Source organism: Pelophylax lessonae (assembly GCF_965119305.1).
Source record: "Pelophylax lessonae genome assembly, chromosome: 5".
Lineage (NCBI taxonomy): Eukaryota > Metazoa > Chordata > Amphibia > Anura > Ranidae > Pelophylax > Pelophylax lessonae.
Genome location: NC_138772.1, coordinates 465,041,983 through 465,186,161, shown reverse-complemented (window position 1 = coordinate 465,186,161; position 144,179 = coordinate 465,041,983). Strand labels below are relative to the sequence as shown.

Sequence of the window (144,179 nt, the reverse complement as noted above, 5' to 3'; positions counted from 1 at the left end):
TGCATATAACATTGACCACTTGCCGCCCGCCCGCCGTCAATTGACGACGGAGCGGTGCGGCTATTATCCTGGGAAGACGAAAACAGGGCAGGCGCGCGATCGCGTGCGCGCCGCCCTGCACTGCCGGTGTCGGGGTGTCCCCGGGACACCCCCCGTCACCGGCAGGGGTGAAACAGCCAATGGGCGTGGCTGTTTCCCACGTGATCGGCTGTGTTCCAATGACACAGCCGATCACAATAGAGGAGCCCGGGAGATGACCGCGCATGCGCGATCGGGAGCGCGCAGCGCGGTCATGTCGGTGGCACTGTGTTCCGTAAGAACACAGCTGTCACCGGCAGTAGTAAACAGTCACTGACAGTGACTGTTTACTATGTGATCGGCTGTGAATCCATTCACAGCCGATCACAAAATGTAAACAAAGAGCAGTAACTCACTGTTACTAGCTCTTCTCTCCTCATACAGTTTCCAGTGTGAGGAGAGAAGAGCTAGAAATAGTGAGTTACTGCTCTGTACACCTGTAAAAAGTAAAATCACACTAAAATTACACTAATAAAGGTCCCCACACAGTCCTCAGCCCCCCCCCCCCCCCAATGTCACCTGTCACCCAACAGTCACCTCATCAGTGCCCAGAAATTGACACCCATAAGGCTTCATTCACATGTGAGCGCAGCGATCGCGGGCAGAATCACAGCGATTCTGCCCGCGATCCGGAAATCATTGCAAATTGCGGGACGCCTGTGCGTTGCCCGTTTTTTGCAATAGCACCCCAAACGCTGAGCGATGTTGCCGCCATTTCCGCCTGCCGAATAGCGGTAACATACAAACAAGAAAAATTGGCCCGCGGGACTTTGTGTGAGGTGTGCTTGGAGGCTGGAGAGGAATTAAGTACACAATTAGTAAAAGCAATATTTGTTTTATTGCAAAGTATGCACAGGTTGTAAAAATACAAATACATAACATGTGCTCCGTGGCACATGACGTAGCTCAAAGGCTATAGTTACAATATTGTACAACACAGGCAAAATTGAATCATATATTGGAAAACATCTTGATGTGACCACTCAATTACAGATAAGACATAAATAATGTGCTGAGTTGACATAACAGTAAAAATAGTATATAGCATCGTGGACTGACGCGTTTCGGGAGTAACATCTCCCTTCCTCAGAGATCAATTCGAAGTATATCTATAAAAGAACACTGGAGGGTATAGAAAGGCCGCCCTGAGAAAAGTGGATGCAAGGAGAAAGTAGTGCGGACAAGATAGTGAGAACAAGGCAACTTTCTCCTTGCATCCACTTTTCTCAGGGCGGCCTTTCTATACCCTCCACTCACGATCTCATCTCTCCCTCACCCCACCTCGGCACTTACCTGACACACTGTCACCCACCTTTTCTTTCTTTTCCATTATGTCTTCTCTTTTCTTGTTCACTCTTGGTTATCTTGGCAGCACTATTCCTTTTTACACCGGCCCTCTCCATCTCATACACATTATGTTTAGCAATTTATCGGTTGCAATTTGCTACCGTCTCACTACTATTTATACTTTTACACATGACAGATGGAAAGGTGCTCTTGTTATTTGCACATTCATTACTCACCCGCCATGGACCCCTTACATTGGCTGTCACTACATTGGGACCCTTCAGCTCCCGGGCCAGACACGCACATCGCTGCAACACAGGAGTCCATTTTCTCCACTCAAGTCCCATTGAGTTGTGAGTATTCCATACTCCGTCAAGTTCTCACTACTTGATTGAATTTTGCAATTAAAACTACAATGCTATGGCATATTTTAACAACAGTGTTCTTTTATAGATATACTTCGAATTGATCTCTGAGGAAGGGAGATGTTACTCCCGAAACGCGTCAGTCCACGATGCTATATACTATTTTTACTGTTATGTCAACTCAGCACATTATTTATGTCTTATCTGTAATTGGGTGGTCACATCAAGGTGTTTTCCAATATATGATTCAATTTTGCCTGTGTTGTACAATATTGTAACTATAGCCTTTGAGCTACGTCATGTGCCACGGAGCACATGTTATGTATTTGTATTTTTACAACCTGTGCATACTTTGCAATAAAACAAATATTGCTTTTACTAATTGTGTACTTAATTCCTCTCCAGCCTCCAAGCACACCTCACACAAAGTCCCGCGGGCCAATTTTTCTTGTTTGTATGTATAATTTGGGATGGAGGAGTGTTTTGGTGGGAACCAGATCATTGCCCTTTTGTTGAATAGCGGTAACATCGCGCAAACAACGCATGACGCCCAAAAAAGGTACAAGAGCTTCTTTGGGGCGTCATGCGTTGTTTGCGCGATGTTACCTCGATTCGGCAGGCGGAAATCGCAGCAACATCGCACAGCGTTTGGGGTGCTATTGCAAATCACGGGCAACGCACAGGCGTCCCGCCATTTGCAATGATTTCTGGATCGCGGGCAGAATCGCAGGATTCCCCCCGCGATCGCTACGCTCACATGTGAACGTAGCCTAAAGTTCACCGATCACCAGAGACTGCCATCAGTACCGCCGTGCACCATCGCCCGTCACCTGTCACCCATCAGTGACCATCGCCCGTCACCTGTCACCCCATCAATCACCGTCACCTGTCACCCCATCAGTCATCGTCATCTGTCACCCTATCAATCATCGTCACTTGTCACCCCATCAGTGATCGTCACTTGTCACCCCATCAATCATCGTCACATGTCACCCCGTCAGTGATTGTCATCTGTCACCCCATCAATCATCGTCACCTGTCACCTCATCAATCATCATCACCTGTCACCTCATCAATCATCGTCACCTGTCACCCCATCAGTCATCGTCACCTGTCACCCCATCAGTCATCGTCACCTGTTTGCCATATACATGCAATCACTTACTGACCGCCTAACGACTATATGCGTTGGCCATTAAAAGCCAAATACTGGGGTTATGGCAGCAGATAGCCCCCATAACCCCGGTATTTTTTGAAACGGCGGGCGGTCGGCTTTCAGATAAGGGTGGTCCCAGTGGCGGATTCGCCGCGGAATTACCCTTACGGTGCAGGGGAAGAGGTGCCCCCCCCTCCCGCCGCGTCCCAGACGTTTTCCCAGCTTACTGGACCCGCCGGCAGCGGGGAAAACTATCCGGTCCCGGATCCTCAGAGAAAGGAAGTCGAGTGAGGGCAAGATGGCCCTCACTCGACTCTATGGTCTTGGAGGACCGGAGCTACGTCAAAAGACGTTGCCTAGCAACCGGTTTAAAGGGCCGCTTTTTTTTTTTTCCTCTTTCAACAATTTTTTTTTTTTTTCTTTTTTAGTGTAGTTGTGAGGTGTGAGGTCTTTTTGACCCCAGATCTCACAATAAAGAGGACCTGTTATGCCTATTTCTATTACAAGGGATGTTTACATTCCTTGCAATAGGAATAAAAATGATCAAAACATTTTTTTTTTAAACTGTGTAAAAAAAAAAAAATAATAAATAAAATAAATAGGAAAAAAAATAAAAATAAAAAATTAAAGCGCCCTGTCCCGGTTAGCTCGTGCGCAGAAGCAAACGCATACGCAAGTCCCGCCCACATATGTAAACGGTGTTCAAACCATACATGTGAGGTATCGCCGCGATCGTTAGAGCGAGAGCAATAATTTGAGCCCTAGACCTTCTCTGTAACTTTAAGCTAGTAACCTGCAGAAATTTTTAAATTGTTGCCTATGGGGATTTTTAAGTACCAATGTTTGGCGCCATTCTGTGAGCATGCGCAATTTTGAAGCATGACATGTTGGGTATCTAATTACTCGGCGTAACATTATCTTTCACATTATGGAAAAAAATTGGGCTAAATTTACTGATTTCTTATTTTTTAGTTCAAAAAAGTGAATTTTTTTCAAGAAAATCGCATTTGGAAGACTGCTGCGCAAATATGGTGTGATAAAAAATATTGCAACGATCTCCATTTTATTCTCTAGGGTCTCTGCTAAAAAAAAATATATATAATGTTTGAGGGTTCCAAGTAGTTTTCTAGCAAAAAAAATGATTTTAGCTTGTAAACACCAAGTGTCAAAAATAGGCCCAGTCTTAAAGTGGATAAATGGACAACTTTGTGTAAAGCGCTACTTGGATGTTAGGCCTATGTATGTGGCCAGGCTGTGAAAAAGTGTTACACATGTGGTATCGCCATACTCAGGAGGAATAGCAGAATGTATTTTGGGGTGCACTTTTTGCTATGTACATGCTATGTGTTAGAAATATTGCATAAATGGACAGCTTTGTGTAAAAAAAATGTGTTTTCGTTTTCTTTCCACATTTTCCAAAAACTTGTGGAAAAAAATGACATATTCAAAAGACTCATTATGCCTCAAAAATTATACGTTGGGCTGTTTGCTTTCCAAAATGGGGTAATTTTATGGGGGTTTCCATTGTCCTGGTGCTCCAGGGCCTTCAAAAGTACGATAGGTTGTCAGGAAATTATATGTGTAATTTGTGCTCCTAGAATGCCGGACGGTGCTACTTGGATGTTAGGCCTCTGTATGTGGCCAGGCTGTGAAAAAGTCTCACACATGTGGTATCGCCATACTCAGGAGGAGTAGTAGAATGTGTTTTGGGGTGTAGCTGCAAGTATACATATGCTGTGTGAGAGAAATAACCTGTTAATACGTCAATTTGTAAAAAAAAAAAAAAAATCTTCATTTTGCAAAGAGTTGTGGGAAAAAATGACAACTTAAAAAAACTCACCATGCCCCTTATTAAATACCTTGGAATGTCTACTTTCCAAAAAGGGGTCATTTGGGGGGGTATTTGTACTTTCCTGACTTTTTAGTGTCTCAAGAAATGGGATAGGCCTTCAGTACATCAGGTGTGGTCAAGTGTGATCAATTTTCAATGATTAGCACCATAACTTGTGGACTCTATAACTTTCACAAAGACCAAATAATATACACTTATTTGGGTTATTTTTACCAAAGATAAGTAGCAGTATAAAATTTGGCCAAAATTTGTGAAGAAAAATTACTCATTTGCTAAATTTTATGACAGAAACAAAGAAAAATGCATTTTTTCACAATATTTTCAGTCTTTTTTTATTTATAGCACAAAAAATAAAAAACCCAGTAGTGATTAAATACCATCAAAAGAAAGCTCTATTTGTGTGAAAAAAAGGACACAAATTTTTTATGGGTACAGTGTTGCATGACTGAGTAATTGTCATTCAAAGTGTGAGAGCGCTGAAAGCTGAAAATCAGTCTGGGCAGGAAGGGGGTGAAAGTGCACTGTAGGCAAGTGGTTAAAGTGGTTGTAAAGGCAGAAGGTTTTTTTATCTTAATGCATTCTGTGTGTAGCACCCTTGTTCTAAACAGGGCTGCTAATACATTTAGCTGTGCTAGGTGGTAGCTAGCCTGGCTGATTTGTAGTCTTTGTGATCATTGGATTTACTCCTGATCCTGGTTTAGCTGTGTTTCTCCCTTTTGTCAGTAGGTGGCACTGTTACCTTTGGCATTAGTGTGATGAATTACAGTGAGTCAGGTTATGAATATGCTTGCTTCTCTAAGACAATCATACTGGTAGCTGAGCATGCTGGGAGAGGGTATTTATTTGGAGGAAGTCAGGTGATCTTGGTCCTTTTCTCTGGGTGGGTGTGTGAGGAACAGCTGCTGCTGGGTAGGCCTGAAGCCTGAGGCCTAATCATTTGCTCAAGGCTCTGTAAGGGAGAGCCTGTACACTATATTTTGCAACCAAAAATGTAGCGCCCCCCCCCAACCTCCAGAGGCCTAGTGGTGACCCCCAGAGACAGGGAGGGCCGATATTCCTCCTCAGGGTGCAGGTTACTAGGCATGGTGGATGGTGTACAAGGTAGAAAGATGGGCATTAGTCACTTTTATGCTTAAACGAAAAGAAGATTATTTCTCACAACAGGAACAAAGTGGGGGAGAGGGTTAGGGCACAGGACATTCTTAATCAAAAACAGAAGATCAGCAGACTCCTTATACAAAAATGTGGAAAAGGTAGACAGCAGTACAGGAAAAGAGCCTTTGAGCTGAAACCAGCAATCTGTACTTTGTAGCATAAACTGTCTCCTCCTCCGCAACAATATTCAGCTCACGGAAAGGTGCAGGAACTCTGTGGATGATTCCATCTTGATGCTTTCCTTGACTCTCCAAGGTTCCCGGGTTCATGGCAGAGTCACCTATGGTACTTCATCTTAGATCTCCATCCTTTCCTTCATGCTTCAGGCAATGTGCAGGCTCTACCTTACAGAGCCCTGAGCACATGTTAGGCCTCAGGCTTCAGGCCTACCCAGCAGCAGCTGTTCCTCATACACCCACACAGGTCTGGGTGGAAAAGGACCAAGATCACCTGACGTCCCACAAATAACCTTCTCCCAGCATGCTCAGCTACCAGTATGATTGGCTGAGAGAAGCATACACATTCATAACCTGACTCACTGTAATTCTACACACTAATGCCAAAGGTAACAGTGCCACCTTCTGACAAAAGTGAGAAACACAGCTAAACCAGGATCAGGAGGAAATCCATGGATCACAAATACTACAAATCAGCCAGGCTAGCTACCACCTAGTACAGCTAAATGTATTAGTAATCCTGTTTAGAACAAGGATGCTACATATGCATTGAGATAAAAAGCCTTCTAATACTTACCTGAGTCCCCTTTATCCAGCAATGTCCACAAGTCCCTCTGCCCTCCTGTATCATGTCCTCAGCCTCTAACCATCTACTGTATCCTGTCTGCAGTCTCTAACCATCTCCTGTATCCTGTCCGCAGCCTCTGACCATCTCCTGTATCATGTCCGCAGCCTCGAACCATCTCCTGTATCATGTCTGCAGCTTCTAACCATCTCCTGTATCCTTTCTGCAGTCTCTAACCATCTCCTGTATCATGTCCGCAGCCTCTAACCATCTCCTGTATCATGTCTGCAGCCTTTAACCATTCCTTGTATCTTGTCTGCAATCTCTGACTATCTCCTTGTATCATGTCCGTAGGCTGAAACCAGCTGTTGTATCATGTCCGCAATCTCTGACCATCTCTTGTCTTGTATCATGTCTGCAGTCTTCGAGCGGGAGTGCCGCTGGGATGGGTATCACCAGAGGAGTCAGACATGTGTGGACTGCGGAGAGGAGACTATAGGATGAAACCAGAGCCGCCAACCTGGAGCCTGGAGGGGACCATCTGGCTGAGCTTTGCACAGTGCACCTGAGAGGAGGTCAGTGACAGTGCTGCAAGCCCAGTCTGAGGGGGGTCACTGATTTAAGGGGGGTGCTGATATAAAGTTTTCCCTTTATTTCAGTAACCCTCCCCCCCCCCCCCCCTTAGCTTTGTGCGTTGACTCTGCGAGAAGATAGTCTGTGGTCACCAGAGTCCTCTCCCATCAGAGTTCCTGGCGTTCCTCTTTTCACCAGAGCCTGCAGGATTCCCCCTTACAATGCAAGGGGAATCTCTGCAGACGCTGATGTAAAGGGGAAATCTGATGTAAGAGGCAATGCTGCAGACCCTGATGTGAAGGGGAATGCAGTGGACTCTGATAGAAGGTGGTCTCTGATCACCAGAACTTCCCCTTACATCAGAGTTCCCCTTTATACCAAAGTCTACAGTCTTCCCCCTTACATCATGATCTGCAGCCTTTACCTTTACATCAGAGTTTCCCTTGCACTGTAAGAGAAACAATTCCTGCAGAATCTGCCTTCATATAAATATGACCTACATGACCTGCATATAATGGTAGAAATATGGTTTTTGACTTTTGTTATAACTTAAACACATTGCTAATAGCACTAGCTACATGATTGCAGCTTAAATATTGATATTTGCACTATTTTGCACTTAACCCGGCTATTTTATGTACTTTTTTGAAGCATTAGTAAAAATTGTGGCTCTGTCAGTAAATGTCATGATTTTGGCCAGTTAAACATTGGTGCTGTTTGTAAATTTTTGGTGTCCTGTCAGTAAATTTTACTTCGGAGGGTTGGCAACACTGATCCACTCTCCTTGACTGCTAAGTTATATCAATGTCACACAAACTGTTATAAATTTGTTATATTACCAAAGGCTGCATTTTTTCCAGACAGACCTCTTGTGTGTGTATATACTGAATAAATAAAACACAAAATAATAGATATATAATGCAATAAACATATCATATCACATATATAGTAGATTGTATGTATCCCTAAAAAAATTGTGGTTGACGGACTTGGACTTCTCAATGGAACACAAGAGCTATGTTAACCAAACTCGTAGTCCATTGATATTACCTTGGTATGGGTATAGAGCTGCAGGAGCCTGGCATTGTACCCGTGATCAACTGATTACAGTTGTTATGCTTTGCAGACTGGGTTGCAAAAAAATAATAAATGCATATTGTTTTTTGCAGCATTTACAGTATATGTGCATATTATTGTTTTGTAGAAGGTAGACTTAGCTTTTAAGTACTTTCTACACAAAAGACAACCATAGACCATCAAGGTCTGAAAGTGCTTAAAAGTTACAAATTTAAAGTGATTGTAAAGTCTCATTTTTTTTTTTAAATAACCAACACGTTCTACTTACCTCCTCTGTGCAGTTGATTTTGCACAGGGAAGCCCGGATCCTCCTCTTCTCGGGTGCCTCGTTCCTGCTCCTGGCCCCTCCCTCCTGTTGAGTGCCCCCACAACAAGCAGCTAGCTATGGAATCCCCCGAGCCGAGCTGCAGTTCCATATGTCCATTCAGACACAAAGCTGCAGTTTGGCCCTGCCCCATCTCTCCTGATTGGCTAATTGACTTTGATTGACAACCACAGGAGCCAATGGTGATGCGGATGTGTCTAAGTGAATCAGGAGGGAGAGTCCCAGATGGCCGAGGGACTCATGGACATCGCTGGACAGAGGTGGGGCTTGGGTAAGTATTAGGGGGTACTGGGGAGGCTGCTGCACCCAGAAGGTATTTTTATCTTAATGCATAGAATGCATTAAAATAAAAAAACCTTCTGACTTTACAACTCCTCTAAGTCCTTTTAGACATTTACTTTGACTTTTTTTCCCAACAAAAGTAAGCAAAAACAAAAGTGAAAATGTTAATCGTTATTTAATTTTGTCTGTAATAATGAACTGTTTGATTGTTGGGCTTCTAGAAAAGACAGACACAAATCCCTGAGCAGCTTTTCTAAATACAAGGCTCTCCTGCTGATATTATTGTCAATTAGCAGGCTATCCTCTTTCAGTGACAAACTCACTGCTAAAAGCACTTTGTTCCAGATGATTAATTGTATAATCCATCTGAACAAATGAGTGGCATTTATAGATAAGCACAGCCATTAAATGAAAACAAAGCAACGGCAAACCGAGAATGGATTGGAAAAACAATGTTACTGATCATAAAATAGATTGTTGTTGCTTTAGAAAGGAATGCTGTCAGCTATGTATTGAGTATAGAAGACATGTTAACTCTTAGGCCTCTTTCACACGGAGCGGACCGATCCGTTCCAGCACTTTTTTTTTTTTTATGGACACGGATGACACTTGTGTCATCCGGTCCGTATGTCTGCATATCATCCCATCCATTTGCGGATGATATACGGACATAATGTATGTCTATGGGATTGCGGATGTCAGCGGATGACACCGCTGACATCCGATTTTGCGTCCTTTCAGTTCTGTTCCCTTTTTTAAATGGAAGAAAAATAGGGTTCTGTTCCGTTCCAAAAAACGGAACAGAACTGAAAGGACGCAAATCGGATGTCAGCGGATGGTCATCCTCTGACATCCGCAATGCCATTGACATGCATTATGTCCGTATATCACCCGCAAACGGATGGGGTGATATACGGACATACGGAACGCACGTGTGAAAGAGGCCTTACGGTGGGAATAAATCAGAAGAGATCATCGCATGGTATGTACAATATTGCGGTAAATGGGGCAGGAATGATTTCACTGTCTATGATGCAAGATGGATTGAAGATTGTATCTGATTTTTTTTCACCCATAGAGATTAGTATGGTATCACACCATACTGACTTGTACAATATTTTCAAAGAGCAGAATTACCAGATTGTGATTTATATTTTGATAATTCATGAAGCTGTACAGAGACATAAGTTAAGCATCCATTTTATCTGCAACGTTGGAACTCATCTTGGCTACTACTGTCTACTCTGGGCCTACACATTGGCGTCTTGGCCGCTGTGTCCTTATGCTGTAGGAACGGCGGTCTTCATATGTGAGTTTTTTTTTATCATTTTACATGTAGTTTTAATCTTTACAATCAATACTACACTATAGTAGCATTTTTTGGCTCTGATTTTGTGAGCGTTCCATGCAGCCTGTTTTGAACTCTGGGCAAGATTTAAGTGGATCTGTCAGCTATCCTGTTCACCCTGAATAGCAGTGGATGCGAGAGGGTTAAAGGCACCAGGTTCTGACTGTGGGAACGATCCCGGGTGCGATAACAACAGTTCCTGTTGAATAGAACTCGAGGTGTATATACACCAGACATCTGGTGAGTGCATAGGCATGGTGGAGGGGAGCACTATTTGAGTTGACTTTATATATAAGAAGTGCACTGGTGGCTTTTCATTTAACCTATATACGGTGCCTTGTGAAAGTATTCGGCCCCCTTGAACTTTGCGACCTTTTGCCACATTTCAGGCTTCAAACATAAAGATATAAAACTGTAATTTTTTGTGAAGAATCAACAACAAGTGGGACACAATCATGAAGTGGAACAAAATTTATTGGCTATTTCAAACTTTGTTAACAAATAAAAGACTGAAAAATTGGGTGTGCAAAATTATTCAGCCCCTTTACTTTCAGTGCAGCAAACTCTCTCCAGAAGTTCAGTGAGGATCTCTGAATGATCCAATGTTGACCTAAATGACTAATGATGATAAATAGAATCCACCTGTGTGTAATCAAGTCTCCGTATCTACGAAGACCTGGCTGTCCCTCTAAACTTTCAGCTCATACAAGGAGAAGACTGATCAGAGATGCAGCCAAGAGGCCCATGATCACTCTGGATGAACTGCAGAGATCTACAGCTGAGGTGGGAGACTCTGTCCATAGGACAACAATCAGTCGTATACTGCACAAATCTGGCCTTTATGGAAGAGTGGCAAGAAGAAAGCCATTTCATAAAGATATCCATAAAAAGTGTTGTTTAAAGTTTGCCACAAGCCACCTGGGAGACACACCAAACATGTGGAAGAAGGTGCTCTGGTCAGATGAAACCAAAATCGAACTTTTTGGCAACAATGTAGATTTGCAGTGGTCTGATACTCCTTCCATTTCAATATTATCGCTTGCACAGTGCTCCTTGGGATGTTTAAAGCTTGGGAAATCTTTTTGTATCCAAATCCGGCTTTAAACTTCTCCACAACAGTATCTCGGGCCTGCCTGGTGTGTTCCTTGTTCTTCATGATGCTCTCTGCACTTTAAACGGACCTCTGAGACTATCACAGTGCAGGTGCATTTATACGGAGACTTGATTACACACAGGTGGATTCTATTTATCATAATTAGTCATTTAGGTCAACATTGGATCATTCAGAGATCCTCACTAAACTTCTGGAGAGAGTTTGCTGCACTGAAAGTAAAGGGGCTGAATAATTTTGCACGCCCAATTTTTCAGTTTTTTTATTTGTTAACAAAGTTTGAAATATCCAATAAATTTCATTCCACTTCATGATTGTGTCCCACTTGTTGTTGATTCGTACCATATATATGTGTATATATATATATAAAAAGTACAGTAAAACTGCAGGAAAGGGCACTGGGGGGGGGGGGGCAAACTAATGTCAATTTATTTTATTTTGTAATGTAATCCAATAGAATTACAATATATCAGTGTGTTTGTGTGTTTTACTTTTCAAATGTGCCGCCGGTTCCACCCCCCTGCAAGCGTCACGTCGCAGGAGATGGAAGCCGGGGCATAGAGCATCGGGCGGAAGATCCGGCCGCCGTATGCTGCAGGGACACATCCCGGGAACAAGGTAAGTAACCTCATCCAAGATCCAGCGATGCTCCCTGGCGGTACCCCAAGTGTGGCTCGGGGTTACCGCTAATGGCACTGAAATTTCACCCCGAGCCACACTCGGGAATACCGCTAAGGAGGTTAGAGTAGCGCAGTGCCAAACAGCAAAAATGTACCTGGTCATAAAGGGGGTAAAACCTTCCGGAGCTCAAGTGGTTAAAACTCACTTCTTGGCAGCACCATTACATTCAGACAACTGCTGCTACCATGGCTGTTGAACACCCTAGCCGGCGGTGGGGATTCTTCTGTTTAGCGTGGATGGGCTGAACAAGAGAAAACTGAGCTATGTAAGGCCGGCTTAAACAAAACGCCTAATTGGTTCACATCTCCTAACTTCCAAGGGGGGGTTTACAAAAAGATAACATACAGACAAGCTGCGCTTGTAATAGACTATTTTAAAATAAATAAATAAATTCATTCATTATTATATAATTGAACTAAAGTTTTATTTTATATTTGCCTGCAATTCACTTTAAATAAAGGTAACAAATTAACATTCCAAACAATAGTCTTGCTTAAATAAAGTGGACGATCGGTAGGAAACAAACCTGCTCCTTCATTAGTGGCTCAGCGGGCTGCAGCAGCCTTTGAAATGAAATCTCTGCAGGTAATAGCAGGCTCTTGTATGATGGAAAAGAGGAAATCTAGAAAACGCTGGGCTCTGTATATCAGCAGCATGATGTCCACGGGCAGCCTAAACTATTGTGCCACATGAATGGAAAGTTGGCTCTGGGGCTTTAGCACACTTCTTGAGCTACAATGTGGGATCAAGAAGAAAGTTTGACTTTATGTTAAATCTCAATGTCTTTTAGTTCAAACTATGGTATAATTAAGATGTCCATGTTGATGTTTTGTAAATCCTATAATAGTAAAACCGCAGCATTAATATTTGCAGTACTATAAAAATCTTTTAGCAAAAACCCCATTTGCAGCATTTTCCCTGGCATGTGCACCATTGGAGGTCCGTTCTTGTCTATATTCCAGCACTTTTATATCGTTTTTGAATATGAATATGTACAAGATATGTATTAAGTTGTGTTAGTAAATGATGTTTTTATCTATAGATAAGTACTGTAGGGTCTTTGCAGGCCCTGAGGAAGCGATTGGTGAAACGCATTAGCACTGAAGACCTTTAAAGCGGTAGTGTACTCCGCTTTTTAGAAGTGATTCATGCTCATAGCAGAGGAACGAAGCGGCAGACAAAAATGACACGCAGTGCTCTTAACTGAGACAAGTACACACTATAGAGGGAAATGCTTTGTTCATATTTCATGCCTGAGGTTAACAACCACTTTAAGGGCTCTTTCACACGGTCCGCCTCCGTAGGCGGATCCGTGCTGCTCAGCGGGGATCGATCCGCAATCCCCGCTGAGCCGGCGGATGACAGCTCCGTCTCCTCTTGCAGTGCAGGAGAGGGAGGTGTCACAGCCCTCGCTGCTCTCTATGGGGAATCGGATGAGAGCGGACCACCTGTCCGCTCTCATCCGATCCCATCCCATCCGATCCCCAGGACGGATGGAAAATAGGGTTTCCATCCGTCCGGATTTCATGGACAGGATCAGATGCGGATGGCAGCGGGTGTCAGCGGACATGTCACCGCTGACATCCGCTGCTCCATAGGGCTGAATGGGGCATCCGATCAGATCCGCCTAAAAAACTGACAGGCGGATCTGATCGGACCGCCCGTGTGAAAGAGCCCTAAAACATTTTGTGAGTACCAGTCCTTTTTATAATAAATACTGCACTATGGAGCCTATTTCTGTGTGTGTGTTTTTTTTTATGCTGCAACGTTGTATTTGCAGCTAACTACAATGCTGCTGATTGTGATGAGAGTGTTTGGTTCCTGGCTGCCCTTTGGGTTACATATTGAAGCTGCAAAACCTCTTCATCTGTGTGGTCCGCAGGTCTTGGTAAGCAGTTTGATGTGATGGTGGAGGAGCACCTGGACGATCATTCTTGAAACACAGATGACAAGTTTTGAAACGTGTGGTGTGGACACTTCTAGACTTTATGTCATTGATTTAAAGCACTTTATGTTTGTGTTTTTTGTGATGCTGTAGATGTGTAAGATTTTTTTATTGTTATTTCTGATGGCTATTCACACATGATTTTTCATAACTAAGCCCTGGTTCACACCGGTGTGACTTGACAGTTCAAAAACTGCATGACAAGTTGCACCCCATTTGCAGCAATGGAACTGTGCAAATCGCTGCAACTCAAGTCGCAATGACTTTGAGAAAGGTTCCTGCACTATTTCTGTGCGATTTGCATTGACATCTGTTAAATGAAGTCGCACAGATGTCAGCAAGCCTCACATGAAATCGCACTGATAGGCGGCTTTGAAATCTTGCTTAAGTAACGCGACTTCAAAAGCCACACTGGTGAGGCATTTGTATTCAGCCCCCTTAACTCTGATACCCCTATCTAAAAGCAAGTGGAACCAATTGCCTTCATAAGTCACTTAATTAGTAAATAGAGTCCACCTGTGTGTAATTTAATTTCAGTATAAATACAGCTGTTCTGTGAAGCCCTGAGAGGTTTGTTAGCGGATCTTAGTGAACAAACTGCTTCATGAAGGCCAGGGAACACACCAGACAGGTCAGGTATAAAGCAGGGTTAGGTTATAAAAAAAAAAATATTCCAAGCTTTGAACATTTAATGGAACACTGTCCAATCCATTCTCTGAAAATGGAAAGAGTATGGCACAACTGCAAACCTACCAAGACATGGCCATCCACTTAAACTGACAGGCCAGGCAAGGAGAACATTAATCAGAGAAACAGCCAAGAGGCCCATGGTAACTCTGGAGGAGCTGCAGAGATCCACAGCTCAGGTGGGAGAATCTGTCCACAGGACAACTATTAGTTGTGCACTCCACAAATCTGGCCTTTATGGAAGAGCGGCAAGAAGAAAGCCACTGTTGAAAGAAAGCCATAAGAAGTCCTGTTTGCAGTTTGCGAGAAGCCATGTGGGGGACACAGCAAACATGTGGAAGGTGCTCTGCCAGATAAGACCAAAATTTAACTTTTTGGCCTAAAAGCAAAACGCTATGTGTGGCAGAAAATGAACACTGCACATCACCCTCAACACACCAACCCCACCGTGAAACATGGTGGTGGCAGCATCAAGTTGTGGGATTGCTTTTCTTCAGAAGGGACAGGGAAGCTGGTCAGAATTGATGGGAAGATGGATGGCGCCAAATACAGGGCAATCTTAGAAGAAAACCTGTTAAGGCTCGTATACACTAAGAAAATCGGGCAAACATTTTTGTCCGAAGAAGGATTGTACGATTTTCTGATAGGGTGTACACAACAATTCCAACTTTCTGAACCAAAATTTCCACAGGGAAAAACACCAAAATATTTCTCGTACGGGAACAGAATGAACTATTTTTGTTTAATATGTACCATTTTCGTACGAGAGAGAAACATTAGATATAAAACAAACAAAAAAAAACCCTTTGTTGTACAAGAATTTTTGTACATTATTTCCTTCTTCGGTTCCGGCTTACTGTGAAACGAGGGTAATCGAACGATCTTTTGAATTCAACATTGAAAGTTAAATTCATTGACTTGCATGGGGAGATAAGCAGTTCTTGAGCAGACAAAAGCTCTTAAATACTGGCCCTTAGGTTGGGTGAATCCTGATGCAGGCAAGAAATCGTCAGTGCCGGGATCACTATGACACTGCCTGTATTCTCTATTATTTCCTCACTAGCAAAGCCAGCAAGATGGTGCTTCCTTGCTGCCCAATGACTTGCGAAGGGGGATGCATTTTCCTTAATCCTTGCTCCATATCAAGATGCTGATCAGACAGCAGGATAATTGCACAGGTGTGCCTTATGCTGGCCACAATAAAAGGCCACTCTAAAAATGTGCAGTTTTTTCACACAGCACAATGCCACAGAGGTCACATGTTTTGAGGGAGTGTGCAATTGGCATGCTGACTGCAGGAATGTCCACCACAGCTGTTGCCTGTGAATTGAATGATCATTTCTCTATCATAAGCGGTATCCAAAGGCATTTCTGAGAATTTGGCAGTACATCCAACCGGCCTCACAACCGCAGACCACATGTAACCACACCAGCCCAGGACCTCCACATCCAGCATCTTCATCTCCAAGATCGTCTAAGACCAGCCACCCGGACAGCTGCTGCAACAATCGCTTTGCATAACCAAAGAATTTCTGCACAAACTGTCAGAAACCATCTCAGGGAAGCTCATCTGCATGCTCATCGTCTTTATCAGGGTCTCGACCTGACTGCAGTTCGTCGTAACTAACTTGAGTGGGCAAATGCTCATATTCAATGGCATCTGGCACTTTGGAGAGGTGTTCTCTTCACAGATGAATCCTGGTTTTCACTGTACAGGGCAGATGGCAGACAACGGGTATGGTATCGTGTGGGTGAGTGGTTTGCTGATGTCAACGTTGTGGATCGAGTAAACCATGGTGGCGGTGGGGTTATGGCAGGGCTCAAAATTTCAAGTCCTGAGCTACTAGCCAGGTCTTAAGGGTTACTCGCCACCAGTTGCCCCACCTAACCCCTAAATGCGCCCTCAAAAAATTATTTTATATTTATTTATAAATTTATATTAATTTATAAATAACAACAGTGTGATTGTATGTGCGTTTCACCTGGATTTTAGGTGCACTTCTATTGAATTTTATTATTGCGTTTTCTGAAGCCGCATCAAAGACGCAGCATGCAGGACTTTAAAGCGCTTTCATGAAACTCTTTGAAAGCGCACTTTGTAATAGAAATTCAATTGAAATGGACCTAAAATCCAGGTAAAACGCACATACAATCAATCACACTGGCCAAACCACAGTTCACCAGTTATTAGGGATAAGAGAGTGAATGGGGGGGGGGTCTGGGTTGTAATAATACAGTCAGGTCCATAAATATTGGGACATTGACACAATTCTAATCTTTTTGGCTCTCTACATCAACACAAGGGATTTGAAATGAAACAAACAAGATGTGCTTTAACTGCAGACTTTCAGCTTTAATTTAAGGGTATTTACATCCAAATCAGGTGAACGGTGTAGAAATTACAACAGTTTGTATATGTGCCTCCCACTTTTTAAAGGACCAAAAGTAATGGGACAGATTAACAATCATAAATCAAACTTTCACTTTTAAATACTTGGTTGCAAATCCTTTGCAGTCAATTACAGTCTGAAGTCTGGAACGAATAGACATCACCAGACGCTGGGTTTCATCCCTGGTGATGCTCTGCCAGGCATCTACTGCAACTGTCTTCAGTTCCTGCTTGTTCTTGGGGCATTTTCCCTTCAGTTTTGTCTTCAGCAAGTGAAATGCATGCTCAATCGGATTCAGGTCAGGTGATTGACTTGGCCATTGCATAACATTCCAGTTCTTTCCCTTAAAAAACTCTTTGGTTGCTTTCGCAGTATGCTTCGGGTCTTTGTCCATCTGCACTGTGAAGCGCCGTCCAATGAGTTCTGAAGCATTTGGCTGAATATGAGCAGATAATATTGCCCGAAACACTTCAGAATTCATCCTGCTGCTTTGTCAGCAGTCACATCATCAATAAATACAAGAGAACCAGTTTGATTGGCAGCCATACATGCCGACGCCATTACACTACCACCACCATGCTTCACTGATGAGGTGGTATGCTTTTATCATGAGCAGTTCCTTTCCTTCTCCATACTCTTCTCTTCCCATCACTCTGTACAAGTTGATCTTGGTCTCATCTGGCCATAGGATGTTGTTCCAGAACTGTGAAGGTTTTTTTAGATGTTGTTTGGCAAACTCTAATCTGGCCTTCCTGTTTTTGAGGCTCACCAATGGTTTACATCTTGTGGTGAACCCTCTGTATTCACTCTGGTGAAGTCTTCTCTTGTATGTTGACTTTGATACACATACACCTACCTCCTGGAGAGTGTTCTTGATCTGGCCAACTGCTGTGAAGGGTGTTTTCTTCACCAGGGAAAGAATTCTTTGGTCACCAACCATAGTTGTTTTCCGTGGTCTTCTGGGTCTTTTGGTGTTGCTGAGCTCACCGATGCGTTCTTTCTTTTTAAGGATGTTCCATACAGGTAATTTGGCCACACCTAATGTTTTTGCTATCTCTCTGATGGGTTTGTTTTGTTTTTTTCAGCTTAATGATGGCTTGCTTCACTGATAGTGACAGCTCTTTGGATCTCATATTGAGAGTTGACAGCAACAGATTCCAAATGCAAATAGCACACTTGAAATTAACACTGGACCTTTTAACTGCTCCTTGTAAATGGGATAATGGAGGAAAAAAACACACACCTGGCCATGAAACACCTGAGCAACCAATTGTCCCATTACTTTTGGTCCCTTAAAAAGTGGGAGGCACATATACAAACTGTTGTAATTCCTACACCTTTCCTCTGATTTGGATGTAAAAACCCTCAAATTAAAGCAGAAAGTCTGCAGTTAAAGCACGTCTTGTTTGTTTCATTTCAAATCCATTGTGGTGGTGTATAGAGCCAAAAAGATTCGAATTGTGTTGATGTCCCAATATTTATGGACCTGACTGTATATGTTAATGAAGAGCAGAGTGAAAGACTGTTAAAGAAAGTGCTAAGGCTGTATTTTGGGACAGGACAGGGTCAGCTAAATGGCCGCTTGGAATGCTCAGAGCTGGAACCAGAGGCTGCAGGACATACAGTACAGATTTATGGAGGGGACAGCTGAAAGATAGAAGTAGGTGAAGGGTTAATGTGAACAGGAGAGAGGAGCACAAGAATCGCTGCTGACTTACGATTGTGCAGGGAAGATCAAGACACGTGCGAGGAGACGGACAAAGTGAAAGTTACCAACTCAAGTGACCAAACCAACAGGGGGAGGGGAGCTTGGAAGGAGAGAAGTGATTAACGGCTGCAGGAGAGATAAGTGGCTGGAACGGAGGAGTCCAGAAATCATGCATTGTGCAATAACAGGAGGGAGAATGACATTCACTCCTGTGAGGCAGGAGAAGGCAGAAGCTACTAGTGCGCCCCCCCCCCTCATCACAGATATGGACACCGCCCACCCCTGCACATACTGACAGTGTTCCATCTATCAAAGGAGCCAAACCAGGAGGAAGCTGAGCACCCGGCAGTTCAAATGAAAGATGTTACAGTGCAGCGATCCCCGCTCTGATTATCCGGCCGCCTTTCCTCTTCCTCTCCTCTCTCGCCCTCAATAATTTTTCACTCGCAAAATGCGAGCAGGCGAGTAGAAAATTTGAGGGCTGGGTTATGGTATGGGCAGATGTATGTTATGGACAACGAACACAGGTGCATTTTATTGATGGCATTTTGAATGCACAGAGATACTGTGACGAGATCCTGAGGCCCATTGTTGTGCCAATTATCCACGACCATCACGCTCCCTCAAAACTTGCGACATCTGTGGCATTGTGCTGTGTGATAAAACTGCACATTTTAGAGTGGCCTTTATTGTGGCCAGCCTAAACTCTTAGATATTTGAGTTCAACTCATGAAAAATGGGGGCAAAAACAAAAGTGTTGCATTTATCATTTTGTTTAGTGTACATTGCCTGCAACCACATCTCAAGCATTGTAGGTGGGAGATTATCTTCCGAAAAAAATCCCTAACAGAGTTATTTTTGGATCTGCTTGAACACGTGTAGAGCTTCGTGCACTTAAGGTATCAAAATATTTACTCCCAATATCGATGTAATTTGGGGCATATTTAATATTTACAGGTAGCTTACAAGACACCTGGAAAAAAAATCAGATTAGGGATCCCTGCCAAATCTCTATTGTTTTCTTTTTTTGGTTTTGTTCTGTTTTTTTTTTCCGATTGTTTTTTTATCGGTTCCACAAATGACTGCTTTCCCATTTTTACTCTATTGTCCTAATCAGGAACGCTTCTATTTTAGTGAGAGGTTGGTAAGGAGACCTCATTAGACTCACATTTTACATACCCATCAAAATGGATTTTTGTAAGAACTTACCGTAAAATCCTTTTCTCTTAAGCTCATTGACAGACGTAGTCTTCTTGATTCTCAAGAGCTGGGTTATGTTGTCTCCGCAGGAGTAGGACTAGGCAGAAAGACAAAACGTTCTGGCTCCACCTTAGGGGCAGTCCCTGAGGGTATATCCTCCCTCTCTCTGCTACAGGGAATCAGTTCTGTTTAAAGCAGTACAGAGAATTTAACCCAACCCAACTCAATGATAGAGGGGCGGGTACTACGTCTGTCAATGAGCTTAAGAGAAAAGGATTTTACGGTAAGTTCTTACAAAAATCCATTTTTCTCTATCGCTCATTGACAGACGTAGTCTTCTTGATTCTCAAGAGCTGGGACATCCAGAAGCAGTGCCACAAATGAGGGGTGGGATTGACAAAATCAAATCCAATCTAGAAGGCCCAACCGGTGCCAAACTAGAAGTTTTAAAGGCTCATTATAAACAAAGAATGAGACTAAAGAAAAATTTTCCAACGGAAAAAAACCCTCGAGGTAGACCACTGGTCTCCTCAAATTGCGGCCTGCAAAACCTTGCGGCCAAATGAGGCATCAGACGATGCCATTACATCAACTTTATAATGTTTAGAAAAGGTATGCACCGACGACCAGGTAGCCGCCTTGCACACCTGGACCACTGACGCCTGATGGCGAAAGGCCCAAGACGCACTAAGTGCCCGAGTGGAGTGCGCCTTAACAGGGAAGGGGGGCTCCCGACCCTTAATAGAATAAGCCTGCACTACCGTCTGTCTGATCCATCTGGAAATGGTCGCGGCAGATGCAGGCAACCCCTTTTTGGGTCCATCTGGGATCACAAAAAGTGAATCCGTCTTGCGAAACGAGTCTGTCGTTTTCAAGTATACCCTGATCGCCCGGACCACATCCAAGGAGTGTAAAGCAAACTCCCGAGGATGACTGGGCTTAGGACACAGGGAAGGTAATACAATTTCTTCATTCAGATGAAATTCTGAAACCACTTTTGGTAGGAAGGATGGATTCGGACGAAGAACCACCTTATCTCTATGAACCACCTTATCTCTATGAACCACCAGATATGGTGAACGACAAGATAATGCGGCCAGTTCTGACACCCTGCGTGCAGAAGTAATAGCCACCAAGAAGGCCACCTTCTGGGACAACGTGGGTAGAGGAATCTCCCTAATATCTTCAAAGGGAGGTTTCTGAAGAACCGACAACACTAAATTAAGATCCCAGGGGGGTAACGGCGCGTGCACTGGCGGAGCCAGATGTCGCACCCCCTGGATGAAGCTCCGCACCAAGGAATGAGTAGCCAAAGGCTTCTGAAAGAAGATGGCTAATGCTGAGACCTGACCCTTGATAGTACTCAAGGCCAGTTTCTGCTCAACCCCTTGTTGCAGAAAAGCCAATATTCGACTAATCGAATAAGACCGAGGACGGAACCCCAAAGGTTCACACCATGCAATGTAGGACTTCCATGTGCGATGATAAATCTTTCTGGAAGTCGCTTTCCTTGCTTCAACTAGAGTAGGAATAACTGAAGCTGACAAACCTTTGTCCTTCAGCACCTGGGTCTCAATAGCCAGGCCGTTAAAGCCAGCGATCGTAAAGCAGGATGGAAGATCGGTCCCTGAGACAGTAGATCCTCCCTGAGAGGAAGTCTCCATGGGACGTCTGCCACCAGTCTGACCATGTCGGCGTACCAAGCTCGACGAGGCCAGTCCGGAGCTACCAGGATTACTGGGATTCCTTCCTCCTCTATCCTGCGTAGAAGTCTTGGCAGTAACGCGAGAGGAGGGAAGGCATATATTAGCTGGTATTGCCCCACGGGGCGATCAGTGCGTCTGCGGTTTCTGCTAGAGGATCGCGGGAGCGAGCCACGAATCTCTGAACTTTCCTGTTGAATCGTGAAGCCAACAGATCCACATCCGGGGTGCCCCACCGTAGGCACAACTGGTGGAAAACGTCTGGATGGAGGGACCATTCCCCCTGATCCAGGGTCTGACGGCTGAGATAATCTGCCTGCCAATTCTCCACCCCCGGAATGAACACCGCAGAGATTGCTGGAACAAATCGTTCCGCCCAGTGAAGAATGCAAGCCATTTCTTTGGCCGCTCGGACACTCTTGGTGCCCCCCTGGTGATTGACATAAGCCACGGCCGTGGCATTGTCCGACTGGATCCGAACCGGGCTGCCCTGGAGCTGCTCGGTCCAGTGAATCAGACAAAGTCTGATCGCTCTCAGTTCCAATACATTTATCGGTAACCTGGATTCTTCCGGGGACCAAAGTCCCTGGGCAGATAACTGACCAAGAATTCCTCCCCATCCGGATAGACTGGCATCCGTGGTCACTATCGTCCAATATATTGGCAGAAATGACTTTCCCTGGCTGAGCATTGGAGACCGAAGCCACCAAACCAGAGACTCTCTGGTCTGTTTGCTCAATCGTATCTGATTGTCCAGGGATTCTGGATTCCGATTCCATCTGAGAAGAATCTCTTGCTGAAGAATTCGGGTATGGGACTGGGCAAATGGGACTGCTTCGAATGAAGCCACCATCAACCCCAGAACCCTCATGCAAGTCCGAAGGGAAGACCAGCTGTTGGACAGTAACAACTGGACTGCTGATTGAATCTTTCGGAGTTTCCCTACCGGAAGAAAAACTCTTGTCCTGACTGTGTCTAGAATTAGACCCAGATATTCGAGCCTCTGGGTGGGAACCAGAAATGACTTTTGCTGGTTCCCCAGCCACCCGAATTCCTGTAAAGAAATCATAGTAATTTCTATGTTTTGTAGCAAGGTCTGAGGAGACTCTGCATGAAGCAGAAGATCGTCTAGGTAACCTAGAATCGATATACCTCTTTGGCGCAGAAGTGCCAACATTGGGGCCAACACCTTTGTGAAGACCCGCGGAGCCGTGGCGAGACCGAAAGGTAACGCCACAAACTGATAGTGGTTCTCCTCTACGGAAAAGCGTAGAAAACGCTGATGTCCTGCGAAAATGGGAATGTGAAGATAGGCGTCCTTGATGTCTATGGACGCTAGGACATCCCCTGGATGCAGGAAGGCTGCTACCGTGCGAATGGACTCCATTCTGAATCTTCTTATGTTGACGAAAGAATTGAGTGCTCTTAAGTCCAGAATTGGACGCACTTTGCCCTCTTTCCTGGGTATTGTAAACAGGTTTGAATAAAACCCTTGAAACCGTTCTGTCCAAGGAACGTGGACTACCACTCCTTGTTGTAGTAAATCTGTGACTGCTCTCCGCAGATCTTCTAAACGATCTGCGGATAGACGGATATTGGAAGGGAAGAATCGCGCCGGTGGGAGAGATCGAAACTCGATCTTGTACCCTGACCTTATGACTTTGCAAACCCATTTGTCCGGGATTCTGGAAAGCCATGGATCCGGGAACCGGCGAAGACGTCCCCCCACCCCAGTTATGGGTGGGGGCGCACCTTCAGGCTTTGGATGGTTTATCTTCAGGTCTGGAGGGGGCGGGCTTTTGCTTGCCCGACCAACGACCCCTGACGCCTCCTGCAGGAGCTTTGGAGGACTTAGTTTTTTCACCCGCTGGACGAAAAAACCTCTTGTGAGCAGAAAAAGAAGGCCCTTGTCTTTGACGAGTTCCTCTACCTTTAAAATTTTGCGGTAAAAAGGTGCTTTTTCCACCGGTGAGATCCTTAATGATCTCATCTAAGTTGGCTCCAAATAGACGCTCTCCTGAAAAGGGGATATTAGCCAATGCTTTTTTGGAACCTTGGTCGGCTAACCAACCTTTTAGCCACAGTGTACGCCTGAAAACCACTGCTGAGACTGATGCTCGCGCCATAAATGGAGTGGCGTCTAACGCCGCATCACATACAAACTGTAACCCCTGTATCATTTGTTCCAACAAATCTGATACCGCCTGAGGGACTTCTTCTAAGTCCCGGCGTAACCACTTGGTCCATTCAGTTACAGCCTGCGAAACCAGACCAATAGCAATTATTGGTCTGAAAGCTGATCCAATCAAGGAAAACATGGTGCGAGACATAGCTTCTATCTTGCGATCCACTGGATCTTTAAAAGACGGAGCGTCTTCTAAAGGAATAACCGTGGCTTTATTCAATCTAGCAATAGGTGAATCCACCACAGGTGGTTCTGTCCATTTCTTAATAAGGGTTTCCTCAAACGGATAACGCCTGTCAATGCGTTTAGAAATATTAAAAGTGCGTTTTGGCAGACGCCATTCTTCTTCGATTGGATTGCCAAAACATTTGGGCAATGGAAAAACCTTCGCCACTTTGATGCGTTTTTTAGTCCCAAAAGGGATCTCAGTTTCAGCTATTTCTGATGGAATACCCTGTAACCTTAAAGTCTCTTGAACAGATACAATGAGTGCGTTTACCAACGCTTCCTCTCGGGCTATGGCGGATGCCGAAACATCCTCCTCACTGTCTGAAGAGACAGGACCCGAGACACCAATACCAGATGAAGTACCTGCAACTGCAGAAATAGGCTCAGAGTCTGAATCCGAGGTTTCAGATAATAAGGGGTTAGGCGGGGGTCGCTTTCTTGCGCCCTGTCCCTGACAAGCCACTTCCACCCGGGACACAAAAGTTTCCATAATAGCTGACAAAGATTCAATTGTCAATGGGGTGCTGGAGGATCCCGCAGACCCCTCGAGGGGATCCGGAGGAGATACATGAGTGGCAGGGTCCATGTTAATACAGGACACCTTTGCCAGCAAAACAAAAAAACTTTTTCTTTTTTTTTTTTTTTTTTTGTGTGTCTCCCCCTAGCGCAATAGCGCCCCTCAGAGTACCTGCTTCTCGATCCCAGAGAGAGAGAGAGAGGGACCCCCAAGGCTCACCAACCGATGCAGTGCAGTTTCCAACAAACTGCAGTCAGCGTCTGTCTTACACAGACTGGAAGGAGCTGTTTGCTTTTTCCCGGGCAGAAGGCGTGGCTCCGCCCCCTGTGTACGCCTTCCGGCGTTCCCAGCCCTCCACGAGGTAGCTGGGCTCACAAAACATGGCCGCCCCCATAGAAGAGACATAAGACTCCAAAAACATGGCGGCCGGCGTGACCTGAGGACATACATGCATTCGGTCTACGGCAAAATGGCGGCAGACCGCCGATATCGTCTTCCCAGCACATCCACCTGCACTCTGCTAAGAGGTGACATATGGATCTACAGAGATACACTGCACATAAGGTAGGATTATACCTCCTATGTCTGCTGTAATGCTACAGTCTGCTGGGTAGAGTGTTAGCTCTTGAACCAAGTCCACTTCCCACAAACACATGCTGTATTACAAGGGGGACTTGTAAGTATCAGATATATACTGACCATATATGGAGGGGCCCATAATATATACTGCCTCATAATGAGGAAAAAAAGGGAACGTTTACTCACCATACCGAACCGACAGGCACCCTCTCTTCACAATACCCTCTCCACCGGGGTGGGGGTTTGTGGACGCCTCGACTCTCTGGTACCTGGCGTCCAAGCGAGACTTTTAACTCGCAAAGTCAGTCCCTTTACTGGGACTCCGTCGCGGCCGACCCAGCGCACTGGTCTGCACGCGCTCGTAGGCAGAAACCGGGGTGACCACTGGATCTCAACATCCAGCCCGTCGCCCGGCCCCGCATACTTACTTGAATATGTCGCGGCCGACCAAGCGCAATGCCATGGTCTGCGCGCGCTCGTAGGCCGGCTGGGGTGACTACAAGTGTCGCCCAGTCCGGCATTTTTGCTTGAAGATCTCACAGGAAAAAACACTGGAGAAAACTACCTAAAAAAATGTCTTTTTCTTAAAGAAAAAAAGTCTTGCCAGGACCAAAAGATCCCAGCAAGGAACTTAGGTCCTTACTCCTGACTAGACAGAAAAAAACTGATTCCCTGTAGCAGAGAGAGGGAGGATATACCCTCAGGGACTGCCCCTAAGGTGGAGCCAGAACGTTTTGTCTTTCTGCCTAGTCCTACTCCTGCGGAGACAACATAACCCAGCTCTTGAGAATCAAGAAGACTACGTCTGTCAATGAGCGATAGAGAAAACTAGTTACCAATGTCTGTGGCCAGCTTTAGAACTATCCCTAGCTGCTAGCGTCTAGATCTGTTTTTCTCTACCTATTTTCAGTCAAGGAACCCTTTAAAATGATGCGCAATCTCGAGGCACCCCAGTCTAAAATGTAAAAAATTAAGCTTACAATTAAGCCCCCACAACCTAGCTACATCCCTTCCTATCCTGTGCACCTGGCTCCGTACCTTTTTTCAGTCAAGGCACCCTTTCTATATAGGATCACATTATATACAGTATATATATATATATATATATATCACAGATCTCTATGGTCATTTCACAAGACCCTCCCCCCCACAGTTAGTAAACACTCCCCTAGGCTTACATTTAACCCTTTTGATCCCCCACTATGTTAACCCCTTCCCTGCCAGTGTCATTATTACAGTAACAGTGCATATTTTTAGCACTGATTACTGTAGTAATGTCACTGGTCCTCCCAAAAGTGTCAAAAATGTCAGGGGTCCAATCTGTCCGCCGCAATGTCGAAGTCCCGCTAAAAATTGCAGTTCGCTGCCATTACTAGTAAAAAAATAAATAAATAAAATAAAAATGACAAATCTTTCCCTTAGTTTGTAGATGCGATAACTTTTGCGCAAACCAATCAAAATGAGCTTATTGCAATTTTTTCTTTTACCAAAAATATGTAGCAGAATACAAATTGGCCTAAAAGGATGAAAAAAATTGGATTTTTTAATTTTTTTTTTTGTTTGGGGAATGTTATATAGCAGAGTGTGAAAAATATTGGTTTTTTTTTTTTTTTTTTTTCCAGAATTGTCGCCCTTTTGACAAAAAACAAAAATTGCACAGGTGATCAAATACCACCAAAAGAAGGCTCTATTTGTGGGGAAAAAAAGGACATCAATTTTATTTTGATACAGTGTCGCACGACTGCGCAATTTTCCATTAAAGTAATGCAGTGCCGAATCGCAAAAAATGGCCTGGTTATTAAGGGGGCCAATCTTTCCAGTCCAGAAGTGGTAAAATGATCCGCAATCTCGAGGCACCCCAGTCTAAAATGTAAAAAAACTAAGCTTACAATTTTTCATAATGCAGCAACATCTACACAAGCAGGGCACCCAATATTCTATCTAGGTGCTTTATTCTTACAAAGCAAATACACCTTTGCACACTGATACAGATTAGTATTCTAGTGTTTCTCTCACTCTCATTCAGCTAACAGGACCCTGATGTTGACTGAAAGGGGATTTGACTAGTCACATTTGTTGGCCAGTTTAGAGGCATGTTGCAAATTAATAAATTGTTTATGAAAAAAAAAATGCTGCAAATTTTAAAAAGCTTGATTTTGTTTTTTTTGTTTTTTACCCGCAATTTTCTAAGTTGGTGACAGGGTCTCTTGTGAGCATACGTTTGTATCAAAAACTGAAATGTAGGTGGACAGTGGAGTGCACATAGGTAGGGCCCATCACATTCAGAAAGTAAGAGATTGGTAAGTTGAATGGACATAGCTATAGATTTAGGCAGGAGGGCAAATTCCTAAGCGTTCACACTCATATTGAAAGATGTGTCCGGACATCAGTTGTAATTTTCTTCCTTGTACTCCAACAGTGGCAGAATGGAGTATAGCCAGTGAGGTCATTGGACACCTTTTTAAATTACTGGTTCAAGAGATGATTAAATGAGCTATTGTATTGTAAATGTGAACACAAGAACAGTGTGGGATTTTAAAATAACAAACATACACTGCATACTCACCTAGGTGGATGCTGCATCTATTGCCCACCGTCTCTACACTGAGAACTGAACAATCAAAGGCCGCTGATCACTCAGTTCTCATTTTTAGTGAGCAGAGACGGTCAGTCACCAGCTCTGTGCTCGGCCTCTCCTGTGCGCACTGGAGCACCAGGCTGTAGATGGTGTGGAAGTGTCAGGCTCAGGCTGGCATGCTGAGAGGCTGAGACAGCTGACGCTTAGGCATTTCAGTGGATCCCAACTATACAATCGAGATCCCTGCCGAGCCTGGACTGGCTGAGTGACATCAGCTGACAGCGGACTTTACCCCTTGGTTGGCTGAATCTGAGTTATAGGAGTGCAGAACTTTGACTCAAAGGAAAAATAGGGCCAAAAGATGGTTTGCCCTACTTCCTTTTAATTTGTTAAAGTACACATTAGGTTTAATTTAATACTTGTTTCTAAAAAGATTTTAAAGAACTAAAATTTCAGTGATTTAGGTCCAGTTCACACTAGGGTGATTTCTTCTGTGTTTGACATTATGCTGCAGCGCATGGCATTGGAAATCCCATTATTCTCAATTGTGCCAATTTATGTGTGTGATACATGGTGCAGTGTGATTTTTGAAAAGGTGCAGGTGCCTCTGGCATCTTGTGTTTTTTTTTTTCCAGATATTTGTACGGGTTACACTATGTATTCTGGGAAGTCTAAACTTCATTAGAAATGTATTGAAAGTGAAAAGGTGCAGGTACTTCTTTTGGTGCGGTGGTGCAGTTAGTTTTCAGACTCCTAGATTGCAATGGGAGCGCTTGAAAAACATAAGTACATGCATTTTTGGCAAGGTTTTGTGTTCAACAACCAGTTAGTCACCCAATCACACGCAGCCCAACTGTAACTGAGAGGTACAGTAAATTCATATCAGTGAAAATAAAAGTCCTTAGACAGGAAAAATCAATATCTTTAACCACTTCAACAAGTTTTACGGCGGCAGGTCGGCTCTGTCCCTGTGAAATGACGTACCTGTACTTCGCTTCGCGACACAGCTAGTGGGGGCATGCGCGCACCGATTGGCCACAGGGGGAGCCAATCAGTGAGTCCAGCGGACATGATGTCCACCAGGCACCCACGATCGCTCCCCATGGAGACAGAACGGCAGTCTGCCGAAGTAAACACGGCACACCGCTGTTCTGTTAGTGATGAACATAGGGATCCTGTGTTCCTGCATAGAAGGAACACAGGATCTCTGTGTTCATCCAGTGAGTCCATCCCCCACACAGTTAGAAAGCACCCCTAGGCACACTTTTTTTTTATTAGGAATGTTTTATTGCAGAAAGTAAAAAATGTGTCTGAATTGTTGCTCTTTTTTTGTTTATAGCCAACAAATAAAAACCACAGAGGTAATTAAATACCACCAAAAGAAACCTCTTTTTGTGGGGAAAAAAGGACACCAATTTTATTTGGGTACAGCGTCGCATGACTGCATAATTGTCAGTTAAAGTAACACAGTGCATTTCGCAAAAAATGGCCTGGTCATTAAGAGGGTAAAACCTTCCGGTCTTTAAGTGGTAATTCAAACAATTGATGTTTTGTGGACAGAGGTTTCATTCAACAGAGGCATTGTGTGTGCAATACTGTGCTTAACTGAAATTTGTTTTGAACTATTAGCACTTTTTTTTGCTTACATTTTCTGTCAAACTTCGATGTTCTTGGGTTGTTTCTCTCTCATTTTTCAAAAAGATTGCGAATTAAAAAGCCTCAAACCTTTTTAGTGAAAAATATTTATTAAAATAATAAATACAAAGTACAATTATATGTTTAAACAAAAAAGCGTTCTTTTGTTGGAGTCCACAGAGGGATAAAGGAAGTCTTTAACCTTCATGTAATACGCTTGCCTATTTGACAATGGTAAAAAACAAAACCTAAAAAACAAAATAAAAAACTGTAGGCCAGCCCAGGATAACCCTTCCATCAGCATTCTTCAGTTTTGTAGCAAAGCAGTACAGAGAGCATGATAATAAGGGGTGGGCCTGTGTCCCTCAATGAACTGCAAGATGAGGATTTTACTGAGAGTACAAAAACACAATTTTTTTTGGCCAATGAGGGAGACAAAGTCTTTCATCTTCATGATGTCCAGAAGCAATCCAGCTTAGGATGGGCAACACAGAAAATTAATGCTAACAGGCCCAGGAAAACAGGGAACTGCCTGTAGTTTAAAGAGTCATGTGAAGGAGCTTATGTCTGAGGTTGGCATCAGATTAGGCTGAAAAGTCCACCTGGTAGAACTTCGAGAACACGTGAACAGAAGATCAGGTGGAAAGCTAACAAAACTGGAAATAGTTGGTTGATGCTGAAAGACAATAAATTGCTCACAGATCTAGCAAAACTAGCCTTAACAGGAAAGGTTGGAACCCCATCCTTGAGAGCATAAGATGATGGTCTGAGCCTAGAGATGGTGGAACGAGAAGCTAGTGCTCCCTTTCAGGGACCATCCAGGATGATTTGGGACACTAAAAAGGGAAAAAAAAAAACTGACCTATTGGGAGTGGGGTCATCGTGGGCTGGCCTACAGTTTGTTTGCCAGGGTCCAATCCTCCTGTAGGCCACAGTATAACCCAAAAGGTGAAAGACTTTGTGTCCTTCAATGAATGAGAAAGAAAATAAAATATATTAATAAATTATATATTTATTTTTATTATAGCCAGTTATATGAGAACTCTTTAATAAGATAAACTTGTACTGATATAACTGCCATTGCTGACCTCATTAACATGCTAATTGCATGGTTATCGAAGGTTGAAGGACTTTGAAAGCCAGTTAACATGATAGACAGGCAAGCAGCATTTTCAGAAGGAGATCACAGCAATTGAAGTCTGCATACATATTTCCCTAATACAGGTTTCCTTTAAACTACTGACACACCTATAAACAGATGTAACTTTAGCCTGTTTAACAACATAACCTCTCCTGCCACTCTGTTGAAATGTTAGAAATGTTGCTGAATGTCACTTAATGCACCGGTGAGCCGCTTTATCTTTTCCTCCATGGCTTTCTTACTGTTAGCGGTTTCCTGCAAGAGATGCCGCATTTCCTCTTCTACTTGGTAAACCTGAAACAACAAAGTGTGCATTAGTGAGGCTGTTTGGCTTCTGGTCATATTAGAACACATTCTTGTTTTGTAGTTACCTATATTTTTATAATGTAACAAATTATATTATTTTTTAAGAGAAAATTCACATCAGTCCATTCTGCAAAGGGTCTTATGATTCTGATGCATTTACCATTCTCTTGTTTAGGAATGACATGACATGGAATGACATATGTGTCAGTTTAGATGTGTTAGTATTTTACGTCTAAAGATGCAGGTTCTAGAGGAGACATTCTGATCCCAGCTTCCTTGATTAGGCACTCACTCACAAAAAGCATGCAAGGCAAGCAATTCAAACTTTTTAGCTTGCACTGGCTGAATGCTTGCTAAGATCAGTGGATTACTAGGTAGTAAAACCATGATAAGTGTGACAGCCTCAGAGCCTTCACCAATAACAATGACAGTTATGATGTTTATTTTTTGACAGGTTCCCTTTAACCAGATCACTCAGTAACTATGAATGAATAAGAAATATTACTGTAAATGCAGAAGACAAATATTGAAATGTAAGCAAATAAAGACTGTGCCCACATGTGGTGGGATCAGAGAAAAATCACTAATATGACCGGTACAAAACTTTGGTAAAAGACCAAAGCCCAATGTTCTTTGCCTCCCACAACCCTTTCTGCTATTTGGGTTCCCATTGCTGGTATTGGTGAGAGAAATGGTGACCCTTTGCTGGCATCAGCGAGAGAAATGGTGCCCCATCGCTGGTACTAGCAAGAGGAATGGTGCCCCATTGTTGGTATTAGCGGATGGAATTATGCCCCATTGTTGGTATCAGTGAGAGGAATGGTGCCCCATTGTTGGTATCAGTGAGAGGATTGGTGCCCCATTGTTGGTATCAGTGAGAGGATTGGTGCCCCATTGTTGGTATCAGTGAGAGGAATGGTGCCCCATTGTTGGTATCAGTGAGAGGAATGGTGCCCCATTGTTGGTATCAGTGAGAGGAATGGTGCCCCATTGTTGGTATCAGTGAGAGGAATGGTGCCTCATTGTTGATATCAGTGAGAGGAATTGTGCCCCATTGTTGGTATCAGAGAGAGGAATTGTGCCCCATTGTTGGTATCAGTGAGAGGAATGGTTTCCCCCGTTGTTGGTATCAGTGAGAGGAATGGTTTCCCCCATTGTTATCAGTGAGAGGAATGGTTTCCCCGTTGCTGGTATCAGTAGGAGCAATGGTGCCCCATTGTTGGTATCAGTGGGAGGAATGGTGCCTGCTCATTGGTATCAGTGGGAGGAATAGGTGTTCCTTCATTTACTGTAAATCCCTATTCCTTGTATTAACATGGAAAAGGACAAAAAGAAATTTGGACTCATTGATCAGGCCTACTCAAAAAATGTGATCGACAAGGAAACAGTAGGTTGAGAAGGTTGAGAACCCCAGGATAGCAGACCCTCCTGGGCACCCTATTATCTCAGGGGTGGTATCACTCACTGAGAAAAACAGTGAATACATAGACAAAATATTACAACCCTTTGTCAGTAATCAATTTTCATATGTTAAAGACACTTTGCACTTACTGACCCTTTTACAAGATCGAACATTACCTGAAAATACAAAATTGATTACTTCAGATATAGAGGCTCTTTATTCCTCTATACCGCATAACAACGGTCTCCAGGTCTTCAAAATGGTTTTGGACAGTAGAGCCATAGGTAAACGTGCCCACAATGTCCTCATTGTCCACCTCTTACAATTTTTGCTGACACATAACAAAATTTATATACAAATGGCAAAAACTACTGCCAGGCCCAAGGCATTGCCATGGGCACTAAAGGTGCCCAAGCTTATGCCAATTTATTTATGGGCGATTGGGAAACCTGGCTGTTTGACAGGGGAGGAGGGGGGGGGGGCGTCGTCGGTGTGCCTGTCCAGGATTTTGTTCCGATATAGGTACATCAATGACGTCCTCATGTTTTGGTCAGGCAGTGAGTTGGAATTGAATGAATTTGTGGGCACCTTGGCCAATAACCCCTACAGTTTGAAATTCACATGCGAGTTTAATCGTAAACAAGTCACTTTTCTGGATTTGACACTCACATTGGATGACAAAGCCTCTGTTTCTACTAAATTGTTTAGGAAATCCACCGCCATTAACAGCTTGCTCCATGCTGGGAGCTTCACCCAAGAACACTAGTGAAAAAAATGTACCTGTTGGGCAATGTCTGAGGACCCGTCGGAAATGCACCAGCGGGGAAGATTAACAGGAAGTGAGAGTTCTAAAAAGGAGAGGTTACCATAAGAGATGGTCGACAGAGGCCTACAGAATAATAGAGCCAAAGACGGTTCGAGGGAATCCTTGATCTTTAGGAAGAAGGAGGGAGTTAAGGATTAACAGAACATAACTAGACTTAGTCTCCAATACACCCAGGTAGCAGACGAAGTCAGAAGAATTTGCTCCAGGTATTGGCCTTTTGGAGGAGGACAACTCTGTTGGCAAATTCATCTTGGGATATCCACAAATGGTGTACAGGAGGGCCCACTCTTTAAACAACCTCCTGGTGCACAGTGATATCTCATGGAAACTGATGGGTCACTCTACCAATGCGGGCATGACCAAATGTGGACATTGTGATATTTGCCAAAATATGATAGAAGGTGACACTTTGGAACTGTCATCAGGTAGGACCCCCGTTAGATGTAAAAAGAACCAAATGTGATACCATGGGGGTTATACATGTTATATTGTGCTCCTGTCACTCCTATATTGGAAAAACCACTAGAACTAGACATGTTTGTTTAGAGCGTAACAGAAACCCTCGATATTTTAAGTTTTGGGTCCTGGAGGTTGTTCCCCAGGACACCAGAGGGGTAATTTTGATCAGGTGGTTCTCCAACATGAGACCCAGTGGATTTGGCAACTGGATGCCACCAAACCACCAGGATTGAATGACAGTCTTTGTTTTGTATCTTTTTTGAATAGGGTTTTTTTTTGTTTTGCAAATATAAATGTAAATATTATATTATACAATAGAATACTCACTGGTTTATGTGTTGTAGGATTCATTTTGAATGGATGGGTATGAATATTTGATGCAAATTTGCTGAGATATACATTAGGCAGGCATGTCACCATGTGCATAAATATATTGAATATTTGTTCTCTTTTTTTTTACTTAGTATTTTTTTAATTGGTTAATTGGGGAAGATGCCAGTGGAGAGGGAGAGGTTGAAGATATGAGTTAAAGAGTGTAGGATAGAGTCAAAGGGTGACCGTAGTATTTGAGAAGGAACAGGGTCCAGGGGGCAGGAAGTTAGGTGGGCATTAGAAAAAATTTTAGTGACTTCCTCTACAGTAGTTGGGTTAAACAAGGGAAGTATTGATTGTGCAGGAGGACAAGGTGTGTAAGGTGAGGGAGATATCTGTAGTGTAAAGATCTCTTCACGAATTGTATCAATCTTATTTTTGAAGGGATTGGCAATCTCTTGGGCAGTGAGTAAGTTAGTGGGTGGAAGCAATGGAGGACAAAGTAGAGTGTTGAAGGTAGAAAAGAGTTGATGGGGACTGTGTGAGAGGGTGTTAATGAGAGTGATAAAGTAGGTCTGTTTGGCAGTGTGGAGGCAGGATTTTTGGAGGGCAGATTTATATTGGCTGAAATCTTGCTGAGACTTAGTTTTACACCACAGACGCTCAAGAGCGCGACTACGTTTTTTGAGGCTTCTGGTATTGTCTGTCTGCCAGGGTTGTAGCGGTCGGGGTCTGATTCTGTGTGTAGTGAGGGGGGCCAAAGCATCCAGGGTAGATGACAGTGAACTGTTGTAGACAGAAGTGGCCATGTTGGGGCAGGAAAGGGATGAGATTGTGTTGAAGAGACCATCTGTAACAGAAAAAAGAAGTGAAGGGTTAAGATGGCGAAGGTTTCTACAGGTAATTGTTCGGTAGTTGGAAGGTAAGGAGGAGGACAAGGAGAGACTGAAACTAATGAGGTGGTGATCAGAGAGATGGAATGGAATGTTGGAGAGGTTGCGAGGGGTGCATAGGTAGGAGAACATGAGGTCAAGGCTGTTGCCATTAGAGTGTGTAGAAGCATGTGTCCATTGTTTTAGGTCAAAAGAGGAGGTTAAGCTCAAAGGTAGCAGGAGTGTTAAGATTAACAGGGATGTTGAAGTCTCCAAGAATGATTGTGGGAATTTCAGAAGAGAGAAAGTAGGGTAGCCAGGCAGAGAAGTCATCAAGGAAGCCTGATACCGGTCCAGGAGGCCGATAGATCACAGCAGTTCTCAACGAAACTGGAAAAAATAGACAAATACAGTGAGCTTCAAATGAGGAGAGAGACAGAGAAGGGGTGGATGAAGAACCTGAAAAGTGCTTTGAGGGGAAAGCAGAATTCCAACCCCACCTCCTTTCCGTCCACTAGGCCTGGGAGAGTGAGTCCACGGGAGGCCACCTTGGGAGAGGGCAGAAGGAGAGTCAGATTCTTGAAGCAGGTCTCAGTAATTGCAAGCAGGTTGAAGGAGTTTGTGATAAATAGGTCATGGACAGAGGTGAGTTTGTTGCAAACAGAGCGGGCATTCCAGAGGGTGCAGGAGAAGGGGAGGTTGGCTCTAGGCAGAAGAGGAATAGAAACCAGATTGTGTGGATTTCGGCTGGTGTCAGAGGATAGGGGGTGAGGGGTATGGTTGCCAAAGGTAAATGATGGGGGTCCAGGATTTGGGGAAATATCTCCAGAGGTTAGGAGAAGCAAAAGGGCGAGGGAGGTGATATGGGAGTATGATTTATGAGGGGGGACACATCTCAATGTCCTGTAGGTTTTATTGGTGTGTGGGTTCAGAATCAGAGTTGATGAGTGCAGTATAAAGGTGAGGATAGGAGTGAGGGTGATATATACAAGCTGTGGGGCGGAGAAGAGGGGTAAAGGAGAGAAAGTTTTAGGAGAGAGGATGCAAACATGAGAAGGAGAATTAGGGATTGCATAATACAGGGTGGTGAGATTGAGAAGTAGACTGCATGTGAGATGGAAAAGTTGTATAGAGTCTCCGATCACCTGTAGTCTGTCTGTTGGCTTGCAGTTGTATGCTTTGTGCATTCGCTGAAGTGCTGAGCCGAAGTGCAATACTTAATCCAATATTAATACTTTATCCAAGATGATCGTTGCCAATGCAATCCCCGCTTGTGCAACCCCTGCCTGTGCTTCCCCTAGAAAGGGCTTGCATTTATACTGAGTTGGGTGGAGGTATTGCCAATTAATCCCCGAAGACAAGTAGCCCCCGAAGACAATCCATCCAGCGATCCAGGCACAGCCTGATCACCCGAAGTTCCAAGACATTGATCGGTAATCTGGACTTTTCCAGTGTCCAACAACCCTGAGCAGAGCTCAGTCCCATGACACCTCCCCACCCAGGCAGACTGGCATCCATGGTGACCGCTGTCCAAGAAAAAAGGAGAAAGGATTTTCCATGCCGAAGAGCTTGGAAACAAATCCACCAACCAGGGACCCCCTGGTTTCCCAGCGCAGGGAAGAACTCCCTTGGAAGGGACCCCGAATGGAACTATGCAAACTGAACCACTATGAAGGTAGATATCATCAGGCCCAGCACCCGCATGCAAGTCCGGAGGGAGGGCCACCTGCTGGACAGCAGTAGATGAAACTCAGCATGCAACTTCTGGAGATTGTCCAGAACAAGGAACACTCTGGCTTGTGCTGAATCCAGAGTCAGACCCAAATAATCCAATTCTTTGGATGGAATCAGAGCAGACGTCTGGTAATTCAGAGGCCAACCGAACCCTTCAGGGTCTGTATAGTGATCCCTACGTCACCCAACAGGGCAGCAGAGGACTCTGCTCACAAGGGGAGGTCATCCAGGGATGGGAGGTCATCCAGGGAGCCCAGTACCGCAATCCCCCGCTGACATAGCAATGCCAGAACCAGGCTAACACTGTGTAAAGACCCGAGGAGCAGAGGTGCGACCCAAGGGCAACACCACAAAGTGGCAATGCTCCTTTCCTGCAGAAAAAACGGAGGAAGTGCTAGTGTCGGGGACAGAGTGGAATGTGTAGGGAAGCATTCTTGATGCCAAGAGAGGCATAAAGTCCCTGATGAAGGGATGCCACCACCATAAGAATGGACTCCATTCTGAACTTCTGTACCTGCACAAGCAGATCAGAGCCCTAAGGTCCAGAAGTGGATGAACCTAGCCCTTGTCCTTTGGGACAAGAAACAGGTTTGAATAAAAAAAAAAAAAAAAAAAACCATGCCGATGCCTGAAGCAACAGGTCATGCACCGCCCCAAAAGGAGCTTGCAAACGGTCCGGGACACACATTGGTAGGGAGAACCTTTCCGGAGGGCAAGAACGAAACTAAAAATGGACAATATCCTTCGTGGACCCATTGGTTTATTTAACAACGAGGTCCACATGCCCGGAAACCAGCACAAAATGCCCAACCAGGTGGGGCCGCACCTTAAAGCTGAAGAAACATTGTCTATGGGTCTAGATAAAAAAATCCTGCACTTGACCTGCTAGACTAGGGCCCCTTGGAGGACTTAAAATCTTTTGTGGGCTGAGCTAGACAGGCCACATCTGCAAGGAGGTTCTCTTTTCTTCCCAGACAGTGAAAGAAAGATACGCCCCCCCCCCCCCCGTGAGACTTTCAACGATATCATCCAAGGTAGTCCAAAATAGGCAAGCACCTTGAAGGGGTAAGGCAGTCAGAGTTTTTTTTAGAGGTCTGGACTGCAGACCAACACTGAAGCCACAATACAAGCCTAAGCCCACTGCTGAAACAGATAGCTTAGAAATGAGGGGAGCCCTGTCCAAAGAGGCATCTCAGACAAACTGCAGCCCCTAGACCAACTGGTCCGCCTCTCAGCCAAGGCAGGGAGAACCTGCTCACCCTCTGGGTCACAGCGCAAAATCGAAGCCCACTCAGTTAAAGTTTGTGACACTAGGGCAAAGGCCAGGGCCAACCTAAATGCCATGCTAGCAATAGAGAGCATAATGAGGCCACAGCCACCACCTTCCGGTCAGCTGGATCCCTAATGGCCGGAGATTCCTCTATCAAACATGGGTGCCAATACAACCCGAGGACAGGGGGGTCCCCCACTGGTAGAACTGTCCACTTCTGAAGTAGCGACTCCAGAAAGGGGTACCTCACAGCAAGGCATGTAGGAACCACTAGAGGGCATTTTGGACACTCCCATGCAAAATAGACAAATTTGTCAAAATAGGAAGGATAAAGGAAACATGAGGGGGGGGGGGATCATCCTCATAATCTCCCACAGAGGGGGCCACAAAAAGAGCCCCCCCCTCCCAAAGGGGGGCCATCCGCCACAAGTGCCTCTCTGGTGTGGGTAGTCCCACAGGCAGAATTCCCCTTAGGGCCTCATAACACCTACATGGAAAGGCGCCCTTAGCCTAATGGTGGCTACAGCCGCCAGTGACCCAGACCATCCCTACAGCACCGCCCCTCCAGAAGGAGGGGCCCGGCTTGGCCGCACAGCCTAAATATTTGTACACCTGGGCAAGTGCGCAGACTGAGGAGACCTGAAATGATTACAGGAGTGCTTTCAGCAGCCAGGCCGTCAAGAGGGCAGGGCAGATGTTGGCCATGGAGAGTGGTAGCTTCAGCCCCTCTAATTGGGCTGCCACACAGAGCGTCCTGCTGGTAGGCCGAAAAGCCGTGGCCTCAATTACCGGGACCCACGAAGCCCGGTCATCCACTCCCCAGGCCTATCAGCAGAAAAGGTAAGCCCAAGGGAGATCCCCCCCAGCACAAACAATTTCAAGGGACAGTGTGCCGCTAGATAACCAGGCCAGGGGGACACAGTCCAACAAGTACAACACATCTGTCTACTGCGCTTAGAGGTGGGCTCCACAAAGGTATCACTCTAGGCTCTTAATCTTGTAAAATCCAGATAACTGCCACCTTGCTGCCCTCTCAAGCCTGGTGATGTCTGTATACACTAGAATTAGGAAATAGACAGAGGGCTCACCGGCCTAGTCCATTATCCTCAATAAAAATGGCTTTATTTGATAAAATGTCATACTCACAAACCTATGCTTGTCAAAGGCACATCAACTCGATATAGTTATAACATCCAGAGTCTTGCATAACAGATGTGACGTCCTCAGTTCGACTTTTTGATGCGTTTTGAGGCCTCGCCTCTTCCTCAGAGCAAACTAAACCGTATCTCAACGTTTCTATTTATCAAATCAAACATGATAAAAAGGGGGTGTGATCTAGGGCTAGCTCCTCCTTAGTGGGTGTACATTCCCATGGTATCAACCCACGCAGCGTTGCCGTGTAACCTCAAAACAGTCAGTGAGTAAAAACATAGTTAGAACACCATAAAGAAATTTTTTTAAACCCAATAACACCTTGGTGCCATGAATATTCTTACCCTTAAACATCATGGAGGAGGATATGTATGGAGATAGGTGCCCACAAATGATGCGTTCCTCCCAAAAAGGGGGGGGGGGAGATTGAAGTGTATCACGTCTGCCGCCCAGTATCTATGGTGAGCCATGGCAGATATCCAATCTGGCCAGGGGGATGCTATGGGCATCTACATCTACCTCATCCAGGGGTGATCCAGTGGGGTCTCACAAGATGGCAGGACTCCAAAGCGGCTGGAACACACGCAGCCACAACTAGGAAGTGCGGCCGCGACCTGCGTTCCAAACTACTGGCGACGGTTTCGCCTGCGTCACTTCCGGGCTATTGGCATCATTACTTCCGCCCTTACTCTAGTCCTAACCACAAGCGCCTGGTGCGCTCCGCAATGGGATGCACAGCAGCAAGGGACACCACACTCTGCCACCCCACCAGGAAAGTGCACGCCAACCAAAATGGACCTCCCACTAAGAAAACACTGAATGTCACCAAAACGGGAGGCCCATAAAGCAATGCACAGAATCTACTCGGTACAGCCAACAAAGCATGTACATGCAGGAAAGTCTATTCAGGGGGAGTATTTTCACAGCCATATAGTACAAAGTGTGGCGACCCTATCTCATGATATCAGTAGACTGATTTCTGTTATCTCAAAGCACCAATGCGTCCTTATGTCAGTTTTCCATTTTGGCCATCCCAACTTATATGGTAAAACTATCATGATTTCATGCATGGCCTACTGCGTAAATACACAACATACATGCAAAGCCTGAATATCTTTAAATAGCTACAATATGCATCAAGGAGCATCTTGGGTGAAAAACATAAATAGTAATACATCTATGCAATGATCAAGGTTAAATAAAACAAAATTATAGAATTAAAACTGTGGACATAATCGCCACCATAAATGTAAAAAACAACACTGCATGATTAATTGGTTTAAAATTAGAATTACCCACAGTGCATGTGGAAAAAGCAGCCCACAACCCCCCAGGGAGTATGCAAAAGGGTGGGATGCACCAACTTGAATTGGGGAGCAGCAACTAGAACTCCCTGAACTTGGGGAGAAGAAAATGAAATGTATATGTGCTAGTGCCCTCTAAATGTTCACAATATAACATAAAATTACGCCCCGATCCAGGATGGGGTCTGTCGCGGCTGACCTAACGTGGAACTGTGGTCTGCGCATGCTCACTGGCCAGACTGGGGTGACCACTAGATCTAGAATATGTAGCCCGTCTGGCAGTTGATTGTAGATCTCGCAGGAAAAAATAAAAAAAACAGGAGAAAAAAATAAATATTTAAAAAGGAAAAACATTGCCAGGACAAGAGATTCCAGCAGGGAACTAGGTTTTTATTCCTGACTAGGCATAAAAAAAATGGAGTACCTATAGCAGAGGGGGGGGGGGGAAGAGTATACCTCCTGAGACTACCCATAGGCGTTGTCAGGTTCTTTTTCTGCCTAGTGTCCTCCTGTAGGGAGCAGTATAACCCAATGATTAAGAATCCTAAGGAGCTGTGTCCGTCAACGAAAGAGAAACCTGTCTCAGAGTAAAGAGTACCTTCAAACAAGGCAATTAACTGAATTATACTTACCTTGGAAGTCAATTAGGCTAACATTGAACGCTGACCAGCAAGTATGTGTAATCATGTACAACTTACTCTAAGGCTCAATGTACACTGGGCTTCAAAAAAATGCCAGTTCCCTTTGCAGAAAAAAACAAATACTCATATAGAGCGTTTTCTGTACAAAGTTTGGACGAGTTTTTCGTTTTTTCTGCTAGTAAGCTGCAATCAGAAACGCAAACCAGAAGGGTTTTTTTCCTTCTTCTAAACGTTGCACTTAAAATATGCCTGTAATCGTCCTAATGTACATGGACACATAGGATAACATTGAGCTGCTTCTACAGGCAGAACACAAAACTCCTGTAGAAGCTGCGATTTTTAAACCAGTGTGCATGGAGCCTCCTAAGTTGTAAGGACATTAGAATTCCCTCAGTAGTTCTGTAAACATTGATAAAGGTCTTTATTCCAAGGTGAATCATTATATCTCATAATTCACTGCATGGTTTATTTCTTTTGATGAGCCAGCAGACAAGATAACGCAATGGCACAAACACACTCCCTACTCATCAAAGGGATGCATTTGGTGTATTGTGCTGGGTTAAAAGTGTCCTTTAATTATTCATTCCAACATGATTTCATATAGTTTTAATGTTAAAACTTTAAAAGTCTAAATACAGTATCTACCAGTGTGAATCTTAGGTTTGAAAACTTCAGTCCAAGTTTGATATTTTAACAAGCTTACTTTTGAACCAAAAGATTGATGTCAGTTTTACACTTTAATCTGCTTTCAGAGTCCTCCCTTTGAAACACAAGGATGATCCGCTCTCAGCAGGGGTGACGAGGTGCAATTACAGAAGATGTAGATACACACAGAGCTTGTGCACAATATAAATAAAGGCATGCACAAGGGGCTAAGCAGCTTGCTACTTCTGTAGAAATACATATCAAAATCAACTGAAATAAAAACTCCAGAATAGAAAAATAAAGCAAAGGGTGCTGTATATTATAATTTCAAAAGCCAAAAAAAGTCTAGAACTTCTTTTTACAACTCAGAAGAAAAACAGTTAAGAAAAATCCATGAAAGTGCCATACATCATCAGCACATCTTTTCACAAGTCCTATTCACACAGTTTTAAAATAGTTAATTTATTATAGAATACAGTAAAAGAGGCCTTTTGAAGGCAGGTGACAGAACGCATGGGTATACTACCATTACCATTACAGCGCTGTTATGGGTAAACCATTTTACTTTCGACATGAGTAAAATTATTTTCATAAATTAATTATGTAGAATTAAAACTAAAAACCTGACAAATAATTCTAATTTATTAAGATGAAGATCAATGTACAAATTGTAGCAAACAAATCATTTACATTAACCTTTTGTGGATTTTAACTGAAATTAGATTTTTCAATAAACATGATTAAGTCTTCAGTGATTTAGGTCTTTCCCCAATCTGATCTCTAGTCCCCAAGTGATCATTTCCTTAAACCCATTAAGCTCAGAATATCGTACAAAAAATACCGCTTTTGAAGCGAACGTACAACAATCTGATTGTTAGTACACAGCTTTCATACGAAATTTTCCGATGGGACAAACATGAAAAATAATTTTCTCATATGATACCAGATAGTACGATTTTTGTTTAACCAGTACAGTTTTCGTTCGAAAATACAATACAAATACATTACATCACTTCTGAATTTTTTTTTCTGTCGTACGAGAATTTTTGTATTTTAGTAACTGAGCTGTTTTTGATATGAAGGCTAGCATGCAAAAAAAAAAAAAAAAAAAAAAACACATGATCATTCGTCCAATAATCTCATTGTGTGAACTAGGCTTAAAATTCAATCTGAGCAGTGTGACAGACTTTACAGCACTTAGTTTTAAATAGCTGACATAACTACAATGTAAATGGCAGTATAATGAACTCTTCCAATTGATCTCTTCTGCATAGTAATAGTAAATTCTCAAGATCCTTACATGCAGTACTGGGTTAGCCAAAAACGGCAAAAAAACGGTAGGAAATTAAAAATGTTGGCAATACCTTTCACTGGCTGAGTATATTCTGAGGTGCAAGTTTCAAAAACAGATTCCCTCTCCAGGCATGGTTTCATGGTTCACTTCTTTTTTTTTCCAAACAGTGAGTTTATTGAAAACTTTAGTGCAGTACAATTAAAATAGCTCAGTAAAAGAGAATCTGAAGAAGTACAACAATACACACAGTGTACAGTAAATAGAGATGGGCAACAACCAAAATGCAGGTACACAGAGTACAACCGGTTAGTGCTAGCCAATATAGGTCGGTAGTGGTGCATGAAGATAAACAAAGACAGAAACCATGTAAGGCGGCCAGTGTTCAGAACAAACTTATACATTAGTGTCTGGACAACTCACCCACCTGTCCCAAATTTTATCAAACTTGGCGGGACATCCCCTGTGTTTATAGAGCAATTTGTGAAAGGGAATATTGGTATTTACCTCACGTATCCACCTAGCCAAGGTTGGGGGATCACTGCGCATCCAAGTCCTAGCTATCAGTTTCCTAGCCACAAACAGCGTCTCCTGCAAGAATATGGACATAAACTTATTCATATCCCCATCAGGGTATATACCTAGGAGACACTGCTTGGGGTCCAGTTGCAGTTGTTATGTAGAAAGGCTACCACCTGTTGCCAGTAGCCCCGGAGCTGTGAACAACTCCAGAGCAAGTGGAAAAGGTGCCTCCAGCCGCCTGGCACATTGGACAGACAGGATCCCAATCAGGTTGGTATCTGGACATCCGAAGGGGTGTGAGGTAGGCCTGATGTATAATAAATGTCTGGGTAAGTCTATCAGACAATTTCGGGGACACCTTCTGACAGGTCTCTAGTGCCTCCCCCCACTCCTCATCCTCAATAGGTCCCACATCCCGGGTCCAGCGAGTCTTAAGCCCGTAAGCTATCTCAGTGGAGGAGGGCTTGTGAAGTTCGGCATAGAAAAGGGAGATCAAGTGGGCAGGCTCCTGGCACTTGATCAACTCCAAGAGCAACACAGATTCAAGGTTAGGCGGAGCTGTCGAAAACTGGGTGCGGAACGCGTGGGCCAGCTGTAAATATCTATAGTGCATATGGGCTGGGAGAGAAAACTGCTCCCGCATGTCAGCGTAAGACCTTAGGGCGCCCCCCGCCAGGATATGTTTCAGGAAGAATACACCCCGGCCGCTCCACAATGAGGAGTCAGGAAGCATACAGAACTCCTGAAGTAACTTGTTGTGCCACAAGGGGGTTAAATCATGGAGGGAGGGGCCCTGCAGTCTGTGCATCACCACTTCCCAAACCCGGCTGTAATGAAAGATCAGGGATTTAGGGTCCAACCTCTCCTCCATCCCTCTGGTGCCCCGCAGTATGACAGTCAACAGGTCTCGAGAGTGGCAGGTCCAACTAGGGCACAAAAGGGTTAGAAACCGTTCCCTATCAGTCTTGTCTATGTGAAATAACTGGGAGAGCTGCGACGCCAGATAGTAGAGATTGAAATCAGGGAGCGCCAGGCCGTCCAAGTCCGTCGGGTTCTTAAGTTTCCTCCAAGAGATCTTATGCCTACTCAATCCCCAAACAAAGGCCTTGAGAAGGGACTCCAGTTGTTTGAAGTGTTTCAGGGCTAAATATACAGGGGAATGCCACACAATGTACAGTACTTTAGGGAGAAGGACCATTTTAATCAGGTTTACTCTGCCCATGACCCCTAATGGTAATTTAGACCATACCTGGATTTTAGACTTTATCAGGGGGAACAGGGGTTGGACATTGTCTGTGACATAATCCTGTGGGCATGTCGTAACTTGGACCCCCAAATACTTAAAGCGGGGAACACATTTAAGGGCGGGGTTCGTAGGGATCACAGCGGAAGGGGTACCATCGATAGGAAGAATTTGTGATTTATCCCAATTAATCTGGAGGCCCGAAAAGCTCCCAAATCGCTCTATGAGGGAAAGGGCTGTCAACAGAGAGTCGTCCAGGTCCTCCAGATAGAGCAGGGTATCATCGGCATACATACTGATCTTTTCCGTAAGGGAACCTCTGCGAAATCCGCGGATATCAGGGTGGTCCCTAATGGCAATAGCCAAGGGTTCCGCCACCAGGGCATAAAGCAGAGGGGACAAGGGACACCCTTGGCGGGTGCCCCTAGACAGAGGAAACTCATACGAAGTCCAACCATTAGCCAGAACTTTCGCAACCGGAGCATTGTATAGCAACTGTACCCAACGTATAAATTTGGGTCCAAAGCCATATCTCCCGAGGCATGCCCACAAGAAGGACCATTCCACCGAGTCAAAGGCTTTGGCCGTGTCCAGAGTCACCACCACCCTCCTGCCCGAGTTGTCATGTTCAGCTTGGAGGTTCATGAACAATCTACGTAAGTTAAAGGAGGTGTTTCTACCCGGCATAAAGCCCGCCTGGTCGGGGTGGACAAGTGTAAGTATTACTTGGTTAAGGCGGAGAGCTAGGATCTTGGCAAGAATCTTTACATCTACCTGGAGGAGGGAAATAGGACGATACGACTCCGGAAAGTGGGGATCCTTGCCCGGTTTAGGGATCAACACTATTAGCGCCTCTCTCATAGAGGGGAGCAACTCCCGATCCTCATAGAGCTGATTAAAAAGGGCAAGTAGTTTGGGTAACAGGAGTTCAGAATATTGGGCGTAAAACTCCACCGGGAGTCCGTCTAGACCCGGGGACTTTGATCTGGGAAATCTGGACACGGCCTCCGCAATCTCGCCCTCGGTGAGGATCGCGACCTGTTCAGGAGACAACTTCGGGAAATCTACTGTCTGTAGGAATGAATGCATGTCCGAGTGGTCAGTAGGAGCCCTGGAAGTGTAGAGGTCACTAAAGAACGTACGGAACCTGTCCGCGACCCACGGAGGGTCAGTCAAGGGGGCACCAGAGTCCGCTTCATGGTTCACTTCTATACCCATGAGTACAATGGACATAAAAAAATACAAAGCTCATAAAAATCAACAGAAAACAAGGCAAAATTAAATGGGGGAAAAAAAAAACACGGATGTATAGGGCAGGGATGTTCTTTACAAATGATTGCAGGCAATAAACACATCTCTGCTTAAAGTAGAACTATAGGCAAAACTTTTTTTTTTTTTTTGGATAGAGCAAGGAAGGGTTATGTGTCCCATTTCGGAGATTTCCCTTCACTTCCTGTCCCATAGCCAAACAGGAAGCGAGAGGAAATCTCTGCAAATTAAGGGAAATCCTCTTGGGGGGAAATTAAGGGAATCCTCTTGGGGACTCCCAGGTCACCATAATCAATGATCTCATTGGAAAATTTCCCCCCTAGCACAACCCAAAATGTTGGATTTTTTACTTTCACTTTTAATGATAATGGTAAAAAGGACAAATCGAGAGGATGAATCTCAATAAGGGGGGCACAGACAGCAATACAAACTGACAAGGGTTCTAATCCCCCCCCACCCCACTCTATCCAAAACAAAACAAAAAAAAAACAACTGGATTTTTGACTTGCCGTAAAATCCTTTTCTCTGAAGTTCATTGACAGACGCAGCTCCATATTCTTCTTCACCATTGGATTATGCTGCCTCCTACAGGAGTAGGACACTAGGCAGGAAAAATCCTTACCACGCCTATGGGGCAGTCCCTGCAGGCATACACCCGCTCACTCTGCTATAGGATTCAATTTTGTTGCAAGCAGTGTTTCGAAGAAAAAACCCCATCCCACTCAGAAACAGAGGGGCGGGTGCTGCGTCTGTCAATGAATTTCAGAGAAAAGGATTTTACCGTAAGTCAAAAATCCAGTTTTTTCTATCGTTCATTGACAGAGGCAGCTCCATATTCTTCTTGTCTATTGGGACGTTCCAAAGCAGTATTTGCATGAGGGGTGGGAAAACAATGCAGAAAAGAACGTAATTCCCCAAAGGCTAATCTTAGCCAACCAGTAAACATGGAGCTCAACTAGGAACAACTGGAGCTCACCTAGAAATCATACACCCTCAAAGAGAAAATTATCTTTTGAACAGCAGCCTGCAAAACCTTGCGGCCATAAGGAGCATCCGCGGATGCAAACACAGCTACAGTTGGGCAAAAAAGTATTTAGTCAGAGACCAATTGTGCAAGTTCTCCCACTTAAAAAGACGAGGCCTGTCATTTTCATCATAGGTATACTTCAATTATGAGAGACAAAATGAGGGAAAAAACATTTTTTTTAGAAAATCACATGGTCTGATTTTTAAAGAATTTATTTTCAAATTATGGTGGAAAATAAGTATTTGATCAATAACAAAAGTTCATCTCAATACTTTTGTTATATACCCTTTGTTGGCAATGACAGAGGTCAAATGTTTTCTGTAAGTCTTCACAAGGTTTTCACACATTGTTGAGGGTATTTTGTTCCATTCCTCCATGCAGATCTCCTCTAGAGCAGTGATGTTTTGGGGATGTCGCCGGGCAACACGGACTTTCAACTCCCTCCAAAGGTTTTCTATGGGGTTGAGATCTGGAGACTGGCTAGGCCACTCCAGGACCTTGAAATACTTTCTACGAAGCCACTCCTTCATTGCCCGGGCGGTGTATTTGGGATCAGTGTCATGCTGAAAGACCCAGCCCCGTTTCATCTTCAAATGCCCTTGCTGATGGAAGGAGGTTTTCACTCAAAATCTCACGATACATGGCCCCATTAATTCTTTCCTTTGCGCAGATCAGTCGTCCTGGTCCCTTTGCAGAAAAACAGCCCCAAAGCATGATGTTTCCACCCCCATGCTTCACAGTAGGTATGGTGTTCTTTGGTTGCAACTCAGCATTCTTTCTGCTCCAAACACGACGAGTTAAGTATTTACCAAAAAGTTCTACTTTGGTTTCATCTGACCATATGACATTCTCCCAATCCTCTTCTGGATCATCCAAATGCTCTTTAGCAAACTTCAGACTGGCCCGGACAAGTACTGGCTTAAGCAGGGGGACATGTCTGGCACTGCAGGATTTGAGTCCCTGGCGGTATAGTGTGTTACTGATTGTAGTCTTTTTTTACTTTGGTCCCAGCTCTCTGCAGGTCATTCACTAGGTCCCCCCTGTGTGGTTCTGGGATTTTTGCTCACCGTTCTTTTGATCATTTTGACCCCACGGGGTGAGATCTTGCGTGGAGCCCCAGATCGAGGGAGATTATCAGTGGTCTTGTATGTCTTCCATTTTCTAATAATTGGTCCCACAGTTGATTTCTTCACACCAAGCTGATTGCCTATTGCAGATTCAGTCTTCCCAGCCTGGTGCAGGTCTACAATTTTGTTTCTGGTGTCCTTCGACAGCACTTTGGTCTCGGCCATAGTGGAGTTTGGAGTATGACTGTTTGAGGTTGTGGACAGGTGTCTTTTATACTGATAACAAGTTCAAATAGGTGCTATTAATACAGTTAATGAGTGAAGGACAGAGGAGCCTCTTAAAGAAGTTACAGGTCTGTGAGAGCCAGAAATCTTGCTTGTTTGTAGGTGACCAAATACTTATTTTACAGAGGAATTTACCAATTCATTCATTAGAAATCCTACAATGTGATTTCCTGGATTCTTTCCCCCCATTCTGTCTCTCATAGTTGAAGTGTACCTATGATGAAAATGACAGGCCTCTCTCTGACTAAATACTTTTTTGCCCAACTGTACTTTGTAGAACTTTGTGAATGTGTGCACAGACTACCAAGTTGCCGCCTTGCAAACTTGCATTACTGATGGCGAAACCACATCCAAAGATTACAACACAAATTCCTTAGAATGTTTGGGCTGAGGGCAGAGTGAAGGCAGCACAATGTCTTCATTCAAATGGAAATCAGAAACCACCTTAGGAAGAAATGACTGATTAGGTCAAAGTACAACCAGATAAGGTGAACACCAGGATAGCGCCACCAATTCAGATACTCTGCGAGCAGAGGTAATAGCTACCAAAAAGGTTACCTTCTGTGACTGTAAGCAGAGGAATCTCCCTAATGTTCTTAAAGGGACGTTTTTGAAGAACAGACAGTACCAAGTTAAGATCCCACGGCGAACCCCGTGAATAAAAGTGCAAATCAAAGCATGCATAGCTAAAGGGTGTTGGAAAAACACAGCCAAAGCCGACACCTGGCCTTTAATAGTACCAAAGGTCAACTGCTGTTCAACCCCTCTTGGGAGAAAGGTCAAAATCCTAGCCACCGAAAAAAGGCAAGGATGCACCTTCAGCGATACATACCATGGGATGTACGATTTCCACGTATGATGATAGACCTTCCTGGAGGTAGATTTTCTAGCCTTCAACAGTGTAGGAATCACTGAGTCAGAAAGACCCCTGCCCTTCAATACCTGGCTTTCAACAGCCATGCTGTTAAAGCCAGCAACTGTAAAGCAAGATGGAAGATCGGCATTTGAGACAGCAGATCTTCCCTGAGAGGAAGTCTTTAAGGAGCATTAACAACCAACCTTACCAGATCTGCGTACCAAGACCAGCGAAGCAAGTCTGGGGCCACCAGAATGACCGGAATCCCTTCCACCTCTATTCTGCGCAGAAGCCTCGGCATAGATCAGCCGATACTGACCCCCAAGGAGCCACCAGTGTGTCTGCGGCATTGGCAAGAGGATTCCGAGACCTGAGTACAAGCCTCTGTACCTTCTTGTTGAGCCAAGAGGCTAACAGATCGACGTGGGGTGTCCCCCACCGGACACACAGCATGTGAAACACCTCCGGGTGCAGGAACCATTCCCCCTGATCCAAAACCTGACGACTCAGGTAATCCGCCTGCCATGGTTTGGCCAGCTATGGTTTGATCCACCAAAGGATAAAGGGATCACCGGCTTGTGGGGTCTGTGTGACCCACCTGTATCCGGTTACGACTTCAATTCAGCTGATCTTCCTTGTAGAAGAAACTTAAGTGTAAGGCTGCTGACCATGGGGTGGACACTAAGGTGGAGCAGAGATGACAGCACGGCAAGTCTTCCACTACGAGCCATGTGGGATTAAAAGCCATGTCCATTCCGCTGGAGAACCCCGGAAATAACCTACCACCTTACAGCAAATACAGGTCGTATATCAGGGGTGACATCTAGTGGACGTATGAAGAAATTGCAACCCCACTCTTTATTTCAATTTTTGTTCACTCTTCACTAAGTGGTAATATAAAAACACCACACACAGCACAGATATTATTTATAATCACTCGTTTATTTATGTACTCATTTATATTTTGCTGAAGTTAAAAGCATTTATCACTAATAAATTGCACCTTTTGGAATCCACTGTTTTATATTGATTTAGTATATACACAGCACAGCATTAGCACTTTATAAGGTTGCACTTCTTGGGTCCAGGATAAATAATTGGTTATCCTTGTCACACCACAAGTCACTAGTGCACATTACTTTGGACCCAACGTTTATATGGTATATTTTTTTAATATAATTTTTAATATACTGGCACTTTATTCTAAGTTGGCACTTATATAGCACTTATTCACTTTAAAGGTAGCGCCGTTACAACCTCCTTGTATTTATTTCAATCCGCCTGCCAGTTCTCCACTCCTGGTATATGCACGGCGGAAAGGGCTGGAACGAAATCTTCTGCCCATTTCAGGTTCTCTGCCACCTCCCAGGCCACCAAGACACTCTTGGTGCCCCCCTTGATGATTGACCTAAGCCGTGGCATTGTCTGAATGAATCCGAACCTGGACAACCCTGTAGATGATTGGTCCAGTGACACAGGCAAAGCTTTATCGCTCTGAGTTCCAGAATATTGATCGGTAGTCTGGACTCCTCCATGGCCCAGGACCCCTGGACACACACAGCTTCCCAAGCACTCCTCCCCAGCCAGTTAAGCTGGCATCTGTGGTTACCATGGTCCAATACAATGGAAGGAAGGACTTGCCCTGGCGTAGAGCCAACAAGCAAAGCTACAACAGAAGAGCTAACTTTGTGCTGTGACTCAACCGAATCATAGTGTCCAATATTGATATGATCCCCGTTACCGCCGTGGGATCTTAACTTGGATCTTTGTTCCACTTGACAAGAATTTCCCTTTGTAAGTGTCTCGTGTAGAACTGAGCAAACTGACCTGCCTCGAAGGTGGACATTATCAGACCTAAGGCTCGCGTGCAGGTCCGCAGAGAGGACAGGTTGCTGGATAACAGCAAACAAATCGCCCTCTGCAACTTTTGCAGCTTTTCCGGGGAAGAAACACCCTCACCAAAGCTGAGTCCAGAGTCAGGCCCAGATAATCCAGTTTTGAAGATGGTACCAAAGCAGATTTTTTTTAAATTTATGTTCCAACTGAACTCTTGCAGAGTCCGTACAGTGATTGTCAAGTTGCCTAACAGAATGTCCGCTCTTAAGAGGAGTTCGTCCAGGTACCTCAGTACCGCAATCCCCTGTTGTCGCAGTAATGCCAATACCGGAGCGAACATTTTGGTGAAGACCCTGGGGGCGGAGGCGAAACCAAAAGGTAACGCCATAAATTGATAATGCTCCTCTCCTTCAGGAAGAAAACGCTGGTGTCCAGCGTAAATAGGGATGTGCAGATCTTGATATTGATGGAGGCCAAAAAGTCTCCTTGGTGTAGGTACACCACTACTATTGCGAATGGACTCCTTTTGAAACTTCTGTACCCGCACAAAGCGGTTCAGAGCCTTAAGGTCAAGGATTGGACACACTTTGCCTTCTTAGCTGGACACAGTGAACAGGTTTGAATAGAACCCCTGAAAGCGTTCCCGAGATGGATCCGGCACAATCACAAGAGGGGCCGCATCTAGCGAGGCATCACATATATATAGTAGGGCTTGGACCATTTGGTCTGTTAGCTCTGCCAGGCCCAGAGGAAGAGGTTCTGTTTCTAGGTCACTTTTTAGTAACTTTGCCCATTCCGTTATGGTCTGGGACACCAGAGTGATAACGAAGATCGGTTTAAGTAGTGAGCCCGCTATGACATGTAAGTGGCGGGACAGAAACTCAATCCTTCTATCCACAGGGTCTGTAAAGACTGGGGATTCCTCCACCGGCACCACAGTAGATTTGTTCAGTCTGGAGACCGGATGGTCCACCTTCGGTGGAATGGTCCATTTTGCAGATATCGCCTCCACGAATGGATAGTGCCTCTTAAAACTCTTCGGCACCACTAACATCTGTTTGAGGCGCCCCCATTGGCCAGAGACAATTTTGTCAAAGTTCTGGACAAGGGTAAACCTTGCCCGACTTCTGGGATTTGCGAGTGCCAAATGACACCTGCGTCCCCGACGCTGCAGAATCATCCGCCATTTTTAGAGTTTCCCACACTGACACTATAAGTGCCTCCACCAGCACGCTTTCCCGCGCAGCTGCAGACGAGGATATGTCGCCCTCCGAGTGCGATGACGCAGAAACCTCAGGATGACATGCGTCCGCGGCGGCCATATCTACCTCAGAATCTGAGGATACAGGAGAGGCAGGGGAGGGCATAGGGCGCTTTTTACTAGGGATGCACCGAAATGAAATTCTTGGCCGAAGCCGAATAATAATGAAATGCTTGGCCGAAGGCCGAATACCGAACATTTTATGTTAGGGGGCACGCTGATGGGCACATTTTATGTTAGGGGGCACTCTGATGGGCAAAACAAAACATTTAAATCAGTGTTGCTCTTAACATAAAATATGCCCATTAGCGTGCCCCTTAACATAAAATATGCCCATCAGAGTGCCCCTTAACATAAAATATGCTCATCAGCATGTCCCTTAGCATAAAATAAGGGGCACGCTGATGGCCACATTTTATGTTAAGGGAGCACTCTGTTGGGCACATTTTTTTTCTTTTTTTTTTAAGGGGCACTTTATAGGGCACTCTAATGAGCATGGCAAGTGGCAACATATGGCAAAATATGCCAGTCTGCACACTAATGCTTGTGCAGCTACCGTATTCTCCCCCAAATGTGCTCCACATACCTGAACTGCAGCCAGGTCGGAGCCAAAAGCCGCGAACAGGGGGGCGGGGCGTGCACAGTGTCACGCTCGCTGGACCTAGTGTGAAGGAGCCGCAGTCAGGAGCAGGGGGCGGGACGCGCGCGTGACGTCACACCCCCTACTCGCGGCCGGACAGGACACCGGCGGCGTGTGAGCAGGGAGCCGCAATGAGGAAGGGGACTGAAGGACTCCTAGGTAGCGGGCTCGCGGTCCGGGCGGAAGCATCGCGCGGGCCGCCATTTAGTGACCGCCGCTGACATTGTTCGGCACAAATTTATTCGGCCTTTTTACTTATTCGGCCGAACACCGAAAGTGCTATTTTTTCTATTTTCGGCCGAATAATGTTTGGCCGCCGAACATTCGGTGCATCCCTACTTTTTACTAGTGGTATTTTTTAAAACCAAATCCACTTTTGACACGTTTTCCAAAACCGCCGTTAAGGCAGACAGGGGTTGCAACCCAGAGGTCCTCGCAACCGCAAGGAGGGGATCTGTAGGCGAAATCGAACTTTTGCAAAAAGTGGCTGAATGATTCTACAGTAAAATGGCAGCCCCCCTCAGCGCGCCATGTGGTCTCCAGGATCGCCTAAGAGGTCCAAACGATTAGTGGCATCGGGGATCCCCGGCATTGACCCCCACCAGAATTAACCCCCCACGGATCTGCTATAGCGGCATAGTAGCGTCCACCCCCGAGGACCCCTGGCGCTGACTGAGGTAGGGACCTCTATGATAGTGGGGAGGGAGGCCTTGGGGGAGCCTAGTACATACCGAGAGGCCAGGGGAAATGAGAGGTACCTGAGGGTCCGACCTTCCCAGGGAGGGGCCCACGTCCGCCCTGAGGCCGCCAGAGCTATGGGGGGACACTACTCACCATACCAACTACATCGGGTGGGCGCCACTCCGGACAAACTACCTCTCCACTCGTGGTGGGGGTGCTGACGACCAAGGGGTATGCTGCGACCTAGGCCGAACCAGGTCGTGTGCATCCCGGCGAGGTGTTTTACTCATGGGCCAGCCCCCGTCAATTGGGGCTCTGTCGTGGCGAGGCCTAGCGCTGGGCTATAACCTGCACACGCTGGCTGGGCTGGGAGACCTTAAGTATCTAGGATATCTAGTCTGAAACCCAGTCCGACTGTTGATTGCAGTTCTCTCAGAAACATAACTAGCTAATAAAATTACATTTTTTAACAAAGGTTCCCTTTAAAATAAAAAAGACAAGCTAAGACCGAAGTCCCAGACGGGAACTAGGTCTTACTCCTAAACAAGGCACAAACAAAATTAATCCTACATCAGATTTAGTGGGTGTATGCATGCAGGGACTGCCCCATAGGCGTGGTAAAGATTTTTCCTGCCTAGTGACCTAATCCTGTAGGGGGCAGCATAACCCAATGGTCAAGAAGAATATGGGGCTGCGTCTGTCAGTGAACGATAGAGAAAAAAAGTTTTGCCCTTAGTTATACTTTAATTTCTGGACTAATTTACATATATCTTTCTTGCCGAACTGATCTGTATTTTTGTCTTTGCATTACGCTTACCTTGCTTTCTGATGGTTTAACTAACTTGATGTCTACTTTAGTTATACTGTAGTTATTTATTGAAACCATAATTGGAGAGAGAAACTAAGTGTTTTTAAAAGCTTGCTCTTTGAAGGCACTTACAAAATAAAAACCATTTGCTACTCATTTAGGGCTCATTCACACCTATGCGTTTTAACGTGCATTAACACAGGTGCTGGCTTGCCATTTTTTCTTTATTGGTACTACTTTACATATATGGAACGTGTTAACATGAACATGTAAAGGTCAAAAAAGTACATTTTTTAAATTTGTTTATTAGTATTATAAGACAGAAATGGCAATGCATATCAACACATTAAAAAGCACATAAACAAAAAAAAAAAAAAACGCACCTCAAAAAACAGGCTTCAACTCCAAGTCACATAACTGAATCCAGCCTCAAGGCTGAACCCCAGGAATTCAGCCACTCTGTAAAATATTCAGATTACTAGAGGTTAAGTCCATCAAGGTGGCTCATGGAATAATAGCTTTAATTTATAGCTTTCATTTTTAAATGCAGCCTCTCCCCTCCTTCTGCCCAATCACAGAGCGGATTGTGTTATGTGAAGTCATTCACAAAATACAAAGGCTCCTGTAAATGGGCAGTAGAGGAGCAGGGCGGGCAGGCAGAGATGCTGTGTATAAAAAGATTTTCCCTGTCAGAGCACCAGAAGTGTAGAGATAGCTGTACTCCTGGAGCTTTGCAAAACCATGAGATGTAAATAAAAGAGCCCAATAGGTGACATACACCTCGCTGAACTTAACTCATAGTACACCAACAAAATAACAGAAGTCAATTTTTTTTTCACCAGTATGCAACGGTACATCCAGAAACACAAAGATTTAGGGTAAAATAGTCAACCTGCAGAAAACAATTTAAACCGGTTAGCCCTAATCCGTAAAAACAATCCACTAAAGTGACATGTGACGTTCATCTTCACCAAAGATTTTAAATATATTTATTTACCACTGTGTACGGGAGCCATGATTTACTATGGGACAAAAGTGTGTAGATACCTACCCTTTCATTTGCCGCTTCTACTTCCTTCTGTTTGTCACTGGCTACTTTAATAATTTCAGCTTGATGAGCGGCTAGAATGGACTCCAGTTGTCTTCGAAATGCATCATCCACAGAATGAAGTTTTTCCATTACAACCCTATGCAGACAAACATTTACCACATAGGTGAATTCAGAAACAAACAAATTTACACACGCACACACACAGCTTTTTAGCACTTTTGGACAGGACATGTTCTCATATACCTGAAGCATTGCTTTAAGTCGCCATTTTTTTTAACTAAGTGCTCATTACATAATATTTGGTGGTCTATGAGGCCAGGCAGAATACATGTTTTTATTATTGATTTTATTTGCGGTTTGTATAATATTAGAAAAATATATAGAGTTAATTTGGTAGAAACTAAATATTTAGTATTTGGACAAATATAAAAACAATTTTGTACAATCCCTTTCTTGGAGTCTTTTGTAGGGCATGATTCTGTTACAGTCAGGGTTATACTGCCACCTACAGGAGGATTTGACACTGGTAAACAAAAAAACTGTGAGCCAGCCCCCGTATAACCCCCCCCCCCCCCCCCCCGTACTGGACATGCTTCAATTTTAGTGTAAAGCATTACCAAGACTATACTCCCTACACCAGCAGACATTTCCTTGAGGAGGAATTGACTCCAAGAACATGATAAGTATTATTTTATAATGAGGGCAGTGATGAATGTTTAGGCATCCATCATGGCTCTTTATGTGATCTGTATATATGCAGCGAATATGCCCAAGAAGTGGTATGAATGTTTGGAGCGCCAGTTAGTGCCGGTTCACACTGATGCGTTGGGGGAACACTGCGAATATATCTGCGTGTTCCCAAATCGCATCCACAGCACAGGCAGTTCACACTGCCATATGTGATACGCTGGGGGTGTCAATTCAAAGTTAACGACACCCCCAGATCAGATCGCATATCGCAGTGCGATCTGACAGTTCGCACAGAGTCGGATCGCACTGGTGTGAACCACCATGCAATCCGATTCTGCTGTGGACCAAAAAAAAGGGTCCTGTGCGAGTTCACTGCGATTGCAGTGTGAATTCAGCCATACAAACTGTATGTCTGAATTTGCACGGCACAGACATCGCATGTAATTTTAGGAGCAGTGCGCTCCTAACTACATGCGATCTCTGTGATCGCATCAGTGTGAACCAGCACGGAGTCAATTTCTGCTATCTATATATGGCAGACATTTGGATCCACAGTATTGAACTAGTTTTAAGGAAGAGGAGGTTTGGGATTTAAAATGAGGCATGTGTCACCTGGCTAACAAACTAGTCAATGTTAAAAACCGTATGTTTATTTTTTTGGAACAATAAATAGCAGAACAGTATCGCAGTTGGTACATACATAGGATTGTAAACATATCAATGACATATTGCAAACCATATATACATATAAATACCAGCATAGCACATTGCATAGTATGATGAAAAAACTGTCCTCCATACCATGAAATCACTTCAAAGGCAGAATGATGTACTGTAAGCTGAATGTCGTTGTCGTGCACCTGGACTACGGCGCTTTGTAGCACCAGAAGGTAATCACTCTGTGCATCTTTAGTTCACTAACCTTTCTGCTTTTTGAGCACAAAATCTTCATTTTCCTTTTCTTTCATGTCATATAGGGCACCCCCATATCACATTAGAAATTATTCATGCGATTCTCTTTCTTATTTTCCTCACACTATGGTCACGCTTTTTTGGCCCAACTTGCTTTTCCACATTGGTTCTATATCCTTCACTCTATTTGGTTATGAGCCCCTTTCACCTTTATATGCATACATTATAATACATTCATTGTTATATACAATTTATTTAAATTCACAGAATTGGAGCCCATACCTACTATCACTTAGATACTTTTCTTTTGGGAGATCATTTAGGTGCTCCCGCTCCCTTCATGGAGTCCCTGTTACCACAGCTTCCGGGACAGACATTACAAGGAGCCCTTGTCTTCAGCTTCACATGCTCCACACACAGCTGATATGTGAGTATTTAAAAAGGGATGGGCAACTTTGTTCCCCCTACTCATATTTTTATATTTTTTCTCCAACATTTGGGTTTATCATTAGACCATATTGGTATCGGTATCTCCCAAGTCTCTGCAGAATATTAATGCATCCGCCCCTGAAGAAGTGGGGCGAGTCGACAAAACGCGTAGGGCCCATTTAGATTCACCATGTTTTGACAGACGGTACTACATGCCCTTTTCTTTTATTCAGCTTACAGTATATCATTCTGCTTTTGAAGGGATTTAATGATATGGAGGACACTTTTTTCATCATGCTATGCAATGTACTATGCGGTTATTGATATGTATATATTGACATGTTTACAATCCTATGTATGTACCCACTGCGATACTGTTCTGCTATTTATCGTTCCAAGAAAATAAACATTTTTTAACATTGACTAGTTTGTTAGCCATGTGACGCATGCCTCATTTAAAGTCCCAACTCTCCACTTCCTTATATACAGATTTAGGGATGGAGGCGTATGGCACTATACATTTCATTCAAAGTCCCAGAAAACCCCTCTTTAGTTCAGTATTGAACTAGAAGGTGTCAACGTATGCAAGTTGAGTGGAATGCAATAAAAACTTTTATCCAACCGATTTATACAACAGTTCGGACCCATTCTGTGCTCGTGTGGGATGGAGATTTCATGTTGTTAAGGACACTACTTGGCATGTATTGTACAGGTACATCTGCCAGGTCCCAACTAAAATAGCTTCTGTAAGGCTGAAATCTGAGATACTAAGTGAGGGGGAAGAATTGGCAGATGTGGGCAAAGTATGCCAGCTATACTCTATACAGACAACTTTCATATAAAGGCCATGGTATAAAATCCTGATCTCCCCAGTGAGGTGTCAACAGCAGTGGAGCGAGGAACAGGCATCTTAGCAGAACCATTAGGAGTATTCACCAAATTAAGGGCAACTGGAGGACACCTCCCTAAAGGGGCTGTGGAACAAATGCAGAAGGAAGGAAGTCCAATTTATAGTTGAAGAGGTCCCATCAAGTCCTCTGTACTACTGCCATGTATCTAGTTGGGCTGAGGAGAGGGCTTACCTCACACTTTTTTCCCCATTTCCTTTGGGGTTGATGACAGAATATAACAAGGCACAGAGTGGCAGGGGTCTCTTCTGTCCTGTCTCTTCCCATTTCTTCACATACCTATTTTTGTTATTTTCCCCAATTTTTATTTTTTATATTGTTTTTGTCATTCATTTTTGATTTTCACCGTATGCATTATTACTAGAAGGTTTGTGAACTTTAGTGGCACACACATGGACTACCCAGTATGTAATGCAGCTGATTTTCCTTGTTGTTTATGGTTTGCAATCAATTAAGACAATTAAGGGTGGAGTCTTTGATCTGCTATTTATTTCAAAGTTTTATGTTTAAATGTGGGTATGACCAAGGCCTGATAGGTTGAAAATGCGTCAAACGGATTTTATCTGCATTTGTACACTGTGGTTTCTGAATAGAAGGAAGATTTCTTAAGAGCAAGAACCGGTGTGCGGATCATCTTTCTACATTATCTATTCAGTCAAATGACTGTGGAGCAAGCACCCGAAAAATCATCAGCATGTTATATGGGTAGTAGCACCGATTTTTCTGCTTGCAGAGTGGCACGGGTGCTGTAGGAGATCTGGGCCAGAAGATCTTGTAGTAGATGTGGAACTGAAGACTATGCACCAGGCAAGCTGGCAGATACAGGATTTCAGATGAATGGTCAGGCGAGCAGACATTGGCAACAACCGGGAGGCAGAGGTACAGCATCAGGAACTAAGAGCAGAGTCAGAGCCAGGCTAAGGTCAGTATTAGGCAAGCAGAGAAGGTACTGGAACATCAGGGCAGGAGGTAAGGTCAGGTCACAAGCTGGAGTCAGCAACACAGTTTCAGGAGCAAGGGGAGTCAAACCAGCCGGGTCAGAACACAGAAAAACACAGGATCAGGTCATAGGCAGAAGGAGCAGATGACCATTCAGCAATGATCTTGAGTCTTGCAGTGCTTTAAATAGGACTCAATGTCAAAATTCACTCAAAACATGCATGCTCATGAGCAGGAAAATGCTCACACACACACACACACACACACACACACACACACACACACACACACACACACTCTCGTGTAGATGTGTGCACGGCCCCGATTCTTTGCACAGTTCTCAGTTTTCCTGACACGTGCTCTATGCCCAGCTCAGGGTACCTGCAGTAGGAAGTTAATGCATTCTGCCTGCGGACAATCCAGGAAGGCACAAGGCCCTCCAGCAATGATTTCTGCCTGCCATGAAAGATCTGGGGTTCATCTAGGTGTGCAAACCTCTCTTGGTGCAAAGACTACCAGCTGAGGAGTTTCCAAGGTGTTGTCTTTGTGAAAGACAGTGCGGGCAAGACTAATACTGTATGCATTATACAGAGCAGGAACCAGGCCCCCCCTAGCACAGGGAGGACTTACTTTATTTCCACAGGCAAAAGCACTGCAACACCTAAATGGTATCCAACGGAGTCCAAACCAGAAAACGTATTTGAGGCGGGATTCCCGGATGTGTTTTGAGAAACCAAACAGTAGCCCAGAGGAAGGATGCACTTCAGCAAGTAATATCCTTCTGGTGTGGGTAGAAAAAAACTACCTCAGTCACCTAAAAAGGCTGAAGGATCATGGCTGAGGTAACTTGGTCCATAGAGACAGGTCTGTTGGCCTGCTCTGAACTGAAGCCTATGACAACTAGGACAGGAGCTTAGAAGGGCCAGGGAAAAAAGAAAAAAAAAAAAAAAAAAAGGAGAGGGAGCTAAACTTCCTCGACCACCAGTGACAAGTAGCTGCCAACACTGGAAACCAGTAATTCCGGATTCATCCAGATCTTGCAGGCGATCAGCCCTTCGGGAATGTGATGACACAAAGGATCTATAAAGCTGACTTCTCTTCACAAGGGGTCATCTGAGCATCCAACAATGGGGATGTCAGTAAAATGGACACTAGACTGAACACAAAAGCTGATGCTCCAGGAAGTAGCAGAATTGACTGAGCCACACTAGGTCCTTAACCCGGCTGACCTTGTAGGTTAGGAAGTCCCTCTGGAAAGTTGTACTACTCGAGGGTACCATGCAGAACAAGGGGCTTTTCATGACCGAAGGACAAGAGATCTAACAGAGGGAGGGAGTGGAGGCCCAGAGGTTCGCAGCTCCATAAGAGTTAGCATATGGACTGAGATTCGGGGTGAAAGGAACCAAAGGAGACTGTGGAAGATGCACTGTTCAGTACAGATGCACAGATGAGATAATAAAGAGAAACTGAAGGGGGAATCAGAGGCAAAGGGCTTAAAAGGAGGGTGGGAGGGCTCTCTGCACTTGAATGCTAGACAGGTAAACTACTGAAGGACTCGCCAGGATGCACAACGAACCTCCACCTGTAGAAATGGGGGCAAGCCTTCATGAAGGCTTTTTGGAGGTGTTAGAGGACAACTGAATGGAAATCAACCTCTGAGGGTGGTTTCACACATATGCAGCTGAGGTTTGCAGTCAGGAGCCTGATGCGTTTATGTTCACTCGCAAATTTTTACCTGAATTTGCACCTAAACCGGACCAAAAACACACAGGACACTTTCCAAAACCGAACCGTGGCCACCCTGCACATGTGTGAACTGGCTTCATTGAAAGCCGGTCACATTCACATGTTATGCAAATTGGATGTGGTAAAAACACATCCAATTCACATATTTGTGAACCAAGCCTCAGGGCCTTCGAATACCCACTGCAGAAGTAAATAAAGGAAAAGGGCAAGATTTAGTTGACCTCTACCTAGACTTCTTCCGCTAAAGCAGGACCATGATTACTAATCATAGGGTCAAGTGCAGTGCTAAAGAGAGGACTTCCCTTGAAGGCCAAACAAGTCAGATGCTCCTTAGATATGGCAAGTGTGTCTCAGCAGCACAACCAAAGTGCTTTCTGCATCTGTATGAACATCAGACCCATGCTGGACATAAGCTTAGATCCTTGTAACAAGCCATCACAACTGACGCATAAGACTCCAGACATTTGTTTCACACACTCCATGAAAGAGGGATCTACCCTGGCGGATGAGGATCCTTTTCAAGTGAATGATCACGTTCTGGCATAGTTTGACAGACTACAGCAGTACTGAAAATTGAAAAACCACTGACAGGCAGAGTTTTTAGAACCGAAGAGATCTTTGTGGTCTTTTCGGTCTTAAATGCTTCTCCCAGCTTGCGAACAGTAATGTAATCTGAGCTGCACATCCGTAGCTCAGAACACATTTACGGCACCTGCTCTGTGCCGTGAGGAAATGGCTCCTGTGCGCATGCGTGGGAGAAACGTATCAAGGCCCGCTCACTGAAGTGGGCAGAGAACGACCCCAGAAAACAGACCGGGTGAAGGTGGAAGCACCCAGGATAGGCTAAAGCAGTGACAGCACATCACTAGTTTTACAGGCAAGTATGTCATAATGTGCTAATAGGAAGTGCATAATAGCACATTATGGCATAAACCTCCAGGGGATCTATTAAAAAAAAATAGTGGTTCAGACATTTTCTCCAACAACTTACAAAATCCAAGCCTACACCATTACACAGTAACACCTTTTGAGAGCCTTTGTAGGGCACGATCTCATTCTCCGGGATTCATATCGCTCCTGTACACGTCCATTATTTCCCATAGAAAGCCTCTGACTCAGACTTATCATTTACAGTGGGAAAAGGACGTGGGAAAACAGTTAGACAGGGAGGACTGGCAACTTATGACAATTGCTCTCTCGAAATGCTCCCGTAACATCCTAGTACTGGAGAATGCATATAAGGTGTCCTATAGATGGTATTATACCCTGGCTAGGTTGGCCAGGTTTATACCGTCGTATTCTCCTTTATGTTTTAGGGGATGCTCCCAGGAGGGGACCATGGCACATATATGGTGGACATGTCCTAAGGTGTGCAGACTATGGGTTAGGGTTTATGCCCTGCTCCGCACTATCATCCACGTTAATCCGAAGAGGGACCCCTATGAAGCTCTTCTTTGCAAGCCAATAAGTAAATTGTCCCGTATGGAGCGCCAACTGGCTCAGCATCTGTTCATTGCCACAAGACTGACCATCGCTAAGGCCTGGAAAACTCCCATACTTAGTTTTGAAGCAGTCAAAAATTGCGTGAATGGTATCATGACGAACGAGAAACTGACGGCCATAGCTATTATTTCTCATGATAAATTTCTTAAGGTATGGAACCCATGGACGTCATAGATAACACCGTCCAGATTTACTGCTATGCTTCTCTCGATTTAGACAATCCCCTGATGCCTTTTCCTTTACCCTTTTCTCTCTTTTCTATCTTTCCCTCTTCCATCTTCTCATCTCACACCTATGATAAGACACCTCCTGTGTTATTCTTTGAAAGCATATTCCTGACTACTGTACTTTCTCTGTGGAATTTATTCATGCATATTGTTACACAGATTATAATGTATGACTCCGTACTACCTGGGAGCCTGGGGAATGCCTTCCTCTGCTTCAGGGGTTTCTCTTCGCAGAATATACCTACTCCTGGGTAGTCATGCACTGTTATATTTCTTTATATATTCCCAGTTGGGAATTTTGTTCATATGTTTAATTCTGATGTATTAATTTGTGTTGATTTACTGCATTTACTATATTGCTTTAAAATAAAAATCTTTTTTAAACAAAAAACATTTGTGGCATCTCTATTAAGGTGGGTCACTGGTGGATCCACAGTGGGAATAGACCACAGTTTAACGACTTTCCACTCAAAAGGGAACAGTTCGAGAGCGAACCAATTGGGACTGGTACACAAATGATCAAGTTTCTCGAGCCTGGTATGTACAGGTGCCTGATGCATAAAACTAAGTTGTCCAGAGCTCTTCCTGCAACTAAGAGGGCCCACCAAAAGGCTGCACTTCTGAGGGCTTGTTTGGACTGAACTGTATGGCTTTCTTGCTGGAATTCAGAGAGTACTCAAGGTTAGGAATGTGCACAAAACTCCCTATTTGGATGCCTGTGTATAAATGGCATGTGTGAACTGCTCTAAGTAAAAAGTTCATCTATCTATATATAAATATTTATATATATATATATATATATATATATATATATATATATACACACACACACACATATATAAACACACATATACATACAGGTGCATCTTGTAACGCTAGCAGATGACACAGCTCCCCCAAATCATTGTGGACTGTGGTAAATGTGGCATTTCATTTGGAAATCAAGGTCCTAGAGTCTGGAGGAAGAGATAAGTGGAGAGGAACAGAATCCAAGTAACATGAGGTCCAGTGTGAAGTTTCCACAGTCAGTGATGATTTGGAGAGCCATGTCATCTGCTGGTGTTGGTCCACTGTGTTTTATCAGGTCCAAAGTCAGCGCAGCCCTCTACCAAGAAATTCTAGAGCACTTCATGCTTCCCTCTACTGACCAGCTTTATGAAGATCCTGATTTCAATTTTCCAGTAGGAATTGGCACCTGCCCACACTTCCAAAAGTATCAATACCTGGTTTAATGATCATGGTATCACTATGCTTGATTGGCCAGCAAACTCACCTGACCTAAACCCCATAGAGAATCTGTGGGGTATTGTCAAAAGGAAGATGAAAGACATCAGACCCAATAATGCAGATGAGCTGAAAGCCGCTATCAAAGCAACCTGGGCTTTCATAACACCTCAGCAGTGCCACAGGCTGATCACCTTCATGTCACGTTGCAATGATTTATTTATTTATTTTTTTTAATTAGTCTTATGTAATATTCAAATTTTATGAGATACAGCATTTTGAGTTTGAACTAGCTGTAAGCCATAATCATCAAAATTAAAAATGAGAAATGCCTGAAACATATCACTGTGTGTAACGCATCTATATAAAATATGAGTTTCACTTTTTAAATTAAATTACTGAAAAAAAATAAAATTTTTGATGTTATTCCAATTTTAGGAAATGCACGTGTGTGTGTGTGTGTGTGTATGTCTGTATGTGTATGTGTATGTGTATGTATATGTATATATATATATATATATATATATATATATATATATATATATATATATATATACACCTGACGTGACTAATCACACGTTAACTTCGTATATATGGCGTTACGCTGCATCAAACATTTTTAAGCTGTACTAATAGGATTTGGGATCAGAAAATAGAAGAGGGCAGAGAAATGCTGCTAAATGCTAAACGCACATTAACGCCAATGCAAAAACACTTCTAAAAAAAGCGTTTTTACAGCCGCTTTTTTCTGGCGTTGGTATTGGCTTTGCAGCTCTTTTTTTTTTAAAAACGCCCGGTGTGCATGAGGTCTTATGCCAATAATTTTGAGCTTGCCAAGGGGACGTACAATGCATCAGGATACTCTACAAAAGTATCAAGCAGTGATAGTTTGTTGAAGTAATTGTATGAGGAAGCAGAGAGGAGTACATAATAGACAGACATTACACATAAAACGGGCTACTAACCATTTGGATATAGAGTGGGATTCAAACCTCTACAAAGTTTAAATCCAGCAATAGCTTTATACTCACTTCTGGTTTTGAAGGCTTTTGTCTCTCTCTTCAATCAGCCGCTTCTCCTTGGCATCAAAATTCTCTTTCATCTGCCTGACTTGTGTTTCAAGCTGGCTTAATAATTCTGCTTTATCCTGCCACTTCTTATTCATTGCACTATGAATAGAAAGAGCAAATACCTCAAATGAGCACAGATTTCACATCAAACAGCACATGCTACATTTACTAAAACCTCTGCTCCAGAGGCTGCTTAATCACCTATAAGCTTTCTTCACATCTTCCAGCTCAGCCTCCTTCTCTTCTAGCTGAAGTTTGATTTCCTCCTTTCTTTTGGTTTGCCTTTCCAGCTTTTCTTTCAGTTCATGTAATTGTATTGCTCTTTCATCATTCTGTTCACTTATTGCTTTCTCCATCTCAAGATTTTGTGCATGCAGCTTTCTGATGCGTTCATCTCTCTCTTGCAGCCCCTGACGATAGGAAATTCTGATATCAGAATTATATAGGCCCCATAAGTGAAATACGAACCAACCAGAAAAAAATGGATTTTTGTAAAATCTTACCGTAAAATCCTTTTCTCTTAGCTCATTGACAGACGTAGTCCTCGGTGATACACCACCTTCGGGTTATGTTGCCTCCACAGGAGCAGGACTAGACAGGAAATTAAAAAGCTCTGGCCACACCCTAGGGGCAGTCCCAGAGGGTATATCCTCTCTCTCTGCCTCAGCAAATCAGTTATGTGAAAAAGCAGTCTTTAGAGATTTTAACCCAACCCAACTCAAAAACAGAGGGGCGGGGACTACGTCTGTCAATGAGCTAAGAGAAAAGGATTTTACGGTAAGATTTTACAAAAATCCATTTTTCTCTAGCGCTCATTGACAGACGTAGTCCTCGGTGATACACCACCTTCGGGACGTCCCAGAGCAGTATCACAAATGAGGGGTGGGAAAATGGAAATCAAATCCCAATCTAGAAGGCCCAACCGGTGCCAACTAGAAGTTTACAATGCTCATCCTTAATGATGAGACTCAACAAAAAAGAGAAAATTTTTTTTTTTTTTTTTTTTTTCAAACAGAAAAAAACCCTCGAGGTAGACCACCGGTCTCCTCAAATTGCGGCCTGCAAAACCTTGCGGCCAAATGAGGCATCCGCCGATGCTGTCACATCAATTTTATAGAATTTTGTAAAGGTATGTACCGACGACCAGGTGGCCGCCTTACATACCTGGACCACTGACGCCTGATGGCGAAAGGCCCAGGAAGTACTGAGCGCTCGAGTGGAGTGCGCCCTAACAGGGAACGGAGGACTCTGACCCTTAATAGAATAAGCCTGTACCACCGTTTGTCTAATCCATTTGGCAATGGTCGCGGCAGATGCAGGCAAACCCTTTCTGGGGCCATCCGTGATCACAAAAAGTGAATCCGTCTTACGGAATGATTCCGTAGCTTTCAGGTATACCCTGATTGCCCGAACCACATCTAAGGAATGCAACGCATGTTCCCGATGATGCTTGGGCTGAGGACACAAGGAAGGTAGTACAATATCTTCATTCAGATGAAAATCTGAAACCACCTTAGGAAGAAAAGATGGCTTAGGATGAAGTACTACCTTATCCCTATGAATCACTAGGTATGGGGACTGGCATGATAATGCAGCCAGTTCTGACACCCTGCGAGCAGAAGTAATAGCCACCAAGAAGGCCACCTTCTGGGATAAAGTAAGCAAGGGAATCTCCCTGATGTTTTCAAAGGGAGGTTTCTGTAGAACCGACAAAACCAAATTAAGATCCCAGGGCGGTAAGGGCGCGCGGACTGGAGGAGCCAGGTGCCGCACCCCCTGGATGAAATTCCGCACCAAGGACTTGGTAGCTAAAGGTTTCTGAAAGAAGATTGCTAATGCTGAAACTTGACCCTTGATGGTGCTCAAGGCTAGCTTCTGCTCAACCCCTTGTTGCAAAAAGGCCAATATTCGAGTCACCGAATAGGTACGTGGAGGAAATCCTAAAGATTCGCACCACGCAATATAAGTCTTCCATGTGTGATAATAGACCTTGCTGGAAGTCGCTTTCCTTGCTTTAATAAGGGTAGGAATGACTGAAGTAGACAAACCTCTGTCCTTCAGTACTTGGGTCTCAATGGCCAGGCCATTAAACCCAGCGACTGTAAAGCATGATGGTAAATTGGTCCTTGAGACCACAGACACTCCCTGAGACGAAGTTCCCACGGAACGTCTGCGACTAGCATGTCCAAGTCGGCCAGGCCGGCTTGAGGAGGCCAGCCTAGAATTTCTAGGACCACTGGCGCTGATAGAATCTGAACCAGGCGTCCCTAGAGGTATCTGGCCCCGACCATCCGAGAAAGTCTGGTCGTTTTCTGTTCCCACACATTTATCAGATACCTGATTGTTATCAGGAAGGGTGATCTTTTCTGGTTGAACCTCAGGGACCGAAGTCACCCGACTAGAGGCTACTTGGCCTATCTGGTCAACCAGATCCGATTCCTGTGAGGTATAGGGACTAATCTTAGGAAAAGGTAAAGGAAAAGATCTATTCAGGGAACGGTAACTACCGCTTCCTGTAGTACTTAAATGTTGGAAGGGAAGAATCGCACCGGTAGTAGTGGTTGAAGCTCGATCTAATGTCCTGAATACCGGTGAAAACGTCCCCCCACCCTGAAACCGGGTGGGGGCGCACCTTCAGGCTGTGTACTCCTTTGCTTCGGGTTTGGCTGGGTTGGTCCTCTGCTTGTCCGACCAGCCCTTCTTGAACCCTCCTGGAGGAGTCTTGCCTTTCCCGCTAGTACCAGCCGGGCGCCCTTTATGGGCGGCAAAAGGTCCTCGCTTGTTGCGAGGTCCCTTAGCTTTAGCAGCCTGTGGCAAAAAAGTGCTCTTGCCCCCAGTGGCATCCTTGATGATTTCATCTAGGTTGGCCCCAAATAGACGATTCCCCTGAAAAGGGAGATTTGTCAAGGTCTTTTTGGAACCTAGGTCAGCTGACCAGCATTTTAACCACAGCACACGTCTGAGGATCACCGCTGACATAGATGCATGCCCTAATAAGGGAGTAGTGTCCAAGGCTGCGTCACAGATAAACTGTAGCCCTTGTATAATCTGTTCCATCAAATCAGATGTCTCCTGGGGAATATCTTTTCCCCTAAGGTCTTGGCGTACCATTTTCGCCCATTCCGTAAGTGTCTGGGAAACTAGACCAATAACAATTACTGGTCTAAATGCTGACCCTATCAGAGAGAAGATGGTGCGGGACTCTGCTTCCATCTTTCGATCCACCGGATCCTTAAAGGACGAAGTGTCCTCCACTGGGATAACCGTGGCTTTATTCAGCCTGGAAATAGGTGGATCCACCACTGGTGGTACCGTCCATTTCTTAATGATGGATTCCTCAAACGGATAGCGTCTAGCAATACGCTTGGAAATAGTAAAGGTACGTTTAGAATGCTCCCATTCTCCTTTAATCCGATTACCGAAACATTTGGGTACAGGAAAAACCTTCACCGTTTTGATGGGCTTATTAGTACCAAAAGGAATCTCTGTTTCAGTTGCCTCTGCCGGTAAAGCCTCAAGTTTTAAGGTTTCCTGCACTGCCACAACTAGTGCGTCCACCAATGCTTCTTCCTGAATTATAGCAGGAGAAGAAGCGTCCTCCTCACTGTCTGAGGGGGCTTTACCTGGGATAACAGCCTTTGCAGAGGAACCTGCAACTGCAGTGACCATCTCTGAATCAGAGTCAGAGGTGTCAGATAGTATAGGGGTAGGCGGGGGTCGCTTCCTTGACCCCCGTCCCTGACAGGCCGCCTCCACCCGAGCCACCATAGACTCCAAAATTGCTGTAAATGACTCTACACTCACTCACTGTGCACCGGCGGGTCCCGTGGCCCCCTCGAGGGAAACAGGTGGGGGAATATGTGGCAGGGTCCATGATAATTCCAGTCACTTCCTGGATAATATAATTCAAAAATAAAAAACTTTTTTTTTTTTTTTTTTCAGACCCCCAGCGCCACAAAAAGCCCCTTAGTGTTACCTGCTAGGGATCCCTATCGATCGAGAGAGAGAGATAGACCCCCAGGCTCACCACTTGATGCTCAGAGTTTAACTGCAACAGGTTACAGCGCTGTCTTGACAAACAGGAAGTCTTTTGGCTGGCTGCCCAGGAAGAAAGGAGGCGGCTCCGCCCCTCTGCACGCCTTCCGGCGCCTCCCATAGCTCCACGAGGTGTTTGGATCACCTCAAACATGGCCGCCCCCATGCTGGAGACACAAGGCTACGCCAAAATGGCGGCTCGTGCGATCCAGCAAAAAAAAAATGGCGGCGGCCTGTACTGAATAGCGGTGTGCTGCAGGGCACACAACACTCTCTCTGCATGGGGATTTGGCGTGGTTGGCGGTACCGGCCCTGGCGGACCGCATGGCCATTCGGGAGGCCTGCTAATAGCTGGAGATCTGATTAGGAAGGCAGTCTACATGTCCGTGGCTTCTGACTGGTAGGTAGCTTATTCTTATCACCGTAAGATTCCCAGAATGCCACAGATTATAATCTTTTTAACATGTATACAATTAGATTGTTAGCTCCCAAACCAAGCCTCCTGGCTTTTTGCACATAAAATCACACTCAAAGTAGGAGGATCTGTGTCATTTATAGGATAGAGAGGGACTCTATCTTACCATACATAGAGGGGCCCGCGTTCACCACAAGACCCGTCAGGGGAAAAGGGGGAACATACTACTCACCATACCGGAACCAGGCGGGCACCAACTCCTGACAGTACCCCTCTCCACCGGGGCGGGAGGGCTGTCGACCGATATGGACGCCGTGACTCATGGTCTTTGGCGTTTCAGCGAGACGTTTAACTCGCGGGGTCAGTCCTTTAATGGGACTTTGTCGCGGCCGACCCAGCGCGGAGCTATGGCCTGCACGCGCTCGTAGGCTGAACTGGGGTGACCACCGGATCTCAACATCCAGCCCGTCGCCCAGTTCAGCTTTCTTGCTTGAAGATCTCACAGGAACACTGGAGAAAAAAAGCTGTCTAAAAATCCTTTAAGAAAAAAATCTTGCCAGGACCTAAGATCCCAGCAAGGTATCTAGGTCCTTACTCCTAACTAGACAGAAAATAACTGATTTGCTGAGACAGAGAGAGAGAGGATATACCCTCTGGGACTGCCCCTAGGGTGTGGCCAGAGCTTTTTAATTTCCTGTCTAGTCCTGCTCCTGTGGAGGCAACATAACCCGAAGGTGGTGTATCACCGAGGACTACGTCTGTCAATGAGCGCTAGAGAAAAAAGGTTTTGATCAATCCACACATCAAAACCACTGGGGGCTTATTGGACTGTAATACATATATACAGAATCTTAGATACATCCACCATTTGTGTGTAGAAATAAAAAACATTGATGTGAAGACAAGTTTGATCATTGGAAGAGAGCAACCTAGAGTTCCCAGCACAGCTAGAGAGCTGACCACGATGTGCTCTCCTGTGGTCAGTTTTTAAAAAGAATATAGAGGGACTGGCAAGAACACCAGGGATTTCACACAAAGAAAGCAGCAAAAGTACATGATATAGGAGGCACATATCAGGAATTTGAAATGCTGGGGTAACAAACACTTTAAGGCTAGCACTATAACTATAACCTCAATAGTATCCGGGAAATTACTCCCACTATTGTAAGTCGTGGAGGTTTCTCTGACAGGTCAAATATAATGAGCACATAAAGATGCAAGATGTGTCAGTATGCAAGAATTACACATTCTGCAGATACATCAACCTCAATTTTATCTGTAGGCATGAAACAGTGACTCCTGAAGGACTTGTCTGCACTCCCTAAAGCCCAGCATGCCAACTGTTCCAGCCTATTAGTACCAAACTGCACTACAAGTCCTCTTACTCACCATGCAAACCACCACAACATATACTGAGAAGTCACAGTGCCATTCTTAAAAATTGTGCTAAACAGTAAACCTAAAAAAAATCCCAACATGTTTCACTTCCATATCAGAAGCTTCGTCAGGGGTGCTTAAGTGATAAAACAAGAAGAAGTAGAGTGTAGATGATGCACCACATACCAAAGTTACAGCTTTGTATTATTAATATGAGAGGGGAAACAATTCACCCTCCAATAAACTGCATATTCAATACGTAGTGTTTGAATTAAACAGACTTAAAAAAAACGGAACTTCTCTCTAAATCAACATTGACTATTTTTAATCCTTATGCTGCTAGCATTAGTAAATAGATTGGAAAGTATATCATATTTATGGGTTTTAAAACTTTTTTTGGACATTTCTTTTGTTACTTCCTGGTTTTCAGGCCTAGGCAATCTGTGCCATACATTCCAGGAATCTTTAGGCGAGGGAAGAGGGGTTTACTCTGTCAAGCACCCTCCTGCCTGCATGCCTGAGCTAAGGGCAGAAGGATTACAGGAAGTAAATGCTACATGAATCATTTGTCCTTACTCAAGATGGCCATGGTTAGAAATGCTAGGGGGGTATTTATAAATAGTGATTTCTCAACAAAATAAAGTATAGGGACATGAATGGATGGGGGAGTTCACTTTGAATATTAAAAATGAATCACATTGGCTCTTTCACTCACATTTTTTGGAGCGGCCAACACCTTCAACCTATCTGGCAGAAGGCTACCACGATTTAATCGTCTATTACAGGTCACCCCATTTAGTTACCATTACCCATATGCCTATTTTTCGCTCCCATCCCTGGGGTTCCTGTTCCTCATATGAGACTGATTCACACGTTGTTTGTAGCAATGCTATGGGTGATAGAACTAAACTGGCGTTTTCCAGTCGTCCCATTGTATGATACCATGCATCTCTTTTTGCAAGAAATGGGAATATTGGAGCCTCTCTTATGTAATCATATGTTTTCCCTCATGATATTAATTGTGATTTCTATTCTTTGCTAAAGTTTATACCTGGCAATCCGAACTTATTGCTCTGTTTTCTGTAAAGAAATCTGATACCGTTTTTTTTTTTACTGACTGTCAATGTAAGCATTGTTCTTGCTTGTTTGTACCACTTTCTTCCAACAAAAAAAAACATTTGTAAACAAAAAATGAATCAGATTGTGTTTTTGGTTTGTGGTGCTCAGAAGCTGTGTAGTTCAGCCCTTCAGGTACAATAGTTCTTAGAGCAGTGGATTTATAACTCCTCATGCTAAGACCCACATGCTGTGTGAGATGCACGGCCCTCCATGATTTTCCATTAAAGGGCCTCAGTTTTCGGTTTTAAAAATATTCTGCTGCAGAAGGGCCCCCAACGCAGATTGAAATGGGGCAGCAGAGACCTCATTTCACAACAAATGGAGAGGGTGACAGCTCTGGTCCCTGCTGTCTTGCTGCTACTGTTCTTATACCACTGCCCATAATGTCCATCAGCAAGATGCATATGGGTCCTATTTAGAAAAAAACAGCAATGCATGGCACAAACACTGGTAATGTTGCTGAATGTTATTGCAATGCAATGGAGTGAATAGGCTCCAAGTGCCGGGTCACACTTATGCGATGCGGGAAGGCTGCAAATTCGCAGCCTGTTCCCGCATCGCAAACGCACATCTGGCAGTTCACACTGCCATATGCGATACGCAGGGGGTGTCAATTAAATCTTAACAACGCCCCCAGTTTGATCGCATATCGCAGTGCGATCTGACCACACAAGTGTGAACCACTGTGCGATCCGATCCTGATGCGGCTGAAAAAAAGGGTCATGTGCGCTCCGATATTACATGCGATCGCCGCACACGCTATAGAGTGAACCGGCACTAAATGTTAACGACACCCCCAGTTTGATTGCATATCGCAGTGCGATCTGACAGTTCGCACAGGATCGGATTGCACAAGTGTGAACCACTGTGCGATCCGATCCTGATGCGGCTGAAAAAAAGGGTCATGTGCGACTTTTGTGTATGGCTGAATTCGCATCCGCACATCCGATCGCATGTAATGAAGGAGCAGTGCGCTCCGATATTACATGCGATCGCCGCACACGCTATAGTGTGAACCGGCACTAAATGTTTTAGTTTTCCTGTATAGCTGCATTAGCTGTTGTGGAATGCTTATTTCTGATTGAAATGTTTACTGTACAGCAGCAGTCATTGGAAACATTACTCACCTCTTTTAACTTCCTAATGGTCTCGGTTTGATCCTCAACCATTTTCGTTTTAATCCTTAATGCATCATTGTCACGCTCATTTTGCTTTTTCAGGGCTTCTATCTCTGTCGAAAGAACTTCAATTTTAGCTTCAAGCCTTCCTCTATCCTGAGCCAGTGAGACACCTATAATACAGAGCAAATGGCAAAAGGGATACATAATCAGCAGATTAATAAATAAAAGCAATACATTACAAAATGTACATTATGTACCATGAGAAGATCACTTTATATATCAGTTCTTTGCAGTATAAATGACAATTCTATTTGAATAACAACATCATTCAGAGCACACATTACAGCTGCATTGCCTGATCATGTTATTGGTTCCAGTATCAATTATTTTCAACATACAATCCCAGTAGAGAGACGAGCAAAACACAAGGGAGATCTGAGAGAATTAAGAGAAGCAAACTAACTAACTCAATAAAATAGCAAATTGTGTTCTACACATCAATGTAATGATCTTACCTTGTTGGGTGAGCTCTTGTCCCCATATTTTTCTTTCAGCTTTTAATCCATCGATCAGTGACTCCTGGGCAGTGAGCTGTGAAATGAGCTTAGACTTTTCTTGTTTTAGAAGCTGAATTTGAACAGTTTTTTGTTTTTCTTCTTCTGCCACCATCTCCAGGTTGCGTATTTTACTCTGCAGACACAATAAAACAGTGTTATTGCCAAAATGAAAGCAAGTCACTATTTTGAGAAGATACACAGCATATTAAAGCTGAACTACAGACAGATATAAAAGACACAAAGTAATGCAACCCTGTATGCATTAATAAGTCGTTAAAAGTACCTTTTTTTAATACCACTAGTGTAAGTACCTGAAGTTCACCTCTAGTCCTGAGTTTTGGCTTTAGATATACTGTAAAACACAGTCTCTTTTATTCCAATGTGCAACAGTACTCAAACTTGGAGAGGGAAGGGCAGCACTCGGACCCAGTGTGATGCATGCAAATATGCTGATAGGGGGAAACAGAGTAAGCAGGATGACCATTATTCTGCTGCTACTCTTTCACTATCCAATCAACAGACTGGGGGTGTAGAGAGAGCACCACTGTGGTACTTGACAGTTAGGGCTCGTTCACACTAGGGGTTGGGGGGGGGGTGATAAAACCCCATAGTTGAGCTTCATTCTTACCACCTCACAACCGCTCCCCCTTTTGCTGCAGAGGCAACGGCTGGGGGTATACACATGCCACGGATGTATTTTGCTTCGCCTCCGTGGCAGGAATTATACCCCCGTTGCTTTCAGTGAGTGCTACCGCACGGCATCCATGACCCATTTAGGTGAATGGAGCCATGCTGGAACAAGCACACCAATGCAACCTTCAAGGGTTTAAAGCAGGCAGTGAAGAGATGATACAACGCTTCCTCATTGCCTGTCAAATGCTCTCTTAAGAAGAATCCAAATGCTTATCTAATGTGAGCTAGTGTGATGTACCTGTGCAATAGGGACACATGTTCTGGTGACAACTGACAAGAGATTCCTCATTTTGGAGAGATTTCCTCTCACTTCTTGTAGTGTCAATAGGTTTGGAAGTGGAAAAAAAAAAAAAAAAACATGATAGGGATTTTAATCATTGGCTGGTAAGTGTGCTGAGAAATCTTTTGTTTGTTTGTGATGTGCGTTGCCCTTCCATGTGGATCTTACTGCAAAGGCCAGTTATAGGTTGGGGTGGTTGCCAGTTTTATGTAGGGTTTTATTCTTTCCCTACTCCAATTTTACGGTTTAAAGTTCTGGCTATAGATTAAACACCAAAACATACCTCCAATACTTAAAAAAAAAAAAAAAAAAAAAAACTTATAGCAAAAATTACCGCCATGTTTCAATATCATAAATATGGGGGGTTATTCACTATAAATCTGGGTGCAGAAAAATTTCTACACTGGGGATCTCTCTGACCAGGGGATAATGCTATTGTGAATTGGTAAAGAAGTCTTCAGGATCCCTTTACTATTTCACTAATGGGAATCAATGATGAGATCAATGATTACTCACATTGGATGTAGCCAGGGCTGGCTCAAGACATTGCGCTGCCTGGGTCCAAGAATTAAATGCTCCCCCTCCAAAAAAAAACAAAAATCACACTCACCAAAAGGCCCTCACATCCATTATTTTATATCATAATAATTTAACCTCAATTTTTTTTTATGATTTACATGCAACAGCAGCTTGTCTATATGCAAACTTTTTAGGGGCTGCATTGTGGGGGGAGATTAAGGGGCTGCTTCATGGGGTATAGGGACAAAAAGAAAAAAAAAAGAAGCAGTAATAACTAAAATATAAAATGTAGAAAGGATTATATATACTGTTATTTCCTTTCATACCTCACCACTGGACCGATCCACCAAACACCCACTGTCTATCCTCCTGTCACTTCCGTGTCTGCCGCAGCCACCACCCTAGAAGATCCAGCCTGCCCTATGTGAGATAGAGTGCCCTTATGTCTGACATTGTGCACACCACAATCACACGAGGGACATTCCCCGGAGGAAACGCTCCGACTCCTCATATGGCGATGGGGAAATGCCGCACGTAATGTGCCGCAAACTAGTGACAAACAAAACTGCTGAAAAACAAATCTGGGACGTCAATTTGCTGCCCCTGTCAAAGTTTTGCCTGGGTCCAATGGACCAAGTGGGACCCATGGTAGGGCCGGCCCTGGATGTAGCTCCTGAGACACCCTTCTTGCATCCCTCAAAGTACTCCCCTGGACCATTCAGTACCACATAGAAATTTTCGGAATCCCAGTAAAAATAGTAAAAAGCAATGCTAACTATTAGACAATCTGAAACATTACATGCTCTGGTATCTGGAGAATTGTCAGTTTACAGTACAACACAAACATACTTTCAGATCTTTGATGATTTCTTGTTTTGTTTTGGTGATGTCTGCAATCCTTGTCTTCTGTTCCTTTACCATAGTGGTAAGCTCCTGAATTAAACTTGCAGACTTCTTCTCTTTCAGCCGGAGGTGGGATAGTGCTTCCTTATGCTCTGCTAGCTCTGCTGTGACACTGTCAAAGCCATCTTTCACCTGATGCAACATAAATACACATTTTAACAATATAGTTTTATTATAGCTAATCTGTTTTCAGCACATTGAATGTTCACGGGTTTACAGTTTAAAAGCAGGGACAGCAAGTCCTAAAAACGGTGTCCACTAGAGGTCTAAAGTCTCTGATCCACGCATTCAAACTATATACAGAAAGGCACAGCTGGGCCTGTACACTGTACATACCTCAATGCTTTATTGGTACAGTGATTTCTTGGTTTAGATGAACATAAATTTGCATGACAACAAGCACTCGTCAATTAAACAGTGAAAGCAAAAAGGAGTCACTTAAAACAAACCTTCAAATAATTACCTGTCCTTAAAAGGACTTAGTCAAATTATATTTATTTTGGCTTGCACATAAAGAATACATGTAAAATGCAAATATTTTGTGGACAACTAATTTTAAATAAAGATGTTCTACTGACCAACAAAAACAGCATGCCAGTACTAAAAACTGTCACTCAGATCATACTAAACAAAAAAAGTAGCATCTCCGCCAAGATCAACAGTTGTATCCACAAGGGGAAAAAAATGGCAACCTCTAGGTAAGCCTGCTGTCCATGTATTCATGCCACGATGAATGTCCCGCTATCAAATATAATAGTACAGCTGCCTGACACTGGGTGGTTTAAAATGGTTGTAAATCCTTTCATATAGCCAGTGAAGTGACTAATCTAAGGCGATACACAGAGATCCTTTGGGTTGAATTAGAGCGGAGACTGCACGCCAGGCCTTCTCGTTCAACATCAGTGCCTAACCTCACAAATGCACTTCTGGAAGAATAGTCAAACATTCCCATAGACACACTCCTAAACCTTGTGGACAGCCTTCCCAGAAGAGTTAAAGCTGTTATAGCTGCAAAGGGTGGACCAACTCAATACTGAACAATACGGACTAAAATTGGGATGCCATTAAAGTTGCTGTGTGTATAAAGGCAGGTGTCCCAATACTTTTGATAAGTGTGTGTACACATATATACTGTAAACAGATATGTATATTATATGTATATAAATTATTTTTTCTTTTTGCTGGTTTAGAGACATAACAGATCCTGCCTTCTCCCAGCACCGGCAGTGGGGCAGGCCTTGCTACAGCACTAAATGACCCTAACGTAATGTGTTAGTGCTGCTCAGTGCAATTAATCTCAAAGCCCAGGCTGCGTAAGGAGACTGCCCCAGTCTTCTAGGTATTGGGTCGAAGGACACTGGCCTCCATTCCACCCAGAAAGACTTGGAACATCTGATGATGGCATTGTTTTACTGTGGGGACCAGATTCGGATTGAAGGTAAGCATTGCAGCAAAAGCTGCTTGAGCCACTAAGCAGATAACAAAAAACAGATCAAGAGCTCAGACTTCATTGGCTGCCTGCGTGTTCTGTGTCAGCGAGAGAAAGCACTGAGGCCAGAGACAGCCGGCTAACTAGGATTTTCAGGTAGAGGTCAGAAACAGCAGCTTCAATATTGCTCACAGCAAACGTTTCCGCTAAAGAGATTGAGCATCTGTCATCTTTCTGTTCAGTGTAGCCACAAGGATGTGTTCTTAGGATTATTATTATGTATTTTGCCTCTATATATCCTCAGTTTTCCAATTACTAGTAAAGAATTGCAATTAAAACCATAATCACCCCTTAAATCTTTCAATATCAATAAAGCTCCAGAATGCCCCAGAGATTTTCCATCCAGAAGAAGTATTTTCTGCTGCTGATGCTGAACTGCATTTTATGATCTATGCACACATTTCAGTGAAGAATGTTTTTGAGGGGTTGACATAATGTTGCAAGTTAATGGAAAAGCAGAATGGTTATTACCAAAGACAGATACTTGCATGAATTATACTTGCTGTGTGATCTAATTTCCCAATCAGTCCGCATTCCCCTTTCCATCTCTCAGTAAATCACAGTGTTCATTCCAAGTCCTGCTTTGTCCTCTGATGTGAGATGCTGTGTGCCTGACTAGCATTGACTACTGTCATCTATTACTTACAGGGGGCCAACGGCATTCTCCAACTTTAAAGCAATTCCAATAAGGTATTGTATTGCCATCAACAATTATAGTAGTTTTCATACCATGAATGTATCTAATGACTTCAGCATAAAAAAAACAGAGCAATAATAATCTAAATAAACCTAAAATATTTTTAATGCTCTCTTTTCAAAGCAATATAATAATATACATAAAATGTTTACAGCAGAAAACAAAGCTCCACTATTAAAGGTGCACCTATTACGTTGTCTGGTATGGGCAATATACAAGTTCAATTAAAGTGGAGCTTCACCCAAAAGGGGACGTTCTGCTGTAGGCATTCCTCTTTTTTTTGGGGGAGGGGGGGGGGGGGTGGTAACAGGTATCTAGTTTTGGTAGGTACCCGCTCCCACTGACTAGGCAGCTCAAGCAGAATTTCTCCTCTCCCCCTCCCTCCTTGCAATCTTCTGGGACACGTCAGAAGTCCCAGAAGATTGCCGGACCAATGGGGAGGCGCTGCTCACGCAACCGGCTGTGAAGCCGCAAGCTGTCACAGTCGGTTGCACACACTTGCAATGCCGGCACTGCCAAGAGGAAAGGGAGGGAAGCAAGGCTTTAGGTGGCTGTGGACCGTGGGACAGGTGAGCAGTGCTGTATCTTGGCCTAGGCCAACAAGGCCCAGGCCTAGGGCGGCACTTTGCAGGGGGGGCAGCAAAAAAGCTGCACCCCGCAGGAAAAAAAAAAACAGCCTCCTCCCGGCTCCCACACGAAAAGGGTCCCCGCCGGCTTGCGCTACACTTTTAGTAAAGTGACAGTCTTATGGGGCAAATTGGGCCAGAAGGCAGGGTCCAAGAGGCAAATCGTCTAGCACCCCCATAAAGCAGTCACACTGCTACCTGACGTTATGATAATACCTGCCGGTCAGACATTCGGACAGACCGCAGGTCGCCGACCACACTTAATACAACTGGCCCGACGACCGCCAATGCTAATAAGTGTGGCACTGCAGCCTAATATTCCGCCTACCCTCCTCTACCCCCAGATATGGCAGGCATCATGTCAATAATATCATTTCATTTCTTTAAACATCCTTGTCCTTGAGCGAGCATATTGAATTGCATCATATACAATTAAAACTAAGGCCCCGTTCACACTGGGGCGACGCTACTTCCCGGGGCGACCTCACAGGTCGCGGCGCACTGCTCGCACCACGACCTCGGAGCGGCCGGCACGGACTTCGTAACATTGAAGTCAATGCAGGTCGCTCCGGGTCGCCCCAAAGAAGCTCCGGACCCTTTTTTAAGTCGGAGCGACTTGTGTCGCTCCTATTAGAACGGGTCCACAGCTTCTCTGTGGAAGGCCACCTACGGCGACCTGTCAGGGGACCAGGTCGCCCCAGTGTGAACGCGGGCTTAATTGTATACGATTTCAATAATATTTTGGACTTGCTCACATCATACGTGCTATTGCAATATGTCACTGGGTTAGTAAGATTACTCCTATCTTATAAGATATTTGGACTTGTGTTTGCTGCCACTGATTATTTCACTTATTTGTATAATGACTCTGGAATTCCTATTCATTATATAAATAAGTGAAATAATCCTATGATTACAATCAGTGGCAGCAAACACAAGTCCAAATATCTTGAAAGAAAGGAGTAATCTTACTCATCCAGTGACATAAGGCTGCACTGATGGGCACTGATATGCTGCACTGTTGGGCGCTAATAGGCTGCACTGATGGGCACTAATATGCTGCTCTGATGGCCACTGATGAGGCAGCAATGGTGGGTACTGATAAACTGCACTGATGGGCACTAATGCGGCTGCACTGATAAGGCAGCACTGATATGCTGCACTGATGGGCACTAATGAGGCTGAACTTATGGGAACTAATGAGGCTGCCCTAGTGGGCACTGATAGACTGGGGTTGTGGTCTGTGGTTTACAGATGACAGGGCGGGTAATAAACAGGAAGGGGTGTGGCCTTGGCAGAAAGAGCTGGGTCATATTTAAATTAGGGGGTGCACAAGTTTAGGCAGGCCTAGGGCAGCACAAAATCTAAATACACCACTACAGGTAAGTGTGTGTTTACTAAAAGTCAGCAGCTACACTTTTTGTAGCTGCTGACTTTTAATAAAACACAAAAATGAGTGAAACTCTGCTTTAAAATAAAAGAGCCATCAGAAGTCCAGAAGCAACCTACCAGTGGACAGAACTGATTTAGTTCTGGAGTTCTGCCTACAACTCCAACTCGCCAAAATCTCCAACCATGTTACTTCCAGTGACTCTCCAGCAGCAAGATTTTGACGCGTTTTCACAGAACACAGGCAGCGTATACACTACAGTTCACAATATAATGAGTGAACATTATTAGTGGGCCTGCTAGTAACCAACAACATGGTTGCCTCCAAGACGGAGACAACTTTTTTCCTCCTTACCCGGTGTTCTGTCAAAATAGCCAGCTCGTCATGTACCGTAGTGCATACGCTGCCGGTGTTCTGTGAAAACAGCCAACTCGTCGAAATCTCCAATTATTACCACCGGAGAGTCTCCGGAAGTGGCGTGGTTGGAATTTTGTCGAGTTTCCAGTTTTCAGCAGAACACTGCCCATAAGTCATTTCTTTTTTTATTTTTCAAAGGGTTTTTTTTGCCAGGCAATTTCTAATTCTACTGACATCTCAAGTAACAAAGTCTGGACAATTAAAGCTGCCAGAAACACTATTGAATGGCCACATGTATGTCCATGATGCAATCACCTCACAATGTCTTTTGGACCTTTCTCTCCACAAAAAATGGGCACACTTGTCACTTATCACTGGTTAAACAGGAAGTATCATCAAAGCTTAAAGCGGAAATACAATGCATCTGAGTGAGCACCACAAACCAAAAACGCTATTTAAATAATTTTTAATATTCAAAAGTTAAAACCACCATCCATCCATGTCTCCATGCTTTATTTTGTTGAGAAATCACTTTGAAAAACATCCCCTAGCATTTCTGGCCGTGGTCATCTTGAGTAAGGGCAGAGAATTAATTTAGCATTTACTTGCTGGAATCCATCTGCCCTTGTCATGCAGGCAGGAGGGTGTGCTTAGCTGAGAACGCCCCTCCACCTCTTCTGAAGGCTCCTGGGATGTATGGCATCATTTGCCTAGGCAAGAAACCAGAAAGTAACTGAAGAAATGTAAAAAAAAAATATATAAAATTAGTCAACGTCGATTAAGAGAGAGAGTAGAGTTTCAGTTTAAAGTGGTTGTAAACCCTTACATTATACTCCATGAAGTGTCTGGCCTCAGGTGATCCACAGATGAAACAAATCCTCCTACATAAGTTGTACCCGTTTATCTGTGGCCCTCAATTCTATACATCTGTTCAAAGTCCAGAATTTATAAAGCTTGTTTGAGCCGTTAGAAAAAAGGGAGTATAGAGCGGACATTACACACTGCAGTGAGAACTCAGAGTTGATTGGAGGGAGAGGAATAAAGCAGCAGACAGAAATGACACTTAGTGCTCTTAACTGAGACAAGTACACACAATAGAGTCATATGCTTTGTTCAAATTTAATTTCTCAGGATTAAACCACTTTAAAATATTTTTCTCTTACGTCCTCCGACAGTCGCCGCCTCTTCATAATCTTCACTAATGGGGTAATTGACCTTTGCTCCGCAGGAGTAGCTAGGCAACAAGATTTGTTAATATCAAAGCTTTTAGCATATCACACCCCTAGGGGGTGGTCCCCTCAGTCAATACCTCCCTGCTTCCAGCATTCTCAACTCAGTTTTCAATTGCCTAGCTTAGGAGTAGCTGGCTGTTCCTGTGCTGGGGCTTTCAGTCTCAGCCTTCTATCCTCTTTTTGATTTTATTTCAAGTATTTTTCTATTTCTTTTACTTAGCTGTTTTTTTCTCAGCATTAGTTTAGTTTTCTTCGGATGAAGATGATCATGCGGAGCTGGGTCTCGGACTGGCCACCCTGGATCCCAGGGCTGAGAGCCAGGGGTTTCCCCTGCCTGCCATCGAGCGTTCAGCTCAGGTTTTCCTGGCACATTGAACGACCCATCCCTGTTCGCTGCAGGGATGCTGCCTGTGAGGTGGCTACCTCACCGGACGCCATTTGCGGTTTCGCACCGCAGTCCACTGCGTCCTGGCTGCGACACTCCCTGTCCTCAAGTACAAAAAATTCAGCCCAGCGCTCACTCCGAATGGGAAGACTGGCGTGCTGCTCTCCTCAGGCAGGGAACTCCAAAGCGGGTACATAGAAAAGAAAGGAAGAGGAGGCGCAAACACCTAGTGCATTACCCGTGGTCAATGTAGCTAATATTTAATAAAAAATGCCAAATGCATACTCACAGACATAAAGATAAAAACATGTTACAAGAATCCACCATGTGTGAACTGGAACAAGTCCTTCAGTCAGGACCGCTAACGCGTTTCGGGGGTCGTGTGGTGTATGTTCTGATCCGACATATGTAAAGCCCTGGTATTAATGAGTTTCTTTCCTAAAATTTTTGAAGAAAATAACAGCGCATATCTGCAGAGTTTGCAAGCAGGCGTGCATCAGGTCCACCAACCCAGAAGAGTGAGACACGTTACATCCATAAAAGTAAGCGGGACTTCTTCAGCGAGGGACCCTTGTTCCAGTTCACACATGGTGGATTCTTGTAACATGTTTTGATCTTTATGTCTGTGAGTATGCATTTGGCATTTTTTATTAAATATTAGCTACATTGACCACGGGTAATGCACTAGGTGTTTGCGCCTCCTCTTCCTTTCTTTTCTATATACTCCCTGTCCTCAGCACAGCGGTTTGGTCGCTAGAGAAGGCTCCCCACGCCACCCGGAATGGTAAGTAAATTTCTATGTGGGGACCTGTCTGTTTGGGTGTCAGTCTGTGACTGTGTGACCCGCATGTCTGTGTAAGTGCTGAGCTCCCTGTCAGATTCCTGTGATAGCCTTTCTGTGGGCTGCGGGGGGGGGGGGGGGCTCTCCCGCTCTGCTGTGTGAGATGTATGGGGCAGACTGGGCTCAGACATGCTGTGCGGCGACCGCTGATGTGGCCCGCCATTTTTTCTCGGCAAACTGTGGTGACCGGCCCTGTGTGGTACAGCGTGGTGTTTTGGCGCCAAACGCCGCCTTTTGGCGGTGATCGCTCCTGCAAGCACATGTCGGCGCCATTTTCTTATTGCCTGGATTCCCTCAGCCGAGCGGCCATGTTTGTGAAGCCTTCATAGGCTATATAGGGCAGTCAGTCATTGCATCACTTCCTTTTTCACTGGAACAGCGATCGGTGGCAGCAGCTGTGTGCTCTCTCCAGGTTTTTACCTTCCTTATCCTGTATTTCCTTGCTCAGTGCTCCTTATCCCTGCGGGGGTCGGTACATACAGTAGTGTGCGGTGGGCTGCGCTCGCCGCAGTGTTAAAGGGCCAGTCCTTTATTTCAGTTGATACTGGGGCATGGATTCTCAGGATTGCAAGTTTCCTCCCACCCTGGTGGGGGGCCAAGGGGGCTGATCTGGCTGCTGTTGTAGCGAACTTGGCTTCTCAGGTGCAGATGCTAATGGCTGATCGATCCGCAAAACGGCCCAGGTTGTCTATTTCCTCTGATTCAGAGGGCGATGGGGCTGCTATGGCTGGAGTGCCCTTCTCAGGGTCTCGTTCATATCTGGACCTTGTGGGGTCTGAGGGGGAGGCTGAGGTAGAAGTAGTTGATACTTCTCCCCCTGGCTCGCCTGAAGAGCTTGCACTCATGGATGAGTTGATTACTTCTATCAAAGAAACACTGCATTTGCAGGATGAACCATGTCCTCCTGCTTTGATGTCCTCTTATGGGACAAAAAGGAAACGCAAATCAGCGCAGGTTTTTCCCTGCCCTGCGGAATTTCAGCGCGCTGTTGATGAGCAATGGCGCAATTTAAAGAAGCCCTTTACTGTGCCAAGTAAGTTTAAGCTGCGTTATCCATTTACACCCACCACTGATGAGCGTTGGTGTGTGCCGCCTCAGGTGGATCACGCGGTGGCAGTTTTGAAGAAATCTACTGCGATTCCTGCTGAGGATACCCCGGTGTTCCGGGACCCTATGGACAGGAGATTGGAGTCTCTGGCCCGTCATACTTATACGGTTGCTGGTTCTATGCTGAAGCCTATTTTTGCTTCCATTATGGCAGCCCAAGCTATTGCGGATTGGACGCAGGTGCTCAGGCGCACCCTGGTGGCTGACTCTGCTCCGCCGACGTTGGCTATGGTAGATCAAATTCATCAGGGTGTCATGTATTTGTGCGATGCGGACTTGGATTTAGTCCCTTTGGCTGCATGCCTCTCCAGTGTAGCGGTGTTGAACCGTCGCCTGATATGGCTGAAATGTTGGTCGGTTGACCAATCCTCTCGCAAGACTCTAGCTAATCTTCCCTACGCGGGATCTCGTCTTTTTGGTGAATCTTTGGATACTCTGATAAAGGGAATTTCCGGGGGTAAGAGCACTCTCTTACCCAAAACTCACAAGAATAAGTTTGTTCGCGGTAAGAAGAATACCTCGCTTAGGCCCTCTCAGGGGTCCTTTCGTGCCTTTCGGTCGCAATACAAGGGCAAGCCCTTCAAGGGCCAAGGCTCCCAGAAGAAGCCGTGGGCAGGTAAGCAGAAGTCCGGCCAGTCCGGGTCCGCTGCCCATGCCAATTCGGCCTGAAGGGGCGCCCTCACCCGGTTCTGGGGTGGGGGGACGTTTGCTCGGTTTTCTTCAACCCTGGCTGGCCCGCATTCGGGACAGGTGGGTTCAGAAAATCGTTCGATCTGGATACAAGATCGAGTTTCTCTCTCGGCCGGCGAGCAGATTTTTTCCCTCAAATCTTCAGCTGTCTCCAGAGCGTTTGCAGGATCTGCACCTGGCGGTGCGGGACCTGCGGCCCCAGGGAGTGGTGGTTCCGGTGCCTCATCGGGACAGATTTCGGGGGTTCTACTCCAATCTGTTCACTGTGCCCAGAAAGGAGGGCAAGGTACGTCCGATTCTGGACTTGAAAGCTCTGAACCGTTTTGTGCGGGTTCGCAAGTTCCGCATGGAATCCCTACGCTCAGTGGTGGCTGCCCTGAGTCCGGGGGAATTCATGGCCTCCTTCGATCTGAAGGATGCGTACCTTCACATCCCCATTTTCGAGGGTCACCAGAGGTACCTTCGATTCGCCATTGCGGAGGATCATTACCAATTCGTGGCGTTACCCTTCGGTCTCGCTTCGGCTCCGCGGGTTTTCACCAAGGTGCTTGCGCCGGTCCTGGCCTTATTGAGAGCCCAGGGCGTCTCTGTCTTGGGATATCTGGACGATATCTTGCTTCGGTCTGCGACCAGTCAGGGCCTGGTGAACGACCTGTCCACCACGATGCAGACTCTGCAGGAGTTTGGTTGGACGGTAAATTTTCCAAAATCAACGTTGTGTCCGTCGGTTCGTCTTCCCTACCTTGGGATGATCCTGGACTCTGGTCAAGCGAAGGTCTTCCTGCCGGAAGACAAGCTCCGGACACTTCAGGATGAGGTCAGGTCCCTCAGGGACACTCAGTGCTCGTCCCTCTGGACATGTATGAGATGTCTAGGTCTAATGGTCTCGGCTTTCGAGGCGATTCCCTTCGCCCAGTTTCACACGCGGGGTCTTCAGGCGGATATCTTGGCCAAGTGGGACGGGCGTCCGCAATCTCTGGATCGGCAGCTTTCGTTGAGCCGCCACACCCGAAGGGGTCTTTTGTGGTGGCTCCAGTCCCCGGCGGTATCGGGGGGCAAGTCCTTTCGTCCCTTGTCGTGGACGGTGATCACCACGGATGCCAGCCTGTCGGGCTGGGGTGGTGTTCTGTCCGCCCAGGGAACTTGGTCGGAGGAGGAATCCTCCCTTCCGATCAACATTCTGGAATTGCGAGCGATAAAACTTTGCCTTCTGCATTGGTCGGAACGGCTTCAGGGCCGTCCGGTTCGGGTTCAGACGGACAATGCCACAGCGGTGGCCTACATCAACCATCAAGGGGGCACCAGGAGTGCCCGTGCTGCTCAGGAAGTAAACGGCATTCTGTCGTGGGCCGAGACGCACGTCCCAGCGATAACGGCTGTGCACATTCCGGGGGTGGAGAACTGGCAGGCGGACTATCTGAGTCGCCAGACCCTAGACCAGGGAGAATGGTCCCTTCACCCGGATGTCTTCCAGAAGTTGTGCGCGAAGTGGGGTCTTCCGGATGTGGACCTGTTCGCGTCTCGTCTGAACAACAAGGTGGAAAGGTTCGTGGCAAGGACACGCGATCCTCAGGCAGACGCCTCAGACGCGTTAGTGGCGCCCTGGCATCAGTATCGTCTGATGTATGCCTTTCCACCGATTCAGCTGCTGTCCAGGCTGCTTCGCAGATTGGCCTCGGAACCGCACGCGGTGATTCTGGTGGCACCGGACTGGCCTCGCCGGTCTTGGTACGCAGACCTCGTAAATCTGGCAGTCGACGCTCCGTGGCGCCTGCCGCTTCGGGAAGACCTTCTGTCTCAAGGGCCGATATTCCATCCTGCTTTACAGTCTCTGGCTTTAAACGGCCTGGCTGTTGAAAGCCAGGTCCTGAAGGATAGGGGTCTCTCCCCTGAGGTCATTCCCACTTTGATCAGGGCTAGAAAAGCCTCTTCGGGAAAAATTTACTACCGTACTTGGAAGGCGTACTTTGCCTGGTGTGGGTCCAGGGGGTATTCCCCTCGCTCATACTCGGTGTCGAGAGTGTTGGCCTTCCTCCAAACTGGAGTGGACCAGCGTTTGGCGCTGGCCACAATTAAGGGTCAGATTTCTGCGCTGGCCGTTCTTTTTCAACGCCCTGTGGCGTCAAATTCATTGGTTAGCACCTTTGTTCAGGGGGTGCGACATTTGGCCCCTCCTAGGAGGGAACCTCTGCCTCCATGGGACTTGAACTTGGTTCTGTCCGTGTTACAACAGGCTCCCTTTGAAAAGATCAGGGAGATCTCGTTGTCTCTGTTGTCCAAGAAGGTTGCCTTTTTGGTAGTGATCACTTCGGCTCGCAGGGTGTCGGAGCTGGCGGCTTTGTCCTGCAACTCTACCTGGTGATCCACAAGGATAAGGTGGTCCTGCGACCTAACCCATCTTTTCTTCCGAAAAGGATCTCGGAATTTCACCTAAATTAAGACATAGACTTCGCGCAGAGCGAAGGCAAGACAAAGCATCCGAAGGAGGTTGCCTTGCATTCCTTGGATGTTGTCCGGGCGATCAGGGTTTACCTGTCATCCACTAAATCTTTTCGCAAGTCGGATTCCCTCTTTGTCCTTCCTGAGGGACCTCGGAAGGGCATGGCGGCGTCGGCTGCGACCATCGCCAAATGGATCAGACAGATCATTGAGCAAGCCTATGCCTTGAAGGGGAAGGTTCCTCCCTTCCCTGTGAAGGCACACTCTACCAGATCTTTGAGTACGTCTTGGGCTTACCGTCATCAGGCTTCTGTGGCCCAGGTGTGTAAGGCGGCGACTTGGTCGTCCGTTCACACCTTCTCAAAATTCTATAAGGTGGATGTTCAGGCATCGGCAGATGCTTCCTTTGGCCGTAAAGTTCTTAGTGCGGCAGTGCTTTAGGGTCCCTTGTTTGGGCCCTTGGCTGTTGGGGTGTTTTTACCCCTGGGTTACTTGTTCTTCCTGGGTTGTTGCTCCTGTTGAGCACATTTTCCTGTTGCCAGGTTGGTTCTCTTACTTTGGTAAGGTTCCTTTCTCTGATGTGGGTACTGCGTTGCTTTATGCGCGGCTGCGTTTTTTTCCCACCCCTCATGTCTACACTGCTTTGGGACGTCCCCATTAGTGAAGATTATAAAGAGGCGGCGACTGTCGGAGGACGTAAGAGAAAACTGAATTTTTGTAAAATCTTACCGTAAAATTCCTTTCTCTGAGTCCTCCGACAGTCGCCGCCCCCGCCCCTCTTTTGGGGTTTGTTTATGTACTCTACTGCTATGCTACTGAAACTGAGTTGAGAATGCTGGAAGCAGGGAGGTATTGACTGAGGGGACCACCCCCTAGGGGTGTGATAGGCTAAAAGCTTTGATATTAACAAATCTTGTTGCCTAGCTACTCCTGCGGAGCAAAAGGTCAATTACCCCATTAGTGAAGATTATGAAGAGGCGGCGACTGTCGGAGGACTCAGAGAAAGGAATTTTACGGTAAGATTTTACAAAAATTCAGTTTTGTTGAATCCGCCAGGGGACCATGTGCAAGTAGCACTTGGTCACACTCTGATTTGTGGCCGTGGTATGCAATAAAAGCATACCTTTATGTCTGTTTGTGTTGGCTGTAAGCTCCTCCCCAGGTGGAAGCCCAATATATAGGCATTCCTATGGGGGAAACTAAAGCACAGTACCGTTGCTACTACCTCCTCTTCATTCTTAGAGGGGATGTGTGCCCCTTTCTTCCTACTAACCATTTCCCGGGGAGGAGGGGGTTGGGGCAAACCACTACTTTGTTCCCTGGGGGACAAGAGGGAACAAAGGAAGTTTATGGTGAGAAGTCTTCTTTAACCACTTGCAGGCCGCCCTACAGCACTTTAACTGCTACCGGGTGGCAGCTGTGGGCAGAATCAAGTAAAAATACGCGATTATGATAATTCCCAGCAGAAGCTAATCTGCAAGTCCCGCTGACTTTATGTTCTCTGGCTCTCGCTGATGAACAACTGAGATATGCAAGATATGTAAACAAGGCATATCTCAGTTGGGAGGAAGGGGTGATCCGGTTTCTCTGCAAAGATAAGGATCACTTTACTCCCCTAGTTAAAGCAGCACACAGTAAACACAAAGACACTGGCTAGGCACACAGTTAACCCTTTGATCACCCTAGATAATTAACCCCCTCCCAGCCAGTGTCTTTAGTACAGTGTATGTTTTTAGCGCTAATCACTGTATTAGTGTCACTGGTTCCCAAAAAGTGTCAGTTAGTGTCCGACAGTCCGGTCCCACTATAAGTCACTGATTTCCGCCATTACAAAAAATAAATAAATAAATAAAAATGCCATAAATACATCCCATGGTTTGTAGACGCTATAACATTAGCGCAAACCAATCAATATATGCACATTGGTATTTTTTTTTTCACCAAAAATCATGTAGAAGAAAACAAATTGGCCAACATTTATAAAGATATTCGATTTTTAAAATTTTTTTGGATATGTAAAAAATATTTCTTTTTTTCAAAATTGTCATTTTTTTTGTTTATAGCGCAAAAAAAAAAAAAAAAAAGTGGTGATCAAATACCACTAAAATAAAGCTCTATTTGTGAGAAAAAAAAAATACATGCATTTTATTACAGTGTCGTACGACCACGCAATTGTGAGTTAAAGTAATGCAGTGCTGGATAGCAAAAAGTGGCCTGGTCATGAAGGGGGGTAAATCTTCTGGAGGTCAAGTGGTTAATTAAAGCATGCAATTTCTGACATTGGCTTATCAAGCAGAAATAATAGCAATCAGTTTAGTAGGTTTTCTAACATGTCCGGGCAAACATTTACCACGGAGGAGAACAAATGTTTATTACTGTTAGGGTCGCTCCAAAGAAAATAGATGATTGCCTCATCCAGCCATTAACAGATTGAGAGAAATTCATCTAAATGTCAGTTAAAACCTTTTGCACCACATCTTCTATGCTTCTATCATTCTAACGGATCTATATATTCCAACACTACACAATCTGATAGCAATGGAACAATCTTATCGATGGCAAGGGGCAACATACTGTAAATGGGTCCCATTTAACAGTGATAAATGAAACAAAACCCTGAGTGCTACTTAACCCCTCCCACTACATGCACTGCATAAGATTAGACCTTAGAAATACAAGTGGCTCTGGTATGATATAGGCAGACAAAAAAAGAACTCTCCAACTCCAGCATTGATCTCTTATCATTTTAGCAGCCACAACATAACATGGGAACATAACATGCTACATATAATTCAACAATTAATAACAAAGGACATAAAATTAGCTATTCTGACATGTACATTTTTTTTAACTTGAAACTATTATTTTGTTTTCTTTATCATGTTACAGATGATAACAAAGTAGTCAACAAAACTGTTCATAACAATCACAGAATAAATCTGATAAAGGTACTTGTACATCAACAATTGTATAGTTAAGTACAATGGCATTCACGTCGGTCTAATGGCCAGAATACACGATAAGAATATCGGACGAAAATTTCCGTTCAGCGAGCGATCGGCCGATATTCTACTTGTTAATGTCCAGCCATCAATGAGCGATATCGATATTGTGAACGAAAAATACCGTTTGAAAAACCCAAAAAATTCTGTCGTCTCGTTTGCGAAATAACGATATTCTATACGTTGATGTTGAGGTTGTCAGCTTAACCTTATCACGCATGTCCGTGAGGATTACGTATCTAATCGATTGGTCTGTAACTTTTTTTTTGGATCGTTGATGTTGGCAACGTTTTCGACCGACGAACAATGTTTCGATAGTCGGCGGGCACCGGTCGGGCGATATTCGGGCCGTGTATGTTGGCAACGTTTTCGACCGACAAATACTTTTTCAAAAGTCGGTGGTCGAATGATCGGGCGATATTCTAATCGTGTATTCACACCATAAGCTAGAACACAGAATAGTAGTTCCTCAGCAGTGGGTGCAAAGGAAAATTCAGACACGAGTTCTAAGGAATGCAAGTTAGAAGTTTTTTCAGGTAACCGTATCCTTTGTGTGCTGTAATTGATGCCGAGTTGAAAGCTTTCTCAGCAAGTTTGGGATAGTCTCAGTGTAGATGCTATCGTCTCTATTTAAGAAGGATGGAAATAAGTATTAACTATAGCTCAGGTTTTTGTATCCCTTGGTATGTCCGGCCGCAGGACCAAAGTGAAGAGCTGTAGAGACTTTATGTGATGTCCAGACTGCTATTGGAGTTTCTGAGCCAGTGCGCCCAAAGTGTAAAGAATTTTGGTAGGCTGTAGTGAGCCTTTGCAAACATGTATTCCATATGCATGTTTTGGGACATGTAACATTTTTATTTTTTATTTTTTTGGGCTCAAAACAGTGGATGTATAGAATAAGACATTTTATTTTTAAATCATGGGTTAGTGCTGTACCCCTATATCAAAGAGTTCTGTGTAGACAGCACTCTGGAGATCTGGACCACCGCTGTCAGAGTACCTCGGTTCAGATCTCCAGCAGTCCGATACCCTCACTGTACAGTGCTCCAATCACCAACAATCACGTTCCCTGAGCAGGATTAATGAATGGAGCACTGTGAAGGGGGCAGGTAAGCCTGCTGGACATTTAGGCAGCTGTTCTCTGTGTGAAAGCAGTGGTTTTGATCCCCGGCCTGCTGCCAGCATAAGGCAGCCAACACCTAAAAAAAAAAAAAAAAAAAAAAAAAAAAAAAGACCTACATATACCTTACTTTTTTTGGCAGACAGATTGCATCAAAGAAAATTGGATTTTTGTCTTACCGTAAAATCCTTTTCTCTGAAGTTCATTGATGGATAGTCTCTGTTCTTCATAACAGTAGGGTTATACTGCCCCCTACAGGAGTAGGACACTAGACAGAAAAAAGTTCTGGCTACGCCAATGGGCAGTCCTATTCTCTGCTATAGGATTTCAGTTTTGTAACAAAGTGTCAGAGAAAACAATACCAACCCAACTCAAAAAAGAGGGTCGGGTACTGTGTCCGTCAATGAAATTCAGCAAAAAGGATTTTACGCTAAGACAAAAATCCAATTTTCTCTATCGTTCATTGACAGACACAGTCTCTGTTCTTCATAGCAGAAGGGAAGTCTCAAAGCAGTGCCATAAAAATAAGGGGTGGAAACCGCAGAAAATAATTCCCCAAGGCTGAATCACAGCCAACCAGGCAACATAGGACTCATCAGAACAAACAGATGAGACCCACTTGAAAAAACAGTAAACACCCTCAAGGGAGACTAAAACACCCTTAAACAGCAGCCTGCAAAACTTTGCGGCCAAAGGACATACATCCACCTTGTAAAACCTCGGGAAGGTATGAACAGACAACCAGGTAGCCGCCTTGCAAACCTGAACCACAGATGCCTGATGGCGAAAAGCCCAGGAAGCACTAAGCGCCTCAATACACCCTGATTGCCCAAACCACATCCAAAGAATGCATCCTATAGCAGAGAGAGGGAGTATACCTCCTGGAACTGCTCATAGGCATAGCCAGAACCTTTTTTTTCTGCCTAGTGTCCTAACTCCTGTAGGGGACAGTAAAACCCTACTGTTACGAAGAACAGAGACTGCGTCCGTCAATAAACGATAGAGAAATAAAAGATATGAGTTCAAACTAGAGTTTTAAAATGGTAGTAAACGCTGTACTACCACTTGTACCTACAGGCAAGCCTATAATAAGGCTTACTTGTAGGTATTGTGAATATCTCCTAAACTTGCACTGTTTAGGGAGATATTCAGAGTGCATGCAGCCAATGACCTCACAGGGGCATGCACTCTGAAGGTCCGGCTTACAGTTGCGGACCTTCAGAGCCCATGTGTGGGAGTGACGCCCCCGGCTACCCGTGCAGCTGGAGGCCATGTACCTGGAAGAAACACAGGGGGGGGGGGGGGGGGGGAGATGTCAGCCATCTCAGCTGTGACATTGTGGCACTGGAGGGCTTCGTTCTCAGGTAAGTCTATCATAATGTGCTAGTATGTGATGCACACTAGCACATTAGGACATTGCCTTGCAGGGAATTTTTTTTTTAATCACCTGCAGTTTACAACCACTACAACCACAAGCCGAAAGTAGGGTAGCCAGTCTGACAGAAACCAGACTTCTGTTGAAGGAGCATGACCAAAAAAGGTTTCCCGATCAGATCCCGATCAGCACTCTCAGCCAATTGCCGAGAGCGCTGATGGGAGTGTCTTGGAGTCCCCCGACAGAACACGATAGCACTGCAGTGGAGATCGCTGTACTAACATTGCGTAGTTAGTACAGCGGCTCCTCCTGAGCTGTTCGTTTTTTTTTTCTTTAAGCCCTGCTGGCTTGAATGAAAAAAAAAAAAAAAATTAGTACTGTATGGATGAGCTAATCAAGACATAAAGGTTTAAATTTTTTCAGTCAGGTGCTTAAATTTCACACACTGCAGTACCTCTTTAAATCTTCCTGCTTCGATAACCAGAGCAGCACGAAATTCATCTTCTAAATCAGCATACTGCTGTGTCAGCACGCTGATCTTCTCTTGGAACGCTTTGATCTGCTGGTTATGACGCTGCTCTTCTCTGGACACTTCCTTGGCCACAGCTTCCTGGAATTCAGGCCCATTTAATGGCACTCTTGTCTCCAGCTCCATTCTGACAATGACAGACAGACATTGTAAAAGTGCACTACAGCTTGTGCATACAAGGCAAGGCAATCTCTTGAAAACAGAAAAAGCCTCAGGTGACTTTAGTATCGCAAATGAAATAGCTGATTGCATAACTAAGTTATATCACACTTTTATTCAGCTTCATGGCCTTTTCATGTGACCGAACAGCTAAGAAAGAAAGCCAATCACCTTTTACATATAAGACAACAATTGTGACATCGTAAACTGATCATGCAGTATCCCATCCTTGCAAATCATTTTTTGCAATGTTTCACCAGTGATAACGAATGAGTGTAGTGAACAAGTACAAATGTTTATAGGTTATACAAATAAACCTATAACATCAGATATTAAAGGAAAATAGAGGCTTCCATCAAGTCTTCACTCTGGCAGATAGTGAGGGCCAGGGGGTAAGGCTAGTCATTTACACCATGGAGCTGGTTTATACTTGCATACCAAAGTATCCTGGGTGTTGGGGCTCCAATTATATTCAGCAGAAAAGCTGGACTGACATAAGGACACCAGCATGCTTCCACACACCAATGTTCTAAGTAGAAAAAAAAAACAAAAACAGCCACCTCTACATATATTGTCACGTGTTTTGTCAAGTACCCTAAAGCCTGAGGGCTCCAATATGTATATTTTGATATTTTTTAGCAGTGTCAATGGCGGGCTGGCTGGCTGTGTGTAAGTGAGGGGGGGTCAGGAAATATCAAAACCTCCATATTAGAACTCCTAGGATTTGTGGGTCCTGCAATACTTGGCAAGACAAGTAAAGATATACCTAAAAGTGGCAGTAGTTTATGTTTAGAACGTTTTCATAACTGACAGGAAGAGAAAGAGGAAGTTCAGGAACTGTCAATAGAGGTCAACCGCTCCATAGGTTTCAAAAACATGGCCGCCGTGTGAGAGCAATGGGAAACAAATAAATGCCTGCAAGACTACACAAACATGGCCGCCGATTATACAGCAGTCATCCACAGCAAAATGGATGCTACACATGAGTCCCTTGGACAGTAAGGGGGTGACCCCGCTAAGGACCCCCACCAAGACCATCCCCCACAAAAACCAAGTTTTGCAGATCCGGCGGTGCACCCCCCAGCACCCGCTCGACACCCCCAAACAGAAAAACCGTCATGGCCGCCCCCCGGAGGGGGGGGGAGCTAGGTGTGGGTGAATAGAGGGTGGTCCGCAGAGGGACCCCGATAGTGAGGGGGAGCGACATGAGGGAAGGAAGGGTACTCGGGGATCCGACCAACCCAGGGAGGAGCCCACGTCCACCCCGAAAAACCACAAGAAGGGTGGGGGAACACAACTCCCCCCACCTTGGGACCGGGCGGGCGCCGCTCCAGGCAGACCATCGAACCATCTTGGAATGGGGGTGCTGTGGGCCAGAGGCTCGCTCTGACTCAGGTCGTGACAAGGGCTATGCGTCCTCGCGAGGTGTTTAACTTGTCGGCCAACCCCCGTCCAGTGGGACTATGTCGCGGCGAACCTAATGCGGAGCTAAGGTCGGGTTGCGCTCGCTGACCAGACTGGGTAGACTGTAAGGAACTAGGATATCCAGTCCGGCAGTTGATGGTAGTTCTCACAGGAACCAAATTGATTGTAGTTCTCACAGGAAAAGAAAATAAAATAAAAAAAAATCAGTTTAAAAAAGGAAAAAATGCTAGGACCAAAGATCCCAGCAAGGAACTAGGTCTTTACCTGACTAGGCAGAAAAAAAAAAACTGAGGCCCTAAAGCAGGAAGTGGGAGTAAACCCCCTGGGACTGCCCTATAGGACTAGTGTCCTACTTTTGTAGGGGGCAGCATAAACCCAAGGGTCAAGAAGATCTGGAGCGGTGTCCGTCAATGAACGAAAGAGAAACAATATCTTTTACTTTATCCTATATAACATTCCCAATAATAAAAAAAAAATGTAAAATCTAATTCTTTAATCATTTTAGGCCAATTTGTATTTTGCAACATATTTTTGGAAAAAAAAAGTGTACAAGTACATTGATTGGTTTGCACAAAAGTTATCGTGTCTACAAACTAGGGAAAAAGATTTTTCATATTTCTTTATTTTTTACTGGTAATGGCGGCAATCACCGATTTTTAGCGGGACTGCGACGTTGAGGCGGACAGATCGGACACCTAACTGCAATTTTTGGCACTTTTGGTGGGACCAGTGACATTACTACAGTAATCAGTGCTAAAAATATGCAGTTACTGTACTGACACTGGCAGGGAAGGGGTTAACACCAGGGGTGAGCAAAGGGTCAAATGTGTCCCTAGGGGGCGCTAATTGTGGGGGGGGGGGGGTGGGCTTGCTGCATGAAGACAGAAGAGGAACACAGGATCCCTCAGTTCATAACTGACAGAACAGCGGTCTGCCGGGTTTACAACTGCAGACTGCCGTTCTGTCTCCACGGCAATCGCGTCCACTGGACCCGCTGATTAGCTTCCCCCGTGGCGAATGGGCACGCGCACCCCCGCTAATGGTCCTGCAAAGCATCGTACAGGTACGTCGTTTTGCAGGACAGAGCTGACCTGCTGCAGTAAACCTACGGCGGTTGGTCGGCAAGCGGTTAAAACCTTTATCCTAAGCGGGAAAAACTATTTGCTGTAACTGCTTATAAAGTATTAGCTGGAGTTTGGCTTCAATTTGTTAGTGTATTTAAATATGCCAGTGAATCCAAAACACTTCCCTTTCCCAGACTGACAATGCTGCTGTACAGAGGGGTTTGTATGTGCTTCTTTTTCCAGAACAGGGCACTCTAATACAGGTGGTGTGTTAATGGCCAGATCATCAGGTGAAAACAGAAGGGGAAAAGAAAAATAATGCAGCCACCACATCTAATGATTGGTAGGCTGCATTATATTAAATTTTTGGTTTTAATGTCGCTTATGTTTTGGCAAGTAGACTAATCTCTCAAACTAGAAAATTGTACTGGAATCACATCTAAAACGCCTAGATGTCATATCAATTTAATAAAAACAATATTACTGAAACATTTAACTGTAGATATTAATTTCATAGGGACTTATAATCTAACGATCCCTCCAAATCTGAACCTAAATAAATTTGATATAAACCTGGTTATTTAGATTCATGGTGCAGAATGTTTATTTCACTTATAAATACATTTAAATGAAATGAGAATAACCAGGCAACATTTTCAAGTTAACATCCAGCTTCTAAACTGGCCTCTCCCGGCAAGAGAATAAACTGATGAGAACAGTGGATGCTAGACTGTTTCATGTCTGAGTATTTATAAGCTTTATAAGCTGGTGAGGAGATGTGCTGGTGACAAATTAGAAGTACCTGTGTGACTGCTCCCTTGATGTAAGCAGTTCATGGAGCTGTTGGACTTTGTCTTTGTGCTGACGCACAGATCCTCGAAGCAACTCAATTTCTCTCTGGGAGGCAGTTACTTTGCGTTCAGCTTCCTGCATGTGTTTCATCTGCATTCAAGGAAATTCATTTCTTTTAGATTAAGATGCAGTGCAAAATAACATTACTGCTTTTTGTTTATGTCTGCTCACACAGCCAATCAATAGGACAGAAAAAAATCAATTTAAAGAGAGGACTACGTTTTTTTAACATAAAAAAGGTCTTTATCTGATAAAAAGCCAATCAGCATATCCTATAACTTGGTCTATGTAGAATAGCTGTTGAGATAAAGTAAAGTGAGGAAAACCAGGCAATTCACACCAACACAACATAGCTCGTTTCTTAAAAATTAGTGATATCCGCCAACATTAGTTGTGCTTGGGGAAAGGTTAGTGCCTCTGTCTGCTGCCACCACTGAGATTGCTACCCACTTCCCGTGTGATCTTACTGAAGTGAGCTGAATGCTTGGCTGTCATGCCAATCCAACAGTGAGTTCTGCAGTTTTTAGGTCAGGCACTTGAGTTATAAATACAGCTCAGAAGGTTTGCCTTACAGTGATACTAGGCAGAACATTTTTTTTTTTTTTATTACCTTTTAACCCCGCCCCCTCATACTTACCTGGGCCTGATCCAGCAAGGTGCACGAGAGCAGAGACTCTCCTGACTCTCTCCCTCCCTATTGGTTCAGTCATAGCAGCAGGAGCTGGAAGGTAATATAACAGCAGGAACGCACAACGCAGCCACATTTCCGGTGTGGCGGTGCTGGCGTGTGTTCCAGCAGCAACAACAGCAATAGAAATGCAGGCAAGAACTTGTTTTACCAAATAAATTAAACTGATTTAGACTGTAAATGCTAACTAATACCAAGAGGATTGGGGCAGTATAAGCTAGACACGGATTTGACACTTTTCAAATAGAAACACTAAGTATAGATACATAAATGTGGATCCATGTAGGCATGTGCATTAACATGCATCCACCCAGGCTTACAAACTGATCTGTCCCCTTGATATGCGACACTTAATTTGGTTTATAAAGTTTATTGGGGCGAGCCTAGCTCATGTGGTCCTGGTGGCATATTTCACATTTTATGATATTTTATATATGGTTTTTAGAACTGCATGCATTGAGAACATGTTGGCTAACATGGTTTTATCATTGTCTCAATGTTTTATGTACTGTATGAAAGGGCTTAATAACACCCAGAGGGCGTGTTGGAGATGCCCACATTAGATAATGTGCCATGTAATTTTGCTATATAAAAGAGGGGTGCAAGCAACAGTCTGAGGAAGAGGCTAGTCCTCGAAAAGCTTTAGCTTATTGGATCTTCACCTCCTGCCACATGGTATGATGAGCTTTGATGCAATTGTCATTTTGGGAGTATAATACTTACCACATTTTAAATAAATAAAGCTATGGTTTTAGGATAATGCACTAGGTTGGTGCGCCCTTTCTTCTTTGTGGTTCCAGTTGTTCTAGACTCCCTGTCTAATGAGGGCAGCAAGACAAGACTTATCCAAATTAAACCAGGATGGAAACATGGAAACATACTTATTCTGAGCGGGTCCTCTCCCAAGCAGAGGGAAATGTGTTATGAAGGAACAGAAGGTGGGGCTGAAACCTGCTATCTCTGTCAGTAGATGCAGACAGCGGGGTTAGGGAGCGAGCCTGCACCAGTGCCCCCACAGAAAACTGTGTGCTACACAGTGAAGGAGAGGAGTGGGGAACACAGTGGAGGAGAGGAGCCAGGAGTGCAGACGGGGACCCGGGATGAAGCGGTTTGGGGCTATTCCATTGCACAGAGCAAGCAAGTATATACCCGTTTGTTATTTATTTGTTACTACTTGCCGCCCTTAGGATGTCCATGGACGTCCTCGGGTTTCAGTAGTTATATTGGGATGATGTCTGCACCTACAGGGATCATCCAGGTATGGATCTTTTCAGCTGGCGATTCCCTTTCCATCCTTGTGGTCCCAACTGCCTTGAGATTTTTCACAAGCTCCTCCTGTGTAGTTCTGGGCTGATCCCTCCCTTTTCTCATAATCATCCTTAACCCATAAGGCGGAATTTTGCATGGAGCTCCAGGCAGAAGGCAATTGATGGTTATTTTGTATTTCTTCCATTTGAGAATAACCACACCAACAGTTGTCTCCATCTCACCAAGCTTCTTGCTGATGGTCTTGTAGCCCATTCCAGCCTTATGCAGGTCTACAATCTTGTCCCTGACGTCCTTTGACAGCTCTTTGGTCTTGCCTATGATAGTGAGGTTTGAATGGAAGATAGAGATTCTGTGGACATGTGTCTTTTATATACATAATGAGTTGTCGTTAGGAGCACCTTCTTAAATGGACAGGACTAATGTGTGTACCAAATGAGCACATACTGTAGGCAGTCTGTGTGAGCCAGAATTACTGTTGGTTGGTAGGGGATCACTGAGCTGCAACTCAATTTATAACATTTGTATCATGTGTTTTTTCTGGATTTTTGGTTGATATTCTGTCTCTATTATTTAAAATACACCTATGATAACAAATATAGACGCTTCATTTCTTTGTAAGTGGGCAAACTTACAAAATCTGCAAGGGATCAAATAATTAATACATTGGTACACTTTAGGAAATAAACTCCCTAAGCATCAGACATTGAAAGCAGTGATTCTTGTTTAAAGCCAAGCCTATACAAGAAAAATTATGTTAGAAATTAATTTTGAAAAAGTTATGAATATCCTGTACCTCCAGTGTTTCCTGCTGGATACTTTGTTTTTCTAATTTAGACATTGCATCTTCCATCTTTCTAAATGTTTGCTGATATTCTTCTTCTTTACTAGCAAACTGCTTTATTTTATTGGTAAGCCTCTCATTTTCTTCTTTTAACTGGTGCAAAAGTGCTTGTAATGTACATTTTGCATTTTTCTCCTTCAGAAGCAATTCTTTAACCCTACAAAAACACATAAGAAAAACATTACTTTACATTTGCAATGGCTGTACAAAATTCCTCTAATATTAGATGGTGTTTAAAGTGGTTCTAAAAGCCCCCCCCCCCTCCGTGCCCCTTATACTTACCTGGGCTTGAACCTAATTCAGCGGTGTGCACAAGAGCTGCGGCTCTCCCGGCTCTGCAAAGACAGATAGAAGCGGGCGATATTGGCTCCTGCCAATCAAATTCTGTGACGAGCGAATGGGGCCGAGCCACCCTGTCTGTGTCAAAGGACATACACAAGGGGGCTCGGAAATGAGCCCACACAAGTGTCCCCATGGGAAGCAGATTCCTATGGGGGCACGAACCGAAGAGGAGGAGCCAGGGGTGCCAGCAGAGTACCCCAGAAGAGGAGAATCAGGGCTGATCTGTGCAATACCATTGCACAGAGCAGGCAAGTATGACGTTTATTATTTTAAAGAAAAAAAAACCCAGAAGGTTTAATTTTATTTTAAGGAAAGAAAAAACCTGGGTGCCGCCGCCTTTCCCCATAGACTTACCTGAGTCTTATCTCAATACAGCAATGTGCATGAGGGCAGTAGCTCTCCCTCTGAATGGACACACAGAGCGTGGCTCGGAGGCCTAGGGATGCTGTAAATATCCATTTTAAAACATAACTTACCAAAAATGAACCAAGTTAGCCAGTCTTTTAAATTTTAATAATAAACAGAATAGCATTTTTTTTTTCATAAAATGCTGCAAGGATAAAGCCATTACTATCTATAACCAGGCCAGATGCAGAAGCAGCAGAAAGTTTTTTTTTTTTTTTTTTTTTAGAGTATAAGGTAGACTGTAAACACAGATGGACCCTGGGTAGGCTTGACACTGAATGCACATCTGAGGTTTAGGTTTTCTGTGTCTAACTTTCATGTTAAGGGTGTAAGGGGAATAAAGCTGGGCATAAACTTTTTTTTTTTTTTCATTCAAATGGGGTGGATGGAGGAATACACTGATCAGAAGCTGCAGATGATTAGCTGCAGCCGCAGATCAAGGAAATTTTTCCAACAAGTCCTTTCCACAGAAGTAGATTAAGCAATTACCTTCTATTGAGCAGGGAATGCCACACACTGATCAAAATTTGGAAAGTCCCTGCTGAACTAGCTGTATTTCGATCAGTTTATGACCAGCTTTAGAGATGGGGGCATTTCAAAGTGAAAGCACACCTTAAGGCTACATTCACACCTGAGCGTAGCGTTTTTCGCGCGTTTTTTACCGCGATTTTACCGCGATTTTTGCGGCGTTTTTTACCGCGATTTTACCACGATTTTTGCCGCGATTTTTGTGCAGGCGTTTTTAGATTGAATAGAGATCAATGGAAAACGCCTGTAATCTGCCCAAAAAGAAGCTCATGTACTTTTTTGAGCGTTGGGCGTTTTGTATACAGCTTCAAAACGCTCAGATGTGAACAGGGGCCATTGAAATGAATAGGATTTGTCTTGTTGGGCGTTTTGAGAGCTGATCCTAGAGCAGAAAAACGCCCCAAAAACGCCCCAAAACGCCTACATGTGAACGGAGCCTAAAGAATTCTCTAGCTAAAAAACAAAACAAACAAAAAAAAAAAAAACACCACAAGTTTCATGTTCTGATCCCTTTAGGTGGCACTGACAAGTTTCTCACCTACTACAGCTACCATCCCAACAGAGAGCTGAAATGTTATAGGTATATCTGGTTTTGCCTTCCATCTATTCCCACATAGCAATGATGTTTAGCACGGTCAAATTTCTTCTTCGAAGAATACTAGTTGCCTGCTGTCTCTAGCTTCAGAGTTACAATATTGAAAAAGCATGCAGATTAGAAAGTCATAGTAAAGTCAGAACTCGTAATCTACATGCAACTGTGGCCAAAAGTTTTGAGAATGACACAAATATTAATTTTCAGAAAGTCTGCTGTCTCAATTTTTATGATGACAATCTGCATATACTCCAGAATGTTATATTCAGATGAATTGCAATTAATTGAAAAGTCCCTCTTTGCCATGAAAATGAACTTAATCCCATAAAAAAAAAATTTCCACTGCATTTAAGAAGGTTTTACCTATCACTACCTGAGTGTTGTGCGTCTGACCGGGCGGTGCGACTGAGCGTTGTGCATCTGACCGGGCGGTGTGACTGAGCGTTGTGCGTCTGACCGGGCTGTGCGACTCAGTGTTGTGCGTCTGACCGGGCTGTGCGACTCAGTGTTTTGCGTCTGACCGGGCTGTGCGACTCAGTGTTTTGCGTCTGACCGGGCTGTGCGACTCAGTGTTTTGCGTCTGACCGGGCTGTGCGACTCAGTGTTTTGCGTCTGACCGGGCTGTGCGACTCAGTGTTTTGCGTCTGACCGGGCTGTGCGACTCAGTGTTTTGCGTCTGACCGGGCTGTGCGACTCAGTGTTGTGCGTCTGACCGGGCTGTGCGACTGAGTGTTGTGCGTCTGACCGGGCTGTGCGACTCTGTGTGGTGCGTCTGACCGGGCTGTGCGACTGAGCGTTGTGCGTCTGACCGGGCTGTGCGACTGAGCGTTGTGCGTCTGACCGGGCTGTGCGACTCAGTGTTGTGCGTCTGACCGGGCTGTGCGACTCAGTGTTGTGCGTCTGACCGGGCTGTGCGACTCAGTGTTGTGCGTCTGACCGGGCTGTGCGACTCAGTGTTGTGCGTCTGACCGGGCTGTGCGACTCAGTGTTGTGCGTCTGACCGGGCTGTGCGACTCAGTGTTGTGCGTCTGACCGGGCTGTGCGACTCAGTGTTGTGCGTCTGACCGGGCTGTGCGACTGAGCGTTGTGCGTCTGACCGGGCTGTGCGACTCAGTGTTGTGCGTCTGACCGGGCTGTGCGACTCAGTGTTGTGCGTCTGACCGGGCTGTGCGACTCGGTGTTGTGCGTCTGACCGGGCTGTGCGACTCGGTGTTGTGCGTCTGACCGGGCTGTGCGACTCGGTGTTGTGCGTCTGACCGGGCTGTGCGACTCGGTGTTGTGCGTCTGACCGGGCTGTGCGACTCGGTGTTGTGCGTCTGACCGGGCTGTGCGACTCGGTGTTGTGCGTCTGACCGGGCTGTGCGACTCGGTGTTGTGCGTCTGACCGGGCTGTGCGACTCGGTGTTGTGCGTCTGACCGGGCTGTGCGACTCGGTGTTGTGCGTCTGACCGGGCTGTGCGACTCGGTGTTGTGCGTCTGACCGGGCTGTGCGACTCTGTGTGGTGCGTCTGACCGGGCTGTGCGACTCTGTGTGGTGCGTCTGACCGGGCTGTGCGACTCTGTGTGGTGCGTCTGACCGGGCTGTGCGACTCTGTGTGGTGCGTCTGACCGGGCTGTGCGACTCAGTGTTGTGCGTCTGACCGCGCTGTGCGACTTAGTGTTGTGCGTCTGACCGGGCTGTGCGACTTAGTGTTGTGCGTCTGACCGGGCTGTGCGACTTAGTGTTGTGCGTCTGACCGGGCTGTGCGACTTAGTGTTGTGCGTCTGACCGGGCTGTGCGACTCAGCGTTGTGCGTCTGACCGGGCTGTGAGATTGTGAGTGTTGGGTGACTGACCGGTGTCAAGTGAGTGGAGCGGAATACCAGAGGGTGAGAAGGTAGCGTTAGGAAGTCAGGAAATAGCCACATAGGATAGACTTAAATCGCTGAATCCCCATTAGATTAGATAGTAGGTACAATGCCCGGCGGGTGTGGAGATGCGACTCGGTGTACATCTTGTGATATGTATGCGTTCCTCGGTCATGCGATCGAGGGCGAATACAAATGCGTAAAATGTGAGCACGTTGCTTCCCTGGAAGCTCAGGTCCTGAATCTAGGGAAGCAGCTGGCAACACTGAGACGAATGTCCATACCGGAGGAGAGCCAGGATTGTACCAATCAGGTGCAGACAGGGGCCTGCACAGAGGTGGGCGGAGTATCGGAGGTGCAGGCATCAGAGCAGAGCAGAGGGGTGACAGTTAGGAGGGGTAGAAGGGGACAAGTCAAGGAGGCTGATCCTGGGCTGGAGCACCCCAATAGATACGCCCCGTTGTGTGATGTTGGGGAAACCAGTCAGGGACCAGCATTGCTGGAGCAGAGTGACGCCCCTAGCTGCCAGGGGAAGAACTCCTCCAGTGAGGCCGGGAGAAAGGGAAAGGAAAGACAGGTGCTGGTGGTAGGGGACTCAATTATTAGAAGGGCAGACAGTGTAATCTGTGACATAGACCGTGTGCGCCGAACAGTCTGTTGTTTGCCGGGCGCTCGGGTTCGGCACATCGCGGATCGGGTGAACAGATTATTGGGTGGAACTGGGGAAGACCCAGCTGTCATGGTACACGTGGGTACCAATGACATAGGCAGAGGAAGACGGAGAGTCCTAAACGATTTCAGGGACTTAGGCGCTAAGTTGAGGACTAGGACCTCCAAGGTAGTATTTTCCGAAATACTACCTGTACCTCGAGCCACACCAGAGAGGCAGCGGGAGATTAGGGAAGTTAACGAGTGGCTGAGGAGCTGGTGTAGTAAGGAGGGTTTCGGGTTCCTGGAGAACTGGGCCGTCTTCTCAGTCGGTCACCGGCTCTTTGGTAGGGACGGATTGCACCTAAATGGGGTGGGTGCAGCCGTACTGGGTGAGAGGATGGCCAAAAAGTTAGAGGGGCTTTTAAACTAGGGAATGGGGGGGAGGGTACAGATGTAGAATTAGCCAGTGGAAAGCAAGTTTCAGAGGGCAGAAATGGGGGCATTAGCGGTAGGGTGTTCGGAGCCCCTATACCCAGGGTGGGTACGGGGAAAAATCAAGAGAGCAGCCTAAAAACATCAAAATTACGAGGCTTATATACCAATGCCAGAAGCCTGGCCAACAAGATGGGAGAGCTGGAGCTGCTGATGTTTGAGGAGGACTTAGATTTTGTGGGGATAACTGAGACTTGGTTTGACAGCTCTCATGACTGGATGGCGACCATTCAGGGGTATTCCCTTTATCGCAGAGATAGAGAGGGTAAAAAAGGGGGAGGGGTATGTTTGTATATTAAGAACAGTATACAGGTAAATATGAGGGATGATATTAATAATGGAGCTATGGACGAGGCAGAATCCCTATGGGTAGAGCTTCAAAGGAAAGGCACGGTGGGGAAGGTAATATTGGGCGTATGCTATAGGCCCCCAAACCAGAGGGAGGAGGGTGAGGCAGACCTCATGTTACAGATAGGATTGGCAGCAAGGATGGGAAATGTCATTATAATGGGGGACTTTAATTATCCAGATATAGACTGGGCAGAAGGAACCGCGCATTCAGCCAAGGCTCGGCAGTTCCTAAATGTTTTGCAGGACAATTTCATGGGTCAGATGGTGAATGCACCGACAAGAAGCAATGCGGTACTTGACCTACTGATTACCAACAATACAGACCTGCTCACGGATATAGAAATACGGGACAACTTAGGGAACAGTGACCATAGGTCAATTGGTTTCAGTATTAATTACAGTAATAGGAAACACAAGGGTAATATAAGGACACTGAATTTCAAAAGAGCCAATTTCCCTAAACTGCGCTCACTGCTAGAAAATATCAAATGGGATAGAACCCTGGGAACAAAGAACACGGAGGAAAAATGGGAGTGCTTCAAGAGCATACTTAACAAGGGGGTGGGCCAGTGCATTCCACTGGGAAATAAATTTAAAAGAGCAAAACTAAACCCTGGGTGGCTAAACTCCAACATAAAAATGTATATTAGAGCTAAAGAAAAGGCCTTCAAAAAATACAAGACTGAGGGGTCATTGGCAGCATTTAAGCATTACAAAGAGTGCAATAAGAAATGTAAAGATGAAATCAGGGCGGCTAAAATAGAACACGAGAGACATATAGCGGAGGAGAGTAAAAAGAACCCCAAGAAATTCTTTAAGTATATAAACAGTAAGAAAGCAAGGCCAGAACACATTGGCCCCATAAAAGATGATAAAGGAAAAATGGCCACTGAGGACAGAGAAAAGGCGGAAGTGTTAAATAATTTCTTTTCTTCAGTCTTCACAAAGGAATCGGGGGGCTACATGAACCCCGCTTGTAAGGCCGAACTAAATAATACACCTCAGGAAGTGCCGCCATGGCTAACAGAGGATAGACTTAGAGCTAAACTAGAGAAACTTAACATAAATAAATCCCCGGGACCGGATGGCTTGCACCCAAGGATTCTAAATGAGCTCAGCCAGGTGATTGCCAGACCATTATTCTTGATCTTTAAGGATAGTTTACAGACAGGTATGGTGCCAGCTGATTGGAAAAAAGCCAACGTGGTACCAATATTTAAGAAGGGGCCGAGATATATCCCGGGTAACTATAGGCCGGTCAGCCTAACATCTGTAGTCTGCAAAATTTTGGAGAGGATGATAAGGGACCACATACAAGACTTTAGTAATGAAAACGGTATTATAAGTAGTAATCAGCATGGATTCATGAAAAATCGTTCATGCCAAACCAATCTATTAACCTTCTACGATGAAGTGAGCTGCCACTTAGATAAAGGTAAGCCTGTGGATGTGGTGTATCTGGACTTTGCAAAGGCCTTTGACACCGTTCCCCACAAACGCTTACTGTACAAACTAAGGAAGGTAGGTATGGACCATAAGGTGAGTACCTGGATAGAGAACTGGCTCCAGGGGAGAGTACAGAGGGTGGTGATTAATGGGGAGTACTCGGATTGGGCGGGTGTGGAAAGTGGGGTCCCCCAGGGTTCTGTCCTGGGACCAATCCTGTTTAATTTATTCATAAATGATCTAGAGGAGGGGATATCTAGTACAATCTCAGTATTTGCAGATGATACTAAATTAGGCATGCCAATATCTTCTATGCAGGATGTGGAAATCTTGCAAGCAGACCTGAACAAAATAACGGGGTGGGCAACTACATGGCAGATGAGATTTAATGTAGAAAAATGTAAAGTAATGCACTTGGGGGCCAGAAACCAGAAAGCAAGCTACTCACTAGGGGGGGAACCTCTGGGTGAGTCTAGGATGGAAAGGGACCTGGGGGTACTGGTAGACAACAGGCTTGGAAGTGGCATGCAATGCCAAGCCGCTGCAAGCAAAGCCAACAGAATACTGGGTTGTATAAAAAAGGGGATTCACTCCAGAAATAAAGAGATTATTCTTCCACTCTACAAGACTCTGGTCCGGCCACATCTGGAGTATGCTGTCCAGTTCTGGGCACCGGTCCTCAGGAAGGATGTGCTGGAACTGGAGAAAGTCCAGAGAAGGGCAACAAAAATAATTAGGGGAATGGAGGACATCGGCTATGAGGAAAGACTACAAGCACTGAACCTATTCTCTCTGGAGAAGAGACGCTTGAGGGGGGATATGATATCAATGTACAAATACTGTACTGGCGACCCGAGCATAAGGAACAAACTATTTAGAGTAAGGGAATACAATAAGACACGTGGCCACTCACTAAAACTAGAGGAAAGGCGGTTTAACCTTAAAGTGCGTAAGGGGTTCTTCACTGTAAGAGCGGTAAGGATGTGGAATTCTCTTCCGCAAGCAGTCGTATCAGCGGGGAGCATTGATAGTTTCAAAAAACTATTGGATGGACACCTTAAAGACCACAACATACAGGGGTATACAATGTACGGTTAAAAGCAAACACACACACATAGGTTGAACTGGATGGACTTGTGTCTTTTTTCAGCCTCACTAACTATGTAACTATGTAACTATGTAACTATGTTTTAGGGTGTCCAAGAAAGTCCAGCAAGCTCCAGGGCCATCTTTTACAGTTGATTCAGCTGCAGGATCGGGGCACCACCAGAGCGCTTGCTCAGGCAGGTGTGAGTGCATTGGCACGCACAGTGAGGAGAAGACTTTTGGAGGATGGCCTGGTGTGAAGGAGGACAGCAAAGGAGCCACTTCTCTCCAGTAAAAATATCAGGGACAGACTGACATTCTGCAAAAGATACAGGGATTGCACTGCTGAGGACTGGGGTAAAGTCATTTTCTCGATGAATCCTCTTTCCGATTGTCTGGGGCATTCAGAAAAACCTTGTTCGGAGAAGAAAAGGTAAGTGCTACCATCAGTCCTGTGTCTTGCCAACAGTAAAGCATCCTGAGACTATTCATGTGTGGGGTTGCTTCTCAGCCAAGGGAGTGGGTTCACTCACAATTTTGCATAAGAACAGTTATGAATAAAGAATGGTACAAAAACATGCTCCGAGAGAAACTTCTCCCAACTATCCAAGAACAGTTTGGTGACGAACAATGCCTTTTCCAGCATGATGGAGCACCTTGCCATAAGGCAAAAAGTGATAACCAAGTGGCTTGGGGGACAAAACATCAAAATTTGGGGTTTATGGCCAGGAAACCCCCCAGACCTTAATCCCACTTCCCACTGAGAACTTGTGGTCAATCCTCAAGAGGTGAGTAAAAAAAAAAACACACACCTAAAAATTCTGACAAACTCCAAGTATTGATTATGCAAGAATTGGCTGCCATCAGTCAGGCCCAAAAGTTGATTGACAGCATGCCAGGGCGAATTGCAGAGGTCTTGAAAAAGGGTCAGCACTGGAAATATTGACTCTTTGCATAAATCGAATGTAAATGTCAATAAAAGCCTTTGATACTTATGAAATGCTTGTAATTATACTTCAGTATACCATAGTAACATCTGACTAAAGAATATAAAAACACTGAAGCAGCAGACTTTGTGAAAATTAATATTTGTGTCATTCTCAAAACTTTTTGCCACAGCTGTACTTGTTTGAGGTCAGTGGCTACAAAAGAAATGAACACATTGGATCAGCATGACAACCACACAACTAGAATTTTCAGAACAATGTTTTTCAGCACATTTCTTATCCCACCATCAAACAATTTCGACATGGTTGTCTTGCTTTATGTACTTCTTAAAGTGGAGCTTCAGTTGTTTTTGTGTTTATTAAAAGTCAGCAGCTACAAAAAGTGTAGCTGCTGACTTTTAATACTCTCCTGTTCCATGATCCAGCAATACGGCAGCCTGAAACCCCCGGTTCTCTCCCTCAGCTCTCCCTGGCATCACTAGTGTGGACACCCGACTGTGGCAGCTTACGGCTTCACAGCCGGGCATTCTTCTGGAACCTGCGACATGCCCCAGAAGAATGCAGAAGGAAAAGGGAGAGGAGAACTTCCTAGGTGGCTCAAGAGGATGTGGGAGTGGGTACCTCTCAAAATTAGGTACCCTCTAACCCCCCATCCCAAAAAACAAAAGTGGAAGTGTCAATTTTGGGTGGAACTTCACTTTAATAAATGCCAGTGTAAAAACCAAATCCTATGATTTACATAACACAGAAAAAAAGTGTATAAATGTGGCAAATAAACAAAAATAAAGAATGGCACTAAAGTTCTGATCTTTTAGGATTATGCATCCCAATAAGCTGAGGGTCCAATTATGTAGAATAATGCAGCTTTGCTCACCGATCCGTGGCATATACAGCCATGCTGTTTAGGTCTTTCTCCTCCTTAGCCTGACTTTGCAACTCTTTGATATTTTCTGTTAGCTTTACAACAAGCTGTTCAGCTTTCCATCGTCGTTCTCTTTCCTGATCCAATTCTTGAACAAGTGCCTGCAAAGCAAACACGACAAAATCCAATTTAATTCCGAAAAGCTTCAAAGCACTGCCTCATAAAAAACACATATACAGGCTCTAGTACCTTACAAGTACCTAGAAATGATTATTCTACAAGAACTGTAATTTAAGACTCACAGAACTCCTGTGACTTCTTCCCTGCTTGTAAGCTCCAGACCTTAGTGGCATATAGTAAAGAGACAACATGATTGCTATTTTGACATTTGATCTCAGCTGAAGGGGCCTAGAAGTCAGCCATACATTCACAGCTGGTCATTCAGCTACCTAACATTGTCCCCACATGCACAAACACAAGGGGTTCTCAGGAATGGAAGGGTGGTGGCAATTTTAAATCCTGCATTCAATGATCCATTCGTTGGGTCTGAGAAGGTTATAAAAGAATTCCCAGGTCGCCTCAACAGATTCTCTAAAGGCATGATAAAGCTGGGTATACAATAACAATGCAGGACAGCAAGGCGGCGTTGGTCTCCCTGACTGAATTATATCACACAGCAGCTCTCACTAATATGCTGCACTGATAGGTGGCATTGATGGGCAGCACTGATAGGCATTGAAAGCCAGCACTGACTGGCATCACTGATGGGCACTGCTGGGCTGCACTGATCATCAGGGCACTGATGATCAGTGCCCTAATTATCTGTGCAGTCTCCCCTGCAAGGAGATGCCACTGATCCACTTTCCTCTCCTAATACTCGGTCAGTGTGAGATGAGGAGAGCCGATAAACTGCACTTCTGTGTTAACATGTGATTACCCATGTGATCAGCTGTGTTCAATCACAGCTAAAGAGCCGTGTCATCGGCTCTTTCCCAGGATCACTGGGCGCGAGACACTGTGTCGACGTCATATGACATCGTCCCAGAATGAGGGGGGATCCCGCCAGCTGTCATTTTGCTATACGGCAGGCTGTGGTTAAACATAGTCTCCACTTACTTCATTCCTCCTGACCTCGGACGATAGATTTACTCCATAAATGGTATAAGCAGGGGCTCCTTACTCCTATGTCATCAGACCCGTCCCCACTAACCTCTTTGACAATCCAGCATTTCCTCAGGATGTGGGCACTCCTTCAATGGGATCATTCCACCGCTCTGACTGGCCTGTAGCACAAACATTTATTCATTCTCGCATGGGCGTCCCCATCTTTGGAGTGGGTCAAAGGTACTGACTTACAACGCTTTCATCTGTCGTCTTTTTGCCTCTAAACATACACACTGTTCATTGATGGAGTTCGAAACAGCTGTGCTCTCTTCATGAGATGCCTAGACATCTACTTTCTAAAATATAATAGCTTCTCCACTCCTTGCTACATAAAGTTCTCCAGACTTGTATCAGGAGGTGGTCCACGAAATTGGGTAGACATCTTTGCCACAGAATGGCAGAGTTCTTTGCCATTTACTCATAAATCTACAATCTCTTGTTATGCCAAAGAAAATAATTTCAGGATCCTTTCCCTCCTCTTGGGATCAGATATTCCCTTCCACACCTAGTGGTTGTTGGATATGTGACTGAGAAAGGCATTTATCTACATATCTGGTGGGACTGCCCCAGGATTAAGTCCTTTTGGACTTTTTTCCCCATTTACAATAGAGTCTATGAGGAGTCTTTAACTTTGTCCCCAGAGATTGCATTGCTTTCCATGCTCCCAGGCTCAGTTCCATCACAAAAGCAGAGATAACTGGCAACAAGTCTGGGAAACTTCTAGCGAGGCTGTGCAAGGGCGTACATGTCCCTACTCGCATAACATCACTTCATGACACCCAAGGTAACACTCACACCTCCCTGACGACATTAGTTCCATTCTCAAACAATACTATACCACTCTATACAGCCCAGACCCTATTGATCAAAAAGCTGCCCAGGAATTCCTAAAGGAAGTTCCCCTCCCTCAAATCGACCCCCCTCTCCTCTCCTAACTCAATTCTCCGTTCACCGAGCAAATGGGAAAGCCCCGGGCCCAGACGGTTATACCCCCGAGTTCTACAAGCTAGCGGCACACACTGTGGGCCCAACTCTGGCGAGGGTCTACCAAGAACTTCTTCAGGGTGGGAACTACCTCCCATCAGGTTACCAGGCCCACATAAATCTGATAGCCAAAAAGGGAAAAGACCCATCAGAACCTATCTCCTATAGACCAATCTCCCTCTTCAACCTGGACTCTAAAATCCTCACCAAGATAATCCCAAATAGACTGGCCAAAATCATGCCAACCTAATTCATCCAGCACAGGCAGGCTTCACTCAAAGCTGTTCTGAATGTTCCAATATTCTAAAAGTTCTCACGGTTCTCGAGCATGCCAAGACAACCCCCAGTGACGATATAGCCATAATATCTCGATGCAGAGAAAGCCTTCGACAACGTGGGCTTTCCCTGGTTGTTGTTAGTCTTCTATTTTGGATTCTCCGGACCCTTACTTCACCTAATTACTACTATGTATGCTGCTCCTACAGCATACATAGTAGCAGCCAGCCTCAACTCAAAATCTTTCAAACTTTACAAAGAAACCAGGCAAGGGTGTTCCCTCTCCCCACTTCTCTTCAATCCAGCCCACGAACCTCTCTAACGTTTTCTTCTCTCCCACCCCTCCCTACACGGTGTACATATTGGCTATCAGGAACTCTGTCTAGCTCTGTCTGCTGATGACATACTCATCTTTTTTGCTCCAACCCGCATCGGACATGCCCCTCATACAGGACATTTTCACAAGGTTCAGAGGATACTCAGGCCTTCGAAACAACTTTGCCAAAAGCGAGATTCTTCCTCTCTTCCACTCCAGGACCCCCTTCATGGGCTGCTTTCTCTATTTTTTCGGTAGCAAAAAGTCATATCACCTACTTAGGGATAAAAATAAAAACAAATCCGTAAAACTCCCACTTCCCTCTATAATCTCAATTTCACCTCTGAAATCTCTAGATTCATTGATGAATTGGAGATGTGGATGGACCTCCCCATCTCACTCTTTGGGAGGTGTCCTTTGTTTAAAATAGTCAACTACGACACAAAGATGTCCAAAGAATACATAAAGCCTTATCCAATTTTCTATGGCAGAGATGACGCCCCTGCATCTCACTGAGCAAACCTTTCCTCCCGATGAGCGAGGGGAGAGCCAACCTCCCATATAATAGTGTGTATAATTTTTCTTGCCTTTTAAGAATATGTCTAGACTGGATCTCACAAACTTACAGATACTCCAACTTTGACATAGAAACCCAAATGGCTACTCCAGACAGCCTACAGACTCTTCCTCAATGCAAACTCCGCTCTGCCCCCCTCATCTCCATAAAAACCTGCTTTATCGTGACACGCTGATTGCCCACCTGGTAGGTCAGACGAAAATGAAACCTTTCCCCTTGGGTATCTCAACACCTTCCAATCCACGATAATTCGTCATTCCAGCCTACCAAGTCTCATCCAGGCTTAAAAACCAGGACCCACCCTAAATTATTGCATTTTGCTCAACTCTGACTCGGACACAGGCAACGCCAGACCGATTTCCCAAAATCTGACCCTCTTCAACTTACCAAAACACCACTTCCTGCACGTTCATCAAGCTGTCCAACATGTTGCCAGCTTATGCCCAAACAAACCTCAATGCTTCCGACGTTCCTTTCTGGACACCCTCTTGGAACAATGACGATTCAAGATATCGGACATATATAAACCTCTGAACACACGTCCCATGAAACCCCTACAAGCAACTTCTGTCGCATCATGGAATGCTACCCCCAAAGCAGTGAGCCGAATTCTAACTGGATTTCTCTCTACATATTTCTTTGTCACAAACAAATTCTGTCACGAACACCAATTTAAAATAATGAATCGTTCCTATATTCCTTTTCTGACCTCAACACAACAATCATCCAAGTATCAATGTCCTCTATGCAGTCAGGAAAGGCCTTCATAGCTCCACAGATTTGCTCCACAACTTGACTTCTCCTTCTCCATTCGTATGACTATCCAATGATCAACACCTCAACCCAATAAAGCTTCACGTCAGCCAGACCGTGCCATACTCAAAAAATGGTCCAGCCCCCAACAATTCAAGACGTTAAGATTGCACTCACATCCCTCTTGAACAAGCAAAAGCTTGATGCAACCTTAACCAAACGAGGACTGCCACCCCGATTCCAAAGCAAATGTGCAACCTTCATCCCTACAGCACTACCAGCTACAGACCACACAGGTCTCCTTCCCTTCTGCAACCAATAGAGCCCCCCTCACAACAGCAGATTTTTTTCACCAGAAGGTATAATATGATCTGCAAAAAACCCAACCCAATGGCACTCCTACTCAACGCTTTTTTTATCCAGTATCTAACACCAACGAGTGCCCACCCCCACCTACTGCAATGACTCTCAATTATGTGCTCACCCCTGGTCTCCCCTACCCCCCCCTCCTCTTTTTTGATGCCATATGATTCATAGGAGTCAAAATTACCCACCCTACCCCCTGTTACTTCTTTCTCACACCCGATCCCCAACTTGTATTGTAAAGCCACAATATTGGTGCTAACGCACATGTGTTTCATTCCATATATGTTCCATCCATAGTCTCCAAACTACGTTCATTCTATTGTCTGCTACATTTTTTCACATGCTATTTGAACCAGAAGATACTTCATAAGCTTATATGAGTTACGGCCTGCCTACCCCATCTCCTGTTTTCAGACCTGAAGCGGGGTGAAGCCGAAGGAAATGGAGAGATATCTCTTCACCCTTCATTATGTACCGCCTCATTATTGTGCTGATACACCCCTTCAAATCTGTATTGTAACAAATATTTCTGTACCCTATTCAGCGTTTGCCTGCCTGCTTTATTCAGGGATAGCCTCTATATGTTTATCTTGCTATGGATACTTTGTTCCCTGTCAGCTTAAAAAAAACAAATAAAGCATTTAAAAAGAAAAAAAAAAAAAGCAGAGATAACTAGGATTCTTTTAATCTGCGGCCCGACAGCTTATACCAGTGATTGCGAACCTTGGCACCCCAGATGTTTTGGAACTACATTTCCCATGATGCTCAACTACACTGCAGATTTTGCGTTTTATTGTATATTTCCACTGGATACTGTTATATCCCAGTTTCTTACAGAGTCTCTTGACTCTTTTTGACTCTAAAAGTAGACACAAAAATAGGCTGCATTACAATCTGTATTAACAATAAAGAAATATTTGCCTCTAAAAATCAGGTAATTGGTGGTACCTGGAGTCCAGCACTGTCCTCCCGCAACCAGTTCTTACTGCTACGAATCACCCGCACCCCAGTCTTGGATATGGGAGCCAACTGTGACTTCCTGAGAAATCCCAGCCAGCTTCCCACTGTTCATGTGTGTGATTGCAACAGGCTCTGCAGCCTCCTAGGGTTGTGTGACATGTCCCAGGAGGCTGCAGGTGTGTGTGTGTGGGGGGGGGGGGGGGTTATGAAGAGGGCATGCCTTGATGCAATTTATGGGTGAGAACTGAGGAAGTGGGAGCAGATAGCTGTCAAAAAGCACCCGCTCCCAGTAAAAAATATCTATATGTTAAGGGCAGGGGTGGAGGAGAGGAGGAATAGCATTTTTTTCACTTTTGAATACAGGTCAGCTTTAAAGAAGTATTGCCAAAGGTATACTTCTCCTGTAGGTCACACAGGAGTGCAGTTCATTCTGCACTCCTATGACCCCTTTTCAACAGACAGGGGGCTATAGCCTACATCACTCAGCCGGTCCAGGCTCAAGAAAGATCCTGACTTTACACAGTCAGGATCCACCCAGATGCCTGGACCGGCAGCTGGATCAGCCTCTCAGCAAGCCTCTCACCCCCACCACAGCCCAGCGCTCCAGTGAGTGCTGGAGAGGCAGAGCAGGGACCTACAGACAGTCACAAGCTCTCTGCTCAATGAACACTGAAAATGGAGTGATCAGTGGTCTTTGATTGCTTAGGTTTTAGAAGCGATGGGGGACAGATGCTGCATCCACCTAAGCGAGTATAAAATTTAAAACATTTTTTTAAACCTAAACTTCTCTTTTAATGGCTCATAACTCCATACCCTATATGTAGATTCCTCCACTGAATTGGATACTGATGGTTCTAGTCTTCTTTGTGAAGATCTTAAAGGCCCAACAAGTCGTGCCGAGACCTGTTCCGTACTGTCTGTATTTGCTCTTTCTGATGATCCACTGCTGGGTCTCTGCATTTTCCTGTGAGGGCTGGGGCTCCTCTGCTTCCTGGTTGCAATCTGCTTAGATACACTGTAAAATGTAAGAGGACAGCAGACAATAACTCAACTTGTTTTAGCCTATGAAGGCTGCAGCTCTACAGAATGGAAATGGTGATTAATTCGACATAACCACAGCTAAGTGATTGAATACCATATAATATTTATAAACAGTGCAAGGGCCCCCATAACTAAACACTGCTCCTCCACAGAATGGATTTCCTATGCGTTTACTGAAACAGTTTGAATAAATAATCAAATTTTACAATGCGACCGTTATTAAATCACACAAAATATAAGTATTAGCATACATACAACAAAACCATATTCTCACACAAAAATTGCTAGCAGTTAGGGCCAGTTCACACCAGAACACAGTGCAGGAAACCGAGGTTCACACCACACTTGCAATCTGCAGCAGGTGTCAATGCAATTCTAAAGAAACCCCAAAGGCAAGTCGCAAACCCAGTGTGTTTTCCTGCACTGGATCGTATGATACAGAAGTACTATGCGACATGGTTGCTGTGTGTTTTGTAAAGGTAGTGCATGTAATACTTTTGCTGCGATCCAGCACAATTTCAGCCTATTCAAAAGAATGGGCTGAAATTGGACTGTACCCAGATTGCATGGTGTGAACTGCCCTAAAAGTGGTGATTACCTATAGGCAAATCTTGCCCGTAGATGCCTACCTGAAATTGTGCCGTTTAGGAGATATGAACATCGGCTCCAGCTGATGGCATATCTAGCGCAGTACTGACTGCATTTACAAAGGACTGACTGTACCATGAATGCAGAGAGCGCCGTGCCAAGATGGTGACTTGCATGTACGGGAGTGACGCTGTCGTGGCAGAACCAAACGGCTGGACAGCAAACCCGAAAAGAAGACCGTGTGAAGACACAAGGGCCAGGAGCAGTGAAAGTAGCCCACTGGAGGGCTCTGTTTGAAAGGGAAGTCTGTCGCAATGTGCTAGTATGTGGAACATTATAGTACATTAGAGCAATGACCTGCAAGGGGACCATTTTTCCTTTTTTTTTTTGGTAAAGCCCACTGTCAGCTGACGTCACAGCCACTCCAGGCTTTGGAAGCATCCTGACAATGAGGTTGTAATTCACCCAGATGCCGCAGCTTCTCAGTGTGCTGCCAAGAGCCTGAGGCAGCTGCTTATGACCCATCCCAGTGCGGTAGTGAGCAATGGAAAAGCAGAGAAGAGATCGGTGACCGTCAGCAATCTCAGGTCAGAGCCGACCGAGAACTGAGCGGTCAGTAGTTCTCTGGCTTACAGCCAACGGAGGACAGCTGCAGCATCATAACGATGTTGCAGTAGGGAAGCAAATTAGAATTTTTGTAAGAACTTACCATAAAATAATTTTCTCTGAGTCCTTTGACAGATGCAGCCACTTCATAGTTTCCTCACAAATGGGTAATGCGCCACCTACAGGAGTAGACTAGGCAGTGAAACTATTTAGAAAAACTTTTCACTAGACACACCATTAGGGGCTGTCACATCCAGCTTATGAATCAGTTTCGTAGCAAGCAGTAAAGGAAAAAAAGACAACCGACCCCAATAGAGGGGCGGGGGCTGCATCTGTCAGAGGACTCAGAGAAAATAATTTTATGGTAAGTTCTTACAAAAATTCTATTTTCTCTTACGTCCTCTGACAGATGCAGCCACTTCATAGTTTCCTCACAAATGGGATGTCCCAAAGCAGTGTAGGCATGAGGGGTGGGAAGAAATGCAACCAACTAAACGGTAACGATCCATCAAGGCCAGAAAAAAAACATAGCCAACAGGGCAGCATAAGCTCAACCAACAGGAGCTAACCTCAAAAATGAAAATTCACCCCAGGAAGAGAAAACCAAGTCTCTTCAGCAAACAGCAGCCAGAAAAACCTTGCGGCCAAAGGAAGCATCAGAGGATGCTATTAAGTCATCTTGTAGAATTTTGTTAAAGTGTGTACGGACGACCAGGTCACCGCCTTACACACCTGAACCACAGAAGCCTGATGGCGAAAAGCCCAAATGGGACTCATGGCTCTAGTAGAATGTGCCTTCACAGGGAAAGGAGGAACCTGACCCTTTAAAGAATAGGCCCGAACAACCGTCTGATGCATTTGGAAATGGTTGCAGCGGACACAGCGGAACCCTTACGAGGTTCCTTTGGGAAGGACAAACAGGGAATCAGACGTCCGAAAAGATTCTGTGGCCGACAGGTAAACCCTGATCGCCCAGACCACATCCAGTGAATGCAGAGCAAATTCCTTGCAACACAATATCTTCATTGAGGTGGAGAGCAGACACCACCTTAGGGAGAAAAGATTTGTGTCACAGAACAACCTTATCCCTATGAACGACCAGATAAGGCGAACAGCAAGACAGCACCGCCAACTCAGACACCCTGCGAGCAGAGGCGATAGCCACCAGAAAGGCGACCTTCTGGGACAACACAGGCAGAGAGAATATTCTCAAAGGGAGGTCGTTGCAAAGCAGACAAAACCAAATTCAGATCCCACGGAGGCAAGGGGGGGATATCCCTGAGGGAGCCAGATGACGCACTCCTTGAACAAAAGTGCGAATCAAGGAATTAGTCGCCAAGGGACGCTGGAAGTAAATGGCCAAGGCCGACACCTGACCTTTGAGCGTGCCCAAAGCCAAACGTTGCTCCACACCTTTCTGCAAGAAAGCCAAGACCCTTGCCATCGAAAAGGAACGAGGATGCAACCGTTGCGACTCACATCAGGCAATATACACCTTCCAGGTACGATGGTAAATCTTCCTGGAGGTAGCCTTTCGAGCCCTCAACAAGGTAGGAATCACAGCATCAGAGAGACCTCTGTTTCTCAACACCTGGCCTGCAACAGCCTGGCCCTTCAAATCCGCGAGAGCGGTCCACACCGCCAAACCGCGCTACCGCTGGAGTCCCCCTTTAGCTTGCAGCAAAACTGATAATAGCTAAACGTGTCTGAAAAATGCCCAAAAGGACTAAAAACCCCCTTACTGTGCCAGAAATAGGATGAGCAGCCTCTCTCCACGTTGTCTGCAGAAAGTGAAACTCCTGAAAGGAAGTGACCTAATATCACTAAAGGCCGAACTCCCCCTGAGCCACAAAAACATGGTGCCATAATAAAGCATAGAAAGACAGAGAAAATGGCCGCCGCCCATACAGTGCGGCCTGCCCACATCCAAGATGGCGTCCGAAAACGGCGCCAAAAACACACAGCAAGGCAGAAAATGGCTGTTGCCCTTACCTTGATGCAGCCTGGCCGCCCATACCCAAAATTGCCGCCGAGCACGGCGCCAACCAGCAATCAGGAGCCCAGGGAACAAGGCCACTGCGGGAATACACCACAGGGACCCCCCCCCCCAAGGACAAGGTGGTAGACATTCACCCCCCCAGGCGTGAAACGCTGCTATAGCGCCCCCATGAGGAGCAGGACCTGTCCTGACAGGCCAACGGGATCTTACAGAGACTGCAGCACTGACATCCACAGGAGTGGGCCCAGATCCCCTCCACCGATGATTGTCCCAGGGACACAGGGGGGCATTAGCACTCACCATACCATGGACTGCGTGCTCCGCTCCGAGGCAGCTCGTCTCCCACACTGAGTGGGGGGTGCTGCCAGCCAAGAAGGGTATGCTGCAACCAGGGCATTCCAGGGTGATGCGTCCCAATGAAAAACTCTGTTCGCAGGCTCATCCCCATCCATCGGGGCACCGTTGTGGCGAGGCCTGGGCAGACCACAACCTGCGCACGCTCGTTGGCCAGGCTGGGAGACCATAAGGATCTAGATTATCGAGTGCCAAACTGAAGCCCGGCTGTCGCTTGTAGTTCACCAGGAGGATCCCCCTGACTAGCTAGCAATAGTGAGTAAAGAAAATAAACAAACATTTCTCAAAGAAAATAAAAAACTTAGACCCAGCAGGGAAACCTAGGTCCTACTCCTAACACTAGGCAGCAAGAAACTGGTTAGTAAGCTGGATGTGTCTGGGGTAATGTCTGAGGGTGTGTCTAGTGAAAAGTTTTTCTAAATAGTTTCACTGCCCAGTCTAGGTGGCGCATTACCCATTTGTGAGGAAACTATGAAGTGGCTGCGTCTGTCAGAGGACGCAAGAGATATATATATGTATATTTTTTGTATTCCCACACTTCTCCTTTAATGTTAGGGCATGGAAAAAAAAAAAAACACTGGACCCAGGTCTCACTAAAGGTGGAAAATCACAGTCTTAAAAGCATGAAAGAAGCTGCTACACAGTAAGAGAACCACATCTGCTACTAGAGGTGCACCGAATGAACATTTTGGTGCCGAAACCGAAAACTCAGTAAGCACTTGGCCAAAATTTTAAATTAAAAAATAAATAATATATATATATATATTTTTTTTTTTCAATATATAGGACTACTCCCATTGGAGCTGCTGAGTGTGGGTTCCCCTGGGTTGCCATTAGCAACAGCAGAACATTCTGACATATTTCCAAGTGTTTTTGCCTCAGCCAAGAATCAGTCCAGTTTCTTTGGCTTCTATGTTTTATTAGGAACTTGGATAGAAGGAATGAGTGGGATACTCCAACTGAACTATGCACAATAGGCAGGGAAAATCCCAAAAATTGCTGATTAACGCTGGTTTAATGCTGGCTAACGCTATGTTGAGCTAGTCACGGCTAGGCCGCTGATTTACTTTGCCCTTGGCTGTGAAAGAGTCCTTAAAGGTTCTTGAGGTAGCTAATCTTTAAGGTAATACTGGAAAAGAAGGGTGGCGCTCACTGGTGTCTATAAAATACTATCCTCTATGGATGGAAGACTGGAGAGTGTCTCTTAAGTAGAAATGGCATTTATTGAAAAATTACAAATAAACATTAAAAATGATGCCACACCAGTCCCAACAAGCCGCGCACAGCGTCCCCTTTCAGCTCAACAACAGCGCAAGTGTGCTATTTGAGGTACTCCATCCCCTATTAGCCAGGAAATCCATAAGTGTGACGCTTGTAGATCCTCAGACAAAAGACAGTCTTCACACTAGTCCGCTGCACTTCCGTTTTGATGTTAAAAATCTTGCTTGCTGTATTTTTGGTCAGTTAACAAAACCACACCAAAAATGCACCTCCCCATTAAAATGCATTGAAAATAAAGCAAGACCACATCAATAACACACCTGTGTTACATTGCAGTTTTTGAGTCACATGACCTATGAAAAACACACCATAAGCACAGTAAAAATGTGGTAAAGGCACGTCAAAATCGCATGCTTTTATGGTGCCATTATCAGCACCTTTTTCTCTATCAGCAAAAAGCTGACACCATTTTCGCCCACTGAAATTACGGTGCATCTCTATCTGCTACCCTTTAAATCATGTTTTATTCTACTATACTTGATAAATATTAGATTTGATTAATTGGTTACTAGTACCATTTCCTTAACCCTTTTGTGACCTGAATGTTTTGAAGCTTGGATGCCCAGACCAAGTTTAACAGTATCAGTATGTATCCGTTACATTGACAAAAACATTTTGATAATAATTTTTCAATTTGGCATTGGGCCTGAGAACTAGGAGCATATACACTTGTACATTACGAGTTCCTTTTCTGCAAGATTAATAGATGTTCTCACAGAAATTGGCATTTTCACGTGGACCTAAAAAGGAACACGTAAACAAGAAGAATGAGAGATTAGCCACAGGGATACCTAGTTGAAGTTCGGGTCTTTGATTGCTGATGACCGTTTTGTTTCTGTGACTGTCTATTCCTAGAAGCAGGAATTTTGCTTCTTTTAATTACAGATGTCTTTACATTTTCCTTCTCACTTTCAAAGTCACTCTCAGTTGTGGGGTCAGTGTCTCTTTTGGGTTTCACAGGAGTTTCTGGCTTGGGTTGTGGAGCCTGTAAAGAAATATTACATTAAAAGATGCCACTTTAAAGCTGAACTCCAAGAATTCAGCCACTTTCTAAAATATGCTGGAATATGTCCCATGAGGGGCATGCCAGCTTCTGGACTTACCTCTTTAATTTACAATTGACATTTTTACTGAGCCCTGGGAGCATCGTTATTGCTATACTCCCAGTATTCCAACATTGGACATTCTGGTCTCAGGTTCTGTAGCGTCACACACAGCTGCTGTGTCAGCCCCATTACCCCTCTTGCCCAATCAAAGAGTGCTCTGTATTATGGGACTTAATTTACAAAATACAAAGCCTTCTGTGAATGGACAGGGGAGAGTTGGGTCGGGTAGAGCTGTTGCGGTATGAGAAAGTAGCATATCTCCAGTCAGAGCTCTGGGAGTGTTGTTAAAATTGTACTGCCAGAGCTTCGTAAAACTGTCAACTGTAAATAATAAAGAAGTCCACAAGGTGGCATGCCAGCACATTTTACAAAGTACCAGAAATCCTAGAGTTCAGCTTTAAGTACATCACAAAATGAGCCACAACCAAGGTAAGACAAACCTTCAGAAGTTCCGATATCTGCTCCTCCAACTTCTTAATCCTCATTTCACGCAGGTTGCTGGTGGAATTGTGATGTTTGGTGGACTCTTGGTCTGATGAAGTCGTAGCATCTATACATCTACTCAAGTGCCCTGAACTCAGGCCAACAGGCCTCTTCAGATACTGCGATAAAACCTGATCGATTCGAGGTGTTAGGACAGGACCACTTGTTGAGCTCTAGTTATAAAATAAATGTGGAGTGGATAAAACATTTAGCAATTGTATTTTTATCCCTGAACTTACAAAAAAAGATATATTGCCTTTAAATAGTGCTCTGTGTCAAAGGCATTAAAAGCCTATCTTTGGCCTAAATAATAAAAAAAAAAAAGGAGTAGCAATACTAAAGGCCCTGTACACACAAATGCCAAACCAAGGACTGTAAGAGTATTTTATTTAATAGGCATTATGAATACAGATAAGTGTTGTAGCTTACCAGTCCTTCGATGTGGCAGTGATTTTCTTTTTTTAGTTTAAAAACATTTTTTAAACAAGCACTTAAATATTGTAATAAAAAACAGTGCCCTTGTCACTTCCTGTTAGCTGAACCGAAAGTGCAAGCAACGTTATCTTCCTTTTGTAAACTATTTATCTCCTCACCCTCTAGTAATGTAGAACACAAGACCTTTTTGAAGTCCAGTCTGGACGACAACCATGGCTCTCGCTCTCCCTCAAGATACAGTGGGGTAAGTGAGTATAGCCACAGGTTAGGAATTGTGTTATTCACAGGACCAAGGTGAAAGTTAAAAAATCCTGAAAAAAAAAAAAAAAAAAAAAAAAGGTAACTAAAAAAACAAAGAGTGCAAGCCCCATATCTGAGAGTCAGAAAAAAAAAAAAAAAGAAGAAGGACTAGGGCATTGCTCTGAACCACTATTTTGATGCTTACTAACATTTTCTAATCTCCAGTAGAGAATCAAAAAAGGGAAAGTGGTACCTTTAATTCTTTGCTGCCAGGATCATCATCACAGGTGATCAAATATTCCAGGAAGTCAAGATTGGGGACATCTAAAGACTCCACATCAAACCCAAAAACAGGCTCGCCTGATCTACTAACACCATCCAGAGCTTTTAACTGTGGCAGGTTTCCAAGAACCACATTTCGGTATCCTAAAGACAAAAAGTTTTTGCAATGAGAGTTTAGGCAATTTAGGATAATCTCTAAATTACACATGGTGACAACAGTGCAAAAATCTGATGAATTTACAAGCAGAAAAATAGTAGCAGAAATAGAATGATAGATTTTCCAAAAATTAGGAATTTAAAGGAACATTTACAGTTTTCAGCATCTCCTCTAACATTTTATTTTTGCTCATGGCTGATGAGGCTAAACAACTAGAATTTCCCTACATGAAGGTGCCCGTGGACAAAAGATGAGTGTTTTTGCCTGTTTTCAGCCAGATCGGGCAACAAATGAATGTCTATGAGGCAGCTGCAAACACCATTGAAATTAAAAGTATAGTTTGCAATGAGCTCAGATGCTGAAGTAATCCTTGCAGTCTTAAAAAAATAGGCTAAAGTGAAATGAACCAAAGAGCATATTATGTTGATTGGTCTTTGTCTTCCAAATAGACTTTATAAAACACAGGGCTCCAGCCAGCTTATAAAACGATCAAAGTGTTAAATGGGGTCTCATCTATATCTACCTTTTTAGAAAAAAGGAATATTGAAAAAAATACCCGCGCTTAATGCGCTTGCAACAAATGTGTATCAAAAATATATATATAATATATATATAAAAATAATATATATTGCACGCTTAAATTATGAAAAAACTCATATGTGCCATAGACAATATTACAACATGTGTAACTCAATCCCGCTGTAAAGAAAGAATGTTATACACCATATCCTGTAAAGGAAATTAATAGTGTCCACGATGTATCAGTCTATGTTGGGTGTAATGTTACACCATATAGGGGTGTAAATCCAGGGTTCCAAAATAATCAAAATTCCAGGCAAGGTGATAAGTTGGTGATAGGGATTCTTATAGGGGTCTCCACAGTGCTCAGGGAAGGTATGTCAGAAGGCTCACCAGAAAGGTTGGATCCCCTCTTACCTTACGGCAGGGAGATCATTCAAGCTTATGGACAGTAGGATTTCTCTTCCCAGAACAGAGAGCTGTACTGCTGATCCTCACGTCACTCCTGGATATGGATTCCGTTAAGCTTAACATAGACTGATACATTGTGGACACTATTAATTTCCTTTTTACAGGATTTGGCGTATAACATTCTTTCTTTACAGCGGGATTGAGTTACACATGTTGTAATATTGTCTATGGCACATATGAGTTTTTGCATAATTTAAGTGTGCAATATATTATATATATATAATTTTGATACACATTTGTTGCAAGCGCATTAAGCGTGGGGTATTTTTTTTTCAATATTCCTTTTTTTCTAAATTTCACTTTTGCCTGTCCTTGACAGGAGGAGTTTATTGCAGCTGCACTTTAGTGATTTATTTATATATTCATTTATTCTAATTTTATTTTTCTATTTATTTAATAATTTATGGTGCATATATTTAATTATTCAAGGTTACCCATAGGCGCAGGTGCACACCCTTAATTTATATCTACCTTGGTCAGGGAACCATGGGGAAAAAAGCAGTCCCCCTAAAGGAGTGTTCTGACATGAAGCGCCTTGGGTAGAGCTTACATATGACTTCATTGTACACACCAGAGTCAAGCAGCGGTGCGATTGCCATTTTTTGATGTAGCACAATGATTGATTTCTATCCTTGTGAGTAGATTTACATAGTAAAACTTGGACTTTATTTTTTTTGATACTGGGCCATGGAGTTTAGGCCTGTTCTCTCTGAGTGACAATACACCGAGATTGAGGTGGAGAGCTGCCAGGGTCCTAGGCGAGATGCTGGAGCCATCTATTGGTACAGGCTGCTGACGATACATCCCAGGCTGCCACTGCTGAACCTGGGTTTATTACATCTGCGCTAGATCTACCTCTTATAGTTTAGGAGGTCGGATCTTTCCGGTAAGTAGTTTGTACACTTGAAGGTGGTGGAGCACTTTTGAGAGATATTTTATGTGGTTGGATCTTTCACTGCACCAGTCTTGGGACATTTTATGAATTTTTGGACTTTTTAAATTATTCAGTATATTTATTTGGTTATTGCACAAATTGCATTTTTAGTCACCCGCATATGCCGTATGGAATTTGATTCTATTGAGTTTGGAGATATGAATTGATACATTTTGATCACAAAATTAATTATAATTTTTTTATATCTAATCTTTATTGCATGATAATTCTGTTACACAACATGCACCAATTTCATTTAACATTTGATTTATATTGCTGGATGATTGCACATAGCAATATTGTTTTATAATTACATTTAAAGAGACGGCACACCCATTTAATAATTTAAACCATTTAAGAATCCATTTAATAAAACAAGAAACGTACATGTTGCTGTGGCCATCTCAAGTCGCTCAACATCTACCTTCAACCACTAATCCCTTTGTCTGTAACAGTGTAACATGTTTTTATTATAATAATGTAGTTTACAAAAGAAAAAAATGATTGCACTGGTTACCTGCTACAAAACAAACAGGGTTGCCTTTGCCATCCTGCTGCAATGAAAGGTGAGCCAAAGACTGTAACCCCACCATACTCTGTAGTACATGGTCCATGCTATTAAGGTGGTTGCTATGGAGATAAAGGTGGCTAAGCTTGTGATTCCATCCATGGAGTGGAATCAAACCTGGAAAACAGGAACAAGACATCAAATACACATGAAATCCAGCTAGCTATGTAGATGAAATTTATATTCAGCAACAGCTACAATTTATTATGGTGGTAACTTGGGTTCCTACAATCCTTTCAACATGCACTTTTGGGTCCCATTGATTTTTAATGGCACCTCAAAATGCAGTGCAGTTTTGCTGCAATTGTCGCACATTAGATCGCAAGGGGAAACTTGTCATCCAAAAAAAGAGCAGGAGCTTCTTTTGGGCGACAAGCTTTGCGCAATGCGAAAATTATGGAAAAACTGCACCACGTGCCGTTAGGTACCATCACAAGCAATTAGCGCTCAAACACACGTGGTGTGTTTTGCCACTATTGCAGTACAATTTAGAAATGCAGGCAGAACGGCTCCCAAACCACCAGATGTGAATGGGGCCTAGAGGTGATGGATGTGTTATACAGCCATCTCACGTCACTTCATCCTATGTCTATTGTTTGTATGTGCTTAGAATTACAGGGAGGGGATGCCTCTATCAAACAACATGTAATAGTCCCCAGGAGAGGTGGTGATAAGTTCAGACTTCTGTGTAAAAAGGAGGTTTTCTGGATCTTCCGTCTGGGTACACGGAAACCTGTAGGGCTCAACCATGAATGGGATGGGTCACATTTTTATGAATAAAGTGAATCCTAGGTTTTTGCTACTGGTGACTCCGATAGACATTTTTTCAAATTTTTCCTAGCTTTTTCTAAAAATTGGGTTCCATTTTTTTGTATTCAGTCCTTAATATGATTCTTATAATGTTTTGTATTAGTTTATCTGTTAGTCTCTGCATTTGCATTCCTAAACAGGGGTGGTTATCTGCCAATTATTGGCAGCCGCAAACCAATTGTTTCACACAGATTGTTCCAATCACAAGTAATTGTTGCATATACAATATCTCACAAAAGTGAGTACACCTCTCACATTTTTGTAAATATTTTATTATATCTTTTCATGTGACAACACTGAAGAAATGACACTGAATGTAGAGTAGTAAATGAACAGCTTGTATAAATTAGTTTTCCCTCAGAAAAACTCAACACAGCCGGCAACAAAGTGAGTACACCCCTAAGTGAAAATGTCCAAATTGGGCCCAATTAAACATTTTCCCTCCCCTGTGTCATGGGACTCGTTAGTCTTACAAGCTCTCAGGTGTGAATTGGGAGCAGGTGTGTTAAATTTAGAGTTATCGCTCTCACGCTCTCATACTGGTCACTGGAAGTACAACATGGCACCTCAAGGCAAAGAACTCTCAAGATCTGAAAAAAAGAATTGTTGCTCTACATAAAGATGGCCTAAGCTATAAGAAGATTGCCAAGACCCTGAAACTGAGCTGCAGCATGGTGGCCAAGACCATAAATCGGTTTAACAGGACAGGTTCCACTCAGAGCAGGCCTTGCCATGGTCAACCAAAGATGTTGAGTACATCTGCTCAGCGTCATATCCAGAGGTTGTCTTTGGGAAATAGACAAATGAGTGCTGGCAGTGCTGTGGGGGGGGGCGCATGGGTGCCATCCCAGAAGAAAGCCTCTTCTAAAGATAATGCACAAGAAAGCCGTAAACCATTTGCTGATGACAAGTGGACTAAGGACATGGATTACTGGAACCATGTCATGTGGTCTGAAGAGACCAAGATAAACTTATTTGGTTCAGATGGTGTCAAGCATGCGAGGCGGCAACCAGGTGAGGAGTACAAAGGCAAATGGGTCTTGTCATGGTCTGGGGCTGCATGAGTGCTGCCAGGCCCTGGGGAGCTACTGTTAATTAAGGGAACCATGAATGCCAACATGTACTGTGACCTACTGAAGCAGAGCATGATCCTCTCCCTTCAGAAACTGGGCTGCAGGGCAGTATTCCAACATGATAACGACCTCAAACACACCTCCATAATGACCACTGCCTTGCTAAAGAAGCTGAGGGTAAAGATGATGGACTAGCCAAATATGTCCCCAGACCTAAACACTATTGAGCATCTGTGGGGCATCCTCAAACGAGAAGTGGTGGAGCGCAAGGTCTCGAACATCCACCAGCTCTGCAATGTCGTCATGGATAAGTGGAAGAGGACTCCAGTGACAACCTGTGAAGCTCTGGTGAACTCCATGCCCAAGAGAGTTAAGGCAATGCTGGAAAATAATGGTGGCCACACAAATTATTGACACTTTGGCCCAATTTGGACATTTCCACTTAGGGATGTACTCACTTTTGTTGCCAGCGGTTTAGAGACTAATGGCTGTGTGTTGAGTTATTTTGAGGGGACAGCAAATTTACACCGCTATACAAGCTGTACACTCACTACTTTACATTGTAGCAAAAAGGGTCATTTCTTCAGTGTTCTCACATGAAAAGGTAATAAAAAATATTTACAAAAATGTGAAGGGTGGGTGTGTGTGTGTATATTATATATATATATATATATATATATATATATATATATATATATATATATATATATATATATAGTTGTGCTCATAAGTTTACATACCCAGGCAGAATTTATGATTTCTTGGCCATTTTTCAGATAATATGAATGAGAACACAAACTTTTCTTTCACTCATGGTTAGTGTTTGGCTAAAGCCATTTATTATCAATCAACTGTGTTTACTCTTTTTAAAATGATGACAACAGAAAACTACTCAAATGACCCTGATCAAAAGTTTACATACCCCAGTTCCTAATAACGTGTATTGCCCCCTTACATCACTAGACGCATTTCGCCCTCCTCCTTGGGCGTCATCTGTAGCGAAACGCATCTAGATATTGGCTGAGCGTACCACGTCACGCACTACATCACTTCCGGCCGGTGGAGCGCACGAGAGCAGCTAACCACTGCGCCGAGCACTGCCAAATCTTTTATATGTTTGTAAGTAGCTTTCTTTTACCTTAATAAATGAATTGTCATAACGTACTTCATCATGGATGGTTTTTTGTCTCTATGGAGGGCACTCTGTATACACGGGCACCCACTATAAGGATCTCTCCCAACATTTGTTATCCAAAAGGCTGCATCCACAAGGATCTCTGGAGATATCAAGAGATTATAACCAACCGCCCGATATTCATCTACTTGTGGTAAGTAGGGAACCACAAGGGGGAGCACCAGCACTTTATTCAAGCAAGTGGAGCACAGCAGCACTTTTGAAATATGCACTTAAGAACACTTTCTATATTTATTTATTGATTTATTTTTTGATATATTTATTTTTTGATCAATTTTCATTCAAGACAGTAGAAAGGACTTTGTTTGTATTTGTTGATTATGTGATTAGTATTGCTACTTTTGCACATGTATTATTTGCACAGTTGTGGAACCATTACACAGGTAGCAGCGCTGATTATTTTGTTCACTTATCACAATAAAGGCACCAGCACTTTACTTTCTCAGCAGCAGCTATAATCGCATATCACCACATACTATTTATTTATACTATTTTTATTTTTTATTCACCACAAGCACGAGGTTATTTAGCTCTTATCTTTATCTTCTCAGATGGTAAGCGCCGGTTCACATTGCAGCGACGCTACTTCGCACCGCGACCTCGGAGGTCGCGGTGCGAGCAGCGCGCCGCGACCTCGGAGCGGCCGCCACGGACTTCATAACATTGAAGTCTATGGCGGTCGCCTCCGGGTCGCCCCAATGAAGCTCCGGACCCTTTTTCTAGGTCGGAGCGACTTGTATCGCTCCTATTAGAACGGGTCCGCAGCTTCCCTATGGGAGGCAACCAGCGGCGACCTGTGAGGCGACCAGGTCGCCTCACAGGTCGCCCTAGTGTGAACCGGCACTAAAGCTGCCCATTCTTCCTGGCAAAAAGCCTCCAGTTCCTGTAAATTCTTGGGCTATCTTGCATGAACTGCACGTTTGAGATCTCCCCAGAGTGTCTCAATGATATTGAGGTCAGGAGACTGAGGTGGCCACTCCAGAACCTTCACTTTATTCTGCTGTAGCCAGAGACAGGTCGAGTTGGCCTTCTGTTTAGGATCATTGTCATGTTGGAATGTCCAAGTACGTCCCATGCGCAGCTTCCGGGCTGACAAATGCAAATTTTCCTCCAGTACTTTTTGATAACTTACTGCATTCATCTTGCCATCGATTCTGACCAAATTTCCTGTGCCTTTGTAGCTCAAACATCCCCAAAACATCAGCGATCCACCTACGCATTTTACATGGAGGCCTTTCATCATAGTCCTTGTTGACTCCTCTCCAAGTGTAGAGTTTATGGTTGTGGCCAAAAAGCTCAATTTTGGTCTCCTCACTTCAAATGATTTTGTACCAGAAGATTTGAGGCTTGTCTCTGTGCCGTTTGGCGTATTGTAAGCGGGATACTTTGTGGCATTTGGATAGTAATGGCTTTCTTCTGGCGACTCGACCATGCAGCCCATCTTTCTTCAAGTGCCTCCTTATTGTACATCTTTAAACAGCCACACCACATGTTTTTAGAGAGTCCTGTATTTCACCTGAAGTTATTGTATTTGTGGGTTTTTCTTTGCATCCCGAACAATTTTCCTGGCAGTTGTGGCTGAAATTTTAGTTGGTCTACCTGACCGTGGTTTGGTTTCAACAGAACCCCTCATTTTCCACTTCTTGATTAGAGTTTGAACACTGCTGATTGGCATGCTCAATTCCTTGGATATCTTTTTATATCCCTTTCCTGTTTTACAGTTCAACTACCTTTTCCCGCAGATCCTTTGACAATTCATTTGCTTTCCCCATGAATCAGAGACCAGAAACGTCAGTGCAGCACTGGATGAAAGATGCAAGGGTCTGTCAGGAGTCCAGAAATTCATTTACCTTTTATACACACACACTAATTACAAGCAAACAGATCACAGGTGAGGATGGTTACCTTTAATAGCCATTCAAATCACTTTGTGTCAACTTGTGCGCATGTTATCAGGCAAAAATCACCAGGGTATGTAAACTTTTGATCAGGGTCATTTGGGTAGTTTCTGTTGTCATTACGATTCAAAAAAAGTAAACACAGTTGATTGATAAATGGCTTCAGCCAAATACTAACCATGAGTGAAAGAAAAGTTTGTGTTATCATTCATATTCTCTGAAAAATGGCCAAGAAATCAAATTCAGCCAGGGTATGTAAACTTATGAGCACAACTGTATATATATATATATATATATATATATATATATATATATATATATATATATATATATATATATATATACACACACACACATCTCACAAAAGTGAGTACACCCCTCACACTTTTGTAAATATTTTTTATTACCTTTTTCATGTGACAAACGCTGAAGAAATTACACTTTGCTACAATGTAAAGTAGGGAGTGTACAGCTTGTATAGCGGTGTACATTTGCTGTCCCCTCAAAATAACTCACACAGCCATTAATGTCTAAATATATATATATATATATATATATATATATATATATATATATATATATATCTATCTATGTGTGTGTGTGAGCTATGACTAGGCTGCTAAGGGAGCATAAAACGCGTTCCTCTCCGTTTGTGTATTTGGACATGTTTTTATGGACGTGCTTAAAAAAAGAAGATGATGTTACTGGATGTGCAGACAACCAGAATTCTTTTTTTGCTCATTGGAATCCGTGATGGACTGCACCTGGATTGTGTGTTAGTGGAGGTGGAGATGGGAGACTAACCTAGAGTTCACACACACACACACACACACACACACACACACATCTAAAAAAGGGAAACCATAGTATTTTTTTTCCCCCGAGTTTAAAGGGGAAAAGGTAGTACAAAGACAATACTTGGTTACATAGAAATAGGCAAAACATAGTAACTGAACAGGAATCATCAAATCATGGATGTAACTTATGAGGTTTTTAACATAAAGGCAAGGTCTAGGGGTAGTGTTACCCCCATTGTAATCCCTTGTGGGGACGTCAATGGGGCATCAGGGGTTTTTCTTTTATACATGTAGAAGGTTTGGGGTCTAAGGAATACCTTTATTGACTAAAGTACAGTGGACCTGAACTTAAAAGTGATGATTTGCTTTGTTCTAGGGTGCATCTAGAAATGTTAATTGTGCCTTAGTGTAATCTGAAAAAATTTACCTTTTGTATGCTCCTGAAAAACAGCAATTCACTTCCTGGTATGTAGAGTCATGACCCGGATCCTAGTTCTGGTGTTTTGCTTCATCATTAGTAAACCTTACTCTACTTATACAAAGTTTGGTATCAATTTCATTCAAAATGTAAAGTTCATCTTTTCAGAAAAAAATGAAGGTGAACACAGTACACCCTTTCCCCCTGGTTCCCACTGTATTTACCTCTATAGGTGATCAGCTGTCAGTGCCCATGCAAACTGGTGCAGCGGTCCGGGGATTTGAAACCCTCGCTTTTCTTCCTATTCTTTCTGCAGCTCTTCCAGAACGGAGCAGAGCAATTTTGATTGGTCAGTAGCGGCACCAAGCATCTCTCTGATCTGTCCTGGAAGCTCTTCAGAAACGGAGGGAGGAAAGGAGGGATTTTAAATCGCCGGACCAACAGCGAGGGTGCCTAGGTACTTCTGTGCCTACTGCCCTTTAGCTGTATATGTGCAGTGTGTGATCTAAGACACTGCTGCCTCTGACAGCTGGTCTCATAAGATTTGATGTCATCACTGTGTTGTTCACCGTTCTCCTTGCTGGCAGCTTGGACATGAGAAAGCAAAACCACTGCCTCTACCAAGATAACCTACTGTACACAGAGACACAGTGCAGAACAAGTCATTGTATCATTCCAGCTATGGGGAAATATCAGCTGTAGGGAGACCACAAGCAATAATGATTACTAATCATTTGCCCTATCCTTCCTTATACCCCCAAAGCATACCCTGTGCGAGGGCTGTGTTTACCCACATGGGTGAACACATTATATGACATTTTCGTGAGTGCATGGTTCCAAACGCAGACAGTGTGAGTTCGAGGACACACTACCTCACCCATTCCCAAATCCACACAGATGTCATATTGGGACCAGTGGCTGAAGCCATTTAGCTTCTGCGTTCCAATTAACATCAATGAGACTGCTTGAATGAGGTAACATCAATGAGACTGCTTGAATGAGGTTGCAGCGAACACCTGTGCATTCCCTTGTGGGTAAACACAACCCCCACACAGGGTACACATTTATGAGCCCTGTGTGATCGAGGCCCTAAAGTGATTGTAAAGGATGTTTTTTATTTTATTTATTTTATTAAAATAACATGTTATACTTACCTGCTCTGTGTAACTGGTTTGCACACAGCAGCCCAGATCCTATTCTTCTGGGATACCTGCCGACACTCTGGGCTCCACCGCTGCTGTTGATTGACCCCATAGTAAGCCGCTTGCTATGGAGGCACTTGTGTGGGCTCCTCACTCCCTCATCACGGGCTCAAATTGACAGCAGCAGGAGCCAATGGCTCCTGCTGCCGTATCTGAGCCAATGAGGAGCAAGAGAGCCTCAGGGAGGGAGCTGCATGCACCTTACTGCATAGAATGCAGCAGATTAAAAAAACTTCTGCCTTTATAACCACTTTAGGCATTATACACAATATAAATGTGAAAGGGATCAATACTTGGGTTCTAATATCTTAAATTCCTTACGCCTTTTTTCCATAGAATGCTCCCATAATTGGTAGGTGATCCGGTCACAGTAAGGGCTGTTTCTCTAAAATTGCCCAGCAGCTATGTTATGCAAAGAGTTTAGATTCAAACAGCTCTCAGCAAAGTCTTATTACTTTTGTGTGGAGACATTCATTTTTTAGATAGCACAGCAAGCTTCATTGAGCAGGTTCGGGAACACAGAACAAGAAAAGACAGTAAGGGGAGTAGGACACCAAACTTACTAATGGAAAGTAAATTCATGAGAACAATCAGGGCGACAGTCCTCTAAAAAACAGCTGGAAGGCATAAAAAATTTCTACAAACCTTAAAGGGAAAAGTTGGAAAAAAAAAAATCAGGAAGGAAGGAAGGAAGGAAGGAAGGAAGGAAGGAAGTTTTTTGAGCTATATTTCAAAAATATTTCAAATTGGAGGGCTTTACTCTAAATTAAATTACTTTATATGCAGCAAAGGAAAAAACAAACATAATAGATTGATACATTTATGGCTTGTTTTTTACTGTGTCTGGATTGACCAATAATACGTTCACACTAATATGTTAAAAGGCTTGAAAATACAAATCATTTCTGAAACGTGTGAGATGTAATATTATCATAAAGATGTTACTGTCACAACCCATTACACAAACAGAGATGATGAAGCGTTCTATTGCATTAAGATGTCTCGCCTTAAATGTCTGGTCATTAATAAAAGCTCTTCACTGGCAATTCACAAGCTAACAAAAAAAAATTGAGGAAACAGAGGTTGCAAATCCACTTACCACTAAGGTCATGTATGCGATTATAAGATAAATTCAGCTTCCTCAGATTTAATAACTTATTCAGCCCTAAGGTAAATCAGAAGAAAACATTTTAGAGATACTAAAAAAGTCTCCAGAAACAATGCACCAACAACAAAAGCTGAAATGAAGGCTCCATTCACACCTAAGCGTAGTGTAGCAGCCTGCTGCACCGTTTTTTTTTTTTTTTTAGCTTTTTTGTGTGTTTTTGTGGCATGTTTTTTGGGAGCGGCACTATTCATTTGAATGGGCCTCCCTCTACTCCAAAGAAGCTCACGTACCATTTTTGCAACCCTGCTCCCAATCCCAGCCGCCACCCTTCACCACACTATTCCCTGTTCAACAAGAGTCATTTTCTGTTGAAGGAGCTGATCTGAAAAGTCTAGGCCAAACAGCACTTGCAGATGCAAGCTCTGTGCAGATATGAAGAAGCAGCTTAGTGTGCATGAGGAAATCACTTTAAAGCCAGTCATTGGCTCTACAAAACCTGCACAGGCTGATGGCTGCTACTGCAGCCATCAGCTTGTGATCAAAAGGTTCACTCTTTGGACTTACATCGTGCACCCAAGGAGCTGAACTGGTTAAGTGATTTCTTGATTCAACAGGTCTGGCAGTAATCAGGCCTGGGTGTGGGCAATTTAACTCTTTTCAAAAATGTGGTAGACCACAGTTCATGTATTATTTAGAAAAGGGAGGGTGTGGGGGAAATTACTTTTTCACATAGGGCCAGGCAGGTTTGGACAGCTTTTTTCCCTTAATAAATTGAATCATTTAAAAAGTGCATTTTGTATTTACTCAGGTTATCTTTATAGAATATTAAAATTTGATGATCTAAATCATTTAGGTGTGACAAATGTGCAAAAGAAATAAAAAAAAAAAAAATCAGGAAGGGGCAAATTCTTTTTTACAGCACTGTAGAGGAGGAAACCACATAATTCGAGAAATGCTGTCCACCCATATTATTAATAACTAAAGGCGAAAGATGTGGCTGAATTTCTTCTTCATTAGTTATCTTCCCCTTTCCTTCACAATAAAGGAGCAGCAGTACACGTACAAGGCTCATGCATGTCTGTTCATTGCTGTAATCCTCTCAGATCACCATATCAATGTGGCAGAATCCACCAGGTGTTTACATCCAGTTGCAGATGCTAAGCCTATATAAAATCAATGATAGGCTGAGAGGCTCCATAGCTGCTCACATGTCATTGCACATGGAGAAATTGCCTGCAGTAAAGGATGAATGGCTCAGAATGCAAACAGTCTGTGTACAAACTGCGACCTCAAAAAGCTTTTAGCGCCTCTCAAAGCTAGAGAAATGAATGACTCCCCGGCAGTGCTCAGAACATGCTGAGTGTCCATGCTTACTAATCCAGGAGTGTCAGCAGAACGAGGGCGGGATGCCGCTTAACCAAACTGGTGCTCGTTAACGTGAATGGCCTCAGCCAGCGCTGCTCCAGCAGTCCCTCGATGCATATAACCCCACCCATCAGGGCCTACTCATAGACCACTATGACTAGGCCCCAGTTGGCAGGGCAAGATGCGTCAAGGGGCGTGACTGCTGGAGCAGTGCTGGATGAGGCCATTCACATTAACTAGCACGGGGTAGGTTGAGAGGCATCCTGCCCTCATTAGTCTGTGTACAGAATTGCTTATCTGTCCCCAGCAACAATTAATAGCTACTTGAGTGATCGCACACACAAACATTTGCAGACAATGTCCGTTATGGATTTATAGAGGATTCCTGCCCATAGCTAAAATGTTAACACCTGGGTACCCTTTGCAAAAATATGCTGATCTGGGTGATGTAAATGAGTCCATAAAGACATCCCTCACTACTTTTTGATAACTTTAATAGGCACATTAGCAAATGAAGAGCAGAACACCTAAGCAACTATAACAATTCAAAACAGACTCTTCTTCTAATAAAAGGCTGCTTTCAAACTGCTCAGTTGCAAAAATGCGGTAAAAACGCAAATGCGTTTTGAATCTGTAAAAAAAGGACACGTCTGAAAATATGCACTAAAAATGCAATATGTGCTTTTGATGCATTTTCTATTCATTTCAAATGGGAAGGTACCTTTTTGGTACGTTCTTTTAACAGCACCAAAAAATGCAGCAAGCGGGAGTTTTAGAAAAGTAACTGACCAGCAATAGACTGGTGTCAAGACTTCCATAGGATTTAATGGTCGTGCATTTTTCCGACACTTTTGACAAGGCAAAAAATGAAGAAAAACTGATCAGTGCGAAAGGGCCCTAAAGTTATACCAAGGCTCTCTGTCCTTGACAAGTTCCAGCAGCTTCGGTCTGTGTAATAATTGGTTTGTATACCTGATAAACTTTACAGAATCAGAGTTGAGCAGCAACTCATAGGAATCCTAACTCACTGATAAGGGTTCATGCTTTTTGCAATTTACCCTGTGCGATATATATATATATATATATATATATATATATATATATATATATATATATATATATTTTTTTTTTTTTTTTAAAGCGGATGATAGCCCGTAGACTTATTATATGTAAACCCTTCAACCTGGATAAGTGCAGATTTGGCAATGAAACACAGGTAAATACAATACACTACAATCAAAATTATTTAGTAATGGCTGAGTGATTTGGTTCTAAATTGAAAACTATTACAATTCATTGAGTGAATAAAAGAATGTGAAAATTGCCAAAACGCATAACCAGCCAGCTTACAACTGTAAGATCCTTAAAAACGAATCATTTCAATTGGCTTCTTTGGGGTACCACACAATGCCCTGTTTTACAGAATACGTCTATGTATCCTCTATCTTATAAGGATCACTCCTACTGGAAGCTAAAAAATCTTTCCCCCAAAGCTCTTCGCTTAGTTTCTAGTGCGAAGGATAAAATCCTGGAATATACTGTACACCCATATGTTACATACATCGTAGATAGAATACAATATAAATACACATTTATATACAAATCACACACCTTCTATTCTAGTGAGTTTGTTGCAGGACAAGTTCAGGCTTTGAAGATGTATCAGAGAATCAAGTCCTTCAATCCTGCTTATTAGGTTGGATGACAGGTCCAAATGCTGTAAATTGTGCAGGTGAGCAAGTCCTTCAATCTCAGAAATGTGATTACAGTGCAAATTGATTGAATGGAGGAATGAGTTCAAATGAATGTCCAACAGGCTGGTAAAAGAAAAGAAGTTGTAGTATACAGGACATACAGATTAAAGTCTTGAAATGTAAACCCTACTTGTCATTAACATATACACAATACATAAAATGCAGCACAATCACATAAATTACCATTAAATAATTATCAAAAAAAAACAAAAGTCTCATCTAAAATCCCCTCTTAAGCATCCATTAAAATCCACCACCAATGTGCTGTAATAGTAATCTCTTTAGTTCCCTCAAACTTCAGGTGATACATGCATCCACCCCATATGCACCCAATACCTTCTTTATTTGACCTCAATGTGAATCAAGGTCTCAATGCACTTGTTGCCCCACCATGGGCTTTTAGTTATCTGTGGCTGTAGGGGATGAAACTCCACCAGCTTTACTCCACCTTCCTCATTTTACCTCAATACGAATCAGGGTCTCAATGTGCTTATTTCCCTACCATGGGCTCTTTAGGCATCTGTGGCCAAGGAACATGAAACTCCTGTTCGCTTATATCTTTTCGCCAGCTTTACTCCACCTCAGGTAGGTATGCATATAAAATAAAATGGGACCAGGAAGAGTGCTCTCTGTATAGTACTAGTTTAATAAAAAGACATAGGTAACAGCAACCACAGTCAAAGTAGCTCACCAGTTCTGCTCTGGTTCCTATACGCGTTATGCTCCCAGTCAGGGCTTCAACAGTAGGCTTGTCATAAACATAGGGAATTCAAACTAAGCATACGATGAAGATCCATGAACAGAGATTGCCTTTAGTGAAAATGGAGTGGCAAACAATGAGTAGAACTTTGGGTTGTTGAAGTTACATCCAAATTTGTGGATATCCCTGGCCACATGACTACAATTCACTACTTACTATTAGTATTCTATTGTTATGGGTTACCTCACTGACCAGTAGGTAGCCTAGGGAGGTTAAAGGCGGAGGAATAAGACCAACTTTTACAACAAAAAGTCCTAGGGTCCTGGGAAGGGATAGAACCTAGGTTTCTACTGCTGTCTGTTTTGGGAAAATTACCTTTCCTTCAATTGCTCAGGGGAGGTAACCGACGAGATTGAAAATAAATCGGAATCTGCTGCACATGAATAAAGTTAGCTATAAATCCCTGAAGGAGGTTCTACCCTTTCCCTGAATTATCCAACAATAAAAAAAAGGTTTTGACTGGAGTTCCATGTTATAGTTTAGCTGATACTTTTAGGTTATTATCCAGTATTTTAATACTTTCATATCCCAAGATGCATTTAGAAAGCCTAGGCAACGTATGACCAGTATGAAGTTCCTCCACCCCAGGGAGCAAAATTTGAATTTCCAGTAAAGTAGTACTAAAGTTAAGTGGGTGGGATAACAATGGGGTGGGTGGGATTCTCTGACCAATCAGTGGCTAGTAGTGACTGCATGCAAAGGATTGTGGGATATGGTACATCTTGGAACCACAATCGAATAGGTACTGTTTTTGAGAGCCGTACCGTTCGGTTCCATGCAGTGGAAATACGCCGCCGTACCGTACCGATCCTACACTATACCATGCGGTACCAGCAGTGGAAAAGCACAAAAGCGAGCCGAACCGTTCGGTTCCATGCAGTGGAAAAGCGCCATAACACTGAACTGACACTATTAGAAACAAGTTATTTTGCCTGGAAACAGCTGACAGCACAGCCCCAAAACATCTGATGTGATCGAGTGCTTAAAAGTGGAACGAAAGTCTGGTTGATGGGCTCTTGCCTTAACATATACAGTGCCCTCCTTTAGAAATGAGAGGTCCACAGTCACCACAGGCCTTTGAGTCCCATGACAATCTTCTGTGACCAAAGAGGTCGTAACTCCAGCACATGCATACTGGAGTTTCATCATCCCCAACACCCTGGCTCTATTCCTAGTCCCCGATATATGCACAGGAAAACTGGAATTAGACTTACCGGTAACTCTATTTCCAGAAGTCTTCCAGGACAGCCCTTAACCGCTTGCCAACCGCTTGCGGTAGATAGACCCATACGTCGATACGAGGGAGCGGTCCTGGGGGAGAACCACTAGGTGCGGGGATGCCGATCCACGGGGGCCGGCGGCCGCGAATGTCACCAGGCACCCGCAATCACTCCCCGCTGAGAGAGAATGACAGTTGTAAACACAGCTGACCGTTGTTCTCTCTGAAATGATCACAGAGCCCCTGTGATTCTCCTATATAGGATCACAGGTCTCTGTGTTCATTTCACAAGTCCCTCCCCCCATACAGTTAGAAAACACTCCCCTAGGCTCACACTTAACCCTTTAATCACCACTGGGTTAACCCCTTCTCTGCCAGTGTCATTATTACAGTAAAAGTGCATATTTTTAGAAATGTTTACTGTAGTAATGTCACTGGTCCCCCCAAAAGGGTATAAAATGTCAATTAGGGGTATAATCTGTCCGCCGCAATGTCGCAGTCCCACTAAAAATCACAGATCACCACCATTACTAGTAAAAAAAAAAAAAAAAATGACAAATCTTTTCCCTAGTTAGGAGACGCGATAACTTTTGCGCAAGCCAAACAAAATACGCTTATTGCGATTTTTTAACCCCAAATATGTAGCAGAATACAAATTGGCCTAAAAGGATGAAACATTTAGAATTTTAACTTTTCTTTTGGGGAATGTTATACAGCAGAATATGAAAAAAATTGTTTTGGTTTCAGAATTGTCGCTCTTCTTTTGTTTATGGCGCAAAAAATAAAAATAGTACAGGTGAACAAATGCCACCAAGAGAAAGCTGTATTTGTGGGAAAAAAAGAACATCAATTTTATTTAGGTACAGCATCGCACGACCACGCAATAGTTCGTTAAAAGAACGCAGTGCTGAATCACAAAAAATGGCCTGGTCATTTAGGGGGCAAATCCTTTCGGCCCAGAAGTGCTTAAAGAACCTCTTAAAGAGCTAGTGGCAATGCGTTTCCTGTCCGGTTGGAGGAGCTCCATATCTTAAGGGCTGTACCGTAAAGACGACTGGGGACCAGTGGTTTCTCATGCATTAGGATGTATCCAGCCAATATTTCAAATGCAGTGCCATTCAAATCTAAATTCAAGTCCAAACCTAAAAGCATTAAACCATTATAACATGCACAGTACATATTAAAAAAGAATAGCGCACACATGCAAAAGAAAGGACTATCAAATATGAAGACAATCCATAAATAAAAATGGGGATTTGGTCCCACCATATGGCCATATCGTGCTCGTGCTCAAGCCCACCACTACGTCAAAGTACCCCATTGTCAGTGGGTGTACAGTACAGTAACCCGTAGAACCCGTAGAAGCCAGTCAGAAATTGCCTCTTGGAAAAAACTGATTGGTTACCATTTGTTACTGTAATTTTCACCAATTTTGTGTAAGCTGGATAAAGAAAGAGATGTGTCACTGGCAAAAATCACTGCATTCCAAAGTTCTTTTAGTCGTTGCTGCCATTTGTTTTAATCATAGCCAACTGATGCAGTCATACAGATTACCTGGTGATTTGCTTATCCATCAAGCTCAACTCCTTGTTACTAGGATCTCGGTCTGCCATCTTCCTTCTGAATGATCAGCAGCTCCTAAGTGTGGCAAGTTAAGTCCGTTTACATTTTCGAAGACAACATCCTTATTAGACACAGAACCCCCTGTGCACTAATCTATTGCTTCATACATTTCATAGTGTCTTGTATATTCTGGGAATCATAATATGTAGAGAAAAAAAAAAATGTATTAAAAGTAGATGTAAACAGCACAGTAAAAATAACTTGCTCCATCAAAAAGCTGCAATGAATTATTACCCCCTACCTATAATACATTTTTGCCTATAAAATTAGAATTCTTGGTTTGCATATATTCTAAAACATGTTTAATCTGGCCAACTGTGTCAAAGTGATCCGTCTTTGGCCAGTCCCTAGTCTTGCAGATTGCCAACCTCTTACTTAGCCTTGCACACATGATGAGAATATCGGATTTTTTCAATTTATGAAAATTTTCATATTTTTTTAAAAACACTGTACTTATTAAACGAAAACCATACGATCTGGTATTGTATGAGAAAAAAATGTAGTTTGTCCCTTCAGACAGTTGTGAAAGCTGAGTAATAATGATCAGATTATCGCATGATCGATTCAAAAGCGGTATTTTTTGTACAATTTGCTGATCATGTGTAGCTGCTGACTTTTAAAACACACTCACCTGTCCCACGATCCTCTCCCTCTCTTCTCGGTGGCACCGGCATCTCGTGTGGGCACCCGGCTGTGACAGGTTGTGGCTTCTCAACCGGGTGTGCACTGTGGCATGTCAGGGGGTCAGGAGTATTTAACCACTTAAGCCCCGGAGGATTTTCCAGCTAAACGACCAGAGGGTATTTTGCGATTCGGCACTGCGTGACTTTAACAGACAATTGCGCGGTCGTGCGACGCTGTATCTAAACAAATTTGGCGTCCTTTTTTTCCCACAAACAGAGCTTTCTTTTGGTGGTATTTGATCACCCGTGCGATTTTTACTTTTTGCGCTATAAACAAAAAAAGAGCGTACATTTTGCAAAAATAACAATATTTTTCACATTTTTTTATATGAAATTCCCCAAAAAAAAAAATGTAAAAATCAAAATTTTTTAAAATTTTCGGCCAATTTGTTTTATGCTACCTATGTTTGGTAAAAAAAAAAAAAAATCGCAAAAAGCGTATTTTGATTGGTTTGCGCAAAAGTTATCGCGTTTACTAACAAAGGGAAAGATTTCTGTCATTTTTGGTGTTTTTTTTTTTAACGTGTAATGGCGGCGATCTGCGATTTTTTTTGCGGTACTGCGACATTGGGGCGGACAGATCGGACCCTTGACTGACATTTTTGACACTTTTGGGGTTACCAGTGACATTTCTACAGTAATCAGTGCTATATATATGCACGGTTACTGTAAAAATACACTGGTAGTGAAGGGGTTAACTTTATTTGGGAGGGAGGGGCTGTGTGTGTCCCTAGGGGCGTGATTCTTACTGTGATTGGCTGTGGCTCTAGCTGTAAGGACACTGATCAACGGATCTACATACTAGATCCGAGTGATCAGTGTTTTTACAGCGAGGAGAATGACAGGTGGCTTGTTTACACAAGCTGCCTGACATTCTCCTTCTCCCCCGCCGATCGCCGAGTGACCGGCGGACATCGGGTCCGCTGGTCACACGCGCAGGGGGGACCGTGACCGCGCGGGAGCGGGCGCGCGCTCGCTCCCCAGAGCCTCACAGGCGAGCGACGTAGACCTACGTCACTCTGCCTGTGAGGGGCTGACTGCCGCAGTAAATATACTGTGAGCAGTCGGCAAGCGGTTAAAGTGGAAGTTCCACTTTTGGGTGGAACTCCGCTTTAAATAGTGCAACGCATGTTTAACCCTTTCGCTGTCAGGCCTTGCACTTTTAAACTCAGCTGGCCAGACCATTTTTGCATATTCCTTTGCTTTATTTTTCACTTATAGCTATTAGAGTTTGTAAAAAGATCCCTCCAAACCATATCTTTTCTGAAAGCACAGGACCAGTAGAATAAAAATAAGTTGCTACTGATTTTTAAGGCCCCACAATATTTGCACAAATGTTGATCAAATCAATATTTTTGCTAAATATATACTAAAGTCATTATGAACAGATAAAAACAGCTATTTTTACAAAATTTCTGCTAAATTCCTACAGAACATATGCGAAAATGTAAATATCCAATATTCTTTAATCTGAAGGTGTTAATTTTTCCCTTACAGCTTTCAGAATTTGTTAAACACCCCTCAAACCATATATTTTCTGAAACCTGTAGAATAAAAAGAAGGTGCTACTGATTTTTTAGGCCCTGCGGTCTTTGCGCAAATGTTTATCATGACAATATTTTCGCTAAAAATACACAAATTATTAACAGATAAAAACACAGCAAATTTCACAAAACTGCTAAATTCCTACTAAATGTAAAAGCTTAACCTGTGTGGAGTTAATAAATAACAAATATTTGTAAATTTTACACTGCGCCTTTTTGCAAAATGGTGAAAAATCGAACTTACCCAAAAATTTCGCCAAAAATCTGAGAGGTTTTTAATATTTACTTACAGCTTTCAGAGTTTGTAAAAGACCCTCCAAACCATATATTTTCTGAAAGCACGGAATCAATAGAATTATATAAGAATAACCAGCGCTAAAACCTCTTAAAAACGGTGAACCATAAGTTACTGTAGGCAGTAAAAATATATAACATAGGAAATATCTTGAAGCAATAAATAATGACAATCAAATGGAAAGTGTCCAGTGCAGAGGAAATAAAGTGCCAAGGTGCTAAATTGTGAACTAAACGTCCAATAATACAAGAACATTCATAATGTGACGAGAAGTGAGAAAATAAAATAAATAAATATATGTGCAGATAATGAGCAGATTGTACCAATTCTATGGACCCAGAACTAGTCAAAAGCTCGGACTGAAGCAATTGATATAAAACAATGATTCAATTAAAGTGCCAAAAAGCAATATGAGCTGCTGGTAGCTGTGAAAAATGTGCAAAAGGTCAGAAAATGCCTTGTGAACATACAAAGGAGCAAGTTGCACAGCTTCTATGAGTAGAGGAACTGTTCACAGGCTCCAACAAAATCTATAAAGGTAAATGAAGAAATATGCCCTATGAAGGGCGAACTAAAGAAGAGCAGTGAAGGTGATGGTGTAAATTAGCAATAATCGTGATTCAAATCAATAGGTGAAACCAATCGATAAAAAACAGAAATATCAAGGTGCACAATGCCCTATAAAAGGTGAACCCCTGTGAACAAAAAATAAACAATATGATGAAAAGTATCACAGTAATATCACAGGTGAAGCAGGTAGATAACAAACAATGTGATCCATAAATAAGTGAAAAAGAGTCCAATAATTCTCCAGATATTAAAGATAAAAGTTCATAATTAGTGCAGTTACAGCCAGCGATAATTAGTGATCCCGGTGCCAAAGTGAGTGAGCAAG

General features: G+C 44.1%; 1 protein-coding gene across 1 annotated transcript; it reads right to left on the bottom strand.

Moving 5' to 3' along the window:
• Nucleotides 1–30,464: 30,464 nt before the first annotated feature.
• Nucleotides 30,465–140,782, bottom strand: LRRCC1 (leucine rich repeat and coiled-coil centrosomal protein 1). The gene is made up of 19 exons (XM_082258515.1): nt 140,694–140,782; nt 137,018–137,223; nt 134,033–134,098; nt 125,490–125,657; nt 122,863–123,035; nt 121,892–122,107; nt 121,137–121,330; nt 115,290–115,491; nt 109,093–109,241; nt 99,484–99,688; nt 96,684–96,823; nt 93,159–93,360; nt 75,901–76,086; nt 73,518–73,692; nt 73,009–73,172; nt 65,137–65,345; nt 64,897–65,034; nt 55,288–55,423; nt 30,465–30,821 (listed from the first exon to the last, which is right to left on the bottom strand). Exons 1-19 carry the CDS (start codon nt 140,750–140,752, stop codon nt 30,699–30,701), a joined length of 3,111 nt encoding a protein of 1,036 aa, XP_082114641.1. The 5' UTR covers nt 140,753–140,782; the 3' UTR covers nt 30,465–30,698.
• Nucleotides 140,783–144,179: the final 3,397 nt, after the last annotated feature.

Coding starts and splice junctions, on each gene's coding strand:
- LRRCC1 (XM_082258515.1), bottom strand. CDS start 140,752: ATGGCAGACCGAGATCCTAGTAACAAGGAGTTGAGCTTGATGGATAAG. Junction 137,224..140,693: donor ATGGATAAGCAAATCACCAG/GTAATCTGTATG, acceptor TTCTTTTACCAG/CCTGTTGGACATTCATTTGA. Junction 76,087..93,158: donor AAGCAGGAAGATTTAAAGAG/GTACTGCAGTGT, acceptor ATGTTGCATCAG/GTGAAAGATGGCTTTGACAG.